The 144179-nt window shown below is 38.1% G+C and overlaps 1 protein-coding gene across 4 annotated transcripts; it reads right to left on the bottom strand.

Annotated features, from left to right (window-relative positions):
• Positions 1–37122: 37122 nt before the first annotated feature.
• GNAI1 (G protein subunit alpha i1) lies at positions 37123–126567 on the bottom strand. Of its 4 annotated transcripts, none has more exons than XM_029233826.1 (9): positions 125914–126567; positions 125243–125411; positions 72452–72494; positions 72216–72357; positions 62724–62881; positions 59106–59234; positions 52676–52805; positions 51481–51634; positions 37123–39212 (listed from the first exon to the last, which is right to left on the bottom strand). In XM_029233826.1, the coding sequence occupies exons 2-9, from the start codon at positions 125358–125360 to the stop codon at positions 39022–39024; spliced, it is 1065 nt and encodes a 354-aa protein (XP_029089659.1). In that variant the 5' UTR covers positions 125361–125411; positions 125914–126567; the 3' UTR covers positions 37123–39021. The 4 variants fall into 4 exon arrangements, with proteins under 4 accessions (XP_029089659.1, XP_029089661.1, XP_029089660.1 ...); XM_029233828.1 differs by lacking the exon at positions 125914–126567 and adding an exon at positions 125785–125852; XM_029233827.1 differs by lacking the exon at positions 125914–126567 and adding an exon at positions 125506–125649.
• Between the last annotated feature and the right edge of the window lie 17612 nt (positions 126568–144179).

Here is a 144179-nt window from a genome sequence, read left to right as displayed (position 1 = left end):
TTTCTCCCTAGCATTTTCATTTGAAGCATGCCTTATTCTCTGTAAGCCTCTATTTTCCCAACACATATTTGTGGCTCTCCTCATGACCTCTTTGCTTTTGCTTCCAAAGCGTATTCTTTCTATCGATCACTTGCACATATAAGGATAGTTTTCAGATGTCAATGTGGGATTCTACATTCGGGTGCATTGCCAAAACAGCAATGATCTTCTCTGCATTGAGCAGTCTGGTCTCATCTGATCACCTAAACCTTCAAATTTTTTTCTCTTTTAGGTGTCTTACTTTTTTCCTTTTCCTAGGCCCTCAGACCCTACTAACCTTTCAAATTCTGAATATGTTCAGAGATTAACTGACTTCCACGGTTTGGGAAAAACTACTATTAAAATTTACCTGCAGACTTATATACACTACCAAATGTAAAATGGATAGCTAGTGGGAAGCAGCTGCATAGCACGGGGAGATCAGCTCAGTGCTTTGTGACCACCTAGAGGGGTGGGATAGGGAGGGTGTGAGGGAGACACAAGAGGGAGGAGATATGGGGATATATGTATATGTATAGCTGAGTCACTTTGTTATGAAGCAGGAACTAACACACCATTGTAAAGCAATTATACTCTAATAAAAGTTGTTAAAAAAAAAAAACTTACCTGACATTTGCGCTACCTTACATGTTGGGAGTTAGCACGATTTCCCCTCGTCTACTTCCCACCCCCGCCCCTCTCCACGGCAGCCCCGGGCTGTCCCCATCCAGTGTAACAGCTAGATGCCTGGGAACTACCTGGGCCAGATTCTCTCCCAGGAGGTTCCAATTTAGGTTCCACTAATCAGAAGCACCTGCTTGAGGTTTGAAAAAGCCGCGGACGCCATTGTGTCGTTCTTCGGGCAGCGGGAGGTGGAGGTACGAGTTTCAGCAGAGAAATTGCCGCAGCCTCTGGCCATTTTCCTGTGACTCTTCTGCCTCAGTTTGCACAGCACGGTCTCGCCCAGCGGTTTGCAATGTGTCAGCGTCACCCGGGAGCCTGAAACAGTGCAAATTCTTGGACTTACTCCAGACCTACCCGCTCAGAAGCTCTAGAGGTAAGTGTTTTCCTGAGTCTCCTGGCTTATTGTGTAAACCAGAGTTGAGAACCGCTGAAGCCTGTTTTAATACAACAGATCACGGTGTAGTTTTCAAAGTGCGTTTGTTTTCAGAATTACCAGGAATGATTCTGAAAACTACAGATTTCTGGGTCCCATCAGTATCTCCCTATAAATAAGACTCTCCAGGAAAAGGGCCCAATGAATCTGTATTCTTACAAGTGTCCCAGGTGATTCTGCTTTTGTGGGAATTTGGTCAAGTATTGCTTCTGTGGTTTCCCCACTTTCTTGTTTAAACAGCATTCCCTTTTTGTTATAGTTGCAAAGGAAGGGAAAAACAGTTATATTTTAATGAAAAAGCTATGACTTGTTTGGAAAGTGTGCTCACTCACTTGTTTGGAAAGGAAAAACATCCCTTTTTAAAACTTTTGCATCCTAGGTTCTATATTTCTTAGAATGACTAACTAACCAAAGATATCTTCTTCACAATCACTGTTGAAATTGCAGACACCCAGGCTTCATTTAGACTTAATTGAATCTCTGAATGCAGGGCACGTTCAGCAAACACCAGCACCCTGAAATTTTAAGAGCCACCAAGCAATTTTTCCCCTAGTTTATACTAGACCACACGAGAAAGTAACACCAGATGTGCTATGTATACTACAAGCAAATATGAGAAAAGGATACCTACAAAGAGTCCTGTTATTAGCTCTGGGCTTCAGTTTCTTCATGGGTAGATGAGGGTGTGGAAACAGATTCTCTAATTTCTCTTCCTCTTCTAAAGTTCTGTGATGAAATTGTGTATTTATCAACCTATCCACATAGACACTTCCAAGAACCATAGATAATTTTACATGGTTTTCCTTGGGCCTCCTGCTTGACCACATCATTTACTGCATTAGCTAGAGGCAAATGTCTCAACTTCATCACCCCTTTTGGTGCAAAACAAAGGGGAAAGAGGAGTGCTATAAATATTTCATTCATAGTTTGATCCATTTCTTACAAATTTGTTACTCCTTTTTTTCTAAAAATATTCGAAATGATGATCACATTCTTGAACAGTCTTACAAGATGACTGATTTAGATTTTACTTCCAAATGAAAACATTAAATTCTTAAAACATCAGGAAGTCAATAATTGGGACTTCCCTGGTGGTCCAGTGGTTAAGACGCCTCGCTTCCACTGCAGGGGGCGCTGCTTCCATCCCTGGTCAGGGAACTCAGATCCCACATGCCTCATGGCGTGGCAAAAACTGAAAAAAAAAAAAATCCAAAAACATTCAATTTTAACTCAATGTCTACTTTTAATCAAATATTCTTTTTTGTAAAACTACAGTCTATATATATTTTTAAATTTTATTGAAGTATAGTTGGTGTACAATGTTGTGTTAATTTCTGTTGTACAGCAAAGTGATTATTATACATATATATATATATACATTATTTTTCATATACTTTTCCAGTATGGTTTATCACAGGATACTGAATATAGTTCCCTGTGATGTACAGTAGGAGCTTGCCCTTTATCCATCCTATATATAACAGTTTGCATCTGCTAATCCCAAACTCCCAGACTTTCCCTCACCCACCCCACCTTGGCAACCCCAAGTCTGTTCTCTATGTCTCTGAGTCTGTTTCATAGATATGTTCATTTGTGTCATATTTTAGATTCCACATATAAGTGATATCATATGGTTTTTGTCCTTCTCTTTCTTACTTTGCTTAGTTGCTGCAAATAGCATTATTTCATTTTAATGGCTAAGTAATATTCCATTGTATATATGTGCCACATCTTCTTTATGAATTCCTCTGTTGATGGACATTTAGGTTGCTTCCATGTCTTGGCTATTGTAAACACCACTTCAATGAACGTTAAGGTGCATGTATCCTTTCGAATCATGATGATTTTCTCTGGATATATGCCCAGGAGTGGGATTGCTGGATCATATGGTAGCTCTACTCTTAGTTTTTTAAGGAACCTCCATATTGTTCTCCATAGTGGCTGTACCAGTTTACCTTCCCACCAACAGTGTAGGAGGGTTCCCTCCTCTCCACACCCTCTCCAGCATTTATTATTTGTAGACTTTTTGATGATGGCTATTCTGACTGGTGTGAGGTGATAGCTCATTGTAGTTTTGATTTGCATTTCTCTAATGATTAGTGATGTTGAGCAGCTTTTCATGTGCCTCTTGGCCATCTGTATGTCTTCTTTGCAGAAATGTTTATTTAGGTCTTTTGCCCATTTTTTGATTGGGTTGTTTTTGGGGATTTTTTTTTGGATATTGAGCTGCATGAGCTGTTTGTAAATACTGGAGATTAATCCCTTGTTGGTCACATGGTTTGCAAATATTTTCTCCCATTCTGTGGGTTGTCTTTTTGTTTTGTTTATGGTTTCCTTTGCTGTGCAAAAGCTTTTAAGTTTAATTAAGTCCCATTTGTTTATTTTTGTTTCTATTTCTGTTACTCTGGGAGATGGATCAAAAAAGGTATTGGTGCAATTTATGTCAAAGAGTGTTCTTCCTATGTTTTCCTCGAAGAGTTTCATAGTATCCAGTCTTACATTTAGGTCTCGAATCCATTTTGAGTTTATTTTTCTGTATGGTGTTAAAGACTGTTCTAATTTCATCCTTTTGCATGTAGCTGTCCAGTTTTCCCAGCACCATTTATTGAAGAGACTGTCTTTCCTCCATTGTATAGTCTCACTTTGTTTGTTGTAGATTAATTGACCATAGGTGCATGGGATTTTTTCTGGGCTTTCTATCCTGTTCCATTAATCTACATTTCTGTTTTTGTGCCAGTGCCGTACTGTTTTGATGACTGTAGCTTTGTAGTATGGTCTGAAGTCAGGGAGCCTAATTCCTCCAGCTCTGTTATTCTTTCTCAAGATTGCTTTGGCTATTTGGGGTCTTCTGTGTCTCCATAAAAATTCTGAGATTTTTTTTGTTTGAGTTCTGTGAAAAATGCCATTGGTAATTTGATAGGGATTGCATTGAATCTGTAGATTTCCTTGGGTAGTATAGTCATTTTGACAAGATTGATTCTTTCAGTCCAAGATCATGGTATATCTTTCCATCTGTTTGTGTCATCTTCAATTTCTTTCATTAGTGTCTCATAGTTTTCAGAGTACAGGTCTTTTGTCTCCTTAAGTAGTTTTATTCCTAGGTATTTTATTCATTTTGTTGCAGTGGTAAATGGGATTGTTTCTGATCTTTCATTGTTAGTGTATAGGAATGCAAGAGATTTCTGTGTATTAATTTTTTATCCTACAACTTTACAGAATTCATTGATGAGCTCTAGTAGTTTTCTGGTAGCATCTTTAGAATTTTCTATGTATAGTATCATGTCATCTGCAAACAGTGACACTTTTACTTCTTCTTTTCCAATTTGGATTCCTTTTGGTTTTTTTTCTTCTCTGATTGCTGTGGCTAGGACTCCCAAAACTATGTTGAATAAACGTGGTGAGAGTGGACATCCTTGTCTTGTTCCTGATCTTAGAGGAAATGATTTCAGCTTTTCAACATCAAGTATGATGTTAGTTGTAGTTTTGTCATATACGACCTTTATTATGTTGAGGTATGTTCCCTCTGTGCCCACTTTCTGGGGAGTTTTTTTTTTTTTTATCATAAATGGGTGTTGAATTTTGTCAAAAGCTTTCTCTGCATCTATTGAGATGATCATATGGTATTTATTCTTCACTTTGGTGATGTGATATCGCACTGATTGATTTGCGGGTGTTGAAGAATCCTTGCATGCCTGGGATAAATCCGACTTGATCATGGTGTATGATCCTTTTAATGTTGGATTTGAGTTGCTAGTATTTTGTTGAGGATTTTTGAGTCTATGTTCATCAGTGATTTTGGCCTTTAATATTCTTTTCCTGTGGTGTCTTTGTCTGCTTTTGGTATCAGGGTGATGGTGGCCTCATAGAATGAGTTTGGGAGTTTTCATTCCTTTGCAATTTTTTGGAGCAGTTTCAGAAGGATGGGCGTTAACTCTTCTCTAGATGTTTGATAGAATTTGCTTGTGAAGCCATCTGGTCCTGGACTTTTGTTTGTTTGGAGTTTTTTAATCACAATTTCAATTTCAGTACTTGTGATTGTTCTGTTCATATTCTCTATTTCTTCACAGTTCAGTCTTGGGAGATTGAATCTTTGTAAGCATTTGTCCATTTCTCCTAGGTTATCCATTTTATTGGCATATAGTTGCTTCTAGTAGTCTCTTATGATCCTTTGTATTTTTGTGGTGTCCATTGTAACTTCTTTTTCATATCCAATTTTATTGATTTGAACCCTCTCCCTTTTTTCCTTGATGAGTCTGGCTAAAGGTTTATCAATTTTGTTTATCTTTTTAAAGTACCAACTTTTAGTTTCATTAATCTTTTCTATTGTTCCTTTCATCTGTATTTCATTTATTTCTGCTCTGGTCTTTATGATTTCTTCTACTAATTTTGGATTTTGTTTGTTCTTCTTTCTCTAGTTGCTTTAGATGTAAGGTTAGATTGTTTATTTGAGATTTTTGTTTCCTGAGGTAAGATTTTATTGCTATAAACTTCCCTTTTAGAACTGCTTTTGCTCTGTCCCATAGGTTTTGGGTCATCATACTTTCATTTTCATTTGTCTCTAGGTATTTTTTGATTTCTTCAGTGATCCATTGGTTTTTTAATACCATGTTGTTTAGCCTCCACCTGTTTCTACTTTTTTTTTTACAGTATTTTCTGGTAGTTGATTTTTAATTTCATAGCGTGTAGTCAGAAAAGATGCTTGATATGATTTCAGTTTTCTTAAATTTACCACAGCTTGATTTGTGACCCACCTTGTGATAAGTCCTGGAGAATGTTCCATGTGCACTTGAAAAGAATGTACATTCTGCTGCTTTTGGATGGAATGCTCTATAAATATCAATTAAGTCTATCTGGGCTAATGTGTCTTTTAAGATCTGTGTTTCTTTTGGTCTTCAGTCTGGATGATCTGTCCATTGATGAAAGCGGGCTGCTAAGTCCCCCACTATTATCGTGTTAATGCAGATTTCTCCTTTTATGGCTGTTAGCATTTGCCTTAATATCGAGGTGCTCCTATGTTGGCTAAATATATATTTACAATTGTTATATCTTCTTCTTGAACTGATGCCTTGATCATTATGTAGTGTCCTTCTTGGGCTTTTGTAATAGTCTTTATTTTAAAGTCTATTTTGTGTGATATGAGTATTGCTACTCTAGCTTTCTTTTGATTTCCATTTGCATAGAATAACTTTCTCCATACCCACACTTTCAGTCTGTATGTGTACCTGAATCTGAAGTGCATCTCTTGTAGACAGCATTTATACAGGTCTTGTTTTTTTTTTTCCTTTACAAATCAGAGTTTTTATTTAAATTGTATAAAAAGTATATAAGGTTTACATTATTTTTCTTATTAGTCATCAGTTTTATACACACCAGTGTATACATGTCAATCCCAATCACCCAATTCATCATGCCACCACCACCATCACCCGGCAGCTTATCCCCCTTGGTTTGCATACGTTTGTTCTCTACATCTGTGTCTCAATTTCTGCCCTGCAAACCGGTTCATCTGTACCAATTTTCTAGGTTCAACATATATGTGTTAATATACGATATTTGTTTTTCTCTTTCTGACTTACTTCACTCTGTATGACAGTCTCTAGATCCATCCACGTCTCAACAAATGACCCGATTTGTTCCTTTTTATGGCTGAGCAATATGCCACTGTATATATGTACCACTTCTTCTTTATCCATTCATCTGTTGTTGGGCATTTAGGTTGCTTCCATGACCTGGCTATTGTAAATAGTGCTGCAATGAACATTGGGATGCATGTGTCTTTTTGAATTATGGTTTTCTCTGGGTATATGCCCAGTAGTGGGATGGCTGGATCATATGGTAATTCTATTTTTAGTTTTTTAAGAAATCTCCATGCTGTTCTCCATAGTGGCTGTATCAATTTACATTTCCACCACAGTGCAAGAGAGTTCCCTTTTCTCCACACCTTTTCCAGCATTTGTTGTTTGTAGATTTTCTGATGATGCCCATTTTAATAGGTGTGAAGTCATACCTCACTGTAGTTTTGATTTGTATTTCTCTAATAATTAGTGATGTTGAGCAGCTTTTCATGTGCTTCTTGGCCATCTGTATGTCTTCTTCGGAGAAATGTCTATTTAGGTCTTGTGCCCATTTTTCGATTGGGTTGTTTGTTTTTTTAATATTGAGCTGCATGAGCTGCTTGTGAATTTTGGAGATTAATCCTTTGTCAGTTGCTTCATTTGCAAATATTTTCTCCCATTCTGAAGGTTGTCTTTTTGTCTTGTTTTTGGTTTCATTTGCTGTGCAAAAGCTTTGAAGTTTCATTAGGCCCCATTTGTTTACTTTTGTTTTTATTTCCATTACTTTAGGAGGTGGATCAAAAAAGATCTTGCTGTGATTTATGTCAAAGAGTTATTCTTCCTATGTTTTCTCTAAGAGTTTTATAGTGTCTGGTCTTACATTTAGGTCTCTAATCCATTTTGAGTTTATTTTTGTTTATGTTTTTAGGGAGTGTTCTAATATCCTTCTTTTACATGTATCTGTCCAGTTTTCCCAGCACCACTTATTGAAGAGAGTGTCTTTTCTCCATTGTATATCCTTGCCTCGTTTGTCATTGGTTAGTTGACCATAGGTGCGTGGATTTACCCCTGGGCTTTCTATCTTGTTCCACTGATCTGTATTTCTGTTCTTGTGCCAGTACCATATCGTCTTGATTACTGTAGCTTTGTAGCAGAGTTTGAAGTCAGGGAGTCTGATTCCTCCAGCTCCGTTTCATTCCCTCAAGACTGCTTTGGCTATTCGGGGTCTTTTGTGTCTCCATACAAATTTTAATATTTTTTGTTCTAGTTCTGTAAAAAATGCCATTGGTAATTTGAAATGGATTGCATTGAATCTGTAGATTGCTTTGGGTAGTATAGTCATTTTCACAGTGTTGATTCTTCCAATCCAAGAACATGGTGTATCTCTCCATTTGTTGGTATCACCTTTAATTTCTTTCATCAGTGTCTTATAGTATTCTGCATACAGGTCTTTTGTCTCCCTAGGTAGGTTTATTCCTAGGTATTTTATTCTTTTTGTTGCAGTGGTAAATGGGAGTGTTTCCTTTATTTCTCTTTCAGATTTTTCATCATTAGTGTATAGGGATGCAAGAGATTTCTGTGCATTAATTTTGTATCCTGAAACTTTACCGAATTCATTGATTAGCTCTAGTAGTTTTCAGGTGGCATCTTTAGGATTCTCTATGTATAGTATCATGTCATCTGCAAACAGTGACACTTTTACTTCTTCTTTTTCAATTTGTATTCCTTTTATTTCTTTTTCTTCTCTGATTGCCATGGCTAGGTCTTCCAAAACTATGTTTAATAAACGTGGTTTGAGTGGACATCCTTGTCTTGTTCCTGATCATAGAGGAAATGCTTTCAGGTTTTCACCATTGAGAATGATATTTGCTGTGGGTTTGTTGTATATGGCCTTTATTATGTTGAGGTAGGTTCCCTCTATGCCCACTTTCTGGAGAGTTTTTATCATAAATGGATGTTGAATTTTGTCAAAAGCTTTTTCTGCATCTATTGAGATGATTGTGTAGTTTTTCTTCTTCCATTTGTAATATGCTGTATCACATTGACTGATTTGCGTATATTGAAGAATCCTTGCATCCGTGGGATAAATCCCAGTTGATCATGCTGTATCATCCTTTTAATGTGTTGTTGGATTCTGTTTGCTAGTATTTTGTTAAGGATTTTTACATCTATATTCATCAGTGATATTGGTCTTTAATTTTCTTTTTTTGTAGTATCTTTGTCTGGTTTAGGTATCAGGGTGATGGTGGCCTCATAGAATGAATTTGGGAGTGTTCCTTCCTCTGCAATTTTTTGGAAGAGTTTGAAAATGATGGGTATTAGCTCTTCTCTAAATTTTTGATAGAATTCACCTGCAAAGCCATCTGGTCCTCAACTTTTTTTATTGGAAGATTTTTAATCACAGTTTCAATTTCATTACGTGTGATTGGTCTGTTCATATTTTCTATTTCTTCATGGTTCAGTCTTGGAAGCTTATACGTTTGTAAGAATTTCTCCATTTCTTCCAGGTTGTGCATTTTACTGGCATAGAGTTGCTTGTAGTAATCTTTTCTGATCCTTTGTATTTCTGCAGTGTCTGTTGTAACCTCTCCTTTTTCATTTCTAATTTTATGGATTTGAGTCCTCTCCCTCTTTTTCGTGATGAGTCTGGCTAATGGTTTATCAATTTTTTTTACCTTCTAAAAGAACCAGCTTTGAGTTTTATTGATCTTTGCTATTGTTTTCTTTGTTTCTATTTCATTTATTTCTGCTCTGATCTTTATGATTTCTTTCCTTCTGCTAACTTTGGGTTTTGTTTGTTTTTCTTTCTCTAGTGCCTTTAGGTGTAAGGTTAGATTGTTTATTTGAGATTTTTCTTGTTTCTTGAGGTAGGCTTGTATAGCTATAAAGTTCCCTCTTAGAACTGCTTTTGCTGCATCCCATAAGTTTTGGATCATCGTGGTTTCATTGTCATTTGTCTCTAGGTATTCTTTGATTTCCTCTTTGGTTTCTTCAGTGATCTCTAGGTTATTCAGTAACGTATTGTTTAGCCTCCATGTGTTGGTGGTGTTTTCTACATTTTTTTCCCTGTAATTGATTTCTAATCTCATAGCGTTGTGGTCAAAAAAGATGCTTGATATGATTTCAATTTTCTTAAATTTACTGAAGCTTGATTTGTGACCCAAATGTGATCTGTCCTGGAGAATGTTCCATGTGCACTTGAGAAGAAAGTGTAATCTCCTGTTTTTGGATGGGATGTCCTATAAATATCAGTTAAGCCTATCCGGTCTGTTGTGTCATTTAAAGCTTGTCTTTCCCTATTAATTTTCTGTCTGGATGATCTGTCCATTGGTGTAAGTGAGGTGTTAAATTTCCTCACTATTATTGTGTTACTGTCAATTTCCTCTTTTATAGCTCTTAGTCGTTGCCTTATGTATTGAGGTGCTCCTATGTTGGGTGCATAAATATTTACTATTGTTATATCTTCTTCTTGGATTGATCCCTTGATCATTATGTAGTGTCCTTCTATGTCTCTTTTAATGGTCTTTATTTAAAGTCTATTTTGTCTGATATGAGAATTACTGCTCCAACTTTCTTTTGATTTCCATTTGCATGGAATATCTTTTTCCATCCTCTTACTTTCAGTCTTTATGTGTTCCTAGGTCTGAAGTGGGTCTCTTGTAGACAGCATATATACATGTCCTGTTTTTGTATCCATTCAGCCAGTCTATGTCTTTTGTTTGGAGCATTTAATCCATCTACATTTAATGTAATTATCGATATATATGTTCCTATTACCATTTTCTTAATTGTTTTAGGTTTGTTAGGTCTTTTCCTTCTCTTGTGTTTCCTGCCTAGAAAAGTTCCTTTAGCGTTTGTTGTAAGGCTGGTTTTGTGGTGCTGAATTCTCTTCACTTTTGCTTATCTGTTAAGGTTTTAATTTCTCCATCGAATGTGAATGAGATCCTTGCTGGGTAGAGTAACCTTGGTTGTAGGTTTTTCCCTTTCATCTCTTTAAATATGTCTTGACACTCCCTTCTGTCTTGCAGAGTTTCTGCTGAAGGATCAGCCGTTAACCTTATGGGGATTTCCTTGTATATTATTTGTTGCTTTTCCCTTGCTGCTTTCAATATTTTTCCTTTGTATTTAATTTTTGATAGTTTGATTAATATGTGTCTTGATGTGTTTCTCTTTGGATTTATCCTGTATGGGAGTCTGCTTCCTGGACTTGATTGACTGTTTCCTTTCACATGTTAGGGAAATTTTCAACTATAGTCTCTTCAAATATTTTCTCAGACCCTTTCTTTTTCTCTTCTTCTTCTGCTACCTCTATAATTTGAATGTTGGTGCGTTTAATATTGTCCCAGAGGTCTCTGAGACTGTCCTCAATTCTCTTCATTCTGTTTTCTTTATTCTGCTCCCTGGCAGTTATGTCCACCCTTTTATCTTCCAGCTCACTTATCTGTTCTTCTGCCTCAGTTATTCTGTTATTCATTTCTTCTAGAGTATTTTTAATTTCATTTATTGTATTGTTCATCACTGTTGTTTCCTCTTTAGTTCTTTTATATCCTTGTTAAATGTTTCTTGTATTTTCTCCATTCTGTTTCCAAGATTTTGGATCATCTTTACTATCATTACTCTGAATTCTTTTTCAGGTAGATTGCCTATTTCATCTTCATTTTTATGGTCTTATAGCTTTTTACCTTGCTCCTTCGTCTGTAAGTAATTTTTTTGTCATTTCATTTTTTTTGTTTTGTTTTGTTTGGTGGGTGGTGCTATATTCTTGTCTTACTGGTTGTTTGGACTGATACGTCCAGCACTGGAGTTTGCAGGCAGTTGGATAGAGCTGGGTCTTGGTGCTCAGATGAGGACCTCCAGTAGGCCTCATTCCTACTGATATTCCCTGGCATCTGAGGTTCTCTGTTAGTCCAGCAGTTTGGACTCAGAGCTCCCACCACAGGAGCTCGGGCCCAACCTCCAGCCTGGGAACCAAGTTCCCGCAAGCTCCTTGGCATGGAAAAAAAAAAATGAAGAAAGAAAGAAAGAAAAGGAGCAGTACAATATAAAAGAACAGGAAACAAAATAAAATTAGAAAGATAAAAAATATATTAGGGGGCTTCCCTGGTGGCACAGTGGTTGAGAGTCTCCCTGTTAGTGCAGGGTACATGGGTTTGAGCCTTGGTCTGGGAGGATCCCACATGCCGCGGAGCAACTAGGCCCGTGCGCCACAACTACTGAGCCTGCACATCTGGAGCCTGTGCTCTGCAACAAGAGAGGCCGCGATGGTGAGAGGCCCGCACACCGCGATGAAGAGTGGCCCCCACTTGCCACAACTAGAGAAAGCCCTCACACAGAAATGAAGACGCAGCACAGCAAAAATAAATAAATTAATTAATAAACTCCTACCCCCAACATCTTCTTTAAAAGAAAAAGAAATATATATATATATATATATATATATATTAGGAAAAATAAAACTATAATTGAAACAACTGAAACAAGGTAAAATAAAACCACAGCAGAAAAAGGGGGAGGGGGGGAACAAGCCAAAAGGAGAGATCACTAACAAAGTATAAAGAATAAAATAAAATTAGAAAAATAAAAGTTTTTTCAGGAAAAATAAAAATATAAAAGAATCAACAACAGTGAATCAACAAGGTAAAACAGAGCCCTAATCTATAAGAGGAAAAAAGAAAAAAAAAAAAAAAAGAAAACCTTGGCTCTGGGGGCCAAGTTTAGGCAGGGGATGGAACTTAGGCAGGGGCAGGTTTTAGGGTAGGGCCGGACCTACGTGGGTTGATGTTTGAGTGTGGGGCGGGGCCTCTGCTTAGGACCTGCGCAGAAGGGGAAAGGAGGGCCTCTGGAGTGTGGGGTTCTGGAGTTTGCAGGTAGGGCCCTGAGTGAGGGTGTGTGGGTGGGGTTTAGGCCCAGCTCGTTAGAGGGGATCTCAGAAGGGGTCTCTGAGTGTAGAGGTAGGGCCCTGGGTGCGGGTGTAGGGGCGGAGCTTGGGCTCTGCCCAGAAGGAGGGTGGCTCCGAGGATAGAGGATTAGGCCTGGGAGCCCAACAGGCTCCCTGGTGCCTAAGTGGACAGGGAAAGCGCTGGCCCCGTTCCCTTCCATTCCTTTGTACCCCTCTCTCATTGTCTCCTCCAGGGTCTCCCCCATCGCCGCTGGACCTCTAATCATGGGTGTGTCCCACTGGGTGTAGGAATTCCTTCCCTCCCCCAGCCACCCCTCAGTGGTGCTGGTCCCAGAGGTCCGGCCTTTACTTTTGCTCCCCCTTCCCTCCCTCCCACTCCCTCAGGACCCGCTGGCTGGAGGGGGCCTAGGTGGGCAGAGTGTCAGGCCTGGGGTCTCAACAGGTTCCTGGGGTCCAAGTGGACAGGGAAAACCTGGCCATACTCCCTTTTGATCCTCTGCCCTCCCAATGGTTCCCCAGTATCCCCCTTCGGGCATGGGATCCCTTCCCCTCCCCCTGCTGCCCTTCAGGGGTGCCAGTCCCGTCCCACCTCCACTTCTCCCGCTTCACTTCCCCCATGCCCCACATCCTACCCAGTTGCTGGGGGTTCCTCCCGTCCCCTCAGGTGTCCGTGGTCCCCCACCAGTGCCTGGTAGGTGCCCTAGTTGTGAGGAGAGGCGAATTCCACATCCTCCTAGTAGGCCATCTTGACTCCACCCCCCTCCCCCTTAATATCTCGTAAGGTTTTGAGAAGACCAAACTGACAAGACAAGGTGAAATTTTGGACAAGGTTGTAAGAAATAAGGCTAGCTAATTACAAGAAGGCTGGGTTAGGGTGCAGCTTGTCAGAGAAGTTTAAATTGGGTTTAGTATGAAATAGGAGGTAAGAGGAGGGGTTTTATATCACTAGTGATATGAATTTACCATCACCTGTTTGACTTGCTTGCAATCTAAGTAAAATCACACTTCTTATTTTCCAGTTAGTTGTTTGAGTTCTCAAGTTTCCTTATATAGAATAAGGTCCTCTGTTTCTTTTTTTAAGATGTCCCCCTGCATTCCTGCCCCACCCCTCACTGAATTTTCTAAGAACCAAGGGGCTTACCCAATACAAGTGAGATTAGTTCTGTTTCCAGACACCAGACAGGAAGAGAGGATGGTACAGTCAGATTAACCCACATCCACCATTGGTTTGCTCATGGGCGTTTCACAGAGTCAGATGATGTTTTTCCCCTCCTGCAGGGGTGCCCTTGTCACTTCTGATAACTGATCAGCATAGAGTTGTGACCATCTTTCAGCTTCAAGGATACATATCTTAGATAAATATTTTCTCAGACATTGTTTCCTAAAACAGGACACCATACCACAGTGGCTGGGTCTGAACTCATGCTGACTCACAAGGGAGCAAGACCGCAGAGATGTTCTTAGAGGGTGAAATCAAAATTCCACAGGCTCTGCCTCCTGGCAGCTGATCATGGAGTAAACTTTGCTGCCCTGCTGCAAATTGGCTTCAAGTTTAACAATACCAAGTGCTCTTGAGGATGTGAGTAATCTGTAAGCTTTAGAGAATGCTGGTAGGAGTACAAATTGCTTACACACTCACCTTGAAAAACAATTTCACATCTAGTAAAGTTCAAGATGTGAATTTGCTTGTACTCACTAATTCCACTTCCTAAATATATGCCCAAGAAGAGCATGTTCGTGGCGGTATTGGCAGAAGAAGGGGAAACGGTCGAAATGTCCTGCAATGGAGAATGACTATATAAATTTTGATACAGTCATGCAATGGATTAAAATTCAGCAGTGAAAATAAATGACAAAGAGCTACACATGCCAGCATGGATAAATCTCACAAACAATGTTGAACAACAACAAAGGCAAGTCATAGAAGAACACATGGAGTTTGAGGCCATATACATCATTTCAAAAATGTGAAAAACTGAACAATATATGGCTAAAGGATATGTACATGTGTGGTAAATTAATAAACACAAGGGAATAATAAACACAGACTTCAGGGTCCTAGTTAGCACTTGAGAGGATGGAGAGAACTGTGATCAGAGACAGGCATATGGGAGGCTCCAAAGATATTGTTAACTTTATATAATGTAGAGAAAAAAGTGTTTGTTTTATTCTTCTTTAAACCAAACACAGGCATTTTATGTTTTGCCCACACCCATCTACAAACACACATATATATAATTTCATAATTAAAAAATTTTCAAAAAATCATTTAAGTAGGGAGATGAAGAACTTTTTGCATAAGGATCTCAGGGGCTTTCTGAGAGAGGAAAGACCAAAATATCACCTCCTCCCTAAATGTTCTCTACAAACAACCACAGATATTTGTAACTGTGTCATCAGATGCTCGGAGAACTTCCTCACGTGAAAGGCTTCCTGTGGATGACGGGACCCCCACATCTTCCCACAGTTTTATCTTCAAGTGTCTCCTCTCCAGGCAACCATGCCTCTTGTTTACCTCTTCCAACTTCTTTTTTCCTTCTCTCTTCCTTTCTTCACCTACTTCCCTGATTTTTTTTAACTTTATTCTCTACTTGTGAAATCTTAAAGCTCAAAGTAATAAAGAAAGATTAGGTGGGAAGAAGAGAAAAAGAGAAAGAAGTACTTCCAAACAAGTTCTAAATATGCTCATTGTGTCCCTGTAGGTATTTGAGGGGGGTGGAGCTTCCCTTATTAAGTATAGCAGATATTATAAAAAATGTGTTGTTTTCTTTTTTTTTTTTAACATCTTTATTGGAGTATAATTGCTTTACAATGGTGTGTTAGTTTCTGCTTCACAACAAAAATGTGTTGTTTTCTAGCAGGACATATCAGAGTCTTTGAAAATCTAAGAGGAAGATTATAGTATGTTTATTTCCAAATTTGTTTGACAAAACATTTCCCTGTTTTTCACATGCCTATCTTGGATAATACTGTGTTCAGTGGGAAAATTATGGGAAATATGGAGTTTGAATTATGACAAAGAATGTTCTCACAGAAAAAGAGGAGTTAAACATACTTTTTCAACATTACATATTGGTCACAAAATACTTTAATTGGATTCTCCTACTTTCTACAATGGATTCTTTGTTGATATGGATAATACAAATTCTTGATGGTAAATATTACAGTTTAGTGAGTACTCTCTCAACATAATCACCTTTTAAAAAATTTTATATCATGCTTTCTCCCCCACTACTGAATGAGTCCCCACTCTATATTAGAATCTTAGTGCTAGGGACATAATAGTAAACTATAGACATAATTACTGATCTCATGGAATTTACATGTAAGAAAAAAATTGTTAGAAATTAATCACCCCTCTATTAAATGCACTTAATATAATAGTAAAATAAGGAACAAAATTTTTAAAGGCAACTTGAGTGTAATTTTTAGTCCCAAGTATATTTTTTCCAAATTATTACAACTCTATGCAGGTAAAAGCCTGAATTAGTTACCTGGGTGTTCATTACATATTTGAATTCCCCATAGTAAAAAATATTGCATAGGGAAGGAAAAGTCATCATAAGATGAAAATTTCATTTAGAGCTTTTGATTCACTCTGTGCTCAAACACCCCTCTTCTGTTAATAGCACTACATTGATCCCCCATGACAGCAATGTCTTTACCCATCCAAGATTTTAATTTTGTATTTGTGTTTTATGACCTGATGTTCTATGCAAATACCATTCAAGCTATGAAATAAAATTACCAATGTCATTGAGACTCTAAGATTTAATGCAATTGATGAAAATAATGTTGGAAAAATACTATAAAGAAATCCCATAAAGAAAATCTGTCAGAATAAGAATTGTTAGCAAATAAAGGGAAATATTTATAAGAATAACAAAATAGATTATTCAGGGGTGAATTATTAAGACAGTTGCTGGAGAAATTTGGTATGCTCTCAAATATGTTTTTAGAAAGGATTCTTTAAGATCATTCCACAAAAACCAAATATAAAGGCAGTTGTACTCTTACACATTTTTTTGTAAAATTCTATACCGAAAGAGTCAACTCTTTTGCTTTACTCTTTGTTCAACAAATTAGAGCACAATTGAAATGTAATCTAAATTTTGTTAAACATGTGTATTTTTAGAGTTTTCCATTTCATCTGTCAAGAAAACATCCAGTCAACCTTGTTTATCACTATTTATTATGGGTTTCCCCCCTATCTTAAAGGTATTCATTTTAAAAGTCACATTGAAGTTTGGAGCCCTGTTTTCTCAGTAAATGAGTTCCTTATTCTGGTGTTGGAAATTGTAGTTAGCTGACTTAGCCATGTGCCTGAGACTGTTAAAATATTGAATCTTTCATCTTTAATAGGACAATATTTGGTTCCAAGTGCTATGCTTTTGACACCAGAGCAATGAAAACAGCAAGTCTCTATAGGCTGAATATTGGCTCCCCAAAGATGTCTATGTTCTAATCCTTGGAACCTGTGGGTATGTTATTTTACATGATAAAAAGAACTTTGCAGATGTAATTACATTAAGGATCTTAAAATGCAGGAGAGGATCCTGTATTATCCAGGTGGGGCCCCATGTAATCACAAAGGTCCTTAGGAGAGGGAGGCAGGAGGGTCAGAACATTTATAGAAAATGTAAGGGTGGAAGCTGAGTTCAGAGAGAAGAGATTAGGCTTCAGGTGTTGAAGGTGGAGGAAGGGGCCACGGGGCAAGGGATGCAGGCAATCTCTAGAAGCTGAAAAAGGCAAAGAAACAGAGCCGGGAGCCTCCTGATGACATGCAGGCCTGTGGACCCATTTTAGACTTCTGACCTCCTGAATTGTAGGAGAGATTATCTGCATTGCTTTAAGGCACTAATTTGGTGGTCATTTGCTACAGCAGCAAGAGGAAACCGATACAGTCTCATCTGAAATTTTCATGCTTTCTGCAAACTTCACCTTCCCCTGCCCGTTTCCCTTTTAGGGGAAGTTTGGCAAGGAACAGAGAAATGGCTTTCCTTTTCTAACCATTCCTTTTATGGGTCAGTTCGAAAGTCTTTTCCTCCTTGAGGCTTTAAATCTATCCCCTGGCCTCTCCTATCAGGTTGCTTTTATTTACAGTGACCATAGCTCAATTCTGAAGGTGCAGTGGGATGAAATTAATAATTATGCTACAACAGGGACAAACTGGAACAGTGCTGGGACATATGGTCGCCCTATGTATATTTCCACTGCAGTACTCATTTTGTCTCGTATTTAAATTACCAGTAAATTCTTGGCTTTCTTCACATCTCCTTCCTCCTTCTGCCAGAGGTAAGAGAAGTTTTACTCCTCACCTGTATTCTCCATAACATATCCATCATCATTATTGCCTGCACCATCATCGCCATCATCACCATCACTATCATGGTCGTTATAGTAGTTGAATCTTCCATCATACTTACTATATCTCCAGTACATAGTCACATTACGTGTAATAACTCAGTTAATCCTTGCAACAACTATAGAAGGATGGCACTATGTTATCCTCATTTTAGAAGGAAATTGTTTGAGGCTTGGAGAGGCTCACATGCTCAGGGTCACACAATAGGAGGTGGCAGGACCAGGATTCAGTTGCAGACAGTTTGGTTTCTTTATCACTATTGCCCCCAAATAGGACTTCTCATAGAGAAGGTGTAAATAGTCATTTGAAAAGTAAGGGACACCTAGATTCACATGCTTATACCCCTAATTCTGAATTTTAATAGAAAAAAGCATTTAGGAAATAAACAGTAATTTCAGTATAATAATTTGTGTTCTATCTATTGCAAATATTAAAAAACAAAACAGGTATGCACACAAAATGTTGCCCCTGGTCTTCTAATAAATTATTAGAATTGATTTGGGGAAGTGAGAGTTATTGGAAGGAACATACACACTTTTGTTTATTTTCCAGTTTTGTTGAGTTATATATTGACATACAGTACTATGTTTAAGGCATATGGCATAAAGATTTGACTTACATATATCGTGAAATGATCACTACAATAAGTTTAGTTAACATCCATCATCTCATATTGAAAGAAAAAGAAAAAGGGTTTTTTGCTTGTGATGAGAACTCTTAGGATCTACTCTCTTAATAACTATCAAATATACCACACAGCAGGGTTTACTATAGTCATCACGTTGTACATTACATCCTCAGTATTCATTCATCTTATAACTGGTAATTTATACCTTTTGATCACCTCTATCCAATTCCCCCCCCCCGCTCCCCCCACTTCTGGTTACCACAAATCTCATCTCTTTTTCTGAGTTTGGTTAGGGTTTGGTGGCAGGGGGTGGGGGTAGTGTTGGTTTGTTTTTAGATTCTCCAAATAAGTGAGATAATACAGATTTTGTCTTTCTCTGCTTAACTTATTTCATTTACCACAGTTAACGTCAAAGGTCTCAAGTGGCAGGATTGCCTTCTTTTTATGGCTGAATGATATTCTATTTTGTGTGTTTACATATCACATTTTCTTTATCCATTTATCCATCAATGGACACTTAGGTTGCTTTCTTCCAAGCTATTGTAAATAACGCTTGCTATGAACTTGGAAGTGCAGATATCTCTTCCACATAGTATTTTCATTTCCTTCAAATATATTCCTAGAAGTAGAATTGCTGGATCATATGGTAAAGTTTTAATTTTTTGAGGAAACTCCATACTGTTTTCCATAGTGGCTGTACCAATTTACAATCCTACCAGCAGTGCACAAGGACTACTTTTTCTCCACATCCCCTCCAGTATTTATCTCTTGTCTTTTGGATGATAGCCATTCTAACAGGACTTAGGTGTTATCTCATTGTGGTTTTTGATTTTCATTTCCCTGATGGTTAGTGATGTTGAGCACCTTTTCATGTACCTGTTGGTCATTCGTACATCTTCTTTGGAAAAATGTCTATTCAGTTCTTTGTCCATTTTTATATTGCATTGTTTTATTTGCTATTCAGTCATATGAGTTCTTCATATATTTTTGTTGTTAGTCTCTTATCTGTTATATGGTTTACGAATATTTTTCCCATTCTGTACATTGTCTTTTCATTTTGTTCATTGCTTCTTTTGCTGTGCAGAAGCTTTTTAGTTTGTTACAGTCCTCCTTGTTTACTTTTGATTCTGTTGCTATGCTTAGGTGTCGTATCCAAAAATAATCATTGCTAAGACTGATGCCGTCTTGCCTATGTTTTCTTCTAGGGCTTTTATGCTTTCCAGTCTTCATTTAAGTCTTTAATTCATTTTGAGTTGATTTTTGTTAGTGGTGTAAGATAGGTGATCATTTCATTCTTTTACATACAAATATCCAATTTTCCCAGCTCTGTTTATTGAAGAGACTGTCTTTTCTCTGTGGAGTTTTCTTGGCTCCCTTGTCAAATATTAGTTGACTGTATATGTATGGGTTTATTCTATTCCATTGATGTGTGTGTCTGTTTTTATGCCAGTACTGTATTTTGATTACTATAGCTTTATAATATAGCTTGAAACCAGGAAGTGTGACGTCCCCCGCTCTGTTCTTCTTTCTCAAGATTGCTTTGGCTATTTGGGTTTTGTGGTTCCATATAAATTTTAGGATTGTTTTTTATACTTCTGTTTAAAAAAATGCTACTGGAGTCTTGATAGGAATTACATTGAATCTATAGATGGCTTTGAGTAGTATGAACATTTTACCAATATTAATTCTTCTCTTCAATGAAAACAGAGTAACTTTCTATTTATTTGTGTCTTCAATTTCTTTCATCAATATCTTGTAGTTTTCAGTGTAGAGATCTTTTACCTCCTTGGTTAAATTTATTCCTAAGTATTGATATTTTATTGATTTATGCTACTGTAAATGTGATCATTTTCTTTATTTCTTAGATAATTCATTGTTACTGTGTATAAATACTACTAGTTTTTGTATGTTTATTTTGTATTCTGCAACTTCACTGAATTTGTTGATTAGATCTAACGGGGTTTTTTGGTGCTGACTTTAGGATTTTCCGTATATCAAATCATGTCATCTGCAAATAGAGACAATTTTACTGCCTACTTTGCAATTCTGATGCTTTTTCTTCCTTTCTTCCTTCCTTCCTTCCTCTTTTTCTTCCTTTCTCCCTCCCTCTCTCTCTCTACCTCTCTTCCTTCCCTTCCCCCCCTCTTTTTCTTTCTCTTGCTTAATTGCTTCGGCCAGGTCTTTTACTACTACACTGAATAGGAGTGGTAGAAGCACACACCTTTGTCTTTTTCCTGATCTTAGAAGAAAACTTCTCAGACTTTCACCGTTGAGTATGATGTTAGCTGTGGGTGTGTCATATATTCCTTCTATACCTAATTTGTCAAGAGTTTTTGTCATGAATGGATATTGATTTTTTTCAAAGCTTTTTCTTTATTAAGATGATCATATATTATTTTTCTTTGTTTCTATTAAGGTGATGTATCACATTTATTGATTTGTGTATGTTGAACTGTCCTTGCATCTCAGGGGTAAATCCCACTTGATCATGGTAAATGATCCTTTAAATGTGCTGCTGCATTCAGTTTGCTAGTATTTTATTGAGGATTTTTGCATATGTATTCATCAGTGATACTAGCTTGTACTTTTCTTTTCTTGAGAGTCCTTTTCTGGCTATGGTAACATGGTAATGCTTGCCTCCTAAAATGAGTTTAGGAGTACTTCCTCCTGTCTGATTTTTCAGAAGAGTTTGAGAAGAATTGGCATTAATTCTTCTTTAAATGTTTGGTGAAATTCAACAATGAAGTCATCTAGTCCTGGGCTTTTCTTCACTGAGGGATGTTTGATTACTGATTCAATCTCCTCAATAGTAATTGGCCTGTTTGTATTTTCTGTGTCTTCCTGATTCAGTCTTGCGTTTTATATTTTGAAAAAGTGTCCATTTCTTCTAGGTTGTCCAGTTTGTTGGCATTTAGTTGTTCATAGTAGCCTCTTATGATCCTTTGTATTTCTGTGATATCAGTTGTAATGTCTCCTTTTTCTTTATCATTTTGTTGATTTGGGTCCATTTTTTCTTGGTTAGTCTAGCTAAAGGTTTGTTGATTTCATTCATCTTTTCAGAGAACCAACTCTTAGTTATGTTAATCTTTTACATTGTTTTCCTGTTCTTGGTTTCACTTATTTCTGCCCAAATTTATCATTTTCTTCCTTCTGCTAACTTTGGCTCAGTTGTTGTTGTTTTTTTCCCCTAGTTCCTTGAGACATAGAGTTAGGTTATTTGAGATCTTTTTTTTAATGTAAGTGTTTATTGCTATGAGCTTCCATCTTAGAACTGCTTTTTCTGCATCCCATAAGTTTTGGTATGTGTGTTTTCAATTTCATTTGTCTCAAGATACTTTTCAGTTTCCTCTTTAATTTCTTCTTTGATTCATTGCTTGTTCAGGAGAGTGTTATTTAATTTCCATGTATTTGTGAGTTTTCTAGTTTTCCTCCTGTTAATGACCTCTAGTTTCATATCATGGTAGTTAGAGAAGTTACGTTGTATGATTTCAGTCTTCTTGAATTTACTAAGACTTGTTTTGTGGCCTAGCATTATGGTCTGTCATATAGAATGTCTCATGTGTGCTTATGAAGAATGCGTGTTCTGCCACTGTTGAATAGAATGTTTTGTATGTCTGCCAGATCCATTTTGTATAGAGTGCTATTCAAATCTATTTCCTTGTTGATTTTCTGTCTGGATAATCTATTCATTGCTGAGAGTTGGGTATCAAAGTCCCCAACTATTACTGTATTGGTGTTTAGTTCTCTTTTCAACTCTGTTAGTTTTTGCTTTTTATAATTAGGCACTCTGATGTTGGGTACATAAATATTTACAATTGTTAAATCTTCTTGAGGGATTGTCCCCTTTATCATTATGTAATGATCTTCTTTGTTTCTTTTTACCAGTTTCAGTTTAAAGTCTATTTTGTCTGATGTAAGTGTAGCAATGCCTGCTTTGGGGGCGGGGGTTACCATTTGCTTGAAATATCTTTCTTCATCCCTTCACTCTCAGTCTATGTGTGTCTTTAAGGCTAAAGTGACTCTTTTGTAGGCAGCATATCATGGGATCTTGTTTTTTATCCATTCAAACATTCTAAGTCTTTGGAGAATTTAATCTATTTACATTTAAAGTAATTATTAATAGGTAAGGACTTACTATTGCCATTTTGTTAATTTTTTTCTGACTGTTTTATAGATCCATTTTTCTTTTTTCTTACCCTGCTGCCTTTTTTTGTATTTCATGTCTTTTAGTATCAGTATGCTTTGCCTACTTTATCATGTTCTCTTGTGTAATTACTACAGGTTTTCCCTGTGGTTACCATGGAGCTTATATAAATATTTCAAAATTATAACACCCTATTTTAAACGATAACCACCTAACTTTGATAGCATTCCTAAACTTTACATTTTTACTTCTCCTCACGCTCACATTTTAGGTTATTGATGTTATAGTTTACATATTTTAATATTGTATATCCAATAACAGATTATTATAGTTATGGTTACTTTGCCACATTTGTTTCTTAACTTTTAGAATTGTAAGTGAATTATCACCACCACTACCATATTACATATTTCTTCTGAGTGGTCAAGTCTGCTTTTGAAGCTCTCTATTCAGTTCTTCAGGTCAGTCATTTTATTTTTCAGCTCTAGGCATTTGTTTAACTTCTTTTGTTCATGTATTATTTTCTGAAATTTGTTTAGTTGTCTGTGTGTTCTTATAGTTCACTAAACTTCTTTAAGAGAATTATTCTGAATTTTTCGTGTGACAGTTCCTAGATCTCCATTTCTTGAGCGTCACTTATTGGAGCTTTGTTAGTTTCCTTTGGTGCTGTCATGTTTACCTGATTTTTTGTGATTCTTGATTTCTTTCATTGGTATCAGCACATCTGAGTAAGTGGTCTCTCCTTTCAGACTTGACAGCTTCACTTTGGCAGATAGTTCTTCACCAGTCAGCTCAGTTTGAGCTTCTAAATGTGTCCACTTGTAACATCCTTGGGCAGATGGAGCTTGCTATCAGGGTCTGTTTTCGGGTGAGGCCACTGCCCAAGCTATGAGGTTGGGGCGGGTGTGTTGTTGGCTGAGAAGAGCTGGTTCCACGACTGTGACTGCTTTCTCGGTTCCCTGCCCAAGCAAGTCTGAAGGATGGGTTCTGCAGTTGCGTGGGTCCTCTGGTCAGGCTTACTAGATGGTTGGGACAGAGTCCTATACTCAGTAGTAGGTGGGTCTATGAATTAGCTTCCCTGCCCTGGTAGGAGAGCGGAAGGGGCCCCAGGGCCTGCATGGCTCATTGTTTAGGGACCTAAATCAAGCAAGACTATGCCCTGAGTTCCCTAGCTAGACGAGAACACCAGTTTTGCTCTGCAAAGGGAGAAAGCCCTGGGCTGGACACTCTGTTCAGGTGCCACTGTAAGCAGGGATGTTGGATGGGCTGTGCAGCTTCCCATGTGCTCTAGTTAAGCCTGATCAGATGAGCTGAAAGCTATCTTCAGCAAGGGGTGGAGCCATGAATTAGTTTCCCTTCCCAGGTAGAGTGGGAAAATTGGCTCCAAGATTGGAAAGGCTTTCTGTTTGTGGTCTTGACTCAAGCTCACCCATGCACCAAGTTTTCTGCCTGAAACAGGCCACTGACTTGGCTTTGCAAACAATCAGCTCTGCCTGACAGACTCTCTGCTCACGTGTTGCTGGGCTGTGAAAATTTCCAGTTGCTACAACCAGGCTTTCTAGTCAGGCAGGGTTGGGAACTATACTTAGCAGTGCACTGGGCTACGACTCAGACCCTCACTTCCCCACCCCCAGCCTGGGTAGGGGCAGACCAGGCTCCAGAGCCAGCAAGGTCCTTATCTGAGTACCTGAATCAGGCAGACCTGCATCCCACCAAGTTCCCTGGTCTGACTGCACCACCATCTTGGTTCTGCAGATGAGCAAAGCTGCTGGTTGGGTCAGTCAGTCTGTCAAGATCCGAGTACTGGTTTGTTGCAAACCCCTCCTCCCTTCTCCATCACAGTCACATTCTAAGTGGTCAAGCCCGGAAGATCCACCAGTTAATTTCCAGGGGGCGAGACTGGAGTTGGGGCTCCCAAGAAATAACCCACAGTGCCGGTGGATGTCCACCCACCCTGGGCTCTCTTTTCCCACTGCAGGAACTGTAGGCTCAGGGATGCTGGGCGGCCTAGGGGAGGGGCAATGCGGTCAGCATGTAGCGGCTCCTCTTACTCTTCGAATGCAGTCTGTCCTGGTCTCTGTGTTGCAAGGGTGTGCTTCAGTCTCACCCCTGTGTTCTAGGGTTTTCTCAGTGGTGTCTTGTCCATGAATAGTTGTCAGTTGTTTTTCTCATGAGAGGGAGCAAAATCAGGAAGGACATATGTTGCCATCTTGGTGACATCATTCCTGCATTTTTAAGTTGCTTTTTGATTAGCAATTAACCATAGTGTCTCTAAGTGGAGCTGGTTTAACAGGTCAAATGCTTTCCAGCTGTCCTTGACAATAACTAAACAGAAAGGACATTTTTGACAAAGGTTCAAGGAAAAGAGGTAACATTTAATTAGAAAATATGGTACTTTTATATGGCTTATTAGATGAACTCTTGCCAAATTTGCGGCAAGTCATGTTGAGAAAGAGCTGTGGCCTGGAACTGCCAGCCAAATGTGTGACGTCTTCTACTGCTTAGTAAACAGAATAACCATTGATTTTGATTATCCACACACTAATGCCAACAAAAATCACAGGCCTAAAAAATAAAGTTGGACTCTTAAGAAATTAGGTAGAGGAATGATGCTGCTTTTTTCCTATGGAAAATAATGGTTCCAATGTGAACAATGATGTATTTAAGTAAAGGTAAATGCAGTCTACTCATTTAGTGATACGGAGGGTAGAAACAGACTTACCAGAATGAAGATAGGACTTGTGTATGAGCATGATTTGATTTCCTAAAGATGGATTCTTTCAAACATTAGATTGTTTGATATAAAAAATGAATATAAATTTACTTGAATATTAATGCCTTTAATGGATACATAATCATTTAATTAAATGATAATTAAGTGGCTATAAAACCTATTCTTTTTCTTCCTATAATTGTTAGAGCAACTTAAATCAGCTTTAATCATTTAGGCTATTCCAAACTTTAAAAAACCCCAAACTAAACATATTTTTAAAATGTGTCTTGATAATTTCAACTATTTACCAATGAAATTATTCACATATCCCAGTATAGTTTTATTTGGTACATGTTGTACTGAGTAGAAAACATTATATTTCTCATGGAATGATTTATGTATACTCTCATTAGAAGTATGGCTAAAATATGCATATATGTAAAATAATCTTTCTCAGATTGATACTGTTCAACTAATGAACTCAAATCCTGAGGGAAGTTTGAGAATCTAGAAAGCTTCAATTATACAGAGAAACAGATGTGATTTTATGGAAACTTAGAAGAGATGTGATTTTATTGCTGTCTTCTGTCTTGATGAGAAATACAAAGCATGCATCTAAGACCTTGGAATATTTGGTGTCCTATCTTGATTTAAGCCCTGCAGAATATCAGATTCCTGTCCTCCTCCACACCTCCAGGGAGCTACTCTTTCTGAAAAAAGTTCAGAAGCTTTTTTAATGCATGACTGTACTCAGCCCAGTCCTGTGGGAGGTGTGGAGGAAGAAAGGAATTTGGCTGGGGGAGTTGAAAAATATTAAAAAACAAAACACAACACAGTAACAACATTAAAAAGAACACTAATATTGTGATTTGGCTTAAGAATGCTAAAGAGATGGGTTTGTAAACCAGGATTTAGTAATTTTCCAGTGCCCTGATGCATCTACTCCTATTCCACTTATTGGAACTAAAAATAAAGATACAGCTATTTGAAAAACTCAGTTTTAGTTTTAGAGTGTGGATTTAAAATGTGTATTGCTCTCTTTTATTACAGCTGACATATTTGAAGTGAGAATGAGATAGCCAACCCCCTTCCCCTGAAGGTAAAAGCCATATTACACCAAACCAAACCATAGCATTTTATAACTGGAGTAGTCTTCAAGTCTTAGCTTTTTATCCATGGTATCTGCTTCTCTTAAACTTGGGAACTGTTCCATGGAATGCAAATAGAGTTGTTGTGGAAGAAAAACATCAGTGTTTCACTTCCAAGTAGAAAGATAATGCAAGATGCTTGAGTATTTTATATATTCCATGAGGCACATTAACCAAGTAAGGAGGAACAGGTGGAATTTTAAAGATATATTTAATTTAACTCGGTATATCCAAAATATTAATTTAACATGTACATTCTTTGTTCGCATAAATCTTGGAATTCCTGTGTGCCTTTGCCCTCATGCCACACCTCAGTTTGGACCAGCTACATTTCAAGTGCCCTGGAGTCACGTATGGATGGTGACTGCTGTGTTAGCACAGCTCTAGGTTTGTAAATCAGCGGGTTAGTACACACAGGGGCTTCTTTACTGAAGGACTTTTCATGGCCATTGACACGCTAATGTACACCAGGCACACTTCACATCTGCTTAGGCAAGACTATTTGGGACACACTGCACAACACCCTGCGGCACTCTTAGGGAAAAAAACCTCTTGATGCGACTGGATTCTGAAGCCATGGCTAACAAATGACTTTCAGCCCTGGATTTTACTCCCACTCTGCCATTTGCCAGGGATTCAGCATTACACCAGATACTTAGCCTTTCTTAATTTGTCTCCTTATCTGAAAAATGGAACTTTGACCAATGACATTGCAGGACTTCTCTGATGACTAAATGGGAGCATTCGTAAAGCACCGTGAGAAGTCCTGGGACACAGCAGATACCAAGGAAATGTATTACGTATGCATTTTCTATGTATAGTTATGATATTAGAAGGGACAGGTTATGTGTAATATATTAGAAACTTATGTATAAGCTTATCGTGTTGAAGGAATCCTTATTATATTAGTAAAACTTTTCAAGGGACTCAATTTAGAACTATGTTGGGGTTTTTTCCTATATAAATAAATAAATAAATATATATATATATATTTAAGCTGAAGTACAGTTGATTTACAACGTTGTGTCAGTTTCAGGTGTACAGCAGAGTTATTCAGTTACACACACACACACACACACACACACACACACACGTATATATGTATATCTATCCATCCATCCAACTATCTATATTCTTTTTCGGATTCTTTTCCATTACAGGTTATTACAAGATATTGAATATAGTTCCTTCTCTACTATACATAAAATAGACAAAGAACTTTGTTGTTTCAAATCTGCACTTAGAAGCCTTAGGTGTAAGAGATCAGAGGTGGGGTCTCAGAGAGAAGAAAGGACACTTTATATTGGTTCCATGCTTTCCCCTCTACCTTTGTCCAGAAGAACTCTTTAATCATTAGATGTTAGATGAGTTTCCTTTTGACAAAAAATATACACAGTTAAAACTAATTGGTAATCTAAAATAATAGGGAATTTAAGAATGGAGTAAAATATATTCCCAAGCCTGCAAAAAAGTTCCATTAATTAGAGGTTAACTGCCTTGTGAAGTAGATTGCTATGAGAAATGGTCACTTATATTAACAGGTTACTTATGTTTGTGAAAAAGGGAAACACGTTATATTCTAGTGGAATGCTGCACGATGAGCACCACAAATTAGATAAAAGAATTTGCTGCTGGATTGGTCCACATTCCACAAGCTACAGAATCAACAATTCAGTACTATCGGGTTGGCCAAAAAGTGCCTTCGGTTTTTAAGTAAAAATAAAAGACAGTTTTCATTTTCATCAAGAACTTTATTGAACAATGTATTCACCCTTTTGTTCCACTACCTTCTGCCATTTTACAGGCAACGTCATAATTCCATCTTCCCAAAACTTTTTATCTTTTTGAGCAAAGAACTGTTCCAGTTGCCTTTTACAGTCTTTTACAGTCTTGCAGGGAATGGAAATTTTTTCCATTAAGAGAATTTTGTAAAGACCGAAATAAATGGAAATCCAAAGGTGCAATGTCTGGTGAATATGGCGGATGAATCAGAACTTAGGGAGGAGCTCATAATAGAGGACTCCCTTCTAATCCCACCATATACACATTACCTTCTTTGGATGGAGACTGGCCTTGGGTGCTGTTGGTGGCGGTTCATTTCACTTGCCCCATGATCTCTTCTGTTCCGCATTATTGTACAGTATCCCCTTTTCATTTCCTGTCACAATTTGTTTTAAAAATGGAATGTTTTCATTACATTTAAGTAGAGAATCGCATATGGAAATATGGTCAAGAAGGTGTTTTTGCTTAACTTATGTGGAACCCAAATATCAAAGCGATGAATATAACCAAGCTGGTGCAAATGATTTTCAACACTTGATTTGGGTACTTTGAGTATGTCGGCTATCTCCCGTGTGGTATCATGCTGATTGTTCTCAGTTAATGTCTCAGTTTGATCACTATCAACTTCAACTGGTCTACCCGACCGTGGAGCATCTTCCAGCAAGAAATCTCCAGCACATAACTTCACAAACCACTTTTGACATGTTCGATCAGTCACAGCACCTTCTCCATACACTGCACAAATCTTTTTTTGCATTTTGGTTGCATTCTTTTACATTTCTTGAAATAATAAAGCATAATATGCCGAAAGTGTTGCTTTTTTTCTTCCATCTTCAGTATTAAAATGGCTACACAAAAATTCACCAATTTTAATGTGTGTTTTTACATGCACGCTGATATGACAGCTGTCGCATACAGTCTAACAAAATTGTTTCGAATGAAGCTAAAGACAACTAAGTGCTACTAGGGCCATCTTATGGAAAAAAACAAATGAACCTTTTTGGCCAACCCAATATATTTTTTCCTTGAATCAGTACATTTTTATTCACAGACAAATAGAATTTTAAAGGTGGAAGGACATCAGGTGTTTATTCCTTATTCTACTTATTTTTATTTAGATATAATTGACATTGTTTTCCACAGTGGCTGCACTTATTTACATTTCTACCAACAGTGCACAAGGATTCCCTGTTCTCCACGTCCTTACCAATGCTTGTTATTTCTTGTCTTTTTTATAATACCCATTCAACAGGTATGAGGTGATAGCTCATTCTGGTTTTGACTTGAGTTTCCCTGATGATTAATGACTTTGAGCACTTTTTCATGGACGTGTTGTCCATCTATATGTTTTCTTTTGAAAAATGTCTACTCAGATCCTCTGCCCATTTTTAAATCAGATTATGTGTATTTTTTGCTGAATTGTAATGAGTTCTTTATATATTTGGTCTTTATGTATTTGGATATTATCACCTTATCAGATACATGGCTTACAAAATTTTCTCCCATTCTGTAGGTTGCCTTTCCAGTTTGTTTATGGTTTCCTTTGCCATGCAGAATCTTTTTTAGTTTGATGTAGTCCCACTTGTCTATTTTTGTTTTGTTGCCTTTGCTTTTGGTGTCAATTCTAAAATATCACCACCAAGACAGCTGTCACGTAGCTTACTGCATATGTTTTTTTCTAAGAGTTTTATGGTTTCAGTCTTACGTTCAAGTCTTTAATCTATTTGCAGTTAATTCTTTTGTATGGTGTAAGGTAGTGGTCTAGTTTCATTCTTTTGCATGTGGCTGTTCAGTTTTCCCAAAACCATTAATTGAATAGTCTGTCCTTTTGTCACTATATATTCTGGGATCCTCTGTCATAAATTAATCAATATGTAGATTTATTTCTGGACTCTATTTTTCCTCAGATCTATGTGTCTGCTTTTAATGCCAATATCATACTTTTTGATTACTATAGCTTTGTACTATAGTTTGAAATCAGGGAGTGTGCCTCCAGGTTTGTTCTTGCTCAAGATAGCTTTAGCTGTCTGAGGTCTTTTGTGGTTCCATACAAAATTTAGGATTGTTTGTTCTATTTCTGTGAAAGACGCCATTGGAATTTTGATAGGGATTGTATTGAATCTTTAGATTGTGTTGTATGGATACTTGAACAATATTAAGTCTTCCAATCCATGAGCATGGAATATCTTTCCATTTATTTGTGTCTTCTTCAATTTGTTTTATCAGTGTCTTATAGTTTTTAGTGTACACCTTTTTGGTTAAATTTATTCCTAGGTATTTTATTCTTTTTTGTTAATTTCTCTTTCTGATTGTTTGTTATTAGTGATAGAAAGGCAACAGATTTTTGTTGACATTTATATTGACTTTATATCCTGCAACTTTACTAAATTTGCTTATTCTAATAGGCAGCAGCTTTTAAAATATGAAAATATATATAGTCCTGTGGGACTACAAGCATAAATCCTACTGGCCATCAGAGCCGGGTGATCTGAAGCCATCTTCTGGAAAGCAGTTGCAAAAATTGGGGCATGAGATGAGTGTGCAAGCCCCTTTCCAGGAGACACTGGCAACCTGGAGTGAGGCAGAGGGAAGCACACAGATGGTGTCTGCTTGGCCTCCCTCCCCTACACTTCAGTAGACCTGTAGATATATGCGAAGTCAGAAGCCCGCCCCATAGGTTGCAGCTTCAGGACAAGCAAATAGGCCTCTTTCCCATAAAGACTGGGGGTGTGTTTCAATCTGCTGTCTGCGCTGTTCCCTGGTGGTGGTAACCAGCTAAGAACTCTCTCTCCATTTGTTACAGTCCCATGAAACCCATGGATGAAAGCCCCATTTGCTACCAGAGACAGGCAGTCAAGGGGCATCCCCTGGTTGACAGACAGAAAAACTGGGCCACCAGACGTGTGTACAAGCTCCCCTCTGGCAGGTACTGTCACTCAGGAGCTCAGCAGAGGGAGAGTGAAAAGAGAGTGCCAGCCTTCTGAAGTGTCTGGAGAGGATTAGAGTTGGCCCTTAGATGTGTGTTTAATAAGCAGCCTGCCCCTCAGCCTGCAGCTATGAAGATGAGCTAATGTAGCACTTTCACAGAAAGACAGGGCACAGAAGTCTCTGGTCTCTTGCTGGGCCCTGGGGATGGTAGCCCGTTAAGAACTCTTTCTCTGTTTGTGACAGTCTCTTGGGAATGGTGAGTGTAAGCCCCACTGGCCACCAGAGCCAGGCATTCTAGAGGTGTCCCCTGGGCAGCAGCTGCAAAAATTGGGGTACCAGATGAGGGTGAAGTTTCCTTTCCAGGAGATAACATGTGACCTGGAACAAGGCAGACGGAGCCCACTGTCCTCTGTCCCTGGAGAGTATTTCAATAGGTCCCTAGATGTGTGTTACGTTAGATGCCTGTCTCTCAGGTCCATGCTTTAAGATAAGCATAAAAGCCTCTTTCACAGAAAGTTTGGGTGCTTTTCAGTCGGCTGCCCCTGTGGATGGGCCGTGGCATTGGTGCGTCTGTGCTCCATCCCTCTGAGAAGTGTTTCTGTTTGCTATAATCTTGTGGGTCTCATGGACGTGAGCCCACTAGCTTCAAATCTAGATGTTTTGGGTGCTCATCTCTGAGGTGCAGGCCTTAAACGTTGGGGTGCCCAATGTGGGGTTCAAACCCGTTGCTCGTCAGGGAGAAGCCTGGGGTTTTGAGTTCTGTTCTGATGGTGGGTTGCCATGCCATGGCTGGGTTTTATGACAAGATTGTGTCTCAGTTTCCCTTACCTGGTTCGATGTGGTTTTTTTTCTCATTTGCCCAGTGTGTAGGAGTTGCTCAGCTAGTTTTTCGGTTTTTTTCCAGAAGAAATTTTTCCACATGGAGCTGTAAATTCAGTGTGTCCATGTGAGGCGGCAAGTTCAGGATCTTCCTATATTACCCTCTTGAACCAGAACCCAGGATTATTTCATTCAATGAAAATTAAAGACAGAATTGTTTAGAAGCAGCTTTGACTTCACTCAGTTTTGATTTTCAAAAGTAAGGAAAAGGATCAAAGTTGAAATTACTGTGATATTTTCACAGAAAATAAAATTCAAGAGGGCATGACAGAAAATTCCAGGTAATATCCAGTCTTCATAGTGGCTTATTTGTAAGACTAGCTTTACAATGAAATTGTACAAATATGTCAATTTAGTAAAAATTAACTGCAAAATCGTACACCTGTGTTGGAAAAGGAATTTCTTTGGTTTGGATTCTTAGGTTCTCAAGAGTTCTACTCCATGTACTTACTTTCAGGTGAGGCACTATGCAATTCAGAAGGTTGTGGTACCTTCTTTTGCTGAAAGTGGCACTACCGCCTGCTGAAATAATAGTTAAAATCTGCTTTGACTGATCGTCTATGCATCATTTGCTAAATACTAGCATCTCATTTTTAATCAGTTACAGTGCATTCTTAATTTGAACAACTATCCCTTGGCAATGTTTCCATTCAGTTCGTTGGTATGGAGACCCAGGAAGATGGCCAGTGAATCAAAGAAGTTGAAAATATTTGACCTTATGTATGGTGCTCAAGATTTATAACACGGTAGGCCTGTCCCAGTTCAGGCCTCCTCAGCCCTGGCCTGCTAGATTGCAGCAGATTCCTGCCTGTGCATATTTGGGTGTTTCCGGACTTGATGAAATGTGTTTCATAACTTTTAAAGTAACTAAAAAATCCAAGTAAATGATAGAACACATCACAACAGACACCAAAGCAAGCAGTTATTGGTTAAGGGGAAAATGCCTAGGAAACAGGCCAATGGAGTTGTAAAACATAAAAGTTTTGATATAAATGCCATTTTAATTATTAAGATGGGGGTTTTCAGAAGCAAGAGAAAATTTCCCAAATTAACTTTAAAATAACATAAATCTCGCATATTTTTGGTTATGTTAAATAACATCATAATAAATAACGCAAATAATAAAAAAAAATAAAGATAACAGAAGTGTCCTGAAGTTAAGGAGATGCATTTTTTTTCTTCTCACATTTTTCCGATATCATTACCAATGTGAGACACTCTGAAGTTTTAACTATAAAGATGAATTATGATAGTTATCTTGTTTGGAGACATTTCATTCAAAGCTCATATCAACAGCTGCTGGTTAAGCACTGATTGTGACTTTAAAGGCACCCCCAAATTAAATAGTTTTTATAGTCAAATAGCAATAATACTTCCTGAATGTTTACCACATGCCAGGCTCACTTCCAAGTACTGAACATGCATGTGAACTTAATTTTAATGGTCTGATTATTTAATCTCTATTTTTTCAGATGATAAAAAGGAAGCCAAGAAAAATTAAATAACTTGCCCAGGTTTACCCAATTAATAAGAGATAGAGCCAGGGTTTGAACTCAGACTGAACGCCAGGGCCTAGGCCACCCCCACTACTTTCAACTTCTCTCTAAAATAACACATTAAGCAATGACAGTGCTAACATCTGTAATATAGATTATTAAACTCCTTTACACAAGGCACCATGGGTGGTTCTGTAGACAATAAGTGATGTAAAAATGCCCATCACTGTTTGTCCCCTTAAGTGCCTTCAAATCTAATGGGTGTTGATAACATAAATAGCTTTGATACAAGATATAATAAGTATCATATACATTGTTTGACGTTTTTATGTATTTTTATTGATTATATAACATTATATTAGTTCATGTGTACAACATAATGATTTGCTATTTGTATATATGGCAGAATGGTCACAATAAGTCTAGTTAACATCCATTACCATATAGTTACATATTATTTTTCTTGTGATGGATGAGAACTTTTAAAATTTACTCTTAGCAACTCCCAAATATGCTACCCAGTGTTATTAACTGTAGTCACCATGCTGACTATAGTTAGTTAACTATAGTTACCCATGACTTATTTCATAGCTGGAATTTTGTAGTTTTGACTTTCTTCACCCATTTTGCCCACCCACACACCGCCTCTGGCAACCACCAATCTGTTCTCTGCATCTATGAGCTGAATTTTTTTTTTTTGATTCATATACAGGTGGTATCACACGATATTTTTCTTCCTCTATTTCACCTAGCATAATGTCCTCTTCAAGGTCCATCCGTGTTGCCGAAAATGGCAAGATTTCATTTTGTTTTATGGCTGATATTCCTCTGTATATGTGCGTATCATGTTTTCTTTATCCATTCATCCATGGATAGACACTTAGGTTGTCTCTCTGTCTTGGTTATTGTAAATAATGCGGCCATGAACATGAGGGTTCATGTCTTCTTAAGTCAGTGTTTTTACTTTCTTTGGATAAATACCCAGAAGTACAATTTCTGAATCATATGGTAGTTCTATTTTTAATATTTTGGGGAACCTTCATCCTGTTTTCCATAGTGACTGCCCCAATTTACATTCTCACCAATAGGGCACAAGGGTTCCTGTTTCTCCACATCCTTCCCAACACTTGTTACTGGTCTTTTGAGAATAGCCATTCTAACAGGTGTGAGGTGATAGCTCACTCTGGTTTTAGTTTGCAGTTCCCTGATACTTAGTGATGTTGGGCAATTTATTATGAACGTCTTGGCCGTCTTTATGTCTTTTATGGAAAAAATAACTTCATATTCTCAGGCCATTTTGTAATCAGGTTTTTTTGCTATTGAGTTGTATATTTTGGATATTAACTAACCCCACATAAGATACATGATTTGCAGTTTTTTTCTCCCATTCCCCAGGCTGCTTTTTCAGTTTGTTGATGGATTCCTTTGCTGTGCAGAAGCAGCTTCTCAGTTTGATGAGGTCCCACTTATTTTTGCTTTTATTGCCTTTGGTTTTGGTGTCAAATCTAAAAAATTATCACCAAGACCAATGTCAAGGAGCTTACTGCCTATGTTTTCTTCTAGGAGTTTTATGGTTTCAGGTCTTACATTCAAGCCCCTAATCCATTTTGGGTTTTATTTTTGTGTGTGGTGTAAGATGATGATCCAGTTTCATTCTTTTGCATGTGCTGTCCAGTTCTCCCAACACCATTTATTGAAGTGACTGTCCTTTCCCCATTTTGTATTCTTGGCTCCTTTGCCATAAATTAATTGACCACATATGCCCGGGTTTATCTTTGGGCTCTCTATTCTGTTTCTCAGATCTATGTGTATGTTTTTATGCCAAAAGAACACTGCTTTACTCTAGTTTTCTAATATAGTTTCAAATTATGGAGAATGATGTGTACAGCTTTGTTCTATCTTAAGTATTTTTATTCTAAAAATATTATGATTCAGATAAACTCAGAAGGCGAGAGTGGGAATGGTTAAAAGACTACTTAGCCATTTTCTGGAAATAAGGTAGCATTATTTGGAGTTCTCTGATAGGCATGAAGTCAGAAGTCATAGGTTTGAAACCTTCATCTTGCTCATTAATTAACCTCTCTGAGCCTTTTTTGATATATCTCACAGTTACTGTTGGCATTCAGTAAGAACATATGCATTTTATAGTATGGATTTTGGGGGGGAAAAGATTGAAACTGAATGAGTGAGATGAAGCATGAAAGTATTTTTAAGAAGGGTACTGAAATAGATGGAAGGGGATTTTAGAAACCAGAAGAGCTTTAGGAACTTTGGGAATGGAAACTAGGACTGTGTGATTGGTTCAGCTGGGGTGCTCGCCCAGTGATTCCCCAGTCCAGGGAGGTAAGCACTGTGATTGGCAGCCCTATCAGAACCATGCCCTTCCCAGGAGGGCGGGCTGAAGAACAGATGCCAGTTGATCTAAAAAAGAGACCACAGGGCTTCCCTGGTGGCGCAGTGGTTGAGAGTCCGCCTGCCGATGCAGGGGACACGGGTTCGTGCCCCGGTCCGGGAAGATCCCACATGCCGCGGAGCGGCTGGGCCCGTGAGCCATGGCCGCTGAGCCTGCGCGTCCGGAGCCTGTGCTCCGCAATGGGAGAGGCCACAACAGTGAGAGGCCCGTGTACCTCAAAAAAAATAAAAATAAAAAAATAAAAAAGAGACCACAAACAAAAGTGCTAAGAAGTAAAAATAACAACATTAACAGACCTGAATGAACATTTCCCATGTTCCAGGTATTGTTTTGAGCATATTTCAGGTAGTATGTAGTACAATACTTGAAGGAAAACCCAGGCTATGCACAAAGTATTATTAGAATGTGAGGGAGAGAGAGGGGACGTAGTGAAGTGGGCTCAGATGATGAAGAGCCTGGAATGGAAGGCCAAGTTAGATTTCACTTTATTGACAAGTCAGAGCCAATGCACAGAAAACGCAGCCAGAGTTCTAGATTAGGATAAGTAACCTGGATTAAAGAAGGGAGAAACTGGAAGTGGGGAATGTAATAAGACATTTTAAGTGGAAGTTAAGCAAAGACCTGAATTCAGTAGGTGGTAGTGGGAATGGAAAAGAGAAAACAAACAAAAAACACATGTGAGGCACTGGGAAAGTAGGCTTGTGAGCAAATGGTGACTTATACGGCTGAAAAATTCCCCACTGAGGGATTAAATGAATGACAAAGTGCATGACAAAGTCAGAGGGTGAGAACTTGTTGACAGGGAAAGTGATGAATTTGGTTTGCACATACTGAATTGGAGCAGGCAGTCACTTCTCAGAAGGGGATATCAAGCAGGCAATTCCAAATGTGGCACCACATCTCATGAGGAAACTTGGGGCAGGGAAAACTCAAGCTTCTGGAGTAGATGAAGTTGCAGAAGGACAACACAGAGAAAGAAGAAATGAACACACAACAGACTGATACTTAAATGGTAATGCAAAACATGTATTAGCCAACAGGTTTGTAAAATTTTAAAAATTCAAATTTATTAGGTTTTATTAGTAACACAATTACACAGACTAAAGTTCAGGAATTCATCAATTATGGTCACCAATATGTGCTTCTTGTGGCGTTTTAAACTTATTTCTCATGATTCAAATTGATTTACAGGATAGTTGAACTTCATACATAGCTTCATAATATGAATACAACAGGTCTTCCATCCATAAAATTAATGAAAACATATCTTTCATCAAAGGCACATAAAGAATCTAAACTAACACATTTGAAGAATTTTGTTAAGAAATTTTTGAATTTCTCTACATTACAAAGAAGAAAAACAAATCCCCAAAATGAAACGGTTATACACACACGCGCACACACACACACACACACACACACAAACCACAGAGACTTCAACAGAATGACAGCACACAACTAAATTTAGAAACTACTTACCCATGAAGCTTACTGAAAGACTAACTTTTTCAAGATGAGTAAAAAAGAGAAGTAGGGTATGGAATGCTATTCACTTTGCTGAAACAAGGTCATAGAGACACACCATGAATAATTAAAAATGACTATCAAAATTCAGTATCTAGCAGAAATGTAACACTTACTTGAGGATACACACAATCACTGACTTAATTAAATCCTGCTACTCATTTTCTAAGTGTAATTGCCCATTTCATTCTCAGAAATAATAGCACAGTTTAAAAAGAAATAATACAAACTCAGGCAAGTGGAGGCAATTTGAATAATCTAAGGGAAAAAAGTAATTTTAACATAGCGTGATAATTAAATTTGAAACTAGTTACTTACATATATGAATTTAAAGCTTGCATTTTATCATCAGCAGAATATTCAAAGATCTTTCCTGTTATCTTCTAAACAAGGAGCTATCATGTATAGTAGGTACAAGGGATTTCCCAAAGGAAATACGCAAATGAATGTCTCAAAATTCATTATGCTAACTTATTTTTTACCCACAAAAATGCTCTCACACCCACCTAAACTTAGTTATAAATAAAAATGTAGTTATTTAAAGTGTATAAAAATCTGGCATCACCTTTAAGGCAATGCATGAATACCATCCAAATATTAAAATTCAAAGTGAAAACAAACCAACCGAATAAAAATTAAGAATTTATAATAAGTCTGTAAGTATATCCTCAAAAATCTGAAATTTGTTTTCAAACCAAATCTAATGTAGAATCAGATTAGCATGCATTCTTAAAAGAAAAACTGAAATGCATACAATGTTTAACTGATCCAAAGGCAGGTATACTCCTCCACTTCAAGAACGTTTCAATGAAACACATTAAATTTAAAGAACAAATCATGTTATTAAAATAGTCTGTGCAATGTTTGTACAAATAACATTTTTATGATTACAAGTATACATATAATCAAGACAAGGGCTGCAATGTGTCCTAATATTAATGACTGTACTTAAAAATTTACAGGATATGAACATAAATAAAGCTGTTTAAAACTGGCAAACATAATAGTCTTTCAGTACAAAGTACTTAATATTTCTGTTATTTCCCAAGCCATCACGCTAAAATCGTAAGTTGCCACTCTTAATACCTAAAAGTAATGTGGAAAACTAAAGTCATAAATACATGTATACATACATTTGCATATTTACACTTACACAGAAGTCATCAGTACACTAGAGTCCAGCTTTAACACTGCCCTTAGTTTCACACTGCAGGACCACCTCTCACATTTAAGAAAGGACCTTCCATTACTTCCAGTTAAAAAAAAAAACCAACAAAAAACCAATTTTGGTCAGGTCCCAGATGCATTTCCCATATACTACATTCTGTGTTGCTGCAAGATTCTAGTGTAGAGAGATCCACATATAAGTACTCATTTGGTTTGAAAATGCATTTTACCATTTACTGCAAAACTCAGAAGAGACCACAATCTTTTAGATTATTTTTTATGATGACATCTGTTACAGCATCAAAGACAAACTGCACATTCTTGGTATCTGTGGCACATGTGAAGTGGGTGTATATTTCCTTCGTGTCCTTTCTTTTATTGAGGTCTTCAAACTGACATTGAATATATGCAGCTGCCTCTTCATATGTGTTTGAGCCTGATATGGGAAAAGGAAAGAAACATAAGGCGAAGTTAAAATGAGTATACCACTAAGCAACATGGACCTTAAAATACTGAAATCAGTTTCTTATGTGTAAAATATGTGGACTCTATAATCGTCTTTGCCCTTCGAGACTAAGATAAACTATTTCTTCTAAGTGAAACATACCCAATGTTAATCACCCTGTAATGACTATAAGTTACCCTTAAAAACAAAAAAGCACGGTATTCCACGTTCCCCATGATCTCTGTTCCTGCCTCAATCTCCAACTGTCAGAGTCCCTTTTTTTCTAACCCCTTATACTCTACATCCTAACATGGTGGCAGCACACTATTTCACTTCTAAGCCTGGTGGCTGGATCAAGAAATGTTGGCCGATGCTGATTGGTACTTTTTATTCCCCTTCCTATGTATACATTAATTAGCATTTCTCAATTTTTGTATTCAAAAACTGTACAAGGGTCTACAATGTTGTTTATGCCTATGAGGTTACAAAAAGGTGAATGACACACTTCTGCTTTCAGGTGACTGAAGACTCCTGAGTACAACACTTTGATGCTTGGCAGTATCTAAAGATAATCACACATACTCTGTGACCCAAGAGTTCAGTTTTCCAGGGGTGTCCTTGACAGAACTATATAGATATGTTCACTAGAAGACACATAAAGACTGTTAACAGCAGAACTTCTACTTTAGGAAACAACCCAAAAGTTCATTAACTGCAGACGGGCTACTAAATCCTGGTATATATTCACACAATGAGCTGCCATAGAGAAATGAGAATAAAAGAACTACTGCTGCACACAATACTATAGCTGAGCTTCATAAACATACTGTTGAACAAATGAAGGCAGACACAAAACAGTATATACTGTAAACAACTAATGTTTAGAAAACAGGTTTGGAAACAATCAAAATTAATCGATGAAGACAGAAGTCATAATAGTGGTTAACTCTTTGTGTGAGTAGGTGGGTGGATGGAAGTTGATCAGTTAAGACTGGGGAGGGGCATGACAGGGTTTCTGGGGACCTGGAAATGTTCTATTTCTTGACCTGAAAGGTGCATATTATCAGTGTTTTCACTTTTTAAAATTCAGTAAGTTTCACATTTGTGCTAAGTATGTGAGTATCTATATACTTTATAGTTCATATATGTATACATATGATACTTCAATAAAATGTTCCTTTGAAAAAAACTGTTAATTCTGTCACTTGCAGTAATAACACAAAATTATACGCCTGGACTTCAAGGTCCTCTGTTACCCCGCCTGCTTGGTAAAGCCATTCTAAGACCCTCTGTTCCACATCTGAGGCTCACTCCATGTCAGGAGGAAACCTGTATTCAAAGTACCACCTGTGTTACTGCAGTGCTTTCCCTCCCCTGCACTTCACCAGCTGTTTTCATAGCTTGGCTACTCTAAGTAATGCTGCAATGAACAGAGACGTGCATGTATCTTTTCCAGAAAGTGTTTTCATCTTCTTCAAATAAATACCCAGAAGTGGAATGGCTGAATCATATGGTAGTTCTATTTTTAATTTATTGAGGAATCTCCATATTGTTTTCCATAATGGCTGCACCAATTTACATTCCCAGCAATAGGGTACAAGGGTTCCTGTTTTTCTACGTCTTTACCAACGTCTGGCATTTCTTTTCTTTATGATAACGGCCATTCTAATGGGTGTGAGGTGGTAGCTCATTGTGGTTTTGATTTGCGTTTCCCTGATTGTTAGTGACGTTGAGCACCTTTTCACGGACATGTCGGCCACTGGTATGTCTATTCAGATCCTCTGTCCATTTTAATAGTGAAATTGTGTTTTTGTTACTGACTTGTATGGGTTCTTTATACAGCTGGCCCTCTGCATCTGTGGGTTTATAACCAGCAAATATGGAGCACCAACTGTCCTATGCCATTTTATGTAAGGGACTTGAGCATCCATAGATTTTGGTATCTATGGCAGGTCCTGAAACCAATCTCCCAAGGATACTGAGGGATGACTGTACATTTTGGATATGAAGCCCTTATCAGATAAATGTTTTGCAAATATTTTCTCCCATTCCTTAGGCTGCATTTTTATTTTGTTGATGGTTTCCTTTGCTGTGCAGAAGCTTTTTAGTTTGATGATATCACCCAACTTGTTTATTTTTGCTTTTGTTGCCTTTGCTTTTGGTGCCAAACTTAAAAAAAAAAATCACGACTGTCAAGCTTACGGCCTGTGTTTTCTTCTAGGAGTTTTATGGTTTCAGGTCTTACGTTCAAGGGTTTGAGGTCTCACGTTCGAGTCTTTAATCTGTTTGGGTTTATTTTTGTGTATGGTGGAGAAAGCAGTCCAGTTTCATTCTTTAGCATGTGGCTGTCCAGTTTTCCTAACACCATTTAATGAAGAGACTTCCTTCCCCGTTGTATATTCTTGGGTCATCTGTCATAAATTACTTGATCATGTATACATGGGTTTACTTCTGGGCTCTCTATTCTGTTCCTCAGATATATGTGTCTGTTTTTTATGCCAATACCACACTGTTTTCATTACTGTAGCTGTGTAATATAGTTGGAAATTAGGGTGCACAGTGCCTCCAGCTTTGTTCTTCTTTCTCAAGATTGCTTTAGCTTTTGGAGTCTTTTGTGATTCAGAATTTTAGGACTATTCTCTTTCTGTGAAAAATGCCATTAGAATTTTGAAAGGGATTGCACTGACACTGTTAGACAACTTTAGGTAGTACGGACCTTTTTAACAATATTAATATTCCTCCAATCCATGGGCATGGAATATCTTTCCATTTATGTGTATCTTCTTCAATTTCTTTCATCTATGTTTTAGTTTTCAGTGTACAGGCCTTTCCTCTCCTTGGTTAAATTTATTCCTAGAAATTTTCTTCTTTTAATGCAACTGTAAATCTGACTGTTTCAGTTTTTCTTATAGTTCATTACTAGTGTTACAGATTTTTGTATCATGCAACTTTACTAAATTCACTGATTATGCGTTTTAAGTTTTTTTGTGAATCTGAGATTTTCTATGTATAATACCATGTCTTGTGCAAATAGTGGCAGTTTTACTTCTTGCTTTCTGATTTGGATGCCTTTTCTTTTTCTTGCTTAAACTGCAGTGATAGGACTTGTAAATACTATGTTGAATGAAAGTGGTGAGACTGGGAAACCTTGTCTTATTCCCGATCTTAGAGGAAAAGCTTTCAACTTTTTACTGTTGAGTATGATATCAGCTATAGGCCTTTATTATATTGAGGTACATTCCCTCTGTACCCATTTTGTTGAGTTTTTATCCTAAATGGATGTTGAATTTTGTCAAATGCTTTTTTTTTTTGCATCTGTTGAGATGATCTTGTGATTTTTATCCTTCATTTTGTTTTGCAGACAGTGAACTATATGCTTGCATCCTCGGAGTAAATCTCACATAGTTGTGGTGTAATGATCCTTTTAATTTATTGCTGAATTCAGTTTGCTAATATTTTGTTGAAGATTTTTGCATTTATGTTTATCAGGGATATTGGCCTGTAATTTTCTTTTCTTGTGGCATACTTGCCTGGTTTTGGTAACAGGGTAATGGTGGCCTGGTAAAATGAGTTATGGAAAAGGAGAGAATGCTTCCAATTTTGGAAGAGTTTAAGAAGGACTGCTAACAATTAATTCTTTTGTGTTTAGCAGAATTCACCAGTAAAGTCATCTGGTCATGAACTTTGTTTATTGGGAGGTTTCTGATTACTGATTCAATCTCCTTACTAACATAGGCTGTTCAGATTTTCTATTTCTTCATGATTCAAACTTGGTAGGTTGTATGTTTGTTTCTATGAATTTTTCCAAGTTGTCAAAATAAGTTTAAATTTTATCTCTTAAGTTGCTAGCAGACAACCATATACTCTACAAATCAAATTTTAACTTATTAAATCATAATAAGGTTGGTACTCTGAAATTCTAAAGCAATAAACAATGTCTTCTTGATTCACAGAAGCTAATACAACCTCTAAATTAAAAACATGTTTTGAGAAAACAGCTTGCCCTGAGTGCATGGCTCAATTTGCTGTATCTATTGTGGGCAGCTGGTTAGATTACTGAATCCCTAGAACTACAAGATACATTCCTCAACTTGATTTTAAGTTTTGGAAAAGAATGACTAGGGGGAAGGTGACAGATATTTTCTAACGTGATAGAACTGTCTTGAATAAAGGTTAAGTACAGATGATAATCTGGTTCAATACTGGAGAATTGGGTGCCTGGTGATATAATTCAAAGGGAGATAAAGGAGATTTGAATAAAAAAAATAACATGAATTCAGTTGGAGTCTCAGGTGCTAAAAAACATGGACAGATTCAACAAGCAGTTGGAAATGCAAGCCTGAGTCTCAACAGAGAAATTAGAGTTGACAACTGAATTTATCATGCTGAGAATAAATATGACTATGAAAGAATGGAGTGCTAGAAGATTATAAGACTACAGACGGAATCTGGTGAAATGCCAAAATGTAAATAGATAAAAAGAGGAGAAGACAGGAGCAGAGAGAGGTAGGGGATAAATCAAGTGAGTAGCTTGGAGGCTACAATGGGTTCTCCTACAGCAAACATAGCCACAGGGATTAAGAGTTGAGGGTGCAACAAGAGGTGACAGCATCAATACTTAGCGTGTGCAATGAAGTTTTTAATTATAGTCTTAACACTGGGACTATGAAAGAATTATGTAATACTCTCCTTGCTCACAGAGCCTGAGATCAGTGATTCTTATTAACTCGACAACATACGAGAAACATTTTGAACACAATGCATACCTGACAAAAAAAGAGCTAACAACTATCTTCTTGGCTGCTCTAAAAATCCCTGCAAGTATGTAATATGTGAGGATTGATTGCAAGTATGTAATATGTGAGGATTGATTGGGGTCCTCTGATAATATTAGCACAAAAGGGCTACTTCACAATAGAAAATGACAAACATGAACTGAAAGACAGAGGAAAGTAAAGGCCAAACAGAGCCACCTTGATTCTGGGTAACTTCAATCTTGCAATTAGAACTATAAATAATTTTATTCCTATAAAGCACTAAAAATGTTTCTGAATAAGGTGACTTAGGACACTGACTTTCAAAAAGAAAACAAAACTAAGTTAATTCTGTGCAATTATTTCAAAGTGTAACTTTGCGATACATAGAAAGGGCTGTAGTAATGAGAGGAGGATCATACTGATGGGAGACCCTCCTGCTTTGCCTCCATTGAAAATATATAATTAAATGTATTCTGGTTGTTAATGTCCTGGATGCAGGAGTGCAACAGACTTGGGTCTGGATTTGGACTCTATTGCTTCATTAAATCACAGTGCTCTCACCTACATAAGTGGGATGTGAAAGCACTGATATCGTATCGTTGTTTTAACACTGCCTGTGAAAAGGCAGTACAATTTACTGAACACAAAATTGACAAATTTTGTTTATAATGAAACAAATTCCTGAGACTTGGGCAGCAGTGGGGGAAGCCAGATTCCGTGACAGCAACAGCAGGGATCATGGCAAGAATCACGGCTTGAAGGCTGCCCCGGGTGGTCTCATCTTCCTGCAGCTTGTAGACCCTCAGGCTTAGTGGAGCTGTTAACAGAGGCAGCGGTCACCCGGAGCAGCAAGAGTAGCACCAGCAAGCTCCTTCCCCTGGAACTACACTCAGCATTGCAGCATCAAGATGCCATTTGTCTCCGTGTGGCTGACAGGGACTTGGTGCCTGGGCCTGGAGGCAGGCCTGGGCCGCTGAGGTAGGAGAGCCGAGTTCAGGACATTGGACCACAGAGACCTCCTGGCCCCATGTAATATATCAATCAGTGAGAGGTCTCCCAAAGATCTCCGTCTCAATGCTAAGACCCACATCCACCCAACAGCCAGCAAGCCAGAGATCTCCATCTCAACTCCACCCAAAGGCCAGCAAGTTCCAGTGCTGGATGACCCATGCCAATCAACTAGCAAGACAGGAACACCACCCCACCCGTTAGCAGACAGGCTGCCTAAAATCTACTAAGTTCACAGATACCCAAAAACACACCACCGTGCGCCGCCCCTCCCACCAGAACACAGGCACGAGTCCCCTCCACCAGGAAGCCTACACGACCCACTGAACCAACCTCACCCAGTGGGGGCAGACACCAAAAACAACGGGAACTACGAACCTGCAGCCTGCGAAAAGGAGACCCCAAACACGGTCAGTTAAACAAAATGAGAAGACAGAGAAACACACAGCAGATGAAGCAGCAAGGTAAAAACCCACCAGACTGAACAAATGAAGAGGAAACAGGCAGTCTACCTGAAAAAGAATTCAGAGTAATGATAGGAAAGATGATCCAAAATCTTGGAAATAGAATGGAGAAAATACAAGAAACATTTAACAAGGATCTAGAGGAACTAAAGAGCACACAAACAGTGATGAACAACACAATTACTGAAATTAAAAATACTCCAGAAGGAATCAATAGCAGAATAATTGAGGCAGAAGAACAGATAAGTGACCTGGAAGATAACATAGTGGAAATAACTATTGCAGAGCAGAATAAAGAAATAAGAATGAAGAGAATTGAGGACAATCTCAGAGACGTCTGGGACAACATTAAACACACCAACATTCGAATTACAGGGGTTCCAGAAGAAGAGAAAAAGAAAGGGTCTGAGAAAATATTTGAAGAGATGATAGTTGAAAACTTCCCTAACGTGGGAAAGGAAATAGAGTCCCATACAGGATAAATCCAAGGAGAAATACGCCGAGACACATATTAATCAAACTGTCAAAAATTAAATACAAAGAAAACATATTAAAAGCAGCAAGGGAAAAACAACAAGTAACACACAAGGGAATCCCCATAAGGTTAACAGCTGATCTTTCAGCAGAAACTCTGCAAGCCAGAAGGGAGTGGCAAGACATATTGAAAGGGATGAAAGGGAAAAACCTACAACCAAGATTACTCTAGCCAGCAAGGATCTCATTCAGAGAAATTAAAACCTTTACAGACAAGCAAAAGCTAAGAGAATTCAGCACAACCAAACCAGCTTTAAAACAAATGCTAAAGGAACTTCTCTAGGCAGGAAACACGAGGAAAACATCTACGATAACAAACCCAAAACAAATAGGAACATACATGTCAATAATTACCTTAAGTGTAAGCAGATTAAATGCTCCAACCAAAAGGCACAGACTGGCTGAATGGATACAAAAACAAGACCCGTATATATGTTGTCTACAAGAGACCCACTTCAGACCCAGGGATACATACAGACTGAAAAAGATATTCCACGCAAATGGAAATCAAAAGAAAGCTGGAGTAGCAATTCTCATATCAGACAAAATAGACTTTAAAATAAAGACTATTACAAGAGACAAAGAAGGACACTACATAATGATCAAGGGATCAATCCAAGAAGAAGATACAACAATGGTAAATATTTATGCACCCAACACAGAAGAGCACCTTAATACAAAAGGCAAATGCTAACAGCCATAAAAGGTGAAATCGACAGTAACACGTTCATAGTAGGGGACCTTAAGACCCCACTTTCACCAATGGACAGATCATCCAAAATGAAAATAAATAAGGAAACACAAGCTTTAAATGGTCCATTAAACAAGAGGGACTTAATTGATATTTCTAGGACATTCCATCCAGAAACAACAGAATCCATTTTCTTCTCAAGTGCTCATGGAACATTCTCCAGGATAGATCATATCCTGGGTCACAAATCAAGCCTTGGTAAATTTAAGAAAATTGAAATCGTATCAAGTATCTTTTCCAACCACAATGCTATGAGACTAGATATCAATTACAGGAAAAAAATCGGTAAAAAATACAAATACATGGAGGCTAAACAGTACAATACTAAATAACCAAGAGATCACTGAAATCAAAAAACACCTAGATGGCTTCCCTGGTGGCGCAGTGTTTGGGAGTCTGCCTGCCAATGCAGGGGACACAGGTTCGTGCCCTGGTCTGGGAGGATCCCACATGCTGCGGAGCGGCTGGGCCCGTGAGCCATGGCCGCTGAGCCTGCACGTCCGGAGCCTGTGCTCTGCAACGGGAGGGGCCGCAGCAGTAAGAGGCCCACATACTGCAAAGAAAGAAAAACCTAGAAACAAATGGCAATGAAAACGCGATGACCCAAAACCTATGGGATGCAGCAAAAGCAGTTCTAAGAGAGAAGTTTATAGCAATACAATCCTACCTCAAGAAACAATAAACATCTCAAATAAACAACCTAACCTTATACCTAAGGCAATTAGAGAAAGAAGAGCAAAACACCCCCAAAGTTAGCAGAAGGAAAGAAATCATAAAGATCAGATTTAAATGAAAAAGAAATGAAACAGAAAGATCAATAAAACTAAAAGCTGGTTCTTTGAGAAGAAAAACAAAATTGATAGACCGTTAGCCAGACTCATCAAGAAAAAAAAGAAGACTCAAATCAACAGAATTAGAAATGAAAAAGGAGAAGTAACAACTGACACTGCAGAAATACAAAGGATCATGAGAGATTACTACAAGCAACTCTATGCCAATAAAAGAGACAACCTAGAAGAAATGGACACATTCTTAGAAGAGCACAACCTTCTGAGACAACCAGAAAGAAACAGAAAATAAAAACAGACCAATCACAAGCACTGAAATTGAAACTGTGATTAAAACTCTTCCAACAAACAAAAGCCCAGGATCAGACGGCTTCACAGGCAAATTCTATCAAACATTTAGAGAAGAGCTAACACCTATCCTCTCAAACTCTTCCAAAATATAGCAAAGGGAGGAACACTCCCAAACTCATTCTATGAGGCCACCATCACCCTGATACCAAAACCAGACAAAGGTGTCATGAAAAAAGAAAACTAGAGGCCAATATCAGTGATGAACATAGATGCAAAAATCCTCAACGAAATACTAGCAAACAGAATCCAGCAGCACATTAAAAGGATCATACACCATGATCAAGTGGGATTTATCCCAGAGATGCAAGGATTCTTCAATATACGCAAGTCAATCAATGTGATACACCATATTAACAAATTGAAGGAGAAAAACCATATGATCATCTCAATAGATGCAGAAAAAGCTTGTGAAAAAATTCAACACAAATTTATGATAAAAACTCTCCAGAAAGTAGGCATAGTGGGAACCTACCTCAACATAATAAAAGCCATATATGACAAACCCACAGCCAACATCGTTCTCAATGGTGAAAAACTGAAACCATTTCCTCTAAGATCAGGAACAAGACAAGGTTGTCCACTCTCACCACTATTATTCAACCTAGTTTTGGAAGTCTTAGCCGCAGCAATCAGAAAAGAAAAAGAAATAAAAGGAATCCAGATCAGAAAAGAAGTTAAACTGTCACTGTTTGCACATGACATGACACTATACATAGAGAATCCTAAAAATGCTACCAGAAAACTACTAGAGCTAATCAATGTATTTGGTAAAGTACCAGGATACAAAATTAATGCACAGAAATCTCTTGCATTCCTATACACTCATGATGAAAAATGTGAAAGAGAAATTAAGGAAACACTCCCATTTACCATTGCAACAAAAAGAATAAAATACCTAGGAATAAACCTACCTAAGGAGACAAAAGACCTGTATGCAGAAAATTGTAAGACACTGATGAAAGAAATTAAAGATGATACGAACAGACGGAGAGCTATGAGAGATATACCACGTTCTTGGATTGCAAGAATCAACACTGTGAAAATGACTACACTACCCACAGCAATCTACAGATCCAGTACAATCCCTATCAAACTACCAACGGCATTTTTCACAGAAGTAGAACAAAAAATTTCACAATTTGTATGGAAACACAAAAGATCCAGAGAAACCCCTTACCTAAATGTAAGGCTAGACACTATAAAACTCTTAGAGGAAAGCACAGGCAGAACACTCTATTTATGCTATAAATCACAGCAAGATCCTTTTTGACCCACCTCCTAGAGTACTGGAAATAAAAATAAAAGTAAACAAATGGGACCTAATGAAACTTAAAAGCTTTTGCACAGCAAAGGAAACCATAAACAAGATGAAAAGACAACCCTCAGAATGGGAGAAAATATTTGCAAATGAAGCAACTCACAAAGGATTAATCTCTAAAATTTACAAGCAGCTCAGTATCAGAAAAACAAACAACCCAATCCAAAAATGGGCAGAAGACCTAAACAGACATTTCTCCAAAGAAGACATACAGATTGCCAACAAACACATGAAAGGGTGCTCAACATCATTAATCATTAGAGAAACGCAAATCGAAACTACAAGGAGGTATCACCTCACACCAGTCAGAATGGCCATCATCAAAAAATCTACAAACAATAAATGCTGGAGAGGGTGTGGAGAAAAGGGAACCCTCTTGCACTGTTGGTGGGAATGTAAGTTGGTGCAGCCACTATGGAGAACAGTATGGAGGTTCCTTAAAGAACTAAAAATAGGACTACCATACGATCCAGCAATCCCACTACCCAGCATATACCCTGAGAAAACCATAATTCAAAAAGAGTCATGTACCACAATGTTCACTGTGGCTCTACTTACAACAGCCAAGACATGGAAGCAACCTAAGTGTCCATCAACAGATGAATGGATAAAGAAGATGTGGCACATATATATATATATATATATATATATATATGGCACATATATATATATATATATATATATATATATATATATACAATGGAATATTACTCAGCCATAAAAAGAAATGAAACTGAGTTGTCTGTAATGAGGTGGATGGACCTAGAGTCTGTCATACAGAGTGAAGTAAGTCAGAAAGTGAAATACAAATATTGTATGCTAACACATATGTATGGAATCTAAAAAACTAAACAAAAAAAAGTGGTTTTGAAGAACCTGGGAACAGGACAGGAATAAAGATGCAGCTGTAGAAAATGGACTTGAGGACACAGGGAGGGGGAGGGGTAAGTTGGGACGAAGTGAGAGAGCGGCATGGACATATATACACTACCAAATGTAAAATAGCTAGCTAGTGGGAAGCAGCCGCATAGCACAGGGAGATCAGCTCGGTGCTTTGTGACCACCTAGAGGGGTGGGATAGGGAGGGTGGGAGGGAGACGCAAGAGGGAGGGGATATGGGGATAGATGTATACGTATAGCTGATTCACTTTGTTATACAGCAGCAACTAACAGCATTGTAAAGCAATTATACTCCAATAAGGATGTTAAAAAAATAATGCAATAAATGTAATATTTCACTTTCACATTTTTCAACCAAAAAAATTCTTGAGACCTTTTTTTTTTTAACAATGAGGATGGAGTGAGGGTAACTTGTATCAATTAGCTAAATTAACCAAGCTTCATAATGTTTAGATTTAGAGATGAGATAAACTATTGGTAGTCAAACTTTTTTTTTAGGCATCGAACTTTCTTCATTAAAATAAAATAAAGCCTTATTCAGAAACCCAATATGCAAAACAGATGAAAGCTAAATTACTCTGCCTTAGGGAGGGAGAAGTTGAGTGTGGAGGGGGGCAGGGGGCGGGGGGTATCACTGTTCCTTGCACCCACTTTCAATAGCAGCCAGGGAAATGTTCCAAGGAACTAAACTTAACCAATGTTTTAGCCCAACTTCTGATTTCACAGATGGGGTAGTGAGACCCCATTAACTGCCTTGTTCAAGATCAAAGAGCTAATTATGGAAAAGCCAGGACTGCATCTCAGGTCTCCTTTTCTCACTGCAGACCATTTTACACAGTAGTAAAATTAAAGTACCACTAACAGTCTCATTACCAAAGCCTGGATTTCTTGTGAAACCTTTCCTGACTCCCCTGAGGAGTTAGCTAACTCACAGACTCCTTTCTAATTTTTTCCCCCTTCCAATTACTATCCATGTTCCTTTGTACTCGTGTGCTGCACTGCTATTGTGTATCTGTTTGTTTAGGAGTACCTCTGTCTTTGACATTAAGTCAGTGACCAGAGACACATTTTATTTATTGTGCATCACACAATACCTGACATAAGATCTGTTAACTGGATGAACCAATCAATACCGTAAGTTTATGAAGACTTGGAGTCATCATAGAAAATTATCTAAAAGCTTTTCCCTAAAATGAATGTTATTTCCAATCATCTCACCCACAACTCAAGGAACTACTTGTGCTTGAATGCAGTTTGATAAATAATTTCTCTTAAAGGTTAAGAATTACTAAGCCAAAAGATTCAAATCAACAACTGAAATCTTGCCTTAGGGGAACGTTCACTTAGAAATATACGAGCTGACAAGTTATCTACAGAAAGTAAAATACCTGCATATTCTGGATAGCATATAGTGAGAGGGCTCTTTTTGATTTTTTCTTCGAAGAGATCCTTCTTGTTTAGAAAAAGTATAATAGATGTATCTGTAAACCATTTGTTGTTACATATGCTGTCGAACAACTTCATGCTTTCATGCATTCGGTTCTGTAATAGAATACAGCCAGTTTGTCATAATGGCAAGGATTTTAAGAAATATTACTTTTAAAAAATGAGCGTGGAAAAAAAAAAGTATGGTAATACAGTAGAACTTAGCTGAAAAATAGGTAACATCCCACAAAAACATATTTTTGCCATTTAAGAACAAGCACACACTTTGATTTTAGGGAAGATGAGTGTCTACATCACTCATCACTTTTTTGTATTCAACCAGTACTTGCTGAGCGCCGGCAGCGTGTCACTGTGCTGCAGGACCCTGCGATCTAGAAATGCAAAGTGCAAACGTTTCAAAGGAGACCTCGTTATTACAGAGTGAATTGAAGTTTCCATTAAAAGTAGAGTTTTTTAAAGATTAATAAATTAAACTGAAAAAGCTGAAACACAATTAGCCCAGTACCCTAAATATAATGGTATATTAGGGAAGGAAACCTCCAATTCCTGTTTCCTGCCCTTCCAGTATCTGTGGTTTCAAAAAGGGCACTAATATATTTTATAGTGCCAGAATGACAGAAATGAACATGTGCACTACACCTACTGCATGATAATTGTATATAACTTATTTTAATAAAAGAAACTGACACATAGCTTTTTTCTAATTAAAAATATTTTCCCCAGATTAATGGTACACTGAAACACATCTGAAAATTACATGACAGTAGCAAAGTATAACAGAGATCAAGGATTACTGAGCTGGCAGAAGTAATAAGTTAAGAAAAATAAGCCTTGGACTATAATGGAACTAACTTTATTTTCATTTAGTATGTGGATACCAGATCACATAAATGCCTAGTTAAGCAACTAGGGTTGAGGTGAGATTAACTTTTTGTGTCTTCCCTTTTTCCAGGATCCATCTGTTCTTTGTATTCTAAAAGGGAAATATACTAAACAAAAGTTAGAGAAAACAGCCTGAACTTTCAATTAATTTAGGCATTAGTAAGAAATCTTCAAGAATTTTTCACAGAAAAATTCTTGGCAACATCTCCAGCCCTTCATATGCCATGCTCAATCTTTAAAAGTGGTTCTACTTGCCATTTCTTCATCTTCAGCTAGAACCAGGTCATAGTCACTCAGTGCCACACAGAAGATGATGGCGGTCACTCCTTCAAAGCAATGAATCCACTTCTTCCTCTCAGATCTCTGTCCTCCCACATCAAACATTCTGTAAGAGGAAAAATAATGAGTTTGACATCACGCTGAATGTTCAGAGGCTCTGAGGAGTTCTATAAAAATCAACAAAAAAGCTCCAAATCGCATAGGGAATGTGGGATGGAAAGAAAGGAGAAAAGGATTTTATGGGAGGAATATAATGTCACAAATTGATTTTCACAAAGAAAAAAAGTCTGCTGGTTTTTAAACCATTTTGTTTTTATCTCACAGTAAAACAAAACAAAAAACCCAAAATACCCTAAAAAAAATAACACATTCATTAACATATGAGAACACTTTAGAACAGAAGATGAAAACAAATACAAAAGAAGGGGCAGCACTGTAAGAATGCAGAGATAATAGAATATATTCAATTTGCTAAAGTCACAGAACATTAGAGGCAGAGAACATGGGCCCCTCATCCAACTACAAAATGTTTTCTCTCAGAAGCAATACAGCAGATGTAAAGGAGAAGCCATCCCAGGTAAGAAAAGCTGGGCAAGCAAGTCATATTTAAACAGGGGCAAACAAGCTGCCTAAATTAAAAAGTAAAACCATGGTATAGAAAAAAAAAAAATGAGATGAGATAAATGGATGGCCTACTGAATAGTCTGAAAATTAGGACTGAAAAAAACTCAATTTTTACATGATACACAACAGTAGACCACTGTAGGTTACTGTACAGGGTAGTAACACAAACAGTATAAAAACAATAATCTTCCTCCTTTCCTTGTTAAGAGTTTAAGTTAAGCACAAGTTGGAATTCACATAGATTACGTTATGCAACCTAGAAATAACCACTTACATAATGGAAACACTATGCAAACTGGTACATTTTTAAAGGCTCCATTTATCTAGATACTGCACTAATTAAAATAGTCCCTATTTAATTCTCAGGCAAAAAGAATTTTCCCTGTAGAATAGTTTTGGCCTATAAACCAAATCTGAGTACATAAGATCTGTACTCATTACAAAAGTAACTAGTATTGTTACTTTTATCATCATTTAAGTGCCATTCTTTCTATTAGTTTAGCTAGTAAATTGTTCATTAAGTTTAAGTATGCTATATAACAAAATGATTCTACTACACACCAAAATGGGTAAGATATAAAAAGGACAGCTGGTAGTAAAGATCAAACAAGAACAAAAGAAATTAAAATGATTACCCATTTGTTAAATTGCCAAGGAACACAATTTGAAGACAACTTTACCAAAAAGATAATATATTTTAGCTAACTTCTCTGATCAAATGTCACATATTTCCTGACCACTCCATGTAAAATAACAACAAAACCCACCCTGTCCCACATTATCCCTCTGTTGATGGCTGGTTTTATGTGTCAATTTGGCTAGGCTATCATACGCAGCTATTTAATCAAACACTAATCTGGGTGCTGCGGTGAAGATATTTTCTGGTTATGGTTAACATCTATAGTCAGTCGATTCTCAGTAAAGGAGATTATCCTTGATAATGTGGGCAGCCCTCATGCAATGAGCTGAAAGGCCTTCAGAGCAAAAACTGAAGTTCCCCAGAAGAAAAAAAAATTCTGCCTCAATACTGTAACATCAGTTTCTACCTGAGCCTGCTGTCCTGCACTACAAACTTCCAATTCGCTGGCACCTACAGTCACGTTAAGCCAGTTCCTTGAAATACACAGAACCTACTGGTTCTGCTGCTTGCAAGAACCCTGACTGACACAAATTTTAGTAGCCGGAGTGGGGTAATACTGTAAAACTAATTCCCAAAACTGTGCAAGTGGCTTTGGAAATGGGTAATAGGGAAAGGCTGGAAGAATTTTGAGTTACTTGACAGAAAAAGCCCAGAATGCCTTGAAAGATAGTTGGTTAGAAATACGGATATTAAAGGTGATTCTGATGAGACTTAGATGGAAGTAAAGAGGACGGTAGAAAAGCTTCTATCTTAGAGAATGAATATATATCATCATGAACACAATGTTGAAAGATATATGAATGTTAAAGATGTTTTTGTTGAGGTCTCAGAAGGAAATGAGAAGTATTGGACACTGCAGAAAAGGTAATCCTTGTTTTAAAGTGGCAAAAACTTGGCTTAACTATTCTAGTGCTGGGTGTAAGGTAGGACTTGTAAGAGATGAACCTGGATATTTAGATTTAGCTGAGAAAATTTTCAAGCGAAGAATGCAAGGTACAACCTTGGTTCTCCTTGCTGCTAAAGTAAAATGCAAGATGAAGGAGAGAAACTGAGGAGTGAACTAATAAGCAAAGAAGAACCAGACCCACACAGGGAAGAAGGCCAAGGACTGGAGTGATATGACCGTAAGGCAGGGAACACCAAGGACTGCTGACAACCACCAGAAGCTAAGAAGAGGCAAGGGAGGATTCTTTTTTCGAGCCTTCAGAAGGGGCACAGTCCTGCTGACAAACTGATTTTAAACTTCTAGCTTCAACTATCAAAGAATAAATTTCCATTGTTATATGCCACTAGTTTGTGGTAATTTGTTACAGCAGCTTTAGGAAACTAGTATATCCCCGCCATCTTGCTTTATTTCTCTTTGTAGCAATTATCACCCCCCGAATCCTAAATAGTTATTTCATCTCCTCTCCTCCCCCATCCCTAAAACAACATAAAGGCAAAGACTTTGTTTTGGCCATGTTATATCCCATCCACTGGACAAACACACGCACTTCATAAACATTTGTTGAATGAAAGAATGAACAGTGTCTACAGAATATTTTAAAACACTTTCAATCAATAACTTTCAAAACACTTTCAATCAACTATTTTTTACCAATGGCATTTTTCACAGAACTAGACCAAAAAACTTTAAAATTTATCTGGAAACATGAAAGACCCCGAATTGCCAAAGCAATCTTGAGAAAGAAAAACAGAGCTGGAGGAATCAGACTCCCTGACTTCAGACTATACTACAAAGCTACAGTAATCAAAACAGTATGGTACTGGCACAAAAACAGAACTATAGATCAATGGACTAGGATAGAAAGCCCAGAGATAAACCCACACACCTTTGGTCAATTAATCTATGACAAGGGAGGTAAGAATATACAATGGAGAAAAGACAGTCTCTTCAATAAGTGAGTCTGGGAAAACTGGACAGCTACATGTAAAAGAATGAAATTACAACATTGTCTAACACCATACACAAAAATAAATGGATCAATAATAGGTTAGTTTTACCATGTTGAAGATCTAGACCTTCCAGTTATGCTGTGGGAATGTTAAATATAAAAGCACTTTAACTTGATAAGTAATATGAATACAGAAGAAATCTTCAATTTATTTAATGTAGAAATGAATGAGGGTCATTCATATACTGGTCATAAAGAACGTTTAATCTAAGCCACTGCTTCTCAAACTTTAGTGTGCATTAGAATCACCAGGTGGGTAAGTTGATGCTGCTGATCTGGGGACCACACTTCGAGAATCACTGGCCTAATTCATAAGTCAAGGAGCAAAAATGACTAAGAACTAATATGACAAAGGATCAGACTGTGCACAGAGCATTTTCATTATTTCACAAATACAGGAGAATTATCTTCAAATTCTGAACTTCTATTTCTTTAACCCAAAACAAAGCAAGATTATAGTATGTTCTCCTTCATATGAAAAGATGAGACTTTTGACTAATATCAAATAGGGAGTGAAATTGCATTTTCTTAGGTTTCTCTTTTTAGAGGGAGCAAGGGGAGGGAGGGAAGATGGAAGGGGATATATTGGCTATCCTGAGCTATGCTGTCTTACCCTCAGACTGTCATCTAATTCCACTGTGACCAAGGCTGAGACAATTCTAGTTGACCATATATAAATACCAACCCCATAAATGACATTCCACCCCAAAACCAACTGCACATTACATTACTAAAGAAAAGGAATAGAAACATGTTATGATGATTTTCTAATAGAAGGGATGCTTTAATTCTATATTCAGCAAAAATATAACAAGATAAAACTGTTAATCCTTTAAAGCAAAATAATCTTCACAGACACTTTCCATAAATGCCTAGTCACAGAGGTGATAATATATATTGTTAAGTTATAATGCCTTATTGCCTCAATTTGAATTTGTTAATTCCCATACCACAAAATAAGTGAAACTGAAATTTTATATCAGCAGTTAAAAATCAGACAATGAATTTATACCACAAAACACACAAAATGATAAGCACACGTGAGTTTCCAGTAGAATTATTCTAAGTATATTTTTGCCCTCATTCTTCTGAGGCTCACTTAATATATAAAAAGCAAAGTTGGAACCATATGTTAGCAATGATAGTAATTTAACAGAATTCAAATCCAAAATAAGACAAAGTTTATTTGAAGTTCCTGACAGACCTATGTTTATCTGTAAGTCCGCAAGTGAAAACAGTAACTAAAAGCATCCTGTGAAATTTTACCTCACCCAAGGAGACTAAATAGAGCAAGGTAAGTGGACTTCCTGGAAGGATCATGATGACAGACAACTCCTGATGTTGAAATGGCAACTTTGAGAAACCTAGGCTGGAAGTGAAGTGTATGGTCTGGAAGCGAATGTTTAGGGCGCATCTACTGAAGAACGAAACTGAATTTTGCACAGTTAGATTGCCCAAAGCACCAAATAATTGATGTGACACTTACCTTTGCCGTTTCCCATCATTTACAGAGCTCACACCTCTCTGTTTCCTTTTATAGACAGTAACCATTTTATGTATAAACCTCTGACAATGAGCAAGATTGGAACAGTCTGTTAAGAATCTTAAACAAGTTTGCCCTTACCTAACCAGGGGCCTACGTCCAGAATCCTTACTTGCTAACCCTAACCCCATGCATTTTCTCCTGAAACTTCATGGTTAGAATAAAGTCATCATCTGAACGTAACAATTTAAATTTGCTATAGAATATGGTCTTAAGGCAAGGTAAATAAAAACCAAAAAAAATCAGAATTTAAGGTGTACTAGGATTAAAAAAAGACCCAATAAAGCTTAAAATCTAATAGTGAATTTCCTTATAATTAAAATCACTTTATAATTTTTAAATACATCTGGCAACAGTTATCAAATAAGACTAATCAGATTATTTAAAATAATACTATTTTAATATTCCTCAGTTTGGTTATTTAATATTCTCCAAATAGTAAGCAAACTATAAGATTTCAATAAGAGATCATACCAGCAGGGAAAGGAAAAAAAAAAAGCCCACAGCAAAAAAAAACAGAAAAAAATTAAAAGCAAATGCAAAACAGTATCATGTTACAGTACCAAAAGTTACATGGTCAGATAAACTAATTATGATCGATCTCTGTTTAAGAAAGCAGGGCAATGTTTGTTTTTTTGGAGGGAAGCTGCCAGGGAAAACAAATTAAATTTTAGTTTTCTGGAAAACTTAATTACATTAATCACTGAATGTGGGATAATGTGATAAATGATAGTAACAAATGTATTATATTTAAAATACTTATGGAGAGAATCAGAGGTATAGTTGCATATATTTAGCTGTGCTCCCCACAACTTGTAATATTGAGCTTCTTTACGAGGTGAGCTGATGAATATCTGTTTTCAATCTTTCACTAGGAGCCTTTCTTTAAGATGGTTTCAGAAATTCTGCTTTACTATCATACTGTTTCAGAGCACTGGAGTTAACTGAAGCAAAATTCAGCAGTTTTTCTCATACTTTGAAAACTGTTACTTATTGGAAAAAGAAAAACATAGTTCTGTAAATCTGAATGCAATGTTTAAATGAACTTCCCTCAGCCCAGTTCATTACACAATGAGCAGACTAGACAAAATGAACTCCAGATTCCCTTTCATTCTAAAGGCTACCACTTAGTGCTTCTCTGTTCAGACTTCAGTTAAGTTATAGTACACTGTAAATTAAATGAACATTTTTCATCATGAAATAGTACAAACATGAGTTTGCATAAATAAAAATCTTCGTGAAAATTTTTAAAAAGGTAACTTTTAAAAATATTTCCATAAATAAGCATATATTCTATCAGTGAAACCTAAAACTGGATGGCAACACTTTCCCAAAATATAAAATATTAGAGCAGTACTTTCTTTTAAAAATAAAAGCCAAAAACTATTTTTATTTAAGTCACTGTGAAAAATATAGGCAAAAGGAATTTGCATGGCTATTTTTTCTTAAATAAAAATATAACTATTCCTCCTGAATGTTTCTTGACCTCTTTCAGCCCAAAATTCTTCTGTCCAATCAGGTGTGAAACATTTTTTGTAATTTCAAACTCTGAACATTTTAAAACTTTTATTAGTATACCTTTTTTTCCTTAAACAATGTGTTCTGTATCTAAATTCATAAATCATATGTTTTGAAGATACTCACTTAAAATGAAGATCTTTGAAAGTAAAATGGGTCTCAACAATTCCTGTAGTTTTCACTCGGGTTCTGAGAACATCTTGTTGAGTTGGGATATAATTTGGTTGTGCAATTCTGTCCAAGTCATTCAAATAGCTGAAAAAATAAACAACAATATGCTAATAGCTAACACTGTCAATAAAGATCATCTAAACCAAAGAGTAAAACATTCTGATGCATGCAATACCCCAGATTACTGAAGTTTTTATATTTCTGTGGAATGATGTAATTTTAAGTCTATATCTTACACAACTCTCACAGAAATGAAAATTTTTATACTTCTCCAGCCACAAAGTTCCTTAAATATTTCAGTAATTCTCCTTGTTGGAAAAGAAAACAAAGTAATAACTTTATGAATATCCAAACTCATGGCACACCATGAATTTGTCCCTTAAAACTCTTTATTACACTTCTTTGATGTAGCACTGTGTTTATGTTCCAGACATTATTCGTTTGTTGAGAAATTAGAAAGCCTTCCTAAGTAGTGAGGAAACCTCTGGCCAAAGGCTGAATTCAATATTGTTCCTTTTCAACCAACCTTAAGTAACATACAGGAAAACATGACACATGCTCCTTCCTATACTCTACATTTTACTGCCTCTACGAATCAGTATTCATATTTTACTTCTCATTGATTTCGGTCACTCATTGAACACTTTCTGCCAATGATGCAAAATACGTTGTGCTATAAAAATGTAGTGGTGTCGTACCATGCAATTCTTTCATTTTGTGTCCACTTATGTAGTAGAATCAATAATGTTACAGTCCAGGTATGGAGAGATTAAGGTGAACCTGAGTGGTTCAAGAGGGCTTCATGGATAGTGAAGGGCATAAATAGAAATCTGACAGGTGCAACGGATAAAAGGGAATGTCATTCACATCAGGAAAAGCAGTAGAACAGTGTGGAGGTAGGAAGAGTCACGTCTTGTATCTCAGAAAGTAAGTCCACTAGTAAGTAGGCTATGCATGGAATTAATCCTAAGGTCAGTTGAATGTGGGGAGCATCACTGGAGTGTTTTCTAATATATTCTAGAGTGGAAGAGTCCAAGATAATTTAGACGATACTCTAGGTTTATTATAGAGAGGCACCAACTTTTGCAACTTTAATTGATGTTATCCTCTGAAACTGTTCCTTAGCCATTTAGAATGGGGTCTTACAAACAAAAGGAGCTCAATAAATATTTTATTTCTGGAGATGGGGTTGGAAGGCTATCCTGTGAATTAGTAATCAAAATGTTTTAGACAGTTAAGTCTATGTATGTGATGCTGATACCAGAAGCTGATACCAGAATACATGGATATGATAGCTTGAGTTATCTGTATTATATTTACTGAATTTAAAATAATCAATGTATTACTGCATTGGTGATAATCCCCTAGTACTTCATCTGTGTTTTTAGTTCCATATACATAACATTCACCTTATTGTAAGAAAACCTGACTTAAAAAACAAACAAACAGGCCATGGCTAGATTTTACTAATTGTCCCTTTGAAATAGTGAGCTATTCTTATTTAAAATTTACTGATTACTTCTATGTACATTTCTTTGCTTAAAACTGCTATAGTTCTATTAGCCTCTAAAAATAATGCACATTTATATTTCAACAAGACAAAAAAGAAAAACAGGCATTGTGAAAAACTCCAATTGTTTTAAAAGATCACAAATTTAAAATGTAAATTGGTGGTTAGATGGTCATAATGGGCAGCTTGGCAGCATCCCCTATCTCCGGTCAAGAATTCAGAAATCAAGATAGCTTGTAACTACCACAGGGAAAAAAGATTTTTATGATTTCCTTCATTCTTGAAAAATGGCTCCATTATTGCCATCTTAAGATCAGAACGACCAGTAATGAAGTAACGGGGAGCCAAAGTGACACGTTTCTTTCAGAGCGTGTCCAAGCACTGTGCACAGGAAAAAGGGTCTTGGTAAATATACTGAGGGGGGTCCAGAAAGATAGGGGGAAAGGAACTTCAATCTATTGTCCCTAAGAAGCACCCCTTAATTATTCAAATAGTTCCCCTTGCTGGGCTCAGCTCAGAGAAACCTTCTCACCGTGAGTGACTTCCACTTAGATCTTTCTGCAGGTTCTGGTGGTGCCAAAGCAAGTATGGTGCACTAAGAGTTGTGTCCTTGCCCTAAGAATTTTTTTCTAATTTTCTCTTCTAGCTTCTGTAAAGTTTGGTTTACTAATATAAGGGCATATTGCGTGAGGACCATGTATCAGGCAATGGAGATACAACACTGGGAAAAAACAGACCTTACTGAATTTACAGTGCAGTGGCAAAGATAAAAAAAGAATCAAACAGTCTCAATATAAGTCAAATCACCTCAAAATAAATGTAAATCTGTGAGTAGTATGGAAAAAAATACATCACATCACGAATACCTAACAGGGAGTCAAAGGCCTACGCATTGAGTCGAAGAGTATTTCCTTGTAGAAGTGAGGACACCAGTTGGAGAGATGGGCTACACAGCGATAAGAAGATGTTACATACACATATATAAACTATGTATGTAATAATTTGTATGTTTATACACTTGTAAAACACTAAAAATACATATTGAGAAATATAGCATTATAAAAACTGTGACGGGTTACACAGTAATTTGTATTACTTATTCATTCACACTAAATCATTTACCTAAACTGAGTACTCTGACGTGCAATACATGACACGCTATACGATAATACGGTCCTCAGGAGCCATAACCCGTTGGTTTTCCACTGTGGCAAACTAGGTGTATTTACCTGGACCTTCTAATACCTGTCATCTTCTATTTAATCCTCACTTGTGTTCCTAAGAGCCAACAGCTCTGTCAAGAAAACTGAGTAAGTTTGGAAAGTAAAATGAGTGCAAGGCACATGTTTCTAGTCATATCATCTTTGACATTTCTGAGTGTGTGCGCCAAGTAATGGAAACAAATCCTTGATTTTTTTTTTTTTTTTTAATTCTACGTGGATCATCAAACAGAAAGCTCCCTGATTAGGTTTTATCAAAACTTCCTTTATAGACTTTTCTGGAGCCACCACCTGGAAAATCAGGGCAGGTTTTTCTTCTAAAAAACTAGACTTAGATATCTGTAAACAATGTCCAATGCAACAGGGCACATACAGTTGACAACTTTCAACTAAATCATTTACCTGAGTACTCTGTGTCACTGAGTACTCTGTGTCTGTCACTGGACAAGTAACTTCTCAGGCACTTAGTAAACAAAAAGCACACAAATCAGTTACCCTCCCCTTTGGCTAGCCCCAGGTAAACTAGAGATACACCCAAATTCAGAGAGAATTTTGGCAAGTTCCAATTACTTTCTTGGAAATATACTGGAAACAGCTCCATTCTGCATGTTTCAATTAGTTACATGAGTCCCTTGAGACAACTTTTGAACACAAGGGAAATATGAGCCTTGCTACCTACAAACACACACAAAAAAGACAGAAGTTTTGAAATACTGTCATCCTAAATATCCTGAGTTGTATAAGAATGTGTCAGCCAACTCTGCATTAAAAGTGACCTGGAGGTATACCTGACTTCCAAGTAATTATTCATGATAGTGTAGTTCTGAAGTTATGATTACTTACTATGCTGCAGAATCATTAAGCTGGTACTCTCGGGACCTGTTGAAGCAGGCTTGTACACCACTGTCTTTCCACAATCTCTTTATAACTCCAGCAAGTTCTGCAGTCATAAAACCTTCCTCAGCAGCGCCAGCAAGCACAAAGAGTTGGCGGGCATCGTCCTGAAGATTCAAAGTCCATTTTTATTTAAAAAGTAAAAAGGCAGACACTACAGATAAAGTATATTATAGATGACAAAAAGTGCAATAGTGAATTTCCTTTATGCCTTTTATTGGTGTCATAACTTGGATTTCTCTAAAAGAACCACTTAAAAAATTGGCTTAATCAAAAAAGCATAATCTTAAATCATGAGTCCATGTTTTGTGATATTAGTAACAGCTATCAAGGCACTAAGGAGCTGAAAGAATGACGACACTTGCAGCTCATGAGAGAGTATATTAACCAACTACCCCCTGACAGTCTGTTGTACCCTTCTGAGAAAACAGAAGAATGTATGCTTTGCCTCTCCCTTACCAAAATGTTTCTAATCTAAAAAACACATTAACACCATTAGAGGTTATTTTTAGAATATAATTAAATGTTAGCTTTGTGATATACTTCACAGATGCAAAATAAGTTCAGAGAAGGGAGAAATCAATGTGGGATAAAGCAAGAATAGTTCCACAGAATGGTGTGAGATTTTTCAGAAGACCTTAAAGTATGTATACCTTAAAATCAATGGGCCAGGAGATGGGGATAGCTGTTTGCTAATCCAGGCAAGGAAACAAAATAAACACAGCTTTGGAGTAGAAATACTCATGACACATATAGAAGAGAGCATGCAAAGTTTTTAAATGAAGGAATACTACACATAAATTTAATTAAATTTTGCTTAAGTTTTGAGGCTACAATATTTAGTTATTCTGATCCATAGTTAATCAAGCCCACTAGGTCAGTGTTGTCCAAAAGAGATATGAGCCACTGACGCAATTCTAAATTTTCTAATAGCACATTTTAAAAAGTGTAAAAAAAAAAAAAGTAAAATTAACTGTAACAATATATTTTATTTAACCTGCATATAAAATATCATTTCAAAATGTAATCAATATAAACTTGAGATATTTCATATTACTATAGGTATTTAGTCTTTGAAATGTGGTGTTTCTTTTATACGGACAATGCATCTCAATTCGACACATTTCAAATACTCAGTAGCCACATATAGGTAGTAGCTACAGTGCTCTATAACACAACTCTGGTCTTCAGGTAACAACACAGTTAATACAAAAGTAAGGGATATGTGAAGTTACCATCTTCACAAAGATTCTTTCTGGCCTGAGATATGCAGCTTTATGTTAACTGGATACAGTCCGTAATTTTTCTCTAGGGGCATTTTTTCCAATGTGGTGTAGTAGCTCTTTATAAAGTGATGGCACACATTATGATAAGGCATACAGAAGGGAAGCATTTGGTGACATAGGCTAGCAGAGGGTACTAGCTGACAATATAAATTCATTTACTGCCAGTTTGTGAAACATTTTCTTTTCAGATGGAACCCACCGTGAGAAATAATTAAGTCACTCAGCATGGGAACGTTATTATTCAAGCATATGTTTCCCTTTTTAGTAAATCACAAGAGAAATGCATGCAAGCAAGTAACACTTGTACCATGTCCTTAATAAACCCCAACAAAACACAATTTCAAGTCATTTTTAGCACCATTTACCGAATTCCAGTAAACAGTTATTCAATTTTCCAAATAATGACTTATATGAGAAATTTCTAAATTTGGTTATTTTTATTTTTAAGTGACATCAAACATACTTTTCTCCAACCATTTTAGAAAAGTGCTTTTCACTTAAGTGAGCTTTAAAATGAGCTTTCATTATGATATATTTATTCAATCTCCGTAAAATGTGTTGACAGAAAAGACTAATGCCCTCTGATATGGGTCATAAGATCACGTTCTCTTCAAACTTTCCAGGAAAGAAGCCTGAAGAAGAGACCTGGGAAACTGTAGAAGCTCTATTTATAAACTGCAGCATTCAAAAATGTCTCCTCTTCACAAAATGTAAAGAAGTCTCTTTTCCTTAAAAAACGAACTGGAATACTCATCTCCATGTCACTAGCAGGACATTCAGACGTCTGCAGATGAGCTTTAAGTAATAAATTTAAGCAGAAAGGTACTTTAGAAATTATTCTACCTAATTTTTTGTTTTGTTTAAAAAGAGCCTGAGACATAGAAAGATTGTGCAATTTATTTAAAGTTCCACAGGTAATTAGTCACCGAATGCCACATATTAGTCAACAATTACTCAGCAGCCACTGCCTAAGACAAATAAATTTGACAACTGCAGAATGATGACAATAATCCTATCTTGTCATGGACTGAAGTCTTTTCAAGATTCATTTAAAATGTTACTTAAGAACATTTAAGAAAGAAAGACAAACTTGAGTGTACTAAAACAGTATGACATAGTGTCGAAAAAGGGTAGGGATTACTAAAGGGCTATAGGTAAGTAAAGCAGTTTACAGGAACTCTTTTTGTAGTGTTAAAAAGAAATTTATTTGCCAGGCAATTATTTGCAAGTAGCAAGGAAAAAAATCCTCGGATGTAGCCGAGTTAGTATGTTTTCAAATGACTGAGAACTAAATGAAAATAAGACGGTTTAAAGAATGTAAATTCTAGTTCATATAACTGCATGTTTGGGGAACTCAGAAAGGAGATACAAAATGCTATCCTGTCAAGAGACACATAATAGCCTCTTCTCACACAGTGATGGTCAGGGAGCACCTGTTAGTTAGTGACAGCACATTTTATTTGAAGCCGTCACCTATTTTGTGAGAATTATGGGGAAGAGAGGACTTTGAGGGACCATGATGGCTGTCTTCTGATATATCAGGAATCATCAAAGGTAAGAAAGAACTGACTTTGTGCTTAGGCACAGAACAGAAAAAGAATTCTGAGGGCAAAAGATATTAGATTTCAATTCAATAACAACACTTTTTCACAACCAAAGCTATCCAAAAACATAAAAAAAGGAGGGAGAGTGAGAGACTGAAATTGTTAAGCAAAGGCTAGATGAGTGTTTCAATAGAAAACATCAGAAAGCCCTTCTACAATAGAGTCTAAGTAATATGATAAAGGAGTGTCAAAAAAAAATAGTGCACCTTTGGATTTTTGACCACAGGGATAAGGTATTGATGTCATGATTGATACAGGTACAGAAATCCTTTGTTTCAATGGTTTAGGATAATTATTTCATTAATAACATTAGGCAACAATACCGAACACCACATACAATGAGAATTACTGTCATATTTAATCTACCACATTTCTAGAGCTGTAATACAATCACTCCCATAAATTTTTTTTTTTTTTTGCGGTACGCGGGCCTCTCACTGTTGTGGCCTCTCCCGTTGTGGAGCACAGTCTCCGGACGCGCAGGCTCAGCGGCCATGGCTCACGGGCCCAGCCGTTCCGTGGCATGTGGGATCTTCCCGGACCGGGGCATGAACCCGTGTCCCCTGCATTGGCAGGTGGACTCTCAACCACTGCGCCACCAGGGAAGCCCCACTCCTATAAATTTAAGCCAGTTATACTGCTTTCACCAAAGTTAGTGTACTGGTAAGGAAATCTTGAGAACTTTAGTGAAGTCACCGCTCCATGGCGGCTGGTGCTAATCCCAGATGTTAAAGAATTGCTTTAAGAAATAAACAAATGTAAAACTTTTTTTCTCTAAAAACACAACTGTAACCAAAGTAAAAATGACTGAGGCAAGGAAAGAGGAAGTTGTTTTTCTTTTTTTCCCCCATAACACTGCTTAAGGGGGAAGGGGTGGGGGAAAAAAGTAAAATCATCTAAATTAATTTTAACTAAATTGCAGATGGCAAAATTTTTGACTAAACTGCAGTGAGCATGAGCTTCATTATGTCAAGAAGAGAAATTATAATAAGTATGTTACACAAATATAACTTTTATGTATATGAATCTTATAACTATAGCTTTAATTTTCAAATTAATAAACATTAAACTGTTCTTTGTATGCACAATAGAACCTATTGTGAAAAGATAGACAAACATGTAATAAATAATACATGAACTGAGCAAAGTAGAAAAATACTGTGCTGGAGGCATATAATACATTTCAAATGAAGGTTAGTATCACTTTGTCACATATATAAATCAGTATTTCTCAGAATCAAAAACAACATAATATTAGAACTTCTTCATCTTAGTTCTCAACGATAAACCAGACTACTACTATAAATAATTCAAACATTCATCTGGAAAAATGATAAGTAGAAATAACTAGAAACATTTTGAAAAAGAATACTGGGGACAGAGAGCTGAAATGATCAGATATTAAAAGTCTACATACAATATGTAGAACATCTAGTATTAATGCAGATCAACAGGGGGAGAAAATCCCAAATGTGAACTTACATGACAAAGGTGGCAAGATAAATCAGTAGGAAAGAATACAATTATTAAAAAAACACTTGTGAATAATTAGATAGCCATATGAAGAGGAAAAAAAATAATGCAGATCCTTATTCCATGCATACAACAGAGTTTCCGAGGGATTAAAAAACTAACATAGAAACGATGTTGAAATTCACTCCCTAAAAAACTTTTAAAATAGCACAAATATTCAGTAAATCTTTGGTTGAGAGAAGGTTTTCTAAATTTAAACACAATGGAAGAAATAATAGGGGAAAATTTTTTAAATGACAACCTAAGATTAAAGGCAATAAGCCAAATGTGAGAGAACATTTGCATTAGTGGACAAAGGGTTAATATACAAGTACATACAAACAAGCAAATACATAATCAAAACACCAAGACTCCAATCCGTAGATGAATAAAGGATAAAATAAGCCACTAACATAGAGAAATAAAAACAGTCAATAAAGAAATGGAAAACTGCATAGTTATATTAAAAAATTGAAAATGCAAGTTAAATTAAAATAAGACTTACTAATAAATTAGCCAATATTTTAAACATGTCAGACTCCAAATGTTGGCTACCCAGAGTGCTAAGAAAAGGCACTGCTGCTAGGAAAGTAAATTGACACAGCCTTTCTCAAAAGCAGTCTGGCAAATCTGGCAGAGACATAATCTAACTAAATAATGAAATTAATTTTAAAGTTAGAGGAAGAGAAAAGTGGCCATTATGCAGGAGCACGCTGAGGTCTGGGGGTGAAAGGGAGCTTAAGTCAATTCTAGGCAAGGTTTTCTGTTCCTTACAGCCCAGCTTATTCCAAGGAAGTGCTTCTCAAGCTTTCTGGGATGAAAGATCTGTCTTGTGTTTCATTTGTTTCATTTTCTTTTATTTCCAATCTTTCAAAACTAATACTATTGGAAAAATAACATTTAAACGACGTAAAATATAAATACATTTTTGTAAACTATCAGAGTTAATATATAAATTACTCTGTCAATTGCTGTAAAAGTTGGTCTAATCGCTTCCTTTACTTCTGTACTCAACCTGTGCACATGCCTGCGTGCAGGCACTGTCCACAGACCACACTCTGAGCAGCACAACTCTAAGTGATGCAGTGACATGTTGATAGGCCCCTGTTCAACACTTCCCTAACTGTACATTATTAAGAACAAAATAATCTAATTTATCAATAAACTGTCATCCACAGATTGACTACACGCATTATAAGAGTTTTGAAAGGATATTAGGCACAAATTTTGATTGCTCTATGCCAGCCTTGAAAACAGTTTTGTTTCCTCTCATTTTAAATAACTAATGTGGAATCTGCTTTGCATATCTGGTAGCTGCCAAATACGAAGCAAACCACAGCAAATTGTCACTGTCTCTTAAAATTTTACATCTTTTAGTCAGTTCTCACCCAGTTAACCTACATATTAAAATGTAATTCCAATCAAGATACTGACAGGCTTTTTTTGTTTGTTTCAAAAGGGATGTGAGGAATTAAGTTGATTCCCAAGTTTACCTGGAAGAGAAATGCATTATAGCCTTTATATTTTGGTTAAAAAAGAACAATGGGATGGGTGCACTTACCCTACCAGATACCAATATCCTATGAAGCAAGAGAAACTAAAATAATGTGACTCTGACAAAAATAATAGTAGTATAATCATTATAAATAACAACAGCAATAACAAACATTTACTGAGCATCAATTATGACCAAGGCATGTAGTAAAGGCTTGTCATTATTTCTCAGAACCCTGTAAGGTGGATGTTATTATTTCCATCTTATTATGAAAATAAGTGACTGAGCTAGGGAAGAAAAGAATATATCAATTAAAAAAAAAATGGAGTTCAGAAAAACACTCAATTTAATGCTAAGGGTAGCATTTTCAAGTCACCCAGGAATGCAGTATTTAATACATGGTTGTAGGCAAGAGATGATCAGATTATAAAATATACTTAGATTCCACTTAGAAAAAGGAAGATAATATTTAAAAAATAATTGTAAGCTGAAGAATGTCTGACAAGGCACAAAACACAGAAGTCACAACTGATTGAAGAAAATTAAAAGTTCTGTAACAAGAAAAATACTGTTTCAAAAAAGTAAAAGAAATATGCTGAATAAAAACATCTGTAAAACATAAAGAAGTAATATCCCCAATATTCAAAGAGATTCAGTGTAAAAAGGACAAGGAATTTAACAGAACTGAGTAAAGAATACTAAGAGGAGTCCACAGAAGAGATACAAAAAGACAAGATTCTCAACCTCACTACAAATCAGGAAAATAAAAACTAAAAAAGAAGGATATTTTTTCACTAAGATATTAAAAAATTAAAATGTTAATGTATCTAAGTTAATGACACTCTGGGAAAGTTGACACTGATGCACCGTTGCTAGAAAAGATTATTCACTTTGTGTTTTTTCTGAAAACAGAAAAAACTATGGTACCTATCAAACTTAAATATCTGGTTATCCTTCAACTTAAAAGGCTAATACTTCCAGGAATTGATACTGTAGAAAAAGAAATATATTCAGCCTTTCTCTATACTGTTTCTTCTTTCTAGAATGCTTTTTCCTTGTTTTTGTCTAGAAAACTCTTAAGACATGTTCCAATACCAAGCTCAAAGTCCCCTCCTCCTGTCTAAGCCAGGTTTAATTCTTCTTTGTATTCCTCAGCACAATTTCAATAGCCTCATAGTGTTTTAAAATTTGCAGACTTCCCTGGTGGCACAGTGGTTAAGAACCCGCCTGCTGATGCAGAGGACACAGGTTCAATCCCTGGTCTGGGAAGATCCCACATGCCGAGGAGCAACTAAGCCCGTGCGCCACAAGTACTGAGCCTGCTGTGCTCTAGAGCTCGCGCGCCACAACTCCTGAGCCCATGTGCCACAACTACTGAAGCCTGCACACCTAGAGCCCGTGCTCCACAAGAGAAGCCACCACAATGAGAAGCCTGCTCACCACAACGAAGAGTAGCCCCCACTTGCCACAACTAGAGAAAGCCCGCAAGCAGCAACAAAGACCCAACGCAGCCACCAATAAATAAATAAATAAATTTATTAAAAAATAAAAAGAAAAACAAGATTTGCGTAGAGGCAAGGCAACAAAGACACGGAGTAGACCAATCAGAACCAATGAGAGAGACTGAAGGTGTTTATGTGAAAGAGTTAACAATGGCTAACGGTAACAGAAGTAACAGTCGGAAGGTAGGAAGAAAACAAGGGACCCAGGGACAGCTAGAGAGAGCCTAAAAAGAGTGGGTGAAACTAGAACCAGTGAAACAAAAATGACCAGCTCAGGCCCCCATGTAGATTCCAAAGCATCAGAAAACCAGTTTTAAAAAAAACTTGTGGTGAGAGAGCAGTTATTTCCAGTCAGTCCTGAAACAGCCCAAATCTGCCCCAAAAAGGACAGAAAATGACAATATTCCTTGAGAGAAAAATATGAAAATAAAAAGACCTCATAAAAAGCAGCTTGCATCGACCCATCATTACCTCATACAATGGAGGCTACAAAAACCTCTCTCTCTAATAATCACATGTAAGATCTGAACACAGAATACTGTACACATGAATTGGAATTAGAGTACAATTTATTCAATTCTTTATCATAGGGTAGCTCTCTTTTGTGTAAGACTAAGAGCTCAAAAAAAATTTGCTGAACGAATAAAAGATAAATGAATAAGTTACAGCCTGAATGCATAGTACTGACGAGGCAAAAATTGTCTGGATATGATCAAATCTTATTTCAGATAATTTAGAAGAATGCTATGAATTAGTATCAAAAATGATCTTGAAATCTATTTGAAAATTTTAATTCATCACACTAAGCTTTTTAATCTGTTTAAAAGGAAAAGCTTAGTAAATTAATATGGCCTAGCAACTTATAAAGAAATATTAGATTAACTTATAAAAAATAAACCAGATTTGCTTTACAGATTTCTCCAATGTATGTTCTCTACTGTTGCTTTCATTCATTTTTTTCCCTGTTAAGCACAAATTGAGCCTCTATGTAAAAATAAAAACCTAGCAGAGATTAAGAGGACAACAAGTTACGGTCTCTATGCAAAAAATCTTCACAGTATTATCAGGGAGATAGCACACACATATTGAACACATAAAAATAAAAGGGAACTATAAAAAGGGGTAACAGTAGTAGCAGTAATAATAAATCTACTTTGTACAAAAATATTAAAAATTAATCTAGAGATTCAGTTAAAGGTTTCTGGGAAGGTCAAGTTTTACATCAGTTATTAAAAAAGAATCAGTGAAGAATTAAACCATAATAAAATAATAATAAAACTTGAAATAAACAGATTAAGCAAGCAAACTGGGACTGGGGGAAAAGGAGAAAAAGAAAATACCCTATGGACTGGCTGGGGCTACTTCCAATCAAACTGAAAATAAGTTACACATTGGGCCAAACAAGGAAGCACAGGCACACTGCATTGGTTACCACCGTGTGGTAATCTTTCCTTCATGTAATGTCCTGGGTTCCAGTTTCTTTACTGATAAAATAAAGAGGTGAAACTAGCTTGTCTCCTAAGGTCCTAGCTGTGAAATTCTGAAAGATGTTTTCTAACAGCCAGTATTTTCTGATTCCAAAGATTAGCAAACTTGTATACTGTTTTCATTATCTGAGACTAGACTGCTTTTTAGTCTGGGCATGAACGCAAATAATTAGATCATCTCAGCACTCCAAATCATAAAAACAAATTCTGAAGAATGCCAGTGTAGGCAGTATACTAAACTCAGCAGTAACTACTAAAAACTGCTATGGAGATACAGAGGTGCCCAATATGCCATGTTATATAGAAAACACTGCAATGGATATTGAGAGGTCCCAATCACCTTATGGATAAGGAAAGTATTCTAGCTCTAAAGGGAAGATCATGCAAACCTGCCTATTCTTAGTTCACTCACTTCTAAAGCTTCTGACCTACTTCACTCACTACCATCCTTCTGGTCCTGAGACAGTTGATAAATCTATGTTATACAATATGGTGTTAATCATGCAAGTTGTTTTTTTACTCATCAGGTCTGCTCCAAGGACTTTAGGAACTTACAGCCCGGGCCGAGTCACCGAAGTCTATCTTCAACCTCCCCATGGCCCTAATGATAGCAATAATTGACTGGATGGTGTTACTGTAGACCACTGCTCTGTACTGTTTACATTCCTCTTCTGAATAACCAGCTTCATGGATAATTCTAACAAGACAAAAAGAGAAAAGTTAACACTTACTTCCTTTGATGGAATAGTACACTTAAACATAAAAAAATTTAATGTTTTAAATCTACTTACTTCATCTGCTTCACAATTGTACTTTTCCCAGATTCACCAGCACCTAAAAAAAGGGAAATAAATGAGGGATTTCTAATTTTATCACTTATGTATATCCAACTCCCAACACACACTCTCTCTCTCTGTCTCTTACAGTTAATTTTTAAAAAAATTTTATTGGAGTATAGTTGACTTACACTGTTGTGTTAGTTTCTGCTGTACAGCAAAGTGAATCAGTTATACATATACATACATCCACTCTTTTTTAGATTCTTTTCCCATATAGGTCATTACAGAGTATTGAGTAGAGTTCCCTGTGCTATACAGTAGGCCCTTATTTATTTTATATATAGTAGTGTGTATATATCAATCCCAATCTCCCAATCTCCCCCCCACTTCCCCCAAGTTTGTTTTTTACATCTGTGATTGAATTTTTTTATATCAAAATGATCTTTATTGGTTTCCAAACATACAGAAAATTTCTTAAAAATAAGTCCCATCTGTTTATTACATCATAATCCTTAAACTCAGCTAAAAAAAAAATGCTTTCATCGATGTTTTTATGTATTCCCTGAAGTATTAAAAAAATTCTTTCTTCTATAGCTTACACTGAAGCAGTATAAATAAATTTTACTCAAGATTTTGCTCCCCACTGGAAGATGTTTAACTGTCTGGCCAATTATCATAATTTCAACCTTTGCCTCATGTGAAGTGGACAGACCAGTGGTGCCAAGAAACCACGAAAATTATTTTTAAATATTACGTTATAATAAAATAGCTATCTCACGCATTATATAGTCAACCACCATTACTGAACAAGTGACACACAGCCGGCATGCTTCGCGAACACTGGGGATGCAGTGGTATGGCAGAAATGTCTCCCCCTATATTTTTCTTTATTCCCTGTCATAAACCCATTCTCAAAACTCTCCTTCACTCTCTACATATTGATGACCTCCTCACAATTTGAGTCTCTAGAATTATGCCATCATAACACGAAAATATCACTAACAAAATGGCCCTTTATAAAATTAGAGCCCTCTAGATACTGTGAACATCTGAGCACAGGACACAAAACAAGGAAGGTATGACAAGTCTGCTGTTTGGCTTCATACTGTCTTTGACCAGGGCTGCAGATCATGCAGCTGTTATTTCTGTCTGAGAGACAGGGCTCAGGATTTTCATTATCTAGGCCTAATATACCCATTTTTCCAGAGCCACTGCTACATGCTCTACGCTCCAGCGTCACTGAACTTACAGTACTGACAACACCTACTGCTGATGACGCCACCAATCTTCAAACATGCTGTTCCTCCTGCCAAAGTGTAATTTGCTCTGCTTCCTAGAGCTCCACTGGTGATGCTGTATCAACCACCAAACCTACCCCCTTCCCTCAGTCTTTCCTGACCCACTCCCGCTATGATCCCTGTTGCCTCTCCCTTTGAACATTTTCTACTTGAATGCTCAGCAGCTAACTTGTGCTAGACACACAATCAACCAGAAATGTACCTGAATGTATTCAAGCTATCTGTGATGGATCAGTTAGACGGCAAACTTCTGGGCCTCATTCCCTTCTCCCCTTCCCCCTCCAGCTACACACATCCAAATCATCAGAGGCATCTGAGAATAAGTCATAGTTAAATGGCCTATTTGAAAACCTGGGGGGGAAACTGCTTAAATTTTACTTGTGATTTGATATTCAAGAAATTTTCCCAAGATAGCTGCATATTAAGTAGAAAAGCAGGCACTGAATAAACAATGAGGGCATTATTCATCTACAGACAGCCTTTGAATCTTGGCAGGGCATCTGCCAATACAAACAACTCCAAGATAAACAACCCATTATATATTAATCAACAAGCCATATACTTGGCTCTATGAAAAGCACAATTGTAGCCATTATGGCTCACACATTTCTCTAATTCAAGAGAAGCCCACCCAAGTAACACACCCTCGGCAGTTTCCCGCAGGGCTATCTTCAAGGGGGCCTCTGTGCTTCCAGGGCACGGCAAGTTGACTCAGCAGCAGCCGTGTTTTGCCGATAGGACATTTTAGATCCCAGCATCCATTCACGGGGTGGTGATTCCACATGCACAGTGAGCTTCGATGACCAGCCACCCATGGCCCATTCTGTTAGTGAAACAACTCAGAGGTTCAGAGAAAGGCTCACATGATACAAGCTCGTGAGGTCTGAGAGCCGTACAAGGGGAAAATCAGAAATAGTAAAGAATAAGATGGTTACCAGCTGAACTCTATGGATGCAGATGAGAATTTTTAAATCTTAATGAGAAAAAAGCAAGTTTTCCTAATGTTAGACATTATCTTTAAATTCTAACTCACTTCCTGTCTCATAGAATAGTTGGTGACATGGGACATTGAGCTTACTCCACAGTGAGCATCTAGTCAATGGCTTGAGGTTCTAAAAAATCCTGAAATATGTTTAATATTAAAGAGTGGAGATGGCAGTGTTACTGGCTGGATTTCTACCTAATTTCTTTGCTAGTTAGACAAGGTACTCTCTGTGGACCAGATTTCCTAAAGACAGAAATACTGGGGAAAAAACTTTCATAATTTAGCAGTTTATATAATTAGAATTTTCAATTCTTACTTCCATGCAGAGACTCCTAATAGGAAAATTAGAAATGCTGCACGGTTATGGTCCCAGCATTCTAAACACTGGTATTCTTTCCACATAGCGTACAGGAAGAGTTAAAGGTTGTCCTCCAGAAATCTCAGTCAGCACAGTCCTGTTTGAGAGACTGACAGGAAGCAATATTGTAAAAAAACAAAACAAACAAACAAACAAACAACCCCTCAGGGGTAGTGGAGGCAGGAGAAAGGAGAAAAGGGTAAATTTTCCTAGCAGTATTCGGCTAGGCAGCTACTGCTTTTCAGTTCAATCCACAGGCAAGATTAAAAGAGTGAGAGTACCCTTCTTTCAAGAAGAAACAAGGAATATGTAACACGTATCAGTCAGGAAAGATCACAAAGCTGAGACGGTCAAGGTGACTAGGTGGCCTGTAAAGTAACCGTTGACAAGCTGGTCGCTGTGAAATGAACGAGACTTTAGGGTAGTGGGAAGGGAGGATGTAGCTCCCCAGGGCAAGAATGTGTGCAGTGTCGCCACAGTGGGCCAGGAACCATAAAGCCACTGAGGGGGATCCCCCAGACCTCTCTTTAAGGAGGAAGTGGCGGATGGAAAACTGCATATCTGAGAGTAAATACTGAGCCCAGCAGGTGTGTGAAGTGGAGCTGGGCACCTGATAATGCACCACACAGATAATGGGAGGGCAAAGGAGCATCACCACAGTAACACAGACAGGGACCCACCTGCGGCTCTGGGCTACACACGCAGGGCCGCTTATTAACAGGGCTCGGCAAAGCAAAATATATCAAGTGAGGACAAGTAGAAGGATGAGGGAGGGGAAAGACTAAAAACAAATCACGGTCTAAGTAAAGTAACCCCATGGCTAGATTATAAGTCCTTGAACAGAATTATATAAGTTACCATTAAAAAAATGATAATCAAATCGTGCTCACCCCTGATTTCTGTTGAGGGGCAGTCTAGAGAAATTTGGAATTTTAACTGTGGCGAGGTTTCAAAGAAAAAAGAAAACACCTCTGACCCCAGAAAACACATACTCCACCCCCCGCAAGAATATTCTTTATCCAACTTCGCTTGGGTTCACATTTATATCATTTATTTCCTGGTTTCAGCTGCCTAACATCAAGGCTGTTCCGCATTAAAACGGTGATTTTGTTGAAGTCACCTTATGCTGAATTCCTGACGCCACTACTCCACTTTTAAAAACGCCCAACTTTTACGTACAACTGAACCATTTTTACATTCAATAAGACTAAATTACAGTTCAGTTTAAACTGGAATAAAACCAAATTTACAAGTGCATTTAAAGTCGCTTCTGTTTATCATAATGCTACTGTAAGATTAGTAAGATCAAGGTCCTTATTTTTAAGATAGAAGCAAATACAGAGGATGCAAGGGCAAATACTAATTAAAGATAAGAGGCTTAATTATCCCCCTTGAAAGTAAAGGAAAATTTCCCTCCCTTAGGACATTTACTTTAGACAAATTTTAAATGTAAGTGCTTTCTCCTCTCTGTATATAAATGTATATACAGTTGACCCTCACCAACCTCGGTTTGACTGCATGGGTCCACATATACGTGGACTTTTTTTTTTTCCCAATAAATTCACACAGCACTACGTAGCCTGAGGTTAGCTGAATCTGTGGCAGGTCCTGGAACCAATCCCCTGCAGATACCAAGGGACAACTGTATACCCTTTTGAAAACTAAACAGGCCTTTTTTGTCAGCTTCATGATCAAGAATGTCTTTCTCAAGAACCTGAGAACCATCTCTTTGAAAGGTAAACATCACAGGAGATAGCACCCCTATCTTCCAGTTTCTGCAGGTAGGTACGAGTCTACCTCGGGTGGGGGTCTTGCTCCAAGTTGCAAAACTACCTCTTGTCATAAGATAAGTTTGTTTCTCTTCTGGATAAGGTCAATTAGCTAAAAGATGGTTACCTCAATTACCAGGCAAAGTTAGGATGAACTGTGTGTGACATAAGGTGTTGTAAAGCCTCTCATTTAGGGACTAGTTGTCATTTATCTCGAAAACATGTACATAACTGGTTGAATCAGCTTGGCTATGTTAAGCGGATGACATACCTTTCTGTCTTGCAGCCTCTTAATGGACTGCTTGTGATGCAATCCATTCAATAAAAAAATGTTTTCTTTCTCCACTACCTTTGTGAAGATGATTTCTGGGTTGGGAGAAGACTTTGTTTTTAATTATTATTCCCCAACATGGGAACAGTCTAGAAATCTTTATTATTCAGCCGTGAGAAACTGTGGACTTACATTTATATAAATATATATGTATTTATAGGCTATATCTGACATTCTGGGATATAAAAATATTGACTGTAAACAGCAGAATCTAGATTCCCCCAAATGATCCCCTTTCTCCAAATATTAGCTCCCCATAAAATTACTCCCCGAGCCATTCATGTCTGAGATGGGGATCACACTATTACACTGCACAAGGATGATTACATGCACACGACTACTCTAGCATCCAGGTAGGACAAAAGAAAGGAGAATTGTGGGCAACACAGGAAGCTTTTTCCTGGCAGCCTAGTCAAAGAGACCACAGAAGTAACTAATTGAACTGAGAGATCAATGTTTCTACGAGTCGAGTCTCAAGACTCACATGGTGAGGGTAAGGAAGGATAGAGGACTGGGGGCCACAAGTATACGCTTCGGGGTCTACAAGTTTGCTGCAAGAAATTTTAATTCAGTGTTTTTATTTGTATAACAAGAATAATTTAAGAAATGCTGAGTCATCTGAATGCCTCTATCTAACTGAATTTCAGGATCTATATTTGAGTTTGTGTTTATAGGTCCTGAGATACTCAAGCAAGTGCCAAACACTGTACCTTGCTTGAGAATCTATCCATCCATCACTCTATCTGGTTTGGCTGTCAGTCACTAGACCCCCTATCCAAAGAAAGGGCCATGTGTTTCCAGCAGGCCAATCCGAGCTGTGTTTGAGAGTAAAATTCCCTATGCTTATACATCTTATAAAAACCATCAAACAGAACATTTTACAAATTAATATATGTAAACATATTTATATATAACATACATAAAATATACTAAAAACTTAACAAAATAATCACTTTGGATACACTGATTTTTTTTTTTCCCCCTCCAAGAAAAGAATGAGATCTAGGTGCCAGAGATTTTCCCTGGCCTTTTATGTGAAGATTATCAAGAAAAAAAAAATCACAGCACTTCAAAGCATAATGTGAAATCTGGCCCACAGAAGTCATTTTCCATGATCACATCATGGAAAACAACATTAAAGGATGGGGCCAAAACAGAGGGAAGCAACACTGAGAGAAAACTAGGATAAGAGAAGCCAGACAGCAACCCTTGAGCCTTTAGATATAGTCATATTTAGGGAGTCATATTACAATTGACCATCCAGAGTGGAAACACTGTTGAGAGTTAAAGGGGGCACAAGCATAAACTAGGACTGACCTGGGAAAAGGAGAAAATATATCACTCTAGTCAGAACTGAAGACAATTTCAACTTGATTTCCAAGCTATGAGTCAGTTATGAGTTTGCTTTCTGTCACATGGACCCGAAAAGAGTTTTGGACTAACCCTGTGCCAAACAGTATTACTTTAATTATCTTTAGCTAATGAAGGAAAAACAAAGGAGGTTAATGATGCATTTGCAGCAAGTAAAGGTCAAATGATAATTACTGCATGCTTTACAAAAGAAAGTTACAGAAGTTCAGACAGAGAAAAGATGTGGGAAAATCAGTCATTATATAGCCCACTGTAGAAGAGGGATGCCTTAATCCAAGAGTCATACTTGTGAGTACAATTTATTGTGACTTATACTGGGTTGGCCAAAAAGTTCGTTCGGGTTTTCCTGTAATGTTACAAAAACCCGAACGAACTTTTTGGCCAACCCAACCATCATTATTTGTCTTACTAAATTCATATTAACTTTACTTTTTAAATGTTCATATACATTATGTTATAAAATTGTTTTTATAGTTCATAGAAGACCTATAAAGCATAAGGAACTTTGTTCCCAATGACAGTTACACACATTTGTGAAAATAATTTAGAATTACACAGGGGGGAAAGGTTTTCCTTTATCAGGGGGCCATACACTGCACTGTCTAAAACTGAAGTCTAACTGTGCTCCTGTTTTTGCTCAGCTGTTTACTATTAAGGACCAGTAAATAATTAACATATACAAGCTCTCAACTTTTCCTATGTTGCCCTACAATTCTCCATGGGTCTCTGTCACATTTCTGAACACATGTGAGCAGAGGCACCGACTGCCTTTATTCTCAACCATCTTTTCAAGGATGTTTATATAGAGAATAGTCTTAGAAGGCAAGAGATAATGCTTCCCTCTGGAACAGAGAGCAGGTCTGTTTGTTGTCTACCATCGTAAAGATAACATGCTCTGGGACAAAGATCAGGTGGGCTTACTGCACATTATGAAAAAAATACTGGGGATCCCCAACTTAAGGGCTCCTCTACTGCAACATAACCCATTGCTTGTGCAGCCACGGCTCTCTTCGTGTTGCCCTTAGGGAACTGGGGCTGGGTAAATCGCCATAAAGGCTGATATTCTGGCAACTGCAATTGCTATCTATAATAAAGTCATTTTTGTCTCTGAACCAGGCCTCTCATGTCTTCTGCCAGCAACCATGAAACTGGGGTGGGAATTCTCCAGCAGTCCAGTGGTTAGGACCCCATGCTCTCGCTGCCATGGGCCCGGGTTCGATCCCTGGTTGGGGAACTAAGATCCTGCGAGCCGCGTGGTGTACGCCCCTTCCCCCCCCCCCAAAAAAAAAGAAAAATGAAACTGGGGTAAGCTAACTTGTTAGTTTGTAAGTAGGGTAAAGTCTCAGGTACTGAATAATTCTTGACATGCTCTTCTGCTTAATTTTTAATTAATTCCCAAATTTCTGACAACTAAGGACGCTTCCAGCCATGATCTCTACACCTGTACTACTTATCTTTCCTCAAATGGCAGCTTAATCAGGTTCGTCCAATAAACCCAAAGAAACAGCTAGAACAGTGGTTCTCAAAGCATAATCTAAGGACCAGTAGTATCAGCAACACTTAAGAAATGTACATTCTCAGGTCCCACCCAGAATTTACTGACTCAAACTCGGGGAGTGGGGCCCAGCAGTCTGTGTTACAACAATCCCTCCAAGGGATTCTAAGAACAAGGGAGGTACAAGAAAGGTCTCCTTTTTTCTTGATTGAGATCAGAATTATTATAGTGATTAAGTTGCTGACGAGCTATAACAAACTATTATTTTTATGAAATATTTATATTTCCCTCCTCCCCCTGAAAGTGAGACAAGTAATATTGTTTTACATTTCTGCAAATAGCTTATTAAAAGACAGCTTAACTCTCCTATCTATGTCTGCATTTAATATGATACAATGTTTTACTTTGGTTGAATGAAGAAAATCCATTTCCACATATTAATGTAGTTAGAAAATGAAAGAGCATTTTAATAGCATTTGCAGATAATTGTGGATAGTCTTCTTTGATTCTATGCCGAACTTTGAAAAGGGTAGCTTAAAGTTTGGTTATAATGCATTTCTGTGAACTTTGGTAGCTTAAAATCCATTGGTCTATCTTGTACTTGGAATGGATCTCTTACCCATGTCTTATTTGGAAATTAGTTCACTGACTTATGGAGAACTGAATGTTGACATATTTTCAATATAAAAAAAAGAGCATTTATTTTTAAATTGCCTTTTTAATATTATACATAATTTCACCAGAAAAAGCTTTAGGTCATAAGATGATATCAAGCTCCCAGTGGTAGGGACATGATTTTTAAATTTCTTTTTCCTTTTTTTTGGCTTGAAAGCTCAAATTTTATTATTGGCAACAAATACTGTTTGCTGTTTTCCTTGAAGTGACAACTGACTAACTGCCAAATCCCCAAGTCGGATTAACCATATTTTTCTATCAGTCTTTCTTTCAAGTGAAAATGGAATGGTATTCCAGGAAAAGAGCAACTAGTTCAATTCACAACTCAATCAATCACACAGCTGCTCTTCCTCACGACAACCAACGTGCTCTGGCATATGCAAAAGTAGTTTGGGAGTACTTCCCATTTGGTCACACAGAATGTTAAAGACATATGTACTTAATGGTCAAGATTTGATAAAAAAAATCATCATGCTTATGACTTCAGCATTTTTTAAATCACAAGTGCTTAGTAGTGAAGAATACAATGACTACTGGTACAATCTCATGCTACTGACATGATTCAGCAGTTTGACCATTACTACTTTTGTACCATTAGAGCAAACAACGCAATAGAAAAGGCAAACAACATCTTAGTATTACTATGAAAATGGTCTCAGGGCTCCCAGGGTCCACAGATCCCTCCTAAAACCAGATTTAACGTCTTTCTCACCCACTGGACTATGAGCTATGAGGGAAGAGAGCCCCTGGTTTCTGTCACCACGATATCCCCAAAGCTAACTCCTATGGCAGGAGCACAAGACACTTATTCACCAGCTGGATGACAGGAAGAGAGGGAGGAGAGCGGGAGGGGAATATACAACATGAAGAAAGCATAAGAAAATGTAACTGAATATTTACATGAATTGTGGAAAGGGAGAATTCTGTTAGAAGACCAGAAGAAACAAAGAAGTGGGTGGAAGCTTGTGACTGCCCCTTAAAAACAGGTTCTCACACACACACACAAAACAAACGAGCCCAACAACAACAAAAAAAACAGGTTCTCTCCTTCTTCTATTGTAATAAGAGTAGTGGCTTGGAACATGGCAGCTAGAGACTACATTGCTTATCTTTCCTTGCTGCTAGGTGTAGCCACTTCACCCCATTTCTCACCAAATCACGATGTGTGTAAAAGGAAAATGCAGCCTTGGACGCTCTCTCCTGTTCCTACGTACGAGCTAGAAAATGGGTGTCCCTGTAGTCTTGTTCCAACCATGTGAATTAAGACAATGTCCAGAGACAGTAGGGCAATGAGAGGGCAGGAACTCAGGTCCCTGAATGGTCATGTGAGGCAGAGCACCCCAGCTCTAGTTAACCTTGGATCCGTTACACAAGAGAAATAAACACCTATCTTCTTTAGGCCACGGTCAGGTTAGGTTTCTCTGATACAGAGCTAGGCCTTCATGCTGACAATTCTTTAAAAAGTGGTCTAGATTGAAATATACAAGCAAATATAAAACAAACTAAAAAGTCCCCAAACCTACAAATGTTTTAAAAAATTACCATAAGTAAAGTAGAAAGGCAAACTACAGAATAGGGAAAACTATCAGTAATTAATGAGTATCAAAATGTAGATTTTTTTTTTCCAGTGCACAGCAAAGTGATTCACTTGTGTGTGTGTGTATGCTTTCTCAGATTCTTTTCCATTATAGGTTATTACAAGATATTGAATATAGTTCCCTGTGCTATACAATAGGCCCTTGTTTATTTTATATATAGTAGTGTGCATATCTTAACCCCAAACTCCTAATTTATCTTCTCCCCTCCCCCACTATCCCCTTTGGTAACCATAAGTGTGTTTTCTATGTCTGTGGGTCTATTTCTGTTTTGTAAATAAGTTCATTTATATTGCTTTTTAGATTACGTATGTGATAACATGATACCGGTCTTTCTCTATCTGACTTACTTCACTTAATATGATAATCTCTAAATCCATCCATGTTGCGCTATATATGTGTATATATATATATATATATATATATATACACACACACACACACACACCCCACATTTTCTTCATCCATTCATCCGTCAATGGACACTTAGGTTGCTTCCATGTCTTGGCCATTGTAAACAGTGCTGCTGTGAACACTGGAGTGCATGCATCTTTTAGAATTAGCGTTTTCTCCAGATATATGCCCAGGAGCGGGATTGCTGGATCATATAGAAGCTCTATTCTTAGTTTTTTAAGGCGCCTCCATACTGTTTCCATAGTGGCAGCACCAACTTACATTCCCACCAACAGTGCAGAAGGGTTCCTTTTTCTCCAACCCTCTCCAGCATTTACTGTTTGTAGACTTTTTAATGATGCCTATTCTGACTGGTGTGTAGCTGTCCAGTTTTCCCAGCACAACTTATTCAAGAGACTGCCTTTTCTCCATTGTATACTTGCCTCCTTTATCATAGATTAATTGACCATAAGTGCATGGGTTTATTTCTGGGCTTTCTATCCTGTTCCACTGATCTATGTGTCTGTTTTTATGCCACAACCATACTGTTTTGATTACTGCAGCTTTATAGTATAGTCTGATACAAAAACAGAACCCATATATATGCTTCCTACAAGAGAACCATTTCCATTCTAGAGACACATACAGACTGAAAGGGAGGGGATGGAAAAAGGTATTTCACACAAATGGAAATCAAAGAAAGCTGGAGTAGCAATATTTATATCATACAAAATAAACTTTAAAATAAAGCCTGTCACAAGAGACAAAAAAGTACACTCCATAATGATCAAGGGATCAATTCAAGAAGATGATATAACAATTGTAAATATATATGCACCCAACATAGGTGCACCTCAATATATAAGGCAAATGCTAACAGCCATAAAAGGAGAAATCGACAGTAACACTATAGTGGGAGACTTTTACACCCCACTTACATCAATTGATAGATCATCCAGACAGAAAATCGATAAGGAAACACAGACCTTAAATGACACATTAGACCAGATGGACTTAATTGATATTTATACAGCATTCCATCCAAAAGCAACAGAATATACATTCTTCTCAAGTGCCCATGGAGCATTCTCCAAGACAGATCACATGCTGGGCCACAAAGTGAGCACCACAAAGTGAACATCAGTAAATTTACGAAAACTGAAATCTTATCAAGCATCTTTTCCAACCACAGTGCTATGATATTAGAAATCAACTACAAGAAAAAAACTGTAAAAAACACAAACACATGGAAGCTAAACAATATGCTACTTAACAACCAATGGATCACTGAAGAAATCAAAGAGGAAATTTAAAAATACCTAGAAACAAATTAAAACAAAAACATGAAAATCCAAAACCTAGGAGATGCAGCAAAAGCCGTTCTAAAAGGGGTGTTTACAGGGATACAAGCTTACCTCAGAAAACAAGAAGAATGTCAAATAAACGATCTAACCTTACACATAAAGCAACTAGAAAAAGAAGAACAAACCGTGAAATTAACAGAAATCATAAAGATCAGAGCAGAAATAAATGAATTGAGATGAAGAAAAAAATAGAAAAGATCAATGAACCTAAAAGCTTGTTCTTTGAAACGATAAACAAAATTGATAAACCTGTAGCCAGACTCACAAAAAACAGAGAGAGAGGGCCGAAATCAATAAAGTTAGAAATGAAAAAGGAGAAGTTACAACGGACATCGCAGAAATACAAAGCATCATAAGAGACTACTAGAGCAATAAAATGGACAACCTGGAAGAAATAGACAAATTTTTAGAAAGGTACAATCTCCTAAGACTGAACCAGGAAGAAATAGAAAATATGAACAGACCAATCACAAGTACTGAAATTGAAAATGTGAATAAAAAACTCCACACAGGGCTTCCCTGGTAGGACAGTGGTTGAGAGTCCGCCTGCCGATGCAGGGGACACGGGTTCGTGCCCAGGTCCGGGAAGATCCCACATGCCGCGGAGCGGCTGGGCCCGTGAGCCATGGCCGCTGAGCCTGCGCGTCCGGAGCCTGTGCTCCACAACGGGAGAGGCCACAACAGTGAGAGGCCCACATACCGCCAAAAAAAAAAAAAAAAAAACCCCACACAAACAAAACTCCAGGACCAGATGGCTTCACAGGCGAATTCTATCAAACATTTAAAGAAGAGTTAACACCCATCTTTCTGAAACTGTTCCAAAAAATTTCAGAGTTAAGAAAACTCCCAAACTCATTCTATGAGGCCACCATCATCCTGATACCAAAACCACACAAAGATACCACAAAAAAAGAAAACGTATATTTTTAAAACTCATAATGAATTAACATTAACTGACAAGAAAAACACCAATACTCTAACAAAAGACATAAACACAATTCATAGAGGGAAAACAGATACAGTAGTTTTAAACTGTATATAGATATATATATCTTCATACTATAAAAAGTACCTTGAAAGAAATACACTGAAAAGTGTATCTGACTAATGCAATTTTTTGCCTCAAACATTTGTGTAATTCCAAATTTTTAAACTGTCAGACCGAATCAAAATTATGCAATTTATTTATAAAAATTTGGTCATCTCTCTCCAATGATTAAAGCTGAATAAGATCATCTTCTTTAATCTCGTTTGTTTCAACCCACGTTCCCATCTCATCACTCATGCACATAAATCTCACATTCTGATCACAGCAAATTACTTTTACTTCCAAAGTTTCACAACCATCCCCGCCTCCAATTCCTCCCCCATACTTTCTCCCAAGTGGAGCCTTTATCAACATCGGCACTACAAAGGACCACAGCATGTTCAGGCAGGGAGCATCTGGGATTGAATTTTCCCAACCAAGGCACGTCCAATTCTCAGGGACAGTAAAAACTGAGCAGACAGACACCAGGCCTGCTACATGGCCCAGTATGGCAGGCGGGAAAACCACCCAGCCCGCAGCCATACAGAGACTCAGGTGAGAGATTCCGAGGCCTGCACTTTGAGGCAGCTCAAACAGGCAGGCTCTAAGCAGGCCATGAGTTACAACACCGGAGACTTCAACTGTGATACCAGGAGCACCTAGGTGAGAGCCATTACCTCCACGATCAGAGGAGGAAGAGGGCATTACATCTAAGGGACTAGACCCTGTTCCCGCTGCAATGAGCTCAAGAAAGTCACTCTTCCCTCCCGGCCCACTCACAGTGCCCCACACCAATTACGGAGAACAGCAGGAAGGAAGGATGACAAGGGATGAAACATTTTTATCTGAACACTACATAAGTAGACTGTTTAAATAATCAGATTGGACCAAGGCTTAAGCAACATTGAACATTTTGTAATTTTCCCTGCTAATCAGCAGGAAGCAAATTGATTTTAGGCTAAATTAAAATTAAAATAGTGTGAATCAACTCTTGTAACCCTCACTATTAATATACAGGCAATGATCTTTAAGCATATTTTTAAAAAGACAAGGATATTATACTTTCCCCCATCAAACATCCCAAATTTTACACACTATCTCCATAGCCTGTTCAGAGGAATTATTAAACCAGACTTGGATGACCACATGTCTCATATCTGATGTGAGCTGACATCATCCTTTCACCACTTTGAACATTTCCCTTCAGTACGTAATCTGATGAAGATTCCCTTTTCTACTTTAACCAACTCAGAATAAATCAATTCCGTGTGGTGCCAAGCTTTTGCCAAGTTTCCATGTACCTTAAAGTTTTAATCAGGATCCTGGTTCAGGCAGTGGAAGTGGTTTAAACATGAGAGAAAAGAATTCCATCGCTCTTTCACAAAGCAGTCCGGGGCTTGCGGTCAGCTTGATACTGTGAGAGACCCAAGCACCTTCTATCTTATTGCTCTGCCACCTTCATGACATGGCTTCCGACTCAGGTTAGGTATATCTGTTCAGGATGAACAGGATGGCCCATGAACTTGCAGTCAGTGGGAGGGACAAGGAGAGGAAGGGAGGGAATGTGCTTTCTCTTTAAGGGGACAACCCAAAAGTTGTAACTCATTTCTCCTCATATCCCCGTGACCAGAACCTAGCTTCCTAGCTTCACCTGGCCACCAGTATAGCTGGGAAATACAGTCACTAGCTGTGTAACTCTGTGTCTAGAAAATAGATATGGAGGGACCGTGCATACTGGGGAATAACCAGAAATCTCTGCTTAGCTAGCCCATAAGCGTATTCTTTTCTTTCTTGTGCCATCTGTTCCACCTTTAAGTTAAAAAAAAAAAGCAAAAACTTTTTAAATGAAACATTATGCCAGTCAATATATACAAAATGAAAGAGTTGGGTTTGTGTTTTGTTTTTTATTTGTTTTGGTTTCCTCCTGAAAACTAAGTTGGATGCCTTGGAAAAATGTAATAAAGCAAGCTATTTTAAAAGGCCACTGAATTAGATAAGTGTGAGAAATTGTCCAACAGAGACAAGCAAAAAAATTAAATCTAAAAGGATTCTTCATTCATATTGCTTTGCAAGTATCTTTAATTGAAAAAAAACTGGACACAAGGGGTTCATTTTGGATATGCAAAAAAGACAGCTGTGAACTACAGTCAGTGATTCATACTCCCCCCAAAAAGGCCATGATCGTACATCAAAAGATTGCTGAATGGCATTATACCTATGTTTTCAACTAAAACAAAATATTCAAGTTATATTTGCAGAAGTTTTTTTTTAGGGTTTCCCCTTAAGACAGGTAAATTCTGATCCCATCAGCACAGAGAATTTCTACGAAGGAAACTTCCCCCTGCAAATCAACATATTCAGAATTTAATTACCTTTATCTTCCAATTTCTATACTCCTCCCACAACTATTTTTCTAAAATGTTTAAATTTGTATCAACTGTTTAACCAAAAACTTCTGAGCATGGCATTGCAAGGATGCTAGGATTTGGACCCACATGCCTTTTAGCCTCATGTCTTCTATACTATACACCTCCAATCAGTCTCTAGCCATGTAAGTCTTCAAAATAATCTAACCTATACAGCCAGAATTCTAGCATCTATGCGTCAAGGATTATGTTAGGCAATCAAGTCAAAGTTGAATAAATCATGGGTCCTGACTCTAGAGAGTTGTATCCAGAATCAAAAGAGATAGTCAAGAAAATGAACAATTTCAATATACTTTCTTTCATTCAAAACATATGAAGTACCCACGTGATGGCAAGCACAACTCAGGGCATCGAGGGCAGAGCGAGTGGGAGTAAGAGCTGTGGCCCCCATCTCATGGGGGAGGAAAAGGTGGCAGGAAAACACTTCAGGTCTTGGGGTGAGGAAAGGCTAGTTAGAGGGGGTGACTGACACATGCAGATCATTTACTTAAAATATCAATACCTGCTACTAATATATCTCAACAAATTGATGTATCCAGTAAGTCAGTGGAAGAGCTCAATTAATGAAAGGAAGAAAATGACAGTAAAAGGTTACAGAAAAGTTAGTACAAACAAAACGTGTACAAGTATGTAATTCCAAAGTATAACTACAGCCCTAATATACTTTTCACTGGTCCAATAATGTCTAAATTACCCTCTTTAACCACTCTCCTAGGAAGGACACCAATAGGATTATGTCCAGAGAGGAGGTGTAGAGACTATAAACTCCTTCATTTGAGCAAAGGCTGATGGAGGGAGGAATGTTTAGAAAAAGACCAGGAGACAACAGGATGTCTGATAAACAGCTGAAGAGCCCTCTCATGGGAAGAGAAGTTATACTGTGTGACACTCAAGAAGGCTGAATTAAGATCAATAACAAATTACACAGAAGCAAACCTGTCTCAGTAAAAGGAATAACCTATTAATAAAATGATGCCAGAATCTATAAAAACACATCATCTGTCAATAGGATTATTATTCCCCCCAGTTCTTTATAGGAGGCATATATATATATATATATATATATATATATATATATATATATATATAAAATATAAAATTTTGTTAGATGTCATTTTACATCATTAAGATATAAGTTAAAAAGAAATGGTGCAACTCCCCATTTCCCACAGTTAAAAATATTGTACACTTGGGCTTCCCTGGTGGTGCAGTGGTTGAGAGTCCGCCTGCCGATGCAGGGGACACGGGTTCATGCCCTGGTCCGGGAAGATCCCACATCCCACATGCCGCGGAGTGGCTGGGCCCGTGAGCCATGGCCGCTGAGCCTGCACGTCCGGAGCCTGTGCTCCGCGACAGGAGAGGCCACAACAGTGAGAGGCCCGCGTATCGCAAAAAAACCCAAAAAAACACAAGAGGATACTATTTCACACCAGGGTGCCTGCCATATAGCACAGCGGTCCCCAACCTTTATGGCACCAGGGACGGGTTTCGTGGAAGACAATTTTTCCACGGACGGGGGGAGGCGGCTCAGGAGGTAATGTGATCGATGGGCAGCGGCAGATGAAGCTCTGCTCGCCCACCGCTCACCTCCTGCTGTGCCGCCCAGTTTCTAACAGGCTGCGGACCGGTACCAGTCCATGACTTGGGGGTTGGGGACCCCTGACATAGTGGTTACCAGGATGGCTAGAATCTAAAGGTCAGATAATAACAAGTGTTGGTGAGTATGTGAAGAAATGAGAACCCCCATACACTGGTGCTGGGAATATAAAATGGTGCACTGACTTTTAAAAACATGCTGACAGTTCAAAAAGTTAAACAGTTACCATTTGATTTAATATTTCCACTCCTAAGTACGTACCCAAGAGAAATGAAACATAAGTCCATGCAAAAAGCTGTAAATCAATGGTCAAAGCAGCATTATTCATAACAGCCAAAAGATGGAAACAACCCAAATATCCATCAATTGATTAATGGATAAACAAAACGCGGCATATCCATACAATGGAATATTATTGGGCATATTAGGAATGAAGTACTGATAGAGGCTACAAACATTATTATGCTAAGTGATAGAGGTCAAACAAAAGGACCACAGAGTGTATGACTCTATTTATATGAAATGCCCAGAAATGTCAAACAGAAACAGGAGTAGTGGCTGCTTAAGCCTGGGGATGGGGTGGGGGGAGGAAACTGGAGGTGACTGCCCAAGGATACAGGTTTCTTTTGGAGGTTATGAAAATGTTCTAAAATTGACTACAGTAATGGTTGCACTACAATGTGAATATACTAAACAACACTGAATTCTACACTTAAAAAGGGCAAATTGTATGGTTGGGGAATTATATCTCAATAAAGATATTTTAAAAGTTAGTAAAAATGTGATAGTCAATAATTATAATTAAAAATATAATTTTAAGAATACTTTAGTAGAAAACAAACTTATGACTACCGGGGGGAAAGCTGGGGGGCGGGAGGGGGGATTAACTGGGAGATTGTGGTTGACATATACACACAACTATATATAAAATAGATAACTAATGAGAACCTACTGTATAGCACAGGGAAGTCTTCTCCATACTCTGTAATGACCTATAAGGGAAAAGAATCTAAAAAAGAGTGGATATATGCATAACTGATTCACTTTGCTGTACAGCAAAAACTAACACAACATTGTAAATCAACTATACTCCAATAAAATTTTTTTAAAAATGAATATTTTAAATACCAGATTACAGACATTCCATTTACCTCCTTCCTATGAAACTGTCTTGAAAATTGACTAACACTTGGTTCCCTGCTCATAGAAGACCAAATCTTTTCTAAATGGAAACTTTGTTGTACCTTTCCTTCTATAGTGTAGCATTTCTGACCACAGTTTGCTAAAAGACTAGTGATTTTATCTAAAGCAGAAATCCAAAGATTTTATACCTAGCAGATTAGTGGTGTCTGTTATGAGAGAATGATGTATTTCTACTACTTTAGCCTTAATCTAGTACTAGCAAAATACTCCCTGAGGAGGAAATTTTAGTCTGTAAAGTCTCTAGACTTGCAAAAGTTATATGCTTTTAGACCATTAAACAGTCATTTGAGCTTCATTAAGGAGAGCCAGAGGGCTCCTACAGGGGGCAAGTGGATGGAAAAAGCCACCCCAAGTGCCAGATGTAGGACAGGATATGGGATCTTCCTAAAACTGTCATCTTTAAGTCATGATTCTTGCTCCCTCTTTTAAATCCAGGAATATTTAAAAAGATAGAAATAATTATTTTTTCAATTCTGATAGACAAAATAGTTAAAACTACAAGAATCGGGAAAAGAACTACAGAAAGAGGGTAATGAGAAAACTATTATTTAAAATACTTAAACTAGGTAAGATGAAACCAACAAACTAATATAGAGTAAGCAACAATAAAGAAACAAAAAATAAAGCACGAGAATGGCAAGCAGAGGAAATATAGAAGCCCTGTAAACTTAAAAAGATAATCAATCTCACTAATCACCAAAAAGAAAAGTAATAAAATACTTTTAGCCAAATCAGTATGGTAAATTGTAAGAAATGGTGTGGGAGTGTAAGTAAACTCACATACTATTCCTGAGAGTAGAACTGTTACAACCTTTTGGAGGGCAACAGACTATATATTTCAAAAGCCTCAATAAATACCCTAATCCAAACACTGTGATCCTTTTTAGAGATCTGTCCTAAACATATTTATATATTTTAACAATATGAAAAGAATATACTCAACTTAAACGTCCAGTAACAGGGAGCTGATTAAACAAATCATGCTATAGCCATATAAATTTATTCTTATAAGAGCATTAAAAACGTGATGGCTCTATATGAGTCAACACAGAAAAATGTTCAGGATACATTATGTGAAAAAAAACAGGATGTAAGAGTGTATGGATAGATTAAATATGTGTGTATGAATATACACAATCAGTATCTAGAAGGATATACACAAAATTGTTATTATCCCTTGAGACTAGGATTATGAATGCTTTTCATTTTCTAATTTACATACCTTTTTTGGTAATTCTTTTTATAATAATCACATATCACTTTATAATAAAAATAATATTCAAAAAATAGCATTCAAACCAAGTAAATGATATATCAAGTGGGCGAGTGCAAAAAGAGATAAGACATATCATGGTTAAAAATAAGAAAGACTGAAAAAGAAAACAAAGCTAAAATAATTTCAAAATTTAAAAAGAATGTGCTTATATTTAAGAATAAAAATGACTGCATAACACAAATTACAAAATAAGTAAAATATTTTAAAAATTAAGTAGAAAAATGTATGTGAAAGGAGACTGATATTATAATGGTGAGATAGCTAACAATTCTGAAAGTGAAAACTTTAAAATCTGGTAAATTAAGGAGTTCCCTGGTGGCCTAGTGGTTAGGATTCCAGGCTTTCACTGCTGTGGCCTGGGTTCAATCCCTGGTAGAGGAACTGAGATCCCGCAGCCTTGCAGTGCGGCCAAAACAAAACAAAGCACACACACACACACACAAACCAAAAAAACATGTAAAAGAACGAAGTTGGGGGAGTTCCCTGGCAGTCCAGTGGTTACGACTCTGCACTCTCACTGCCAAAGGCCAGGGTTTGATCTCTGGTCAGGGAACTAAGATCCCACAAGCTGCAGGGCGTGGCTAAAAAAAAAAAAAAAAAAAGAATGAAGTTGGATCCTTACCTTGTACCATATAAAAAAGTTAACTCAAAATGCATAAAAGGTCTAAACATAAGGGATAAAACCATAAAACTCTTAGAAGAAAACAGAGGGGAAAGCTTCATGGCATTGGCTTTGATAATGATTTCTTGGATAAGACACCAAAAGTACAAGTAACAAAAGAAAAAATAGCTAAATGGGACTTCATCATACTTTAAAACTTGTGCATTAATAGACAGTAAAAAGAAAAGACAGCCCACAGAATGGGAGAAAATATTTTCAGATTAAGTATCTGATAAAGGATTAATATATCCAGAATATATAGAGAGAACTCTTACAACTCAACAACAAAAAGACAAATAACCCAATTAAAAAATGGACAAAGGACTTGAATAGACTTTTCTCCAAAGAAGATATACAAATAGCCAATACGCACATGAAGAGATGCTCCACATTACTAATCGTTTGGGAAATGCATATCAAAACAGCCATGGGATACCATCTCACACCCATTAGGCCAGGTACTTATAAAAAACCCATAATTAACAAGTGTTGGGAAGGATGTCATGGGAATATGAAATGGTGCAGCCACTATGGAAAATGTTATGGCAGTTTAAACTTAAAAAATATAATTTTTTGATTCTAAAAAATGAAAATAAAAAATAGAATTACCATATGATCCAGCAATTCCACTTCTGGGTATATACCCAAAAAGAATTAAAAGTAGCGTCTCAAAGAGATATTTATACACCCATGTTCACAGCAGCATTACGCACAATAGACAAAAGACTCAACAGCTGAAATGTGTATCAACAGATGAATAAACTGTAGTATATACGAACAATGGAATCTTATTCAGCCTTAAATAAGAAGGAGATTCTGATACGTACAACAAAATGGATAGACCTTGAAGACATTTTGCTAAGTGAAATAAGCCAGACAGAAAAGACAATTATTGCATGATTCCAATTATATAAGGTATACAGAATAGTCAAATTCATAGAGACAGAAAGTAGGATAATGGTTGCCAAGGGCTGCAATGTGGAGTTATTGTTTAATAAGTACAGAGTTTCACTTTGGGATATGTAAAGGTTCCAAAGATGGACAGTGGTGATGGCTGACCAATGTGACTACACTTAATGCTACCGAATTGCACACTTAAACATGGTTAAATAATGAATTTTATGCTCTGTGTATTTTACCATAATTAAAAAAAGAAATTTAAAAAGTAGTATCTGGTGTTCTAGGTGTGTCTTCTTATGCATGGGGGCTTGTTTCTAATATATTTCTAAGTAATTTAAAAATAAAATCTAGTAAATTAGTGAAAAGGGGTTAAATAAAGACTAAAGATTTCTACAGCACATTTTACATGCACAGGTTCATGTAAATTTTTTGACCTAAGGAAGTTCCCAGGGCTTCAAGGTGCTGGTAAAGTTATACTGGAATCAGCACAGGGCACAGATTCTCAAAAGGATGGTGCGGCCTCATGGGCATTGTAAAGGAAATTTATGAGAGCATTTTTGGTTATTGGAGTAGCTGGGTGTATTACTGCAATATACAAAACAATCCTATCAATGACGCATTGTCCTGTGTTCTGCACAATTTTCTAATGAACTTCTGGACATCCCTGTTGCTCAAAAAAAAACAAAAAAACCCCCAAAAAACTCTACTCAATACTGTGTAATGGCCTATATGGGAAAAGAATCTAAAAAAAGAGTGGATATATGTATATGTATAACTGATTCACTATGCTGTGCACCTGAAACTAACATACCATTGTCAATCAACTATACTCCAATAAAAATTTAAAAAGAAAAGAAAAAAAAAGAAGGCAAACAACACAATATACAAGGGCAGAAGACTGGAAACCTCCAATAAAATGTTAAGAAAATATGTCATCATGGCCAAACAATATTTATTCTGGGGATCAACAAATGACCCAGTATTAGGAAATCCATTAATATAAATTATTATGTTGATAGTTCTGAGGCAAATAATTGTACATGTGTCTCCACTGATATATTTTCAAAATTCAACACAAAAGAGAAGCAAGTGAGCTTATCTGTGTATCAACTGACAACGTATCCACACAGAAAAAATTAACACAAGTAACTGGATCATATTATTTTAAATGTATACCCTTAATAAAACAGGTACTAAGAAAAAAAGAAACACAAAGATCTCAAACTTAAAAAAAAAAGTTCATAATCTGAGTCTAGAACCTAATGCCATCGCTCATATAAACACAAAGGCCTTTTTGCATCGTTTTAATATATACTGGATGTTTCCTGGAAAGCAACTACTGCATAAACGGAGAGAATAAGTCCTTATCATTTAGAAATTTCAGGAAAGTTGAGCTCCATTTCTGACAATCTCATGTATCAGCGGCACACATACTGCACTTTGCAAGTGTAGCAAACTACAAATGATTCTACACGCAGAAACAAGTATCTGACTTTTATAATCACTTGCAGTGTGGCTGAGTCACATACTGAAAAACATAATATAAATTACTTTGTTTCTCTTAATACATTTATAGTTAAGAGTGTTATACGGATTGTTTTTTTAATAAGTATATAAATATAGGTTATTATTATCTACAAATTTTGTTTCAGAATATTATGAGGCACATTAAAATTATTTGCCACGAAAGGGGGCATTGGGTCTGATAAGGATGGGAACCATTGCTCTAGAGCAAGTAAAATATAGACCTCTTTTCCTTTGTTAGACACTGGACTCCATCTTCACTTCAGAACACTGACCCCTGTCTCAAGTACAGAAAAAAGAAGCTAGATTCCATGTGACTTTCGCTGCACATTAAGGACATTGTAAATGTCTGTTTCCCACAGAACGCCAAGCACTGCAAGGAAGAACTTTCTTTTCTTCCTTCCATCCATCCATGTACAGTGCTCAGAGGCAGAATGCCCACCAATCACAGATGCAGAATGATGAAGGTCATTCCTACAATAGCTGAAGGCAGGACAAGGGTCAACTCTAAGTTTCTTTCTAACTCCAAGAAGTCTGTGAAACTCCCAATGATTCTAAGGTAATTTTAGGTTACCGAACCCCAGAACACAGCAAGCCATTAACCTACCCACTCTCAATGTTTTTTGTTTATAAGATGTCAACCACTTCATCAACTCCCATGGTTAGCAGACATCTGGTCCTGTCCAAAACATCCATAAGACATTTGGTTCATAAGACATTTGATCCATGCCAAAACGTCCTTGATATTTGTAGGAACATTTAGTCCTAGTCCAAAAAGTCCATCAAACATTTATTCGGTCCATGCCAAAAGGTCCTTGATATTTGGTCCTGTCCAAAACCATGTGGCATGGACCGAATACACTCATGGATATTTTAAATAGGACCAAATGTCCTACAAAGGCTCTCACAGGCAACATACTGCCCCAGGTGATACATCCCAAAGATTGCAAATAAACCTGTCATGACAACCTTTATAGATCTTGTCAACCTATAAACCAGAAGACTGGAAAGACCATTTGGAACCTGCTTTGGGAACTGTAGCACATCATTTTTAAAAACCACAGGTATATATTTTATAGAGGATAATGTGTAGAAGAAGATCCATTTTTATCCCCAACCAATGACATTAAGAATGGGGGGGGGGGGCTTCCCTGATGGCACAGTGGTTAAGAATCTGCCTGTCAATGCAGGGGACACGGGTTCAAGCCCTGGTCCGGGGAGATCCCACATGCCACGGAGCAGCTAAGCCCGTGTGCCACAACTACTGTGCCTGTGCTCCAGAGCCCGCGATCCACAACTACTGAAGCCCGCGTGCCTAGAGTCCATGTTGTGCATCAAGAGAAGCCACGGCAATGAGAAGCCCGCACACTGCAATGAAGAGTAGCCCCCCGCTCGCCGCAACTAGAGAAAGCCCACGCGCAGCAACAAAGACCCAACTCAGACCTAAATAAATAAATAATAAATTTATTTAAAAAAAAAAAAAGAATGGGGGCAGGGGGGATGAAACTAAAAATAAATTTATAAATATATATATTACTGTCAAACTCCCACATAGTTTGAAAAGACTAAAATTAAATTATAATAGAGTTAAAGCAACAAAATTAGAATGGAGACTCAATCCGAGTAATCATAAAGTCAACCTAGAATACTAAATTAATATCAATATGTAAATATTCACAATGGAATTGTCTGTGACAAGCACTATGCTAAGCATTCTGCATTCATTTTTCATCGATCTTAATAAGCACTGAGCCATTACCATGTTATATTATAAATGGTAAAACTGAAGCTTAACAAAGATTAAACCAATTGCCCAAGGTCACACCACTTGTAAGTAGAGATCCAGAAGTCAAAGGTTTTATATTAATTTACCTTCTCTGTCTTTAATTCTCAATGAAGTACAAAGTAATGAAGGTCAAGTGGAATGACACTTCCTGTCTAAATGGTGCAGTAACTGTTATGGAAATATTTTATGGATTTACTTTGATATTTTGACTATATCTATTATTTATTTTATTTCCAAACCAGAAAAAATTTGGGATATTCTCAAATAGCATTTGTTCTTTTGAGATAGATAATATGACCAGCTTAAGAGTAATCTAGTTTCTAAAAAGTACTATAGTGAAAAATACCTCCAGTTGTAGAATAATTTAGCTAAAAAAAACTACCTACTAATGAAATATTTGAAAGATGAACTAAAAATAAATGTATGGCATATTCAATTTCACAACAGACAGAAAAATGTTCAGCCAAAACTCTTTTTTTTTTTTGCGGTACACGGGCCTCTCCCGTTGCGGGGCACAGGCTCCGGCCCAGCCGCTTCGCGGCATGTGGGATCTTCCCGGACCGGGGCACGAACCCATGTCCCCCTGCATCGGCAGGCGGACTCTCAACCACTGCGCCACCAGGGAAGCCCCCAGCCAGAACTCTTAAGGTGAACTGAAAAATAAAGATTGTCATTAAAAACAATTTTCAAGTATCTCCTGCCATTTAAATTACTGAAATATTATAGGAAGCATTTATATTTTACATAAACATATTGAGTTTTATTTTTATATAGAATAGTACACTAAACTGCAGTTACTTTTCCATTAGCAGATTCATGATGGAATGTTAATAGCACTTTAATTGACAGAAAGAAAAAATAGGAGTGGCTCTAAGGCATCAGATCTCTAGGTGTGAGGAGAGATTTGTCAAAAGACAGAATCACTGGGCCAGAAAGGACTTGTAAACGTCAGCCAGTATCTCTGTTAGCCTCGGGAAGCACTCTAAGGCTACACCATTACTGAGAGATGAAAATCTGTTATTTTTAGAGACTTTAGAGGGGAGGGGAAAAAATCCTACTTCCTCTAAAAAGTCACTCCAGAGATGAACAATTTATTTAGAATCATAAAATCTCTATTTATACTCAACGTAAATCTTTGAATAATCCAGCTTAAATCCATTTCCTTTTGTTTGGTCTTCGTGGAATGTGCAAAACAGCTGGCCATCACACTACAAGTAAAGTTTTCAGACTTCTCTTCTGGGGGGACAAATATGCCACCTTTAGCTTTTTCTCATAGGCTTTATTTTCTAACCTGTTGTAAATCCTTTTCTCTTATCCCTTTCCATTCCTCTTAAAAGGCCAAGTGAGGAGGTAGGTGGTTTCTCATGCTCTAAAATGTCAACCCGCTGTTATTAACCCATCATTCTTGCTCCTCCAATTGCTGGTATCTTTGTAAAGTCATCAAATGAGAGCTGAGAAATCATGGAGAATGCTAGAGAAGAGAAGAAATGGGCAAGGAGGAGTGGAGAAATTAAATAAGCCTGGAATCAATTTCTGATGATTTTGAAGACAACTCACTGAAAGGTAAACTGTGAGCACTCAGAACAGAAATCCCTGACGTGAGGAAGTAGCACAGGTTCACTAAAAAAAGTCGGTCCTGTATTGATGAGATTATTAGACAGAGAAAAAGCCATGACTACATTTGAGCCCAAGAGTAGCTTTAGTTTCAGAAAGGCTTTAACAAATGTCCCATAATATTCTTGTGCTCAATACAAGAATACAATGCTTGACTCTAGTTCATTTAGGTGGGTTTGCATCTGGTATCTATTTAAAGAATGTTGATTAATGAATTATTATTTGTGAATAATGTGTTATAAAATTTATACTTTAATCATGAGGTAGGGGAAAAAAACAGAAGGAAAACCAGTATCTCTTAGTATCTCAAAATTCAGTAATAAAGGACTAGAACAAATTGTCTTCACATATGTTAAAACGGATGTAAAATACAGAACTTAGACTCAAAATGTCCAATTTTTCAAACATGTTTTACGGGTTTGAGCTAAGTAGTTACGTAATGAATTTTAGTGGAATACAATTAACGTGTTAACAGTGAAGTTTGCTAAGCACAAAATACAGCGACGGAGAATCTACCCTAAACAGACCATATTACTAGAGGATGTGTAGAGATCAAGCAGGGTCTAAGTACTTACTAATGTACAAATATATCTGGGGTTTGCAAATAGGTGTGGGCCTGCCTACAGAAGGGCTATTAGGATGCCAGTGTGTCTGGGCGTGATGTGATAATGACGATTACAGAACAAAAATTATTTAACTTAAACAAAAATATTGAGAGGTTTCAGGGTAGGGACCATTGTGTCCTTTAAACATCTAAAACCCTTTCAGATGCTATATAAAAGAGAAGTGATACATATACTGCCAGAGGGAAATGAATACAAGGACCACAGACACACATGGAACCTAGATGTGTCAGCCTCCCTTGGGTCATCTCAGCGAGTCAGCGCTGAGTCTCCCATGAAACTGCAGTCAGTACTTGGCCTAAAAATCAAATCCAGGTTCCCACATTATTTTTTTAAAGTTTAATAAAGATTCTGTGGGGAGACAAGGAATAAGATTTGCATCACACAATGCATACCAGAAACCATCCATTCTTCCTTCCCCTGTTTCTCTTCACTGAAAATCACCGCTACCCTCTCCCATTCCCTTCTCATATGCTTTCTCAACATCCAGCCACCATGCTCAGCCACCGCAAATCCAAGTCTGTGGCTGAACAAGGACCATTTATTATCTCTCCCAGTTATCTTAACATCTCTCCCCCAAACTCGAGGAGCTGTTCAAAGTACTCCTTCAACCAAGAAGGGTTTCTTTTCTAGGTGGAGAGATTTACCACTGCTACTGAAATAATAGCTCCAGGAGCAAAACCTCTTTGAAAACATGAAACTGAAGACAATTCTGCTGATTTTGCTTGTGTATCAACAAAGCCAAGTCCAGAAGAGGTAGCAGAGAGTTCTTTTCCTGCCTTTGGTATTAACATTGGTATTCAGGTATGTAGTCTCAGTCTGAGATGCATGAGAAGAGTATCCGTTTCCTCATCTATAAAATGAGTATAATAATACAAACTTCCTCAGCCAGTTGCTGTAGGATTTAAGAAAATACCTTAAAGATCCAGGCAAACTACCTGGCATATTAGCAGACACTCGATAACTATTAATGAAATAAGCTGATATTTACAGATCCCCTGGGACACTGTCTGGAAAATGCTAAGCAATGTATAAGCATCTGCTAATAAATAAAACAACTGAGCACCTTTCCAGTGACTTTCAATCATGCTATACAATTCCATGATCCAGTAGGAATGCTGCAGGGATAATTTCAGCTTTTCGAAAAGGGAGATGGACTAAGGGACATCGAAAATCTCTTTGAACTCAACTTCCTATCAGTCTATGAGTCAGTGTTTTGGATTGTGGGGTTCACACTTTAGAAACAAACACAGCCTGCCTTAGCAAACAGTAACATTATACTTTAACATGTATTTTTAAATTTAATAAGAATCCAAGGAGTTTATATAGCAGAGCCATAATGTACTTTTAAAAACATACAACATTTAAAGAAATTCCTTCTTGTTGACACAAACGTAATTAAGGAGTGGAAATTTTCACTTGCGTGCCCAGTGGTAAATAGCTGACATTCTTAAACTCTCATTCTCTAAATCAATGTCTTCTAACAGATTTCTTTTTAATCACCAAAGCTGTACTCAATTAACTGCTAAAATACTTCTCAAAACAACACGCTACTGCTGATTTAAGATCAAATTTCCTTCTCAACATAAATCTCCAGCTAAGTAAATACATGCCTTTATAACACAGCCACAGTTTCTCCAACATTCATGTACCTGACTAGTAAAACAATACCTAACAGGGTTGTGAAAATCAAAGGAGGTAATAATGCAACAGTACTTTTATAAACTGCTAAGAACTACATGACTGAGCTTCTCACAAACTATAGCCTTGGGACACTAATATTATGAAGAATGCCCGTAGGTGCTCTGTGATAACCAGGCTGCAGAGTACAAGTGCGTACTATACCTACTTTTTGAGGATATACACAATGCACATTAGCATATTAAAGACTCAGAAGTGTCCTACATTTTAAAGTCTGTTAACTCTAACTCAGCACTTCTTAGAGGTAATTAACTGAGAAACCATTTTACTTGATTTATGGAAATTCAGAAAACTGTTCCAAGATATACTATACAATATCAACTATGATGTTAGCTATCAAAACATTTTCTTTTCTGAAAAACAGTATTACTAAATGTAAGGAATATAAAAAATATACTTCCTGTCTTCCTTAGAAAATACTCAAATTATTTTATCAAAATATCCCCTTTAATAGATTTTCACATTGCTCTCAAGAATATGCTATAACAATTCAAGGTAATATTCTTCTTTAACTGGTAAAATCACTCCAGATAATACACTGGCAAATAACTTGAAATGAAGTCTGATTTGCAAATGGATATCATAAGTACTATCCATTTTTTAAATTTAATGGAAACCTTCAAAGGCAACAACCAAAAGGGGTCGGACGCTGTTGGATCAATTTCCGAACTCTGACTGTATTAGGTTTCTCCTGGATACTTCCTTATTCCAGGATGGGAACACCAGAATACATCTTACTTACGTGCAAGCCACCTGCCTAAAATACAAAGTTGAGCAAAGTAGATCTTGTCTTACAGAATAACAAATTTTTATTTTATTTTTTTAGCATGGAAAAGTTCTTCAAAGATCACCTGGTTCATTCCTCCTATTTTTTAAAATAACCAAACTGAGGTCTAGAGAACTACAGAGAAGCTGGGCTCTGTGAGCTGCTGCGCTTTAATCTAGACTCTGCTGAGTGTCGCATGCTCACATCATGTGCAAACAGTTCTAATGTTTCCCGCCACATTTGAAAGGAAAATTGTCTGCAGTGAGCTACCATTACATTATATGTAGAAGTCACTTCTAGGGTGGTTGGTGGGATCATTTAAACAAGGAGCAGTCATTTTCCAGAGAAGCTGCAGGGAACTAATTTGCAGTAGAGCCGCCTCTAAGCTCAGATCTATGAAGCAAAGTAACAGGAGGAATTCATTTATTTTCTGATGATTAATGAGCAATCCAACCAACTCAGGAAGGTCAACATTAGCTATCACGTAATAAGCATCCAGCATGTGCAGAGCACTTGACGCATACCTAATCCTCACAACAAACCCTATGAGGCAGATATTTTCTTACAATTTCACAGATGAGGAGATTATGTTCCCCAGAAATGTAGAAATGTGTCATGCTCATCCCACCAGTGAAAGTCTTGAAGTCGAGATTCAAGCTGAATTCTGCTTGCTTGAAAACTAGGATCTTTTAGCACAGAAAAGTGAAATGGAGAAAATCGACCTGGAGACAATCACAGTTAAAGATCCTCAGCCACCCAAACAGGAAACAAAGCATAATTCAAAATGTTAAAACAGTTTGCCGGGGCTTCCCTGGTGGCTCAGTGGTTGAGAGTCCACCTGCCGATGCGGGGGACGCGGGTTCGTGCCCCAGTCCGGGAAGATCCCACATGCCACGGAGCGGCTGGGCCCGTGAGCCATGGCCGCTGAGCCTGTGCGTCCGGAGCCTGTGCTCCGCAACGGGAGAGGCCACAAACAGTGAGAGGCCCGCGTACCGCAAAGAAAAAAACAAACAAACAAACAAAAAAAAAAACAGTTTGCTGAAAAGCAAAGAACTATGGAGCCTCAGAGCTATGGTTCTTAGCATGATGTCACACAGCCAAGCCCATCTGAACTTGGGCCTGAATAGGGCACAAGGGCACTGCAGTAAACAAGCAAGTAAAACTTAAACAGAACTCCTTCACAGAAGTCTCTGTGAGCATGTGAGAGCACAAGGCTCCAGAACCTGTGCCAGCAGCTGTGGCCCAGGACAATACTCTCAACTTGACACGGGAAACATCACAAGAGACTTGGAGAGATCTTGAGGCAGACAAAGCAAACTCAAGCCTGGGCACCGACAGTACCAGCACGTCGGGTGGGCAGTAAGCAGTGCCAAAAGCTAGGCTGCCTCTGACCTCAACAGATATTTAGACGACATCACCACTGTGAGCCACAGCAAAAGGGCTGGGCAACAACAGAGTTCACCTGGAAGCCAAGAGCAAAGACACAGCAGATTTGATTCTCCCTAACAAATCTCAGGACGGACCTGGAGGAATTTAAAAAGGATGGATTTCCTGAGGCTGGCAAGAGTAGCTTGGTGCATACTGAGAGTACAGTGTTTTGCCATCTGCACTGTGACTTTTTATTTAATGTCACTCTTAGGAAAAGAAAAGTTTAATTACATATCTAGAAACCATTAGTATACTGATTAAGCATGCCTCATTAAGAGTCCTGGAATTTGAAGGAAATGATGTCATTTCAGTACTCAAAAGCCCTTCTTTAGAATAACTATACTTATACCTGGGGGTCTGTTTCACCTAGAAGGATATCTAAATCTCTTACCACTAGATACAGGGTACAAGAGCCTTCTCTTCCCTTGTTTTCTTTCACTTCTGCCAACAGTATGCATGGCACATGATAAGCCCACAGTTAGTACTTACCGATGCAGCATATTTATTTAAGACAGAGGGAAAGTGTTCGGGAGAATTATGCAAAGGAGCATGGCATCCTCGACAACTAAAGACTGCTCCAACAGCTCTGATTTTAATGTCACCGGGAAAAGAGGCAAACGTGCCTGCTCATATGTACATTCGCTTTCTAATAGTCTGCTCAGTGACACACTGGATTGTTCTCTTAAACATCTAGCTGAATAACTCTGTTATCATTCTTTCTGGAATGCCATTGCTACTTAAAATTTCAAAACCTCAATTATAATCACTGATCTTTAATAATAAAGACACCAGCCTACTCGCTGTCTTTGACACCTTAATGACTAAGAGTACAAAGTCTTGAAAACTAGACTACATAAAATATATTTAAGGAAGGTAAGTAAGCACATACGAGTTTTTGTTTAACCTTGATGAAATCATATGATTCAGAACAAAAACAACACCCCACAAACCAAATTCTGAAATCACTAAAATCTTTAACTACTATAGACCTGGCACACACACACACACACCCCAAAAAATCATTTTTATGCTTTATACATGTATTGTCTGATAGAAATACAGAATTAGAAATTATTTGAAATTTACAGTACTAGCAAAGAAAATTTTGTTTCTTTTTTATGCAGTAAAAGGCAATTCAATTATGATTAAGATATTCAAGAACAAAACAATTCATGTGCTTGATTAATATCAACTCTCAGAATGCTTTATCCTTATTCATGTTAAGGAAATTCTATTAAAAACATTAAACTTGGGCTTCCCTGGTGGCGCAGTGTTTGAGTGTCTGCCTGCCGATGCAGGGGACACGGGTTCGTGCCCCGGTCCAGGAGGATCCCACATGCCGCGGAGCGGCTGGGCCCGTGAGCCATGGCCGCTGAGCCTGCGCTCCGCAACGGGAGAGCCCACAACACTGAGAGGCCCGCGTACCGGAAAAACAAACAAACAAACAAACAAACATTAAAATTTTCCTTTTACCAAGAAAAGCTCAATAATTCAAAAGTTGGATAATCCCACTTATTGAATCAATAATTTTGGAAAATCACTGCGCTTTAGTTACAAATACAACATTCAGAGGCAATCCACTTAAAAATGAATTCAAAAACTGGCTAAAACTGAATAAAGAATAACCAGCACATTATTTTATTTTCCCCATAACATGTAATAGGTATTTCTTCTGTAGCAGTACATCTCATTAAAGATGAAACAATATTTTATAAAAAATAATCTACTTTAAAAAATATTGTATCTGTAACCTAGTAAGTCCAAGTCTTTCACAATTAGACTCCACGTATAATTCTGGAACACAGGCCAGAAAGCCATTGCTGAGGCCAAAGCTGTAGTTACAATAATCAAAATCTTTCTAAGTTCTTGAAACTTGGAAAAAGCACCATTTTCAAGAGATATTTTATAGTTTTCTCTTAAATGTAAAATGTACCCATCATTTGCTTTATTATAACAAAGAAAACAACCTTAATGATACAACTGAAATGTATTATTTGTCAACCATGAACCTATATAAAGTTACTCTGGTAAAGAATATAAATTATGGTACAAGATTATTTATCTAAGAAGTACCCAAATAAAAAATGAAAGCTCAGATAACTTCAGTCTGAAAATTAATGTATACAAGAGTCCACAGAATCAGGTTCTGTCACCCCACCCCTTCTTTCCAGGGCAAACTCCCCAGAATTTGGGGAAGATTAGGGCTTTATTTCTCAAACCCCTGTGCACAGAATGCAATCCTAGTTTACCATAACTGCACCAAATACAAAATTCACCGTATTTGCATAGAGGCTTTAAAGTATAACCTTAACAAAACATCTACAACCCAGACCTCAAACACAAGCCATTATAACCATAAAAATAACAATCAAGATAAAGGTATACCTCACCATTTTTCCTTAAAAAATCAAATCAGTTGAGTATATAAACCTGATTTCCACAGAGACTTTGTAAGTTGGCTCCTTGAAATATTTCTAGGAATTATACTAAAGGAAACAAAATAGAAGTCACAAAAGATTGAGAGTAAGAGAACTAGACAATCTACTAAATGCGAGGGGAAAAAAACATATTACTTTCAGCTCATTAAATATTTTTTCCTCTCCTCGACCATGGAACAAAGGATGTATCTCTTTTTTTGATGGTTTCTGGAGTAAAGTATCTAGGGCCATATTTCAGAATGTTAAGGCCATTAACTAATAGGACCCCTCAAAATAAGCTCACCAGAAACACTCCTTTATATATTTACAGGATTTTAGCATTCTGGAGGGAATAAGCATCCTAGCCCTAGAACCTCTGACTTACTAATCATCTCACTGTTTTTCTTGTACAGAATCAGAGCAAAAATAACCAGGTTATTCCTGGTTAACCTGCAGAAATGGAAATGGTTTTAATTCCCATTTGACAATTAAACATGCCAGTGTTCAAATATACTTACAAAGTTAGAAAAATACAAGCATGAACTACGCTTACCAATTTTTAAGATATATATTTTATAACCAAAACCTTAAACTAAAAATGTAAAACTGTGTATTATTATGCCTATATCAAAGAAAAAAGGAACTCAAAGTTAAAATGAATACTTTGATTCTTCTTGAGGTGTACATTAGACACGACAGGCTTGATTATTCAATCTGCCCTCTTAGAGTCTCCATCATTATCAAGCAGGGGCCACTGTGTCAATGAGACGGGTATTTTTACATTGTGGCATATTCTTAAAAATTAAGTATTTTAGTTACCTTGGTTAATGGGAAAGTCACTGATGTAGAAAAAAGTCGTTCTAAAATAAAATAGCCCATAGTTTTTCTATGGTATAGTAAAATAAGCAAATATGGTATAGTAAGTATAATTAACTCTTTCTTCAAAGATTCAGGATATTTAGTTTAATTTTTTAATATTTAGTTTTAATTTTTCATTTGAAATACTTCGGCTCTAGATTTGGAGATGGAAGAGATGAGACTGAATCTACATTAACCCGAGATTAGATCCAGAGGTTGGTTTCTCATACTCAACATTGACACTATTTTAATGAACATGTATGATTTAGTCTCCCCTTAACAAATATCTAGCTAAAACATCTCATTTTGCATATCAGTTAATATTGGTGTTTTAAATTATAGTTATTAATTCTTTCAACGTAAGACATAATTGTTAGTTAATTTATTCAACCAACATTTACTAAATGTCTGCTCTTTACCAAGCCCTGTCCCTCTAATGTACCCTTTAATTTCACAAATGCAAAAACCCACATGAAATAACAGAACAGTAGTTTACTTTAGATCTAAGCTAAGAAAGTACTGACAGGCAGTATACGAAGAGCGTTAAGAACCTGGAATGTGATCAAGAGATATCCAAGACCCAGCCTGGCTACTTACTAGCTGTATATCCTTGGGCAGATTACATACGAGTATAAGCCTCAATTTCCTACTTTGTAACATGAGGTTAAAATTACCTTCCTTAGTTCTAGAAAACTGAAGGAAATAGGTCCATGAAAAAGAAATGAAGAGAGGCAATGGAAGGAGAATGAAGAACATAAATATGAAAGTAGAGAAATCAACTCAAAATAAACACATTGACCTAATATTTTTGCTTGTATCCTTTAACAGCTTAAGGGGTATTAAATGAACAGCTCTGAATTTGAAATCCAGGTGTCTCCATATATATGTTCAAATACCCAGCATTTATTCCTCCTATAAATAATGCCTCCTTTTGCTTCATGTTACCACTAAACTCCTTGAGGGCAGGATCCATGTCTGATGTGTGTATGGATCCATACACTTGACAGAGCCCATAGCAGACAGTAGCTAGTATTTATTGGTGATACCTGGATTTAAGTCTAGATATACTTTTTTTCACATACAAAATTAGGCTACTTGGTGGGAACACTATGGAGCCTTATGATTCATGATATCACAGATGATGCCTCAACGAAGCATTTATACCAATGAAGGTGGGAGCACTACAGAAATGAGGGTTTTCCAATAATTCAATTACAGAAGGGGGAGGAGAGAATTGGGACATTTTGTGGCATCCGGTAGCATAGGCATGCCAAATGCAAAGGCAATATACACCTGACTCATACCACAACCAGCACAGAACAAACACTGTTAATGACAATTGTATACGCAGTTTTGTTTGTAATTCTTTTGGCTTTGTGGTTGCTTAAGAGTAAGAAACATGATTTTTTACACCTAATTACATGTTTGCACAATTGTATATATTTAAGTGATACTGCAATACATTTAAATCAGGAATCTATAAGAATTGTTAGGAATCTATAGGAATACAGAATTAGGAATATTATTACGAATATTAGAAATCTATAAGAATTGTTTCCTCTTTGTTAAGGATCCAGATATTATTCAATTTTGATGAAAGTTGTCCCAAACTCTACTCATGAACATACATGGGCAGGACTGGAAATAGGTAAGGATGGAAGGGTATTCCTAGAAAGAAAAACAGCATGAGGAAGGGTATCAACATGGGAAAGTATATGAAGTGCTCAGAGACTGGCAAGGGATCATCGTGGGAAATATGGAAAGGCAGGGTGGAAGCCAAACCGCAGAGGCTCTTGATTACCAAAGTAATAAACAGGGGGATATTCTGTCAGTAATCACAACTCCTGAAGACTTCTGAGCAGTTACTGATAAGATGAAAGCTGTCATTCACGAGGATTAATTTAGAATGAAGGGCAGAAAGTGTGTGAGTAGGAAGTCCAGGTAGGAAGGAATCACAACAGATTAATTTATATGAAAATGGAAAAAAGAAGATGACGGACAAGGCAATGGAAATGAGAGTAAACAAGGCTTGGGAAATAACAGATGTGAAAGTACAAAGAAAGAGGGTGCCAAAATTGGCATGAATTAGCCTAAAGTAACAAAACTTCTGTGTACTTATGAAATATTTCAGTCATACAGAAATACCTAGAAAATAAGAGAATCAACACCTGTGTAGTGCATCCAGCATGAGACATAAAGCACTACATACCTCTCTTACATCCACTTCCCTCTCCCTTCTCAGAAATCACCAGCACTCTGAATTTGGTATTTATCCTCCCCATGCATTTCTTCATACTTTGCTATATACGTGTGTACCTATAAACATCTGGTATAGTTCTGAAGATTTTTTTTAACTTTACATGGATGTGCCATACAGCATATCATTTTACAAACTGCATGTGTAACTTAACATTATCACTGAGATTCATCATACGTTCACTTTCTCTGGATAGTATTTCATTTGTATAGTTGTATATATTTCATTTTTAATATATACTCGTATTTATTCATTCCTGCTCATTTATTTATTCACTCCTGAAGATGAGTAAATTCTGGTATTTCCAAATTTTGCTTTTACTACTAACAATATTGCAGAAAATATTTTTCTTGGTATAAGTATACTTATACTAAGTATAGTGTAAGAAAAAGTTCTTAGGTTGTATATCCTGAAGGCATATATAACTAAGTGAATATAAAAATATCAAGGCATAGTTATATGGTCTAACAATTTAAACAATTCTCAATCTTTTTATTTAACTTGAAGACAAGCAATGTATGTCAAAAAGCAAAATCGAGAAAGAAGCACACAAGTGAGGAAAAATATATGCAAAAGTATGCAGAGTATTACAGGACAGGTTCTGATGAATCTCAAAATGGACCAGATTAACTTCTTTAGAACAGAAAGCCCTTCTACTGCCCTTTAGTGAATCCAAGATTGCAGATTAAAGTAACAATGTGAAGCCATCTTATTCAACTTAGTACTTTAGTATTTATGAGAATACTCAATGCTAATGAGTGTGAGGTGAAACAGCAGCCTCACATACCACCTGTAGGGGTACAAACCTGAACAACTGGGGAAAGCAATTTACCTGTATACATAAAGCCTTTAAGCTGTTCAAACCTTTTAAGCCAGTAATTTAAGGAAATAATCAGGAATACAGGCAATGATATATGCATAAAATATGATCATCTCAGCATAATACCTGATCATAAAACTCAAAGATCTCAATTTTCAAGATTAGTGTGATTAAATAAATCATAGCAGATCTATAAAATGATTATGTAGCCAGTGAACTTGAAATTTACAGAAAACATTTAATGACAGGTAAACAATTAAGACAAAACAGTTTTTTACACACACACACACACACACACACACAATTATGTCAGCTGTTTAAAATGCATCAAGAGGACTTTCCTGGTGGCACAGCGGTTAAGAATCCGCCTGCCATTGCAGGGATCACAGGTTCGAGCCCTGGTCTGGGAAGATCCCACATGCCACGGAGCAATTAAGCCCGTGCACCACAACTACTGAGCCTGCGCTCTAGAGCTCGTGAGCCACAACTACTGAGCCCACGCTCCACAATTACTGAAGCCCGCAAGCCCTAGAGCCTGTGCTCTGCATCACAAGAAGCCACCGCAATGAGAAGCCCGCGCACTGCAACAGAGAGCAGCCCCTGCTCGCCGCAACTAGACAAAGCCTGCACGCAGCAACGAAGACCCAATGCAGCCAATTAATTAATTAAATTAAAAAGTGCACCAGGAGAAGAAACTCACTCAAAGTTTTATTTTCCCAAATGTCCAAAGAAACTTACTCAAAGGTTTATTTTCCCAAATGTCCAAAGTGCACATATAAAGGATTTGGAAGCACACACCATGCTTTTTTTTTTTTTTTTAAACAGAGTCTGACAGCCCTTTCCTTGGCTTTACTGAGAAGCAGGCTCAATGACCCTGCACTACTCTCACACCACAGCTGCCTAGCCCAGAGAAGAGTGAGCACTTGACCGAAAGGTAGCCCAATATTCACCTACCAAAGACCTATGAATCCACAGCTTGGGGAAAAAGCTGAGATGGGCAGGTGATTTGTCTGATTTTGGAAAATTAAGGGTTTGACGCAGAGAGGGGTTTGAGCTGAACTTAAAAGCTCTAGGAATGAGGAAACCTAAGGCTGGATGGAAGTCACTGAGGCAATGTCATGCAGCTCCAGAACCAAAGGCACCAGTCTTGGTTCCTGACACACCAGCTTTAAAGAGTTTGAGCCTTGGGCTTCCTCTGAGTCTTCTGCAATAATGATGCCTTCTTTACAAGAGCTGGCTTGAGGAGTATCACTTCCTAGCCCATAAAGAGCCCCACCTAAAAACAGAAGTATTCTTCACACACTTATCATGTCAGATATTTACTATACCTATCAGCACAGATGCCAATTTATTTTTAAGAGAATGATATATAAACATTAAATATCACATTAGAGAAACAGCTAGGAAGGAAGAAAAAACACTTTATGGATGTTTTACGCCCAAGAAAGTTGAAGAATGTATCTTTTATAAAATCTCAATACTGAAACTGTAAAAGTAGACTGCATTAAAGTATGAAACAATCTTGGATCTATATTATATAATCCAATATTAGCAGAAGAAATGCATTCAAAGAGTACTTTTAATAACTCAAGTGCTCTGGCTGACTGCTTCAATTTAAGACATATACATCAAGTTTTAGAAACTTTATAGTAAACTAAACTGTGAAAATGCAACAAATGTAAATGCTATATACATTACTAAAAACCAACTTTTCTTCAATCACAGACTACTTATATGGGAAACACATGACAAGTAATTATACCTCTATATTTGTACTCAAAACGTTCTATCAAATAAGGTGACTTTCTTGGTTGCAAACTTATCCACATAATATTTAACGATTAAAACTGTCATAAAATCTAAATACCTAATCTTAACTTTCAGAATCCAGATGAAACCATTATACCAAATTATTTTTTAGAATACCATATGATTCTTAAAATACTAAAGTCCAACTCTCAACTTATTCCCCCATGTACATGGATCCATTCTAGAAATTCCTCATGGCATTTGCTATCTTTATTCAGAAAAAATAAGTTGCATATCTGACAGACTCATTCTCTTTGAATTTTCTAATGTTTCTGTTTTTTAAAATAACATTTGTCCACAACGAACAAAAACATCCACACACACCCCCCCAAACAAATTCAAAATCTACGCAAGTCTGTGAATTATAAAGCCTAAGTTCAGCTGACTCTCAAAAGGTAGCCACTAGGAAGCGTCTGTTTAGAGTTTCATATTTTTAAGAATCACTCTTCGTATACTTCTTAGATTAGAGCTTAAGCTATTTCAGATGTGACTGCTAAAACTACAATGGGCTACAGTTGTTGACTGCTAACTTTTCAGGAAGTTTGTTCTGAAATTATACTAAGCATCACTATGTGCACAGTATAAGTTACTGTGGAGCTCATTACTTATTCTCTGCTCTGAAAGTTTTTTAATAGCTTTTGGCAAAAAGCAATAAAATTCAACTTGACGTATAAAATGCAATCATCCAAAGCAAAGTTAAAATGATCTACCATAAAGGCTTACTAAGACAAACAGCAGAGTGGAAGAAACCCAGAACCCATTGTTTTATACTTAAACTTATAACTAAACAAGCCAAAATAAACATATTGTTTTTATCTAATAGTAAAATGCTTAAAGAATACTTTCTCTAATTAATTTCCTCTTCCCAAAGATTTTTCCATTCCCAGATACCTAAATGCAGGCCATAGGGCTGACATTCCATAAATATTTGTTGAATGAATTTACACATTTCATAAGAACCAGATGTCATAACTAACTTAAAGTAAGCCCAACCAACTAATGATACTATGATGAAAGCAGAAGTTACAGAACATTTATGCTATATTTAATCACATTTTGTAGGTCCCTGTCAGTAAATATTAATGTGACGGATAGTTTTCTAAGATCAGAATTCCCTTTTAAGGGCAGTGGAAAATGTGTTGTATGTGCATATAGATTAGGAGAGCTGAGATTGTATACAAATACCAATGGCTATAAACTTGCTCAGAATTTGCAACCATCTTTTACTTACTTCTAACAAAGGAATTTCATCATGAACTTTACCAGATGAAAATGTCCATAAAAACATTATTATAAGGTCACATTCAACCTGACCTGAATAATCATATCATCACAAGAAGCAATCCACTGTAAAAATTCTTACTAAATACACAGAAGATTCATTATCACTAATTACAGTTTTTGATCACTTTCCAGGAAGCGCATGTTCCAGGAAGCGCATGTTTCCATGCGAGAAAACATCAAATAGTTTTTTCTCAAAATGCACCTACAAAAACAAGGTTCCAGATTAACGTCGGAAGTTAACTATATAATACTAAGTGGGTAGGCATTATATATGTGTGTACATACATGTGAATGTATAAAACATAATGAGTGCTTACTTCGTGCAAGGCACTGTTTTAAATACTTTATTAATAAGGTTATGGGAGGCTTCATGAATGTGGCAAAGACCGGGTAAGTCTTGAAAAATGCTTACGAAATGGATAAATGGAAAAGACCCAGGAGGATCACCTCTAGGTCTTTGCTTCTCGAAGTATGGACTGGACTGTGGGTCTGCAGCCAAGGCATCCCCTCTGAGCTTGTGAGGAATGCAGAAACTCAGGCCCCATCCCAGACCTACTGAATGAGAACCCATTTAAAAGATGCCAACTTATTTCTATGTGTATTAAAAAGTTTAAGAAGAGCTGCTTTAGGAAAATGTGGTGAGCACATATGGAGCAGCAAGAACATACAACTGTGGAAAAAACCAACTTCGGAGCAGGAATGTAAAGGATAAGAGAGAATGTAATGCGAGAGATACTTTGAAAATCACTGTGGTTTTTTTTTATCTTTTGCATGTACGTGAATAAGGGGAAAGAGGCAGACAGAGTACCTTAGTGTCATCTAGATACAAATGGATGAATACAAGTGGTGTATTCTCCAGACGTCACATGGCAAGACTGTAACCCTGGCAGCCACAAGGGACCCAGTGGCCTAGGAGCAAACTGCAGAAGGCAGATGGGGATAAAGGAGGCAGGGAGCCACCTCTATCCTGATCTCCTCTTTGGGCCAAAGTTTCAGGGGTGAATGGTACGTGAGAAAGGATGAGGAGATGGCTAAAGGCAAAGCGGCCTATTTGGGATCCTGGGAGAAGAAAGTCGCCTAGGCAGCAACACATCCACGCAGCCTGGCGGAGACGTGCAGTTCTGCCGAGAGAACACCTGAGCTCATCTCCCCCAGCACCGTGGCACCACCCCAGAATCGATGCAACTCAGAACCTGCAACGTGCTTGAGGGGCTGCAGAAAGCAGAGCACTCAGGGGGCTAAGAGCCTCCCTTCTCAACCTAAGCAGAGACCACGTGAGCAAAGGGTGGAGGGAGGCAAAAAAACAGCACAGGAATAAATAAGTTCAGTGCTGCTGGATGATAAGAAGTAAGGCAGGGAAATAACTAAAATATTTAGAAAATAAAGTCAATGGAGATTTTGACTAATGCGGTGTGAAGACAAATAAGAAGTCAAGGACTGGTGGTGCCGGGAGCTTAAGAAGAAGAAAACAGGAAGAAGGAGAAAGCGCAAGTAAGTGGGTGAGAGATGATGCCTTCAATTTTGGAACACCATGTTAGGTAAATGAGAAATAAACCTGCCCTCCACCCTCCACCCACAGGACTGAAAGGAAAACTGCAGCCAGTCCAGGGTGCCCAGGATTCACACAGGCCACGTGTTGGTTAATATATGCTCACAAAAAAAAATTACAAGAGGATACAATTTACTTACCATGAGATACAGTCAAGACCCTACAAGTAGCTGAACAGCAAGATTTTTTTTTCCAAAAAATCAATTTTTTGCAAAGAGACTATGAAGTAAGTGTAGTATTGATCAAAGTTACTTTTTTAAAAAGATAGAAAATACAATAAACTATTTTTAAAAGATTAGAAATAGTTTCTAGAAATAAAAATGTCAGCATTAAAAATAAAGACTCAATTATGTTAAAAGGCACATTAGTTGATTACTGAAGAGAGAAAGTAAATTAGGACATATCTAAGTAGCACACAAAAAATAGGGAGATAAAAAGCAGGAGAGAGGAGAGAGGTTGAGAGAGAGAAGTTAGAACGAGAAGCCCAAACTAATTATAAAAGAAACTCCAGTGGAGAGAGAAAAGTCACAAGATACTATCTCTTTAAAAAAATATATTGATGTGTGTTCCATGAGTGTCTGTGATATTTCCCAATACTTCTGTACCACTGGGAAAGTCCACAACTTTAAAATAAAAAGCAGTTTAAAGACTGAATGGAAGGTGAAAAAGATGGGAATGCAGCCTAATATTTTGAAAAGGTTAGATGACAAAATGTGGGATGAAAAATTATTTAAGGAGGGTACGAACAGTTTTGTCTGGATTTTATTACTTTTAATGCTGGGCATGTCTTGAGAATGCTTATGGAGCAGGACACAGGAGTCTTTAAAGAAGCGTGAAGATGGTAGAGAGAATCATGGAGGATGGGAAGGTCCTGAGGGTAAGAAGGGATGAAGGAGTGGGGGTGAGTACAGAGCGCTGGCCTAGAGTTGGGGGGGGCACCTTCTCATCAGTTCCAGCAACTCAACTGACCGGCATCACCGCTTTGTACTGTCACAACACATCTCTTGCAGGCATGTCTTGACCTGGTTGCTGACGACACTGATGTGCTCAGTTTGTGAACACTCAGTGGATCAATTTTCAAACTGCACAGAAATATGTTATGCTTCAAAAGATTAGCTTCAGAACTACCGATCAGAAGGCAGTTTTCTTCTAACTCCTATCATATTAATCTTAAATGTGGTTTCCTTACAGGTTGCATGCTTCTTAAATACATGAAACGCTATCAAATAAAAGGCACAGGCCCAAACAAGAAAAAATATAATGTACATTAGATAAGTATATTACCAGGAAAAAAAAAAAAGAATCTGGAGGGTACCTTAGAAAGGCAAGGTAAACAGAGGAATTCCAGGTAATTCAAGGCTAAGTCTTAAGTGACTCTTTTGAAAAATTATTAAAAGGCATAAATACTCTCACAGATTCAATGCTTGTTTCTATTTCAAGGTTACGACCACTATTCAAGAGATGTTGCTTCTCTTTTAAAAGTAAATTCATTGTAATTCTGGAGTTTTATTAGTAATCTCTTTGAGTTATCAGTACAAGGAGTTTCAGAAAAGTTTTAAAATTTGTAGGAAATAATCATAAACTCCCCTGATAAATGGCACATTCGAGTCAACTCAATGTTTCGTAACTTATATCAACAGCTGTGTTTTATTTTCAAGAAAGATAAAAGGAAAGTTTGCAGGAAATTACTGCATTTATTCTAAAAATGGGTAATAAAATGGAGAGAAATTACTTTTAAATCATTTGTAAAGTTTTCTAATTACTCAAAATTCATGCTCTATAGAATTCTTAACCTAGCACAGATATTTACCTGGTCTATTCCCAGTGGGGAGTCTGTTAACAGAAATCCAAGCCCCAGAAGGAAGCTGTGGTGGGGTTAGAAACTAGTAATTACAATTGATTTTATACTTCTTGAAATCTTCGCTATGTGCACACCCTCTGCTAAGAAGAGCCAACTAAAGGATTTAATGTCTATGACCATAAATGGATCTATCCACAAGGAGGCAGGGGGGGAGGGCTGATCGCAAAGAGTCTCTAAAGTATTTATATTAACAGCTTATATTTAATAAAAACTTGTGCCAGGTACAACTGCTCTAAGTACTGTAGATACATTAGCTTACCTTGTCCCCAGCCCTATAGGGTAGGTACATTTATTATCTGGAATTTATAGAAAACTGAGGCTTAAAGAACTGGATAACTTGCCCAAGGTCTTAAGGAAAACATTTTACAGCCCAAGTTCCTTATACGTGGAAAAAGTAAGAAAACTAAACTATAGATGGCAAAGCCTCCTCTAGATTGCAGGTTTCTGTATAATACAGAGCTTACAACCAATCACGATCCAAAAGTCTGCTCAGAATTACATGAAGGGGTTTCCCTGGCGGTCCAGTGGTTAAGACTCCGCGCTCCCACTGCAGGAGGTGCGGGTTGGATCCCTGGTCGGGGAGCTAAGATCCCGCATGCCGCGAGGCACAGCCAAAAAAAAAAAAGAGAGAGAGAGAAATACATGATGGCAATGGACAGATCCTTAACTGCTTAATTTCTGAGAGGCATGCTACCTACACCCTCATCCCACAACATCAACAATGCACACTCCGATATTACAGCTCATGTCCCCGGGTATCTGTTTATACCACTTCTTCCCCATTTTCCCTTATAAGGAGTTATCTTTATGCACACATTTTCTTTCCCTAAGTAGACTGTAAATTCTCCTAAGGATTTAGTAAACTTAAGACATAACTGGATACCAAAAAAATGAAAGACACTTTAAAAATGCCACCAATGACAATTCTCACCACACAAGGACAGGCAAGGACCTCCCTGGTGGGGCAGTGGTTAAGAATCCGCCTGCCAATGCAGGGGACACGGGTTCGAGCCCTGTTCCGGGAAGATCCCACATGCCGCGGAGCAACTAGGCCCATGCACCACAACTACTGAGCCTGCGCACCAGAACTACTTAGCCTGCACGCCGCAACTACTGAAGCCCACGTGCTACAACTACTGAAGCCGGCACACCTAGAGCCCATGCTCCGCAACAAGAGAAGCCACCACGATGAGAAGCCCACATACCGCAACGAACAGTAGCCCCGGCTTGCTGCAACTCGAAAAGCCCACGCGCAGCAACAAAGACCCAACATAGCCAAAAATATAAATAAATAAATTTATTTTAAAAAAAAAGGACAGGCAAGACATAAACAGACCATGGTGAGCTTCTGAGCGCCCTGCTGACTCCAGAAAGCCAGAGTTACACATAATCGCATCATCCTGTAGGACAGATATGGTTGTGAGAATATATTTAATGCCTTGTTATTAAGAAAGCATTCAAAACAACAAAGCATTCAAATAACATGTGGAGTAGCAATGTAACAATACTGTTAAAAACAATGTATTCAGAATATACAAATATAAAAATCACGTTTCACTCCACCACTTAATTTACCAAGAGTCAAAATATTTTTCTGATCATGCAACAAGAATTTGTTCCTCCAAATTAATTTTATTTTTCAGAACTCTGTTAGGAATAATGTAGTAGGCTTTAGTTACTCTAAGTAGCAAGCTAAGAAACGTATAAATGGGGATACAATGGGCCTAAATTTACTAAAATTACCCAAAACCCAAGGAAAATGTAGCAACTTTTTCCCTTTAAAAGACTATTACTCAAGGGGCTTCCCTGGTGGCGCAGTGGTTAAGAGTCTGCCTGCCAATGCAGGGGACACGGGTTAGAGCCCTGGTCCGGGAAGATCCCACATGCCGCGGAGCACCTAAGCCCTTGCGCCACAGCTACTGAGCCTGTGCTCTAGAGCCTGCGAGCCACAACTACTGAGGCCCGTGTGCCTGGAGCCTGTGCTCTGCAACAAGAGAAGCCACCGCCATGAGAAGCCCGCACACTGCAATGAAGAGCAGCCCCCGCTCGCTGCAACTAAAGAAAGCCTGCGCACAGCAGCGAAGACCCAACGCAGCCAAAAATAAAAAATTAAATAAATTTAAAAAACAAAAATAAAAAAAGACTATTACTCAAAATTAATCATTTAATTAGTCACTCATTTAATTACCATTTATGAAAAGACTAGTACGTGCCACCTCATTAGGTGATAAACAAGTTGGACAGGATTCGTGCTCTGACGAGCCAATCCCCAGGGAGAGATGCAACAGACAATCAAAAAGTAAACGCACAAGATGATTTCAAAACGGTCTAATTTGGAAGGGAGAGCAAAGAAGACTAATTTAGACTGGATGGTCAGGAAAAACTTCACTGAAGAGGAGGCAAACAAAGGAAAGTCTTATTCGTTCACACTAATCCTCAAGTGAAATACCATGAGTTCAATAAGAAACACCAGAAACTGGTGGTTTTGCTATTACCATAACAGTCACATAAATTATAAGGGACCAAAGAATATAAAATTACCATCGTTATGCATTCCTTAAATTTATACATGAGGTATCAATGAGGGTATCTGGAAATAGGGTGTTGCCACAACAAACACTAAAAATGTGGAAATGGCTTTAGAATTAAGCAATGGGTAGAAGCTGAAAGAATTTTGAGGACCATGATAGAAAAAGCCTAGATTGCCTTGACACGCTGTTAAAAACACAGATGTTAACGGCTCCCCTGGTGAGAGCTCAAAAGAAAGTGAGGAACATGGCAGAGAAAACTAAATACGGTCATGAACAGACTGTTGATAGATATGTGGACTTTACATGTGCTGCTGGTGAGGACTTGGGATGGAAAGGAGGAATATATTATTAGAAACTAGAGGAAAGAGGATCCTTGTTATTTTGTGGCAAAGCATAAGTGAATTATGTCCTGCAGTTATGTGGAAAGCAGAACTTGTAAACTATAAATCTGAATATTTAGACAAGGAGATTTCCAAGCAAATTGTTGAAGTCGTGGCCTGATTTTTTCTTACCGGTTGTAGTAAAATGGGAGAGGAAAAGATAAATTAAAAGAGTACCTAATGCGGTGGTGGTGGTGTGATGAATTGGGAGATTGGGATAGACATATATACACTAATATGTATAAAATAGATAACTAATAAGAACCTGCTGTATAAAAAATAAAACTCAAAAAAAAAAAAGGGTACAAAATGAAAGAATGTTGTCAGATCACCATCATACAGGCAAGAGACAGGCTGATAACATGACTCTGCCGCAAACATGTGCTACCTTTGATTGAAAAGGAAGGATGACTTGAAGGGCAGAGTCCAGAGGCCAGAAAGTCAAGCAGAGTCACCAAGATTACTTGTAGGCCTTGAAACCTAAAGTAGTTTGGAAAGTGCACAGGACTGAATACTCACTCCTTTTTCTTTCCACTTTCTCCCTTTCTGAACGAGAGTGACTATAACTGGTATCCTATGCCTGCTCTATCACTGTGCCCTCCTACTGTATTCTAGGAGCAGGTAATGTGTTTTCTAGCTTCACAGGTTCACAGAGAGAAAGAAATTTGGTCCCAGTATGGATTATATGGAGAATCTCACCCATACCAGAGTTAGATTCTGAGATCTGGATGAGATTTTGGATGTTGAGTTGATGCTGTAAGGGGATGAGACTTTGGGAGATGTTGGGACAGGATAAGTGCATTTTCCATGAGGGCAGACTAAAGTAGACAGAATAATAGCCCCCAAAGATGCCCATGCCCCCAGTCCCTGGAACCTGTGAGCATGTTATCCTACATGGCAAAGGAACTTTGCGGATGTGATTAAGATAAGGATCCTGAGATGAGTCTGTTATCCTGGATTATCTGGGTGTGCCGAACTTAACGACAAAGGCCCTTAAAAGTGAAGGAGGGAGACAGGAGAGTAATGCTACATGAGAAAGACGCCACTAGCCATTGCTAGCTTTGAAGATGAAGAGGCCAGGAGACAATGAAAGCAGGTAGCCTCCAGACCAGGGGTCCCCAACGAGAGCGGTCTGAGGCCTGTCAGGAACCCGGCCACAGCAGGAGGTGAACGGCAGGCAAGCCAGTGAAGCTCCACCTGCCGCTCCCCACTGCTCACATTACCGCCTGAATCACCTCCCTGCCTCCTGGCAACGCCCGTGGAAAAACTGTCTTCCACAAAACCGGTCCCTGGTTCCAAATAGGTTGGGGACCGCTGCTCTAGACAGAGGTTGGAAAAAGCAAATATACGGATTCTCTTCTACAACCTGCAAAAGAAAAGCGGCCCGGCTGACACCTTGATTTTAGCTTTATGTAACCTTCTGACCTACAGAAATGTAAAGTTAATAAATTGTGCATCGTTTTAAGCCACTAAGTTACGGTAACGAACATTTCGTTTTAAAATTGTTTTTGCCCCATTTCTGTTAAGATTTTTAACCCTATTTCTGTTAAAGTTTTTAATTAGTATTTAACAAATTACGACAGAAAGCAGCCTAAGCGCTACAAGATTAGGTGCAGTTGACCTTAGCTCATTCAACTCAAATGCCATCCGGGATCTGAGCTTCACCAATGTCACACTCCGGGAAGTCAGACATTGGGTAACTGCGTGCCAGAACATGTGACCAAGAAATTTATGCGTCCTAGAAATGTGACAGTACGTCAGGTCCTCCCATGTGAATCTGTGGTATCTTGAATTTTCCAAGGCAGAGAGAATGCATAAGAAAATACAAATTAAGATCGTGGTTGGATACTCAATTTTTGTCTTAAAAATTACAGTGATCTTTTTCAGGTTTGAATAACATCTTCGACTAAATCCTATAATGTAGGTATTGTATTCCCATTGATAAGTTAACAATATTCATGCTCTTTATAGCTAAGAGGCCAAAAATAAAGAGTAAAAAAACCTGAGATCTATCCTTACCAAAAGAAATTATTTTAAGGACTGACACTACACTGTAACAACACAGAAGACCCTCCTCCAATGAATATCCATTGTCATTTTCTTGAATTTATCTAACCTGTCAAATAAATATAACGACTGTGAAAAGTTCTTATAAATACGAAAAAAAATCTTAAACCAAACAACTTACTTTTAGATACCGCGCGCTTACTTTGGTTGTCATTTACTTTTACTGTTCCCCTTTTGTTTACATTCCCATCAATACTGAAAATGGCAAAGTATAAGGTTTATATTCTAGGTAAATCCTAACCCTACACAAGATGTTAACATAACTAAGAACTAAATATGTTCATGACAAAAGGAAAGGGTTGTTATGATGACCTACAAAGATCCTGCCCCTGAAGTCTCACACTAGTGCGGGAAGCAGGCAGGGCATAAAGCTAATTCACACTAGAAACCAGAGTGCAAATGTGCTCTGCCATATGCCAACTATTCCTGTTTGGAGAAGAACGGTGCCCTGAGGAAAAGAGTATGAGGCTAGAGGGAAGCCAGGTCTAGGAGAAAGTTTTTATTCTGCAGTCAACGGAGAAGTCAAGCATGGTTTTCCGAGCAAGGCATTAGCATGATACCTACTGCAGGCTAGAGGCGAAGACCAGAAGCAGGAAAGTCTACTGGAACTAGGCTGCCAGAGGCAGAGGAGAACTTGAACTATCAAACTGAGAAGGAAAAACAAAAGATACAGAAAAACCAGCACTTTCAAAACATATGTTAACACCACCTGTGGCTTCTAGTAAAGTAATTGCTAATACAAAGTAGGTGAGGGAGAGAGAAGCACATAACCCCTGTAGAAATACCATATCCATTCACTCACTTAAGGAAAGGGGCTTTCTGACATCTAAGATCGTGAGCCAACTCTAAGGAAACGGCTAAAGCAATGCAAAATCAAAAGTTCTGCAATGCGAGAATTTCTCAACTAGGGAAGTCACAGGGCAAGTTTAAAGAAAGCCAAAAACATGAACGGTTTAGTTTCTCAAATAGCTGGTGGGTGGTAGCAATGTAAAAACATTCACCAAGCAGAAGAGATCCAGTCCCTCACCTCATTTTAAGAAGTTAAAGGGTATGGGTTTGTATTTGTTTGTTTGTTTGTGGGGATGAGTTCAGTGGAGGGAAGGATAATGGGTGGAGGGAAGGATAATGGGAGGAGTGAAGGAGAATACAAGCACAAAACTTCAAAGTGAAGGGACTTCCCTGGTGGCGCAGTGGTTAAGAATCCCCCTGCCAATGCAGGGGACATGGGTTCGAGCTCCGGTCCGGGAAGATCCCACATGCCGCGGAGCACCTAAACCCCTGCACCACAACTACTGAGCCTGTGGTCTAGAGCCCGTGAGCCATAACTACCGAGCCCGCATGCAACAACTACTGAGCCCACTTGCCACAACTACTGAAGCCCGCACACCTAGAGCCCGAGCTCCGCAACGAGAAGCCACTGCAGTGAGAAGCCTGTGCACGACAAAGAGTAGCCCCCGTTTGCCGCAACTAGAGAAAGCCCACGCATAGCAACGAAGACCCAATGCAACCATAAATAAATAAATTAATTAAATTTCAAAAACTAGAAAAAACTCCAGAGTGAAATAATTTAAGAACAATTAATTCATAAAAATTTTACTTGTATGTACCCTACCCTCATATATCTTTGAAAATTACCGTAAGATATTTAATAAGTACCCATATGTACAATATAGTTTCACTGAAACAACAACCTAGGCCTAATGCTACACCCTTAAAAGGATAAGTTGTAACATCCTCAAAGATATAACAATAAATGTTTTCTCTTGAGACAATCAGCCATATACAATGGAAAGAAAACTTTAATTATTAAAATAAGTTTCATTATTTAGGATTATTATTCTAATACTAAAGCCTGAAAGCTAAATCTTTAGAACCACTCAAACCCTGACCTGATTTCCTTTAGGTCAAGGATTAGACTAGGTCCTCTTTTTTTTTTTAAGGCCTAATTCACTGCTCCTAATAAGGATAGTGAAATATCTCTGAGTTTAAAAAAAAAATATATATATATATATATATATACACACACACACACACAATATATATATACACATATATATACATATACAGTATATATACACATATATGTATAAAATAGACATCCAGTGCCCAAATCTTTGTATGTGTCTTATACCCGAATCTCTCAACCCAATGTCTGAAATGACAACACATGCCTTAAGAAAAATGAAATACAATGAACTATTTACTATACCATCTTAAATGTGCTGTATACCTTAAATGAAAAAAGAATCATTTGATTAGAAAAAAAATAAGAGGAGGAAAATCTGATGTAAACAGAATTGACATTGGTTATAGGTTACCTAGAGACCATTTTACATTTCAACTGATTCAGTTGCCGTGTTTTACATGGACTGATTTCACTGAGCTCCTTACACATATAACTTTAAACCTCCAAAAAGGAACCAAAGGTCAACCCTCCACTGCTAAAGTCAAACTAGGAAAAAGAAAAATGTTTTCAAACATTCCAAGAATAAGCCAACATTCTGTTTATAGGAACTAGAATGCTGGAACTCTGGGCAAAAGGGTAGAGCAGAATGGGAGTAAGACAGACAAAGAGGATGACTGCTGGGCCAACAAGACAGGGATGCTGTGATGGGAATTTCTACAGAGAAAAGGTGTAGAGAACAGCAAGAGACTAAAGCTAGAAAAGAGAGCTGAAGAAATTCAGTTACCTGAAGATTTTTAAATCACTGTGAAAGCTTTCTAATGTTATTGGTATGGAGAAACAAAAATTCCCTAACTTCTGAAAATCGCAAGTCGGCTACACCTTTCTCACGGCTCTCACTATAGTTCGTGGTAGAGGTGCAACTTTGGGTTCTATGTTACACATTGAAGTATATTTAATTGTTAGTCTAGAACAGTGATTCTCAGTCAAGATTAAATTTTGCCCCCAGGGGACGTTTGGGGGATATCTGGAGACTTTTCTGGGTCACGAGTGGATGGGGGCTGCTCCTGGCATCTAAAAGGTGGGTGCCAAAGATTCTGCTTAACATCCTACAATGCACAAGACAGCCTGCACAACAAAGAATTATTCCACCCAAAACATCAACAGTGTTGAAGTTGAGAAACACTGATCTCTTCTGAATATAAGCAAAAGCCAACTTGTCGGACCTTGATCCTAGGCCATCTCTCTCTAACAGACATCTATTTAAAGCATAAAACAACACCAGAGGACTCATTTTCCAATGCTTTAAACATGGTGGATGGCTGACTCAAACTCAGAGTCACACAACACACTGAAATAATATAACAGAGCAGGAGTGCAGAAACTGCAGGAAAAGAACTTTTCAACCCTTTTTTCCATTTTTGTCGCAAGCACATTGAATTCGGAAGAGGACCTACACGTTTCCATACAAAGGTGTGTCTCTTCTGTGCTCAATACGCTAAAATACACTGACTTCCTCAAAAGACAATATTTCTCATTAATGTAAAAACCTAAGTAAACAGTTATTAACTGAGAAAGATTTACGTTGGGGCGCGGGGGTGCAGAAAACCACCAGGTCTTTAAAATGCAAAGTTATTTCACAGTTACTTGCAGAATGACTCAGATCATTATTACTTTTAGTCATGCCAAGTTTGCTGCTTCTAAGCCTACTAGTAATGGAGAAAAAACCCACCATTTTTCCTGCAGTCATTAAACCAATGAAACAGAAGCTTACCGAAAACAGGTTTGTGCGATAGTATTTGTTTTATTGTAACTGTTACAAAAATAAAAGCAGTCTCTGCCAGTGCAAATAAAGATTCTGAGAAATCTTTCACCTACTTCACTGCCTACAGGGTGTGTGTTTGGGGGGTATGGGGATGCAAACAAAAGAAAACCCTAACTCACACATCAACAAATCTTAAGCTGCGGGTATTTTCCTAATGCATCCCTTAATCAAAATCCTGGCTTACTCTTTTTACGTTCCCTCCCTTCAAACAACTGCAAAAGACCTCCACAGAGCGTTTCACCAGGAGTACAATACTAAGAACAAATAAGAGCCTTGCGTGTACCTGGCAAATCTCATTCATCTGAAGCCGTGGCAGCAGAGAAGAGAATCCTGTTGTCCAATGTGACACACTCACACCTTTCACAACGGTTTTCACCGCTCGAGTATCATTTTGAAGCCAGTGTGACCTAACTTTGATGGTTTCCATGTCCCCACCGTAATAAAAATCCAGCGTCCAGCATAGCCTACTTCCTTACGCAAGATAAATATAATCAGTGCTCCCCTAACACTTACTGAGTCGCCACAGGAAGTTCAACAGAAAAACACAATTCAACCCTACGGAGACCCCACAAAAGGTGCACTGATTTCACAAAACGTGGCACTCGTGACATGAGGAAACCACAACCGCGATACGACACCTTGTAGAAAGGGTTTTCGCGCGGGGGAGGGGTGGAGGGTGGGATGTGCTTTTACTTCCTTGTAGCTAGTGCCCTTTCATCTTCACAAAGCTGAGCTAACTTCAGAGAAAAGGGGTTCCTCGCGCTCCACTCCTCGGCTCCCGGCGGGATCCACACCGAGGAACGCGAGTGAAGCCTCTGCTCCGCCGCAGGCGAGTTTCCCCCAGCCAAGGGAACAGAGAGGAAGGGGACCGGGGAGAGGGGCACTCTGCGCCGCGCCGCACAAGCTCACGCTCCGAAAGCATCCTCGGGCGCTACAAGACGAGCCCTCCGCCGCTTTGGCACGTCCCCTCCGGGCTTCCCAGTACCGAGGAGCCCGCGCCCAGCACACCCGCCAGACTCCCTGGCCCCAGGCCGGCTGGGGGCCCCCGCCCGCCAACACGACCCGGCCGCCCTTACCGAGCAGCAGCAGCTTGACCTCGCGCGCCGCCTTCTCGCCATCCTCGCGGAGGTTCCGGTCGATCATCTTACTCCGCTCCACCGCCGCCTTGTCCTCGGCGCTCAGCGTACAGCCCATTGTGCCAGGAGCGAGAGCTGGCCGCCGCTCCCTTCAAGTCCGGCGCGCTGCCTTGAAACACAGGTGAATTCTTTCTTCCTGGATGCCGGCGTTCGAATTCCTCCCGACGCCGGCCACACCACCCCCACCCACTTCCGAAACGGACCTAGGGAAGCGCTGTCTGCAAAGGAGCTAGCAGCACCGCGCAGCTCTTGCCTACGGCCGGGCTCCGCGCCTCGCCTCCCTCCGCGGCCCCGAAGTCTTGCGTTTCCAGGCTCTGGGTACAGCCACCGGTGGCCTCCTGCTGGTGGCCGCGCCGCAACCTCTAGAAGCCCGGCGCTGCTCGGCGTCCGCGCGCCGCCGCGGCCCCGCCCCTGCTCGCCCCTCCCGCCGCCCCGCGACCACTCCCAGAGCGCGCGCCCGAACACGAGCCCTCGGACATTACCCCCTCGGACGGGTGCGCGCGCCCACGCTGCCGCGGACGCCGGCGCTCCACAGCCCCAGAGGGCCGGCGACCGCGCGCGCCCTTGGGGAGCGCCCCCGGAAGGCCGAACGTCGCGGCGAGGTCCCCTACCTTAATTCCTCCGCGGGAGTGTGATAATTTCTTCCCGTTTACTCACACCCAGGGATGTGTTCGGACCTGCCCTTTAGGGGTGCGGGTGGGAGAGCTGCCAAAGTTGGAAACCGAAAAAAGCCAGTCCTGGGCGTTTGAGCATGCCCAGCTCGGGCAGGCGCGCGAGGGTTTTCCAAATGTAAACGCGTGTCAGCTGGCCTTCAGGGGTGAGGGAAATAGAGGGAGCTGGGACCGGGAATGGAACCGTGGAGAAAGCAGAGAGGGTAAAGTGGGGAACAGAAAAGTCTGGGGACGATAGGAGGTCAACTTTCTTCCGCTTTTTTCTTTTTTCCTTCTCTCCTCCCTCCTTCCATCCACTCTCACGTCCCTTTCCACAAGCAAAGAACATTTTGAAGGATTTCCTCAAATCTGAGAAAATGTAAGATAAAGAATCAAAGAGCATATTTTTTTCTCCTATCCATGCAATTTTATGTGCCATAAATTTTATTCAGAAAGTCTTTTCCATACTGTGTCCATTCATCCCACTTTCAAAATTATCCACAAAGTGTCCAAGGATTGCCAAAATGATGGGATACTCTACAGCATTAAAAGGTATAGAATAATATTTAGTGATATAGGAGAGATATTTATATTTTAAATGAAATAGAATTTTTAAAGCAGTGTGAAAAGTACGATAACTTTTTTCTTAAATAACAGATACATGTTGATAAAGTTATTTGAAAGAACGCCATTTAACATTAGAAGAGACCATAATCGTCACTTAGCCCAACCTCTCCATACTACGCAGATTTCACAGCTGCTACCTATTCCCTCCTGCCACAGATTCAGACATATTCCTGGCTTACATGTTTTCATTGGCTGAGAATTCAGAAACGCAGGGGCATCAAAGTCTACTGCTAGATTGCTCTCGGATATTTCTTACTTGCATTAAACAAAATCAACCCTTAAAGGATTGAAACAATAGAAACGTTTTATTTTCTCTACAGTACCAGGGTAATTATATTTTCGAATGGATAAGCTTTAAAAAGGAGCATATTTTTAAATAAGACCAAACAACACACCCACACAAATCTCCACACCTTAACTGACCTCCTCTGGGGCGACATGGAAGCTTCCAGGCCAAGTTCTGAACCAATATTTATGACCATGTTAGTAAATCATAAGCCACTGGGCATGTCATTCCTTATTGCAGGCCTTGGCTTCCTCACCCATGAAATGAGATGGAGTTGATCCAGACCATCCTCCATCCTTCCAGCTCTACCTGGTCTGGGGGAAATAGCTTCTGTGGCCCTTGGAGGCATTTCACCCAGCATGGTATGAATGAGCATAGGTTTAAGGTCTGGTCTCTCCCGGTCACTTGTAGGACTACACTTTTCCCTTATAGACATCGCAGGAAATGTTAACTGATTATAAGATGGGGTTGGTAGCAAAGAAAATCATCTTTGATGTGTTCAAAAATTAGGAAATTGCTCTGATGGAAACCAAAGAGCAACCATCTGGAAGTCTTATTTTCTAAAAAACATTCGTAAAAACTGGGCTTCAGTTTTCCAAGAAGGTAAGGCTGAGCTGATGCTACAGGAAGAACAGCCTTAGAGTGGGTCTCCTAAGCAAGGCCTGTGGGCTAGCAGAGGTTGCCAGTTTCCTCCTTATTGGACATGCCCTCTCCTGTTCTCCTGCAATAGTCAACCCTGCTGGGCTCAAGAGCTGCAATTTCAAGAACTGCCTCAACTTTTCCTATGGCCTTTTGTAATATACCAACAAAAAGGAACAAGCTTTAAATTGTATTTAATCACCTCCTACCCTCTTTGTATTTCTTGGCAGTCTAAATGCTGATGTTCATCAGAGAGTCTGGAATTAAACTTGACGGAGTGAGCTTTCAACATAGTGTTTACATATTACTACTTGGGATTATCTGTGAGTCTTTCCTATAAGCTTTCACGCCGTATGGAGTATGGGACCACCAACTGCAAGAAAAGAGGAAGCAATCATGACTGAGTACTAGTGGAAATGACTACAAAACTTGTGTTTTGGAGAAAAGAAAGCTGAACAGAATGATACACGTTACCCCTCTGATTTGTCAAGTAGGTGAGGAGTTAAAATACAATATATGGATGAATAAGAACTGAAAATTAGCTTTATTATGAAGCTAAACTTCTGAGAGGATGCAGAATAATGGAGTGAGCAGTATGAGGGGAAATTCCAAGAGGAGAAAGTTTTGAAAAAACTTTAGAAGGAAGACATGACTGGGAATTGATGGGGAGTTTCCAGGGCTTTGTGTTGGTCAACTCAGGCTGCCATAACAAAATACCATAGGCTGGGTGACTTAAACAAGAGGAATTTATTTCTCACAGTTCTGGATGCTGAGAAGTCCAAGATCAAAGTACGAGCCAATTTAGTTTCCCGGTGAGGACTCTCCTGGCTTTCAGATGGCTACCTTCTCGCTGTGCTCTCACTGTGTGGAGAGAAAGAGCTCTATTCTCTCTCACTCTTCTTATAAGGACACTAATCCCATCATGGGGCCCCACCGTCATAACCTCATCCAAACCTAATTACCTACCAAAGGCCCCACCTCCAAATTCCATCATACTGGAGTGAGGGCTTCAACAAATGAATGGGGTTGGGAGGGGGGCACAAACATTCACTTCATAACAGGGTATATTTTAAGAGGAATAATCAGCTAAAAGGGTTAAGTGCAAAGTACATGATGGAAATAACAGTTGTTTTATAATCAAAATGTAGTTTGGTTGTGAAGAATGATAGGAAGTATGGCACAAACTTGAAAGAGAGCTTTAAATGTTAAGGTGAAGAGGTGGACTTTTTTACAACGGGCACTAAGTGTTCCCTACATTCTCCTGAGCTGGGTAATAGGTGTAAAAAAAAAAAAAAAAAAGCTTTTACCCAACAAAACAAGTGGTGTTACCAGCAAGTGGATTGTGTTAATAGTCCAGATATGAGGTGGTGAGAATCATTCAAATTAACAATTTACATAATTATGATGTTGAAAGATATGATTCAACAACCTTGTCAAGCAGGTGGAAAAAATAGTATTAACTCATCTATTTTATAGAGAGTGAAATTGATATACAGATGTTGAAGCAATCTACCTCAGAGTACTGTTTTCCCTTATGGACATCATATGTTTTAAGCAACTATATTGAAATATAATTCACATACCATATTATTTATCCATTGAAAGTATAACATTCAATGGTTTCTAGTATATTCACAGAGTTGTGTGACCATCACAACAATCATTTCTCAAACATTTTCATTACCTGCAAAAGAAACCCCATACCCTATAGCCATTATTCCCCCAATCTTTCCACCTTCCCTGCTATGCCCAGTCCTAGGCAACCAATAATCTACTTTCTGTCTCTATAGATTTACGCATTCTGGACATTTTATATAAAAGGAACCATGTATGTGGTCTTTTGTCTATGCCTTCTTTCACTTAGCGTAAAATTTTCAAGGTTCATCCATGTTGTGGCATGTATAGTACTTCATTTCTTTTTGTTGCTGAATAATACTGAGCATCATATGTTAAGAAAGAGAGATATGTTAAAAGACAAATTGAGACACATTCAGCTGAGAGCATCTAGGTCTTAAAGTAACTCCAAACCGTGTCATAAGGAATAATTGAAGAAACTAGGGATATTTAATGCAGGAATGAGAAGATACAAAGTGACATGATAGCTATTTATAAATGGTTGAAGAGATATCATAAATCAGAGGGAACAGACATCTTCTGTCTGGGTTCAAGGTGGTGGATTTAAGACCTATTGGAAGAAAGCTATAGGCAACAAATTTTACCTTGAAGTGAAAAAAAAAAGTGTACAATTGCCGCTGAAGGAAATAGGGAACCTCAGAAAGTCGTTTATTCTTGACTAAGATGTAAAACTCTAGACTGGATGATCATATATTGGGAAAGATCTAGAGATTGATGAACTTTTGGGATCCCTTACAACCTTGAGATTCTGTATCAGTCAGAAGCCAAATGGGATTAGTGTGAGAAATGATATTAAAATCCAGAAACTCCTTCTGTTCTTCAACCCTTTTCTTACTCATCCTGCCATGAGATATACAAGCAGAAGGGGGAAAGGAGAGTTTACGTGAGACATGTTGGCTTGGTGTATTGATGGATTAATGTGGGGATGAGGATGAACCAGAGAAGAGAGAGACAGGACAACCAGATGTGTACACACACACACACATACACACACACACACACACACACACAGACAACCGAAGGGCAGTGTGTGTCTTTGGCTAAGTTGGGAGCAGACGTAATATGCGGACACCTTTCCATTGTCTACATTGAGGGTTTTGCTCTCTAAGTAAGGAGAGAGTCTGGTTTGGGGAGAGGCTATAAATAACTGGAGAATAGCGGGGCTAGCATGGCATCCGTACCTGTCTATAGTTAGAAAGGCCCCAAACCAAAACCATTTTTGTTAGAGATGTTGTGAGATTCTGGGCAAAGGTTGAAATACAAAAGCTCATTGAATTATTACTGAAAGACTTTAAAAGACAAGCAGCACCCTTCGGTTTGCAAGTTACAACACTGTGGGGCACAGATAACATAAAGGCCATCGTCTCTGCATGGAGCATATCACCACCCAGGCACCAGCACGTTGGTGGACTGAAAGCACACAGAGACAGCCCTTGAGTATGGACATTTACATGCTCCTGATGGGCACTGCACCACTGGCAATGCTCAGTCTCCCTCATTTAGCCTCACAGACAGCAGCCATGACAGAAGAGAACTGGAAAAGAAGAGGAAAAACATGTAAGGTATTAGGCAGTGACTTCAACCATCAGACTGGTTTGCGAGCACATGTGAATATGATGCCAATTTCCTGCTGAAGCAGGTAGATCTTGAAGTCACTGCCCATGAGGCCAGGGGGCACTGAGGAATATAACAGTACCTAAGTAAAGGAGGGAGATGTTTAAGAAAAAAAAAAAGGTAATATATTATTTCAAACACATCAAAAATACTCCCAGGGACAAGTATAAACAAAAGAGAATTGGAAATAGTATTATGGTAGAAGAAGCTCTAAGCAGGTAATCAAATAACCTTGGAGCAATTCAAAGCTCTATTTTCAACTGCATATCTATCTTTGAAAGTCCCTTAACTTATATAAACTGCAATATCCCTACCTATAAAAGTGTGTTGAATTAGATCATCGGCAAGATCCCAATAATTCTGAATTCCTTTGAGTCTGTCATTTCAACAGTAGATGGTTGGTACAGATGAACCGGTTTGCAGGGCAGAAATTGAGACACATATGTAGAGAACAAACGTATGGACACCAAAGGGGGAAAGCCGCGGGGGGGGGGGGGCGTGGTGTGATGAATTGGGCGATTGGGATTGACATGTGTACACTGATGTGTATAAAATTGATGACTAATAAGAACCTGCTGTATAAAAAAAATGTGCCTTCTTGATAAAATGTTTAAAATAAAAAAATTTTTTAAAAACCACTTTGTGGGCTTCCCTGGTGGCGCAGTGGTTGAGAGTCCGCCTGCCGATGCAGGGGACACGGGTTCGTGCCCCAGTCTGGGAAGATCCCACATGCCGCGGAGCGGCTGGGCCCGTGAGCCATGGCCGCTGAGCCTGCGCGCCTGGAGCCTGTGCTCCGCAACGGGAGAGGCCACAACAGTGAGAGGCCCGCGTACCGCAAAAACAAAAACAAAAACAACAACAACAAAAAAACCCAACTTTGCTCTATGTATTTATTAAGAACTTTGGGAAAAAAAAAAAGAAAAAAAAAAAAACAGTAGATGGTTGGCAAATATACCAAAGTCCTTTGATGTACTGCTGTGAATGGAAGCCATACCATGTAAAATTAAGGAGTAAGTGCTGAGAATGCAGAGATTAATGAGGAAATTTTCCAGAATTTTTAACCATGGAAAGTGGTAGACACATGGGATGGTAGAAGGAGAAGTGGGTTTGGGATTTGTTGTTGTTTCATTTAAGCCATGACTCTTCTTCCCAAGTATTAGGCAGGGGTAGAAAAGGAAATTGTTACTATGCTAAGGAAAGAACATGGCTGCCCCACTCTCTGACCTCTACCTCTGATTTTTCCATCTCACGCCCTCTGAAACCTCATCACCATCAATTCTTCAATCCACAGAGACCTTCCATCCATTGACCATATGCCTTTTCCCTGTCCCTCATGCCCTGTCATGTGATAATTTCTCTCCTTAAGCAACTTATGCATCTTGTGCCAGGATAATCATTCTTTTGCAGATACCCTCAAAACATCCCCACCGTTGTATTCAACAGAAAAACCTCAAATTTGGTTAAATCAACTCTTGGCCTATCTGTGTCTGTACCTGTACAACTGAGCTTGACTGGAAGAAAACACAGTGCTCAGCAGTTCTATCCTTCCATTTGCTCAGACCAAAAAGCTGGCATCATCTTTGATTCCTCCCTTTCCCTCAACCCCCGGAGGAAATCCTGTTTACTCTGCCTTCAGATATATTCAGAATTTGGCCAAACATCACCATCCATTGATATATCCTAGTTTGAGATATTGATGGAATATCACAATTGCCTGCTTTCTTGGCCCTCTGTCTCCACCATTATCCCCTCCTATTTACTATCTAGCAACCAGAGTCATCCTTTTAGAATTGTCACTCCTTTACTAAGAACTACACATCCATTTACTTTCCACCTTACTTAGAGAAAAATCCCACCTAAAGTTCTTATGATGACATACAAGGATTTACCTGGTTTATCAAGTTCACTTCTTTCACCCTAAATATTACTTCCTACCATTCTCCTTGCTGTCAGTGGTTCAGCCTCACTGACCTGCACGCTATTCTTTGAACTTGCCAAACATGCTTGTCACGGGACCTTTGTACTTATGTTCTCCCTGCCTGGAACACTCTTCCTCCAGATAGCTGCTTGGATGACTCTCTTACAACATCTCAGTTAAATGCCACCTTATCAGGGAGATATATTGCTTAACCACCCACATGTCACTCTTCATTCCCTTACTATGCACTGCCATTTCTTTATAACTCTTATCATATCACAACTTATTTTTGTGATTTGTTTACTGCCTGTCTTTGCTCACTTGAACATAAATTCAAAAGACAAAAAAAAATTTGTCTCTTTTGTTTACTGTTTTATCTCCAATCGCTAGCACAGTAAATACCCATATTAAATAAATAAAGGGAAGGAGCTGGATTTAGAATATAAATCTAGTCTTCTATACCATTAATTCATTCATTCAACAATATTAATTAAAGACCTGACATGAGTCAGGCAATTTTCTTAGCAATGGAAATGAGGGGGTGAATAAGACTTATTTTGTTGGGATGGAGCAATGGTAGAAGAGAGATGTTAAATAGGTAGGTAAGTGGATCAATTAAACAGGATACAATTAAAAATAGTTGTAAGTGCTATGAAGATAAAGAGTTTTACAAAAAGAGTATACCAGTTCACGTCTTCTGAGAAGCAAACTCCAAGACAGAATTAGACGTGCAAGAGGTTTATTGGGGGAAATGCCTGTGAAGGATAAATGAGAGCAGGGAGAGATGGGGAGGACCTTCAAATGGGATGCAGCTCTGACATCTGGGGAAGGAGAGAAGGAAAGAAGAATTGGGTAGGAAGAGTCTCAGACTATGGTACGACTCTGAGAAAGTCTTGGCCAGGCCAATCGGGCTCCCTTCCCTGACTCCTGAGGAAATACTGCTCATTAGAGGGGTCCTGCCTTGGGCAGAAACGGCCTGGGTCTAGTATCCCTGTGATGCTCAGTGATGGACTCTGGGCAGCCTCAGATGTGAACACTGCAGTGGATCTAAAGACAGGGCAGCTGGAGGTGGTCAGCCAACTACACTCCCCTAAAGTGGGATCTTAGTGAGACGCTTTCATGGCTACAACAGGGAGTTACTCTGAGAGAAGAATTGCTTTCAACTGAGGGTTCAGGGAGATCAGTCTGAGGAGGTGACACTTTTGAACTGAGAATTGGAGGAGAAGAAGGAACCAGATGAGGGGGAAGAGGATTCCAATCTCTCTCATTGCAAAGTACCAGTGCCAAGTCCCCAGGATAGAACTGAGGTTGGCCTAATCAAGGAACCCACAGGTCGGTTTGGCTGAAGCGTAATAGTGAAGAAGAGAGTGGTGGGAATGAGAACGGAGAGGGCTGCAAGGGAGGTGGGGCAGATCCTGTAGAGCTGGGCAGGCCATTCTCAGGTGCTCAGAATTTATTCTAACTTTATTCTAAATTGGAAGCTGTAAGCCTCAGTTTCTTCCACAAAACTGGATATATCAGCAGATGTGTTTTCATGATTAAATAACATCAAGTGTAACACAGTTCCTGGCACATCATGTGCTCCTAATTATAGTACTTTTCCTTTCTGCTTTGTCAGATCCAAGAGTTTAAGTATTTTACTTTTACACAAAATAGGAGAGAGAAGAGATTAAGGTGAAGAGGACAACTAAGGGCATTGAGGGCCAAGATGAAGGGTTTGGGTAAGATCCAGAGAGGAGAAATTATATAATAGTCAAATTCATGATATACTATCTATTTGTATCGTGATGGACAATGCTAAAAATTTTGAATGTTTTTGGGACTCCTATTTGTCTTCTCTATTCCTGATACTGCTTCTCTTTGTGAGAGAATAAGCCTAAGAATAAGGTCAAGTCTTTTTTTTTTTTTTTTTCTCCCATTTATTTGTTTGACCTTGCCAAAATTTCAAAACGCTGTTCTAAAAAAGGATCAAGCAAACCTTGGGCCGAGCTTGAAGCATAAGCTAACTTCTCAAGGAAAGAGCTACCTGGCTTTATTAAAGTCTATGTGTTTATTTACTACACTGGATTTAAAAAAAAAAGGTATGTTGACACCTTCCCCGCGGTTTATGCTTCCCGCTGGCTCAGCTGTTCTTCTGTAGCTCTCTCTTTAAACTGTGAAACTGGCATGTGTGTCTCTTGTTCAGCTCAGCAGGAACTGCAACAGAAGGGTTTATAAGGACTGGAATTAGGAGCCAGGCCAAGGGAATTCAGGGAAGCACTTACTGCTTTTCTGTCCTAATTACCAGTATTGGCAATATTATTCCAAATCACGGTAGTAAGGAGTTTAGCATTCGCTGACTATCAACACCTTATTAGGCTATGTATGGATTAGGGGCTAAAAGGGACAAAATTATGTTTTATATTAAGTTATTAAGAAATGAGTTCTTTGTAAGAGTTCAGGGTCACTGAATGGGGAAAAAAAAAACGTATGAGGAACTTCAAGGCATGAAATTTTCAAGGTTTTCCTTGAAAAAGAACCACAGTACTCAACCACTAATTGACTATTTTACTCAACCACAGGAAAATAGAGAGTCAATCAGTCAAATGCTGAAGATCAGACCTTAAATCTTCTATGAGAATAGCGACTGGGGGTAAAATCTATGTGTTGGCAGAAAATCTCTGGTCACCCCGCCCTGGGCCTGGCCTATCCTTGCGCCCTCTATTCCCAGCTCACTGTTACTCTATGCTTAACACCCAGGAAGAGAAATTCAGTAACTCAGGAACATGGCATGGGTGCTGGTATGTACATTGGTTTCCACCTGGGATCCATGCTCTCCTTGCATATCCTGCTTCTAATTCCCATGGGCTGGGCAGATGGAGGCCTGGCCTCGGCAGAGCTTCTCTCTGCCCTTTGATGCGCTCTGGGTAGGTGCGTGGGCTCAAGGCCTGCCTGGGGTACACTGTTTTTCACAAGCATGCTGAGTGCGTTGGCCCACAAATGTTTAATATGTATTGACTGGGAAGTGCTGCTTAGCCCTCAGGCTTCAGCCACAAGTTCACCCTCATCGTTTTACCAAAGCTCTGCTTCAGACACCTGGTGCTGCACAGCTGCCGACAGAGTGGTGCTCTGATTCACAATGCGCTCCTGTTCCTTTCCTGAACAGCTCCTTTCGAAGACCTGGGTGAGCGAGAGTGTCTACGTTGGTGGAGCACCTTCCAAGCCCTTCTTGGTCCTAGAAAGTAAAAATTTAAATAATTATCAAAGCTTTACCCTTAGCTTCTAAAATTGTCAAAGCAGAGAGACAACTGATCTATCCTATGTTGAGTCACTAGCAATGGCTTTTTCAACAAGAAGTTTATGCTGAGAAAAGTATCTAAAAATCACAAAACAGAGCCAGAATATTGAGAAAGGTAAGGTAAAAAAGGGCATTGGCTCTTTTTTAGAAGTTCATCAGATTATTCAGACTCCTTTTTAACGTATAGTGGTTGAGGGAATTTCGGCGAGCATAGGAAAACAATGAAAAGGAAAATGTAGCAATGGAAGTAGCGATTGCAGTGGAGTTAGTATTCATTTTCAGAATGATTTTATTATCCTGAATTTATACACAATTAGAAATGTGATGTTGTTAGTTTTTTTTTAATTGGGATATAATCCATGTATAAAATTCACGATTTTAAAGTGTACAATTCAATGATTTTTAAGAAATTTATAAGATTGCGCAACCATTACCACTAAATCCAAGATACTTTTAGCACTCCAAAAAAGAGATCTCATACCCTTTAGCAATCATTCCCAATTCCCTACCCACCCCAGCCCTTGGCAACTACTAATCTACTTTTTGACTCTATGTATTTGCCTATTCTAGACATTTCATGTAAATGGAATCATACTATATATGGCCCTTTGTGTCTGGCTTCTTTTATTTAGCATATTGTTTTTAAGTTTCATCCATGGTGTAGCCTGTATGAGTCTTCATTTCTTTTTATTGCTGATAATATTATTCCACTGTATGGATATGCCACATTTTGTTTTTCCATTCATCAGTTGGTAGACATTTGGGTTGTTTCCACTTTGGGGTTATTGTGAATAGTGCTGATATGAACATTTGTGCATAAGTGTTTGAATACATGTTTTCATTTATCTTGGGCATATACTAGGAGGGGAATTGCTGGGTCATATGGTAACTCTATGTTTAATTTTTTGAAGATGTGCCAAGTTGTTTTCCAAAGTGTCTGCACCATTACATTCCCACCAGCAATGTATGAGGGTTGATGAGGTTAGTTTCAGAATCTTAACTGTTCAGTTCTGCTGCTGAAACCGGATCAGGCTTTGTGTGACACTGCGATTTCAAAGAGTACTTAAAAAAATCAAAAACACTGTGAACTGCATGGTCCTCCATTACTATTTAGTCTTTTTTATTTTACAATTGTAGGATTCACTTTGGTCAAACTATTCTTGCTCAGAAGCAAGGGGTTGTCACCTACTACAGCGCTGGTCACAGAATAGGAATTCAACAAATATATATTAAATGAGTAGATGAATGAATAAGAGGTAATCTTAGTGGTTTCATTAAAAGCGTTTAAAAAACATTAAAAGCATTTTGTGAAAAGCAATGTCTTCTTGATTCTTGCCACTAAGGTATGCTACCCCTGTTCTGTTAGTGTCATAACATTTGAAGGAAATAAAGAAAATTCAGTGCAGTAACATGAGCCCAGGAGTCAGGAAACATATAGGCTTCGGTCCTGCTCTGAGACTAATTGCCCATAAGACACTGGGTAAATGATTTTTAGTTTCCACATCTGTCAAACGCTAATGATGTGTTTTAATTACTTGACAAGTTGTTGGGCAGATCATAGGGAATAATACATGTATAGCCCTGACTCAGCTGCTGCCTCGCTGCCCTTGAGATCCTGGGTGGTATATGCTCTGCCTCTTATAAGCAAGGGACTTTTTCGTTTCTGCATACATTTCTTCTCTTCCTTACTGATCTGGTCCAGGCGAACTTAAGTTACACACACACACACACACACACACACACACACACACACACGTACCTCATTTACATAATGTCTACAGAGCAGACATATAACCCAAACTACACAGAATCAATTAAAAACCACATTGAGTTATTTTCCTCCTTAAAGGACTTTTTTGGGTTAGATGGAAGCTGAGGCTTATTCTACCACCAGGGAGATTTTTGCAACTTCTATACTCCATGCTGCTTTGATGCACAGCATTTCTTGGACTCTTGGCCTCCTGTCTCCTTTCTTCTTTTTCCTCCCCAGTTGTCTTAAGAGATGAATCCAATGCCTTTCATTTCCTGGAACAGAGAACCCTCAAGCACTCTTTTGTTCTTGGGACTCAGGTGGTACCCACACCCTCAAGATCTCACATTTCTTTCGAATAGCTTGCCAAAGTATTTTTTTCTCCTCAACAAAAATAATTTCATCCCTCAGAGAATTCTATATGTTGTGTATTAAAACATTTTTTCACCTCACTCACATGCGAAAATGCTTTCGAAAGTAAAGGGGAATAGTAGATACCTAAGGGATTTGATGTCTGACAGCCCCTTTTCTAGGGAAGGAGAAAGGGTCTATCTTTCCAGTCTATTGGAGAAGAGCAGTATTCACTGAACAGCCGTTTCGTTTGTCTTGTCCTTGATCATTGCTCACAATATAGGGCATGGGTGGGCACGTGATCCAAGCATAACCAGATTCCCCGTGAATTTGTAGTTGGAAATGAAAGAGATCAGTGTGTTTAGGTGGCTGGATCTGTAAAATATATGCTCTGGATCTGTGGGTAGCCACATTTTCATTCATGGAAAAGCAGAAGAAATCTATCTTTAGATTAAAAAAAAAAAAAGCTTCAGGCAAATAGAAGAGAAGAGAGAAGTAACTGGTTTCAGTTTTTTTCCTAAGATCTTGATGTGCTCCTGGTTTCATATACCAAGAGATGATTTTGCATCCTTATATTACAAACCTCTCTCCATGTTTTGCCCCCCTGAAGATTCTTTGAGTTGATTTCTTTTGCTTGCAATCAGAAGATTCCTAATAAAAGAAATACTTACAGGGCTTCCCTGGTGGCGCAGTTGTTGAGAGTCCGCCTGCCAATGCAGGGGACATGGGTTCGTGCTCTGGTCCGGGAAGATCCCACATGCCGCGGAGCGGCTGGGCCTGTGACCCATGGCCGCTGAGCCTGCGCGTCCGGAGTCTGTGCTCCGCAACGGGAGAGGCCACGACAGTGAGAGGCCTGCGTACCGAAAAAAAAGAAAAAGAAATACTTACAAAATGAGGACTTGTCATTGTTATTACTAATGAAATTTTTCTACGCTTCCAAGAATAATCTCTCTTGTTGTTTACAAAATGTATTTATATGTTTTACCTCATTTGATTCTCATGACAACCCTGTGAAGTAGGTAGCACAAGATGTACTGTCCCCATATTATATATGAGGAAATTAACTTTCAGAGATTAACCGACATACCCTTGCTAAAAATCAGTAACTGGCAGAGCCAGAAATGGAGGACAGACCTTCTTTCTGGTGCTTCTATGACACTGTAGGAATGATGCGGAGACGAGTGGCTTCTAACTGAATTACAATGTGTTTATATAAAAGGTGTAACTGTTAGAAATTTAACAATGCCTAGGTCCTACTTATTATCTATTTAACTTGAGTGAAATGTGGGACATAGGAGGCAAAACCCTTACTGCTGAAATAAATGGATGAAAAAGATTCAACTGTACTGCTCTTAACCAAGAAAGTCATATGATTTTATTTATGGGGTAAGTACCATAACTGGTTCAAATTTTAAGAGACTTTTTCTAGCAATGCTAAATATGGTATTATATTTTATTTCCATATAATACCATAAAATATTTTTTCTTCTGTATCTGTAATTTTCTCTATATTAAATTTCAATCTTTTCTGTCTAGGAACCTACCAGTGGCCTGACAACACTGGAATTTGTAATTCACACAATACTGAAACACTGAGCATATACTGGACTCAAACCTCTTGGAAAATCAAGACAGTCCTACTCTGTTTATCTCCCCTAATGTGGAAAGTATTAGAAGTTCTCTGGAGACAATATTGTTACCTATTCTGGACACCTGGAGCAGATCTGACATTTTGGAGCACAAAGTTAAAGGCCTCCCTGAATTGGTCTGAGAACCATTCCATTCCACATCCCTTGGCAAACCTCTGAGGTTGGCCTAGATGGGTAAATTCTGATCTGTTCTCAGTGGGGCTGGACCAGAGTACCTGTCCACACAGGCTCTTTGTCTTCTGACGTTGTACTCACAGCATCTTCTAGAGTCAGGCAAAAATGACAGATATCGGCCAGAGCATTCAGCCTCTTATATCCATGAGCTTATATTCTGTTTTTAAAAATAGCAGTATTTCATTTATCTAAAATTATTTTTAAAGTGTTCTCAGAGAGATGAAATCATCATGTAACATATTTTTCCAGAAAATTAGAACTGTCTTAAATAGAATTTTAAAAAAGAATTTAACTGTTGTTGATAGAAATCTTCATAATATGTTATTTACTTTCTGTCTTAATAAGCAGAAGGTATGAAACATATAAAATCTCTTATTTTTTATTCGTAGGGACATGAGTCTATTAGAACAATATGTGTAGGAGTTGGGTAAGGTCATTTGGACCAAATGTCTTCAGATAACCTTGATGCCCTTGATTTTGGCCACTTCGGTCTTCTGCTTGTTACTGCTCCCACTGTCAATGAAAACTCTTCTTGCCACCACTTGTGTTCCTCCTGGAACCCACTGTGACTGATTCTCCATCCATTCTTTCACCATTATGCATAGTAATCCACTACTTTTGCTTTCCATTACTTTCATTACTTCAATGATTATTGAAAAATTTCTCCTTGCCTTCTTTAATTGCTTTAAAATTTAGCATTGAAGGTGTTTGGCCTTTATAACCATCGCTTATGCATAAACATCCCTTAAATTATGTCCCTAGCATTGTATTTAAAGTGAAAATTTAGAAATCATCTAAATGTTCAGTAATAAAGAATATATCTAATATTCCACACAAATAGTAAACATTCAAATAAGCTAAATATAGATCTGTATTTATTGACTTCAAAGGATGTTTGTACAATATCATTAAGTCAAGGAAGTAGTTTATAAAAGAATATGTTTTATAAAAACCTATATATGTGTAAGTATATGTATATATAAATATAGATGTATACGTATAAAGTGATATTCAATAGAAGTATAACGTAAGCCACATAAGTAATTGAAATTTTGTGGTAGCCACTTCAGAAAAAATAAAAATAGATTAGATTAAAAATATTCTACTTAGGGGCTTCCCTGGTGGCGCAGTGGTTGAGAGTCCGCCTGCCGATGCAGGAGACACGGGTTCGTGCCCCGGTACAGGAAGATCCCACATGCCGCGGAGCGGCTGGGCCCGTGAGCCATGGCTGCTGAGCCTGTGCGTCCGGAGCCTGTGCTCCGCAACGGGAGAGGCCATAACAGTGAGAGGCCCGCACACCGCAATAAAAAAAAAAAAAAAAAATTCTGCTTAATCTATTATATCCAAAATATTAACATTTGAACATGTAATCCATAAAAGAGTTATTACTAAGATTTTTTGGAGTTTTTATATTGTCTTTAAAATGCAATGTATATTTCACATTTACAGCACATCTCAATTCAGACATTGTATTTTCAATAAAGCAAAATGTAGTCATGCCAAATAATAAAGTGGTGTTTGGAAAAAAAATATTTTATACTGCCTCAATTTGAATTTCAGTTTTATTAAAAATAAATAAGTAAATAAGTAAACTAAAAATTCAGTTCCTCATTTGCACTAGCCATGTTTCAAGTGCTCAATGACCATATGTAGATCTCCATGGGAAAAATCTGGAAATTATGTAGTAAAACGTTAATTGAGGTTTTGACCAGTTGATAGGATAGCAGGTATTCCTAGATTATTTTCCCTTATAATATTTTCTAAGATTTCTGCAATTATATATACATTTCCTTGTAACTTTTCAAAAAGGAAAAATGTGTCCCTTTAAACTTAGTATGTTTATTTTTTGTTCTCTCAGCTGTACTGTTGCTCCATATGTTCTTGGATTATTTACATTTTCTGAATTTTCTAGACAATTGAGGGTATTGACCACTTAGTTTGGGTTAGATTGTGATGTCATCCAATTTCACACTCCTTGACCTTTTTCATATAATAAACATACTTTATAAATAATCTATTCATTTAGTCATATATTATTCAACAATTACCTATCAAGCGCTATACAGGGCAGACATTGGCCTGGGCTTAAAAAAAAAAACAAAAACTGATCCAGAGAGATAATGTCCCTGTTCTCCAGAAGCTTCCATTCAAGTGAACATTCAAATGGATAAAGAGTGAACAAGAAACCAAATCAGGGGACTTCCCTGGTTGGTCCAGTGGTTAAGACTCCGCACTCCCAATGCAGGGGCACAGATCTGATTCCTAGTCAGGGAACTAAGATCTCGCATGCTGTACAGGGTGGCCAAAAAGTCGGATGTTTTCAGGTGGTGTGAGATAGGTGTAGGGCAAAGTAAACAGAGTGAGAAGATAAAGAGTAGTAGGCAGAAGCTACTTTAAATGGTTTGGGTAGAGAGGAGGACTCTGCAAAAAGGAGACATTTGAGCTGAAATATAAAGGATGAGAATGAGCCAGATGAAGGTTAGGACTGGGAGGAAGATCATTTCAAGCAGAGAAAGGCAACATGGATACTGGAAGGGCAGTATGAAGGCCAGGTGGCTGAAGAATGGAATGTAAGCAAGAGGTGACACAGAGGACCTGTATTTGCAGAGGTAAATAGGAGCTTGATCATGGAAAGACTCCATGGGGAACAATTAGAGGAGAATAAACAGATAAGTGATATGATCTTATTTATTTTAGAACATCACTCTTAATACAGTTTGGAGAATGGAAGAATTGTTCATGAGAGCAGGGATTATAATTAAGAAGTTTTTGTAATATTTTAGGCAACACAGGGAAGATAACCTAGAACAGGGCTGGTGCAGTTCAGAATCACAATTGACATCTTTTAGATAAATTCAAGCCATATTTTAGAATTAATTAGACCAGGAGGACTTGATGATCAATTGGATTTAGGGATGATGGTGTAGAACAGAAAGGAATCAATTATGATTTTTAGATTTGTTTGTTTGTTTTTGTCTTGAGTAACTGGCAGAGCCATTGCGTAACATGGGAAAATAGAGAAAGAAATAGGTTAGTGGAGAGAATCGTCAGCTACATTTGAACACTTCTTACCAATTAGGTATCTAAGAGATGATGTCAGATAGGCAGGTGAATACATGAGTCTCAACTTCGTGAGCCAGGATTCAGACCTAGAGGATAGGTCTGACATCGAAAAATAGACATGGAATGTGGGAGAACAGGAATAGTATCTAAAGCTATGAGAAAGAAAAGGCAACCTAGGAAGAAGATGTGGCTAATAAAGAGAAGGAGGCATACTAGGAAGGCATTTAGGAAGATCTAAATCAGAAACAGACTTTGAGGAGACTGTGAGGTAGGAGGAAAAGCCTGAAACTATTAGGTCAAGGAATCCAGGAGGGAAGGTTTCCAGAGGAACAGCATTTCCAACATGTTGAATACTGTCAAGAGGCCAAGTAGGTTAAACACAGAGAAATTCCTCTTGGAATTGGCAGCTCGGAAGTAGTTGGTGACCTTGAAAAGAATAGAGTCAGTTGAAAGGAGAATGAAGTCATATATGTGTAGTTTGATGTATGAGTTGCAGAAATGAAGTCGGGGAGAGTAAGTAAAGCTGCTAAATAAAGAATGTTTTCTGGAAAGAGGAGTAGAAAAATAGAACAGTAACAGGAGGAAATGAGGGGTTACGGAAGGGATTTTAAAATAGAACTAGTGGAGAATATCTGTATGCTGATAGAATTATGCCAATACATAGGAAGAGACTGATGATGGAGAGATGAACAGATTGAGGAGGTAGGGGAGAGGAGGCATGGCTGAGGAGTGAAGTTCTTGATAAGGCAAGAGGGCATGGAGGCCAGTGCATGCAAGAATAGACTTGATAGGACACTCGTTCCTACTCTAAGTAGGAGTGCAGAGAAAATGAATAGATTTGCTGCTGGGAATGTGAGGGAGTTCCCCTGCAGTAACTTTTCTCAGTGAATGATGGGGTGGGGTGTGCATCAGCTGAGAGTTAAAGACTGTGGGAGAGGGAAGGCAAGTACCAAGGAAATGGACAACGCGGGGAACAGTGAACTGGGAGTGGGGTGGGGAGGCAGCATTCTCACTAAGAAGGAGGGGATGTTTCTGTTGCGTTTTAATGTCATAATGAATGGGTTACTTTTCAAGACATGAAGGACGAGTGCATCAAGTAATATGACTGACATATTTTTAAAGGTTCAGGAAAATAAGGTCCCATGTAAATTTTAGCATTAGCTTTCTAATATTTGTTAGAATCAATTAATTCTGTTTCCATTTAGGTCACTTATTTTCTGTTCCATTTTTAGTGATCTGGGAAG

Source organism: Monodon monoceros, unplaced genomic scaffold (assembly GCF_005190385.1).
Source record: "Monodon monoceros isolate NGI ecotype Baffin Bay Population unplaced genomic scaffold, NGI_Narwhal_1 Super_Scaffold_2, whole genome shotgun sequence".
Lineage (NCBI taxonomy): Eukaryota > Metazoa > Chordata > Mammalia > Artiodactyla > Monodontidae > Monodon > Monodon monoceros.
Note: the sequence above shows the minus strand (reverse complement) of the source record. Positions and strands in the feature narration are given on the sequence as shown.

Excerpts from the sequence above, each read along its gene's own strand:
- GNAI1 (XM_029233826.1), bottom strand. The coding sequence starts at position 125,360 with ATGGGCTGTACGCTGAGCGCCGAGGACAAGGCGGCGGTGGAGCGGAGT. Across the intron at positions 72,358-72,451 it reads ACAATTGTGAAGCAGATGAA|AATTATCCATGAAGCTGGTT; the intron begins GTAAGTAGATTT and ends TTGTCTTGTTAG. Across the intron at positions 62,882-72,215 it reads TCGGTGACTCGGCCCGGGCT|GACGATGCCCGCCAACTCTT; the intron begins GTAAGTTCCTAA and ends TTGAATCTTCAG.